At 43.0% G+C, this 144,179-nt stretch overlaps 3 protein-coding genes across 27 annotated transcripts; 1 reads left to right on the forward strand and 2 right to left on the reverse strand.

The window, feature by feature from the left end:
- Positions 1-14,605: 14,605 nt before the first annotated feature.
- On the forward strand, positions 14,606-21,572 carry cd8a (CD8a molecule). The gene is made up of 7 exons (XM_041892118.2): positions 14,606-14,843; positions 15,261-15,590; positions 15,769-15,864; positions 16,030-16,140; positions 17,369-17,408; positions 17,585-17,652; positions 21,192-21,572. The coding sequence occupies exons 1-6, from the start codon at positions 14,795-14,797 to the stop codon at positions 17,640-17,642; spliced, it is 684 nt and encodes a 227-aa protein (XP_041748052.1). The 5' UTR covers positions 14,606-14,794; the 3' UTR covers positions 17,643-17,652; positions 21,192-21,572.
- Positions 18,542-19,981, reverse strand: LOC121578044 (zinc finger BED domain-containing protein 4-like). The gene is made up of 2 exons (XM_041892117.2): positions 19,415-19,981; positions 18,542-19,211 (listed from the first exon to the last, which is right to left on the reverse strand). The coding sequence occupies exons 1-2, from the start codon at positions 19,798-19,800 to the stop codon at positions 18,551-18,553; spliced, it is 1,047 nt and encodes a 348-aa protein (XP_041748051.2). The 5' UTR covers positions 19,801-19,981; the 3' UTR covers positions 18,542-18,550.
- A 174-nt stretch (positions 21,573-21,746) lies between the features above and the next one.
- Positions 21,747-101,303, reverse strand: cast (calpastatin). 25 transcript variants are annotated; one of them, XM_045223810.1, is made up of 42 exons: positions 101,147-101,303; positions 80,090-80,185; positions 61,462-61,527; positions 59,299-59,448; positions 58,786-58,881; positions 55,774-55,794; positions 55,280-55,408; positions 54,454-54,576; positions 53,550-53,594; positions 53,343-53,444; positions 53,162-53,242; positions 51,335-51,370; positions 50,389-50,475; positions 45,767-45,847; positions 45,304-45,381; positions 43,773-43,901; positions 42,947-43,069; positions 42,061-42,105; positions 41,854-41,955; positions 41,671-41,751; positions 39,899-39,934; positions 38,972-39,058; positions 34,352-34,432; positions 33,879-33,956; positions 31,207-31,335; positions 30,381-30,503; positions 29,664-29,750; positions 29,391-29,471; positions 28,930-29,007; positions 27,045-27,113; positions 26,721-26,825; positions 26,434-26,550; positions 26,158-26,271; positions 25,857-25,946; positions 25,634-25,738; positions 25,290-25,382; positions 24,897-24,941; positions 24,652-24,768; positions 24,324-24,410; positions 23,687-23,716; positions 23,474-23,580; positions 21,747-23,260 (listed from the first exon to the last, which is right to left on the reverse strand). In XM_045223810.1, exons 1-41 carry the CDS (start codon positions 101,219-101,221, stop codon positions 23,482-23,484), a joined length of 3,597 nt encoding a protein of 1,198 aa, XP_045079745.1. In that variant the 5' UTR covers positions 101,222-101,303; the 3' UTR covers positions 21,747-23,260; positions 23,474-23,481. The 25 variants fall into 25 exon arrangements, with proteins under 25 accessions (XP_045079745.1, XP_045079749.1, XP_045079746.1 ...); XM_045223814.1 differs by lacking the exon at positions 80,090-80,185; XM_045223811.1 differs by lacking the exon at positions 55,774-55,794.
- Positions 101,304-144,179: the final 42,876 nt, after the last annotated feature.

The raw sequence follows: 144,179 nt of genomic DNA on the forward strand, positions 1-144,179 counted from the left end.
GGTTGCTCCGCCCCCTCCAACCAGTGGCGCCACTCCTCCAAGGCAAGTTTCACCGCGAGAAGCTCCCGGTTACCCACATCGTAATTCCTCTCCGCAGGCGAAAGGCGACGAGAGTAGTAGGCGCAGGGATGGAGTTTACTGTCCGTGGAGCATCGCTGCGACAGGATGGCGCCAACTCCCACATCAGACGCGTCCACTTCAACGACGAACTGACGGGCCGTGTCCGGTTGAGAGAGAATCGGTGCGTTGGTGAATCGCCTCTTCAAATCCAGAAACGCTCGATCCGCCTCCGGATTCCACTTGAAGGTCCTGATACTGGAAGTCAAGGCAGTTAACGGAGCGGCCACACGGCTGTAATCCCGGATGAATCTGCGGTAGAAATTCGCAAACCCCAAAAATCTCTGGAGCTGCAATCTCGTACCGGGCTGGGCCCATTCCAGGACCGCTCTAACCTTCTCCTGGTCCATCCTAATCTCTCCCCTGGAGATGATGTACCCGAGAAAGGATGTCGTGTGGGCGTGAAACTCGCACTTCTCGGCCTTCACGAACAGGCGATTCTCCAACAATCGCTGCAGAACCTGCCGGACATGCTGGACGTGGTCGGAAGGTTCCTTCGAGAAGATCAGAATGTCATCCAGGTAAACAAACACAAAGAGACCGATCATATCTCTCAGGACGTCGTTCACCATACTCTGGAATACCGCTGGAGCATTGGTCAGACCAAACGGCATCACCTGATACTCGAAGTGACCCATCGGTGTATTGAAACCCGTCAACCACTCGTCCCCCTCTCTGATCCGGACCATGTGATACGCATTGCGTAGGTCTAGCTTGGTGAATACCGTAGCACCCTGTAAGGAGTCGAAGGCAGAACTCATCAAGGGCAGGGGATACTTGTTCTTGACCGTGATGGCATTCAACCCCCGATAATCAATACACGGTCAAAGAGAGCCATCCTTCTTGCCCACAAAGAAGAATCCTGCCCCCAGGGGTGATGACGAGGGACGAACGAGACCAGCCGCTAGGGACTCCTTGATGTAGGTCTCCAACGCCTCACGTTCAGGTCGGGAGATACTGTATAACCTTCCCTTGGGGTAGACAGCTCCCGGGGAACAGGTTGATGGCACAATCATATGGTCGGTGGGGAGGGAGTGACAGAGCCTTCTGCTTACTGAAAACTTCCCCCAAATCGTGATATGTCTCGGGAACCAGGGACAAATCTGGGGGTTTAGCCTCAATCACCTGACTGGGAACCGAATGGGGGCAGGCAGTCTTGAGACAGTTAGCATGACAATCAAGGCTCCAACTCGTTACCTTGCCCGTCACCCAATCGAACGTGGGATTGTGTTCCTTCAGCCAGGGGTATCCAAGGACCAGAGGAACATGGGAAGACGGCAGAATGAAGAATGAAATCATCTCAGAATGATTCCCCGACAACCGCATCTTAACCGGTTCAGTCCTCATCGTGATACGTGCCAGACTACTGCCGTTCAGAGTGGTCGCCTCAATGGCTTCCGGCAATTGCTCCTTGGAAAGCCCCAGCTGTTCCACCAACTCGGCATCAAGAAAGCTTCCATCGGCACCTGAATCGATAAAAGCGTTAATCGCTAAGCTTTGATTCCTGTTCACAAGGGTAGCCGGGAAACGGGGTCTGACAGAGGTACTGAGAGGTTGAAACTGGCTCGCTAAAAGTCCTCCCAACTTTAGCGAGCCGGGCAGTTTGACGACCGCCGGGAACAAGTGGAGATGTAATGTCCCGAGCGACCACAGTAGAGGCAGCAGTTGGTCTTACGTCTATGTTGACGCTCCTCCTTGGTTAACCCGTGCCGCCCCACTTGCATGGGTTCAGAATCGGGAGAGAGGTCCTCTCCACTAATCCTTTGTGGTGGAGAATGATCGACGTGTTCTGGTCCACCACCCGACCCGACTGGGAACTGAGAAGCTGATCGATTGGACGGACCCCATTGCTTCTCCCTCCTTCGCTCTCGGACTCGATTATCCACCCGAATAGACAAGGCTACCAAGCTGTCCAGGTCACTAGGCTCCGGATAGGAGATCAACTCATCCTTGAGCTGCTCCGACAGACCCTGGTAAAAGGCCGCTTGCAGAGACTCCTCGTTCCACCCACTCTCCACAGCCAACGTCTTGAACTCGATCACGAAGTCGGCCCACGCTGCGAGTTCCCTGGTGAAGAGAAAACAGGCGCCTAGCTGCGTCCCTCCCTCGGACGGAATGGTCGAAGAGCTTCCTCATCTCGGCCGTGAACCCCTGGTATGAAGCCATGCAGGGATCCTGTCGTTCCCAAACGGCTGAAGCCCACTCCAGCGCTGCCCACGCAGCAACTCAATCACAAAGGCTATCCTAGCCTTGTCTGTGGCATAAGAGTAGGGCTGTAGATCGAACACTAATCCACACTGCATAAGGAAGGAACGGCATCTTCCCAGCTCCCCCTCATATTTATCCGGCGCCGGAACCTTGGGCTCACGGAGGGACACAACTTCAGAAGCGGCAGGCGAGATGGGTGAAACCGGTAGTGGATCCTCCACCGGACACTCGCGTTGGTTCTGGACCTCCGTCAGACCGGTAGAAAGGTTCCGAACTGACAACGCGATCTCCTGTAGTACCGTGCTATGATGGCCCAACATCTTCTCCTGCTGGGTAATGGCATGGCGAACAGAGTCCAGGTCCGCTGGGTTCATTACTGGCCGGATCGTTCTGTCACGGTTTACTAAGCCAGAACCCAGAAGCAGACCAGGACAAGGTACGTTGAGACAAAGGTGAGTGTTTATTTAATAGATTCCCGAGTGAGGCTGAATAATCCAGGGAACAGAGCGGGTGGCGTGGATGGGTTGTTGAGGGTGCAGTGGTTGGTCCGGTAATGGCTCGGCAGCCGCCGACCATCAGGCAGAGGTTGGGAGAAGGTTCCGGGTGAGAGACTGCAGATAGAAACAAACGGAGGTAAGTACACGGCAAGCCAACAAGGTGCAAAACAACAAAACTAACACTAGTAGCTCAGAGGTTGATACGCTGACAAACATACTGTTCATGGCTAACGATCCGGCAGGAACTGGATGTTAGGCCAGAGCCTAAGAAGGGTGATGATCAGGACCAGGTGTGCAGATTGCTGATGGGATGCAGGTGCGGAAATCAAGAGCGCTCCCCGGAGCGTTCCCGAACCCTCGGGAAACTGGAGATCACGAACAGAAACACTAGTCACCAGACAGGACCCGACTCAGACTGCCGGGATCGTTACATTGCGTCTATCTGGAATGGTATGTGGTTATCCTGAAGAGAGATGTGCGGAAAGTTGAAAAGAATCTAAAGATATTCTAAGAATACTAATAACTTTAGAAGAAATATGAATGCTTGTTGCCGGAGCATAATATAACTTGACAGTGAAAACTATCATTGAAAAGTAATCCTGTCATTTAATCCATGATTTCTGTTTGAGCATAGTACAAAGAATGTATATCACTCTTATAAATATATACTTAAACAAACACTCAATGTAATATCTATCAATATAATATTAGGATTACATGAAACACAATAGCGCTACTAAAATTCTTCTTCTCTTTTATTTGCTTTGAAAGATATTTGAAAAGAGAATGAAACAATCAAACAATGATATTGTGATCAGAACAATAGTACTATATTTAGTTAAACAAATATATAATATATAGTATAGTTAATCCTGTGTACAAAATCTAATGTATGGTTGAAGATATAATTTTGTATATTTCTGCCAGTCTCATAATTTGTAGTCTCATAATTGTATTAATTTATATGTCCTTCTACAGTAGCTATAATCGTTAACTTGGGCACATCCATTTCTGTTACTATTGCTACACAAAAAGGCAATCTACAGCAGTGGCAAGAACCACTTTTATTTACATTTTTCATTGTTTCATTTTCCCCAAGCTTAAGATTGATACAAATAGCTTTTGGAAGATAAATAATTATTAAAAGCTATCATATTCTGTACACCCCTATATCACACATTTGGTGAAATTCTTTACCAAACATTTTTTTTTTGTACATTTAGCAGACACTCCTATAAAAAGCGACTTACAGGAGCAATTTGGGTTAAGTGCCTTGCTCAAGGGCACAGACAGATTTTTCACTTAGTTGGCTCAGGGATTCAAACCAGTGAAATTTCGGTTAATCGCCCAACACTTTTAACCGCTAGGCTTCTTGCCAACCTATGATTGGTTAAGTACTGTAAACAACATTGAAATATAGTTCACCTTACACAAGTGATTAATTAAACAATGCTAGACAAAACATTAGGCAAAAATAAAATATGAAGTGCTGTATACAGTTTAGTCCTAAACAAACACAGACAAAGCATTAGCAAAAAACGTAACATATATGTTAACACAAATTTTTTGAAATAACAGAAACTATGTCATCCATGATAATGAATATATCTCAGACAGTTTAAACTGAGTACAAATTATTTTGAAGACTGAATATTTCAAATCTGCATCTTGAAAGGCCTCATGTCATTGCCATCGGCATTCCCAAAAACAAACAAGCCCCTTACCAAAATGTATTTAACTAATGTACTCTTGGTTAATTTACAATAGACTGATAATAGACTTGAACACTATTGTCTTACACAATGTCAATTCCATTAAATTTTTTGGTTACAGATTCTGGGTGTGTATACGTGCATGTATGTGTGTGTGTGTGTGTGTGTTCTGTGTCTGTCTGTCTGTCTGTGTTGATTATCTCGCTCTAACGATGACAGACAAGGCAAGCTATGTCACAGCTAGTCAGCCATTGCTACTTACTGTATGCTTAGTTCACCCAACTGTAGCTTCTCTGTCTCTTCCCTTCCCACAATGCATAGAGCCCCTATAAGGGCAGGGAAAATGATCCTAATACTGCTACTGTTCCATCTCAAATGAGAGGAGCCTTCTTCTGACCACATTTGAATGGCGAGTTCCTCACACTCTCTGTTTGTCTAATGTGGTGCTAAATGTTCAGGGAACTCTGTCTCTCTCCTTGGCATCCCCCGGTCATCCCTCTAGATACAAACACACACAACACACAACACACACACACTGTTTGGGGTTGGAGAGCCCTCGTTGTGAGTAAGACAGGGAAGCCCAGGTAGGGGTAGAGAGAAAGCACCATGGAGGGTTAGGTGAGTCAACACAGATACAAAGGGATGGAAACTAGCTAACTGTCAGAGCCCCTATGTCTCTGTCTGACTGGCTCTTCCTGGACACCCACCATCTAACTACAGAACACACCAACACAATGCACAATCCCCCTGCTGTTATGAGTTATTGCGTCACTTATAGGCCTACAGTATTAGGCAATGACATTCAAAATGACATTCAAAATTATATTCACATTTTCGTTCCTTTAGGCTACCTCAAAGCAAGTAAAAGTGCTCTTTCCTTTTCCAAAGCAAAGGAAGGGCATGAGGTGATGCAAGACATTATTGCAACATGAACAAGGTGAGCTCATCTCTCAAATGGAAACTCAAATGGAACAGCTTTTATGCCCACAGCCGCCCCAGCTAGCACATTTGGTTCCTTGGAAGTTGTCGGAACGTATGTTTTTTGTTTCACATTGGTTGTTTTTTAAACGTCCTGAGAAGTGACAATTTCACCTGTTCTGGGAACGTTTATTTTTAGGTTGCAGGGAGGTTCTGAGAACGTTTTACTCTGGTTCCTTGAAAGTTTTCCCGGGAGGTTTTATTAACTTTCTGAGAACAGAAATTATGTTATTTTGAGGTTTTTCAATAACTTCCTTCAAACTTTCATTGAATGTTTCAATAAGACTTTTAATAACACTGCTAGCTTATTTTGGGTAAACTTTTTTTTTTAACTCCAAGCACAGATAGGACACATGGAAATTCATTTTCTTAGTCATTAATCATACAAACACATCTATTTTTTTATTGTGAAACGGCATCAGTGAGATTGGAACTTGTACTTTTCTGTTCTTTATCCATGAAATTAGTCCACTGCGCTACCAGGATGGAGCTAGTATGACATGTTTTTTTACGCATGCAATGCAGTTCATTTTAGTCTATTCAAACAGAGCCCATTTCAAAGGGAACAAGCACTCATTAAGATCAGGTCTGGCCAATTAGTTGGCACGGCCAACACACCTGAACACACTTAACAAGATAGAGGATAGAGGGAGTTTTGTTGATATTAAGAAGGGAATGTATATGTTTTTAAATAACATTCTTAGAATGTTCTCTGAACGTTACTAACGTTTTCTTGTGGTTTTTATGGAAAGTTTTCTTAATGTTCTCTGAACAATTTGAGAACGTGACTTTAAATAGAACCATGAGGAAACCTGTAGGAAACGTTATGCTGAAGTACTGAAATTCTCACAGAAGAATGTTGTTTCTTAACGTTCTCTGAATTATTTGAGAACATTCCCAATGTCAAACCAGTTGTAGAACATTCCTAGAACAATACCAAAATTGAAATTAAATGTAACCATGTTTGAATTTTTAGGAAACGTTTTGTTAAAGTAATAAAATACCAATAAATTATATTTTTATTGTCAAGTCCTTAAATGTGCTGAGAATGTTCCAAAGCCAAGCAACTATTCTGCACGATTCCCAGAAAGCTGTGGGAAGGTTGTATGCAAAATAACCATAGGACAACCACACTCTCACCAAGCTCTAAGAAACATATGGTTTTCAGAACGTTATGTGCTAGCTGGGGCGAAGAGAAGATTGCTTAATATTGAAGCAAATGTTGTAGCTAAACTCATGTTTCCACCCTTTTACAGGATGTAGGCCTATAGGTTACAGCATTGCGCCACAGGTGATGTCACTTGGCTGATCTTCTGAGTTGGTTTCTGTAGCCTACACTCTTCTGGCAGTCTATCTTTGAGGACTCTTTCCATCAAATGTACAAAAGCTTATTTTTACATATCTTAGCCAATCAAATTTCTAACTGAAGAGAAACGAACAACCACAAACCTTTTGGGAGAAAGGATAGTGGTTTTGCTGAAACAGCGGAGTAGGACGATGTCATGGATCTGCGTGCTGAAAATGTCATTTCCTTGCGGTTGGCAAACTGCTAATATAATGTGGGCAACACATTCGCCTACGCCAACAAATAAGCAAAAGATAGGTAATTATAACTATAGCCTGTAGGTCAGTGAAACTAACGTAATATCCATGTTGATAAGCCTATAGTCGCATGCGTAAAAGGTGGTCAATGAAGTGGATACATTAGTCTACAATGAGTCTAGGCTACAATTGAGTTGCTTTTTAAAAAATCTCGAATCCTCCTCAAAACCTAGGTCCCCACAGAGTCATTGACAACAGCGGCAGGCATTTTCATTTTCTCGACTTTAATAATCAATGGAAGTAGGCTGTTGGCTGTTTTCGCAAAATTAGAACAGACTATTTAATAATAATAAATAATATGCCATTTAGCAGACGCTTTTATCCAAAGCGACTTACAGTCATGCGTGCACAATTTTTTTTGTGTATGGGTGGTCCCGGGGATCGAACCCACTACCTTGGCGTTACAAGCGTCGTGCTCTACCAGTTGAGCTACAGAGGACCACAATAAATATTTCTTGCATTTAGGGGGTGAATAACCATTTATTCACATCATTCAATATCTCTCATGAATAGGCCTTGTTATGCATGAGCCTTTATAGTTTTTGATTGAAATGTTATCAAAAATGACTGTTTATTATATTTTATTTGCACAAGGGAGGAACCCTAAATTGTCTTATGAGCAGAGCCTCACCCTTTAAAACGAACTCAAAAATGTTTAAATGAATGTTGACTCATGTCATAATATTCAACATATTATTTATTGACCAGCTGCTTACAAAACTATTGAGAATCCTCGACTAATGCAAAGCCTACTCACAATCTGTTCTTAACCTCCCGAGTGGCGGGAGGTTCAAATCAAGGCTCTGTCGTAGCCGGCCGCGACCGGGAGACCCATGGGGCGGCGCACAATTGGCCCAGCGTCGTCCAGGGTAGCGGAGGGAATGGCCGGCAGGGTTGTAGAGCATGGCGTTTGCAACATTTACATTACATTTTAGTCATTTAGCAGACGCTCTTATCCAGAGCGACTTACAGTTAGTGAATACATTATTATTTTTTCATACTGGCCCCCCGTGGGAAACCAACCCACAACCCTGGCGTTGCAAACGCCATGCTCTATCAACTGAGCTACATCCCTGCCGGCCATTCCCTCCCCTACCCTGGACGACGCTGGGCCAATTGTGCGCCGCCCATGAGTCTCCCGGTCGCGGCCGGCTGCGACAGAGCCTGGATGCGCCAGGGTTGTGGGTTGGTTTCCCACGGGGGGCCAGTATGAAAAAATAATAATGTATGCACTAACTGTAAGTTTCTCTGGATAAGAGCGTCTACTAAATGACAAAAAATAATAATAAAAAAAATAGAAGTTAAAATGTGATGTGTTAGAAATTGCGTAATTCAAATCTGGTATTGGAATAAGAGAAAACATAATCAAGAGATATTCAATCCAAGCTACATTTATTATATGCAAAATGTATGTATGATAAGTATGAAGGTTCGTATACGGGCTCACTGAAAAACCACGCAGGGCAGACAGAGAACTTTTTATTTATTTTATTTTTATTTCACCTTTATTTAACCAGGTAAGCCAGTTGAGAACAGGTTCTCATTTACAACTGCGACCTGGCCAAGATAAAGCAAAGTAGTGCAATAAAAACAACACAGAGTTACATATGGGGTAAAAAAAAAACATAAAGTCAGAAATACAACAGAAAATATATATACAGTGTGTGCAAATGTAGCAAGTTATGGAGGTAAGGCAATAAATAGGCTATAGTGCAGAATAATTACAATAGTATTAACACTGGAATGCTAGATGTGCAAGAGATGATGTGCAAATAGAGATACTGGGGTGCAAAAGAGCAAAATAAATAACAATATAGGGATGAGGTAGTTGGGTGGGCTAATTTCAGATGGGCTGTGTACAGGTGCAGTGATCGGTAAGGTGCTCTGACAACTGATGCTTAAAGTTATTGAGGGAGATAAGAGTCTCCAGCTTCAGAGATTTTTGCAATTCGTTCCAGTCATTGGCAGCAGAGAACTAGAAGGAATGGCGGCCAAAGGAGGTGTTGGCTTTGGGAATGACCAGTGAGATATACCTGCTGGAGCGCAGACTACGGGTGGGTGCTGCTATGGTGACCAATGAGCTAAGATAAGGCGGGGATTTGCCTAGCAGTGATTTATAGATGGCCTGGAGCCAGTGGGTTTGACGACGAACATGTAGTGAGGACCAGCCAACAAGAGCGTACAGGTCACAGTGGTGGGTAGTGTATGGGGCTTTGGAGACAAAACGGATGGCACTGTGATAGACTACATCCAATTTGCTGAGTAGAGTGTTGGAGGCTATTTTGTAAATGACATCGCGAAGTCAAGGATCGGTAGGATAGTCAGTTTTACGAGGGCATGTTTGGCAGCATGAGTGAAGGAGGCTTTGTTGCGAAATAGGAAGCCGATTCTAGATTTAACTTTGGATTGGAGATTCTTTATGTGAGTCTGGAAGTTGAGTTTACAGTCTAACCAGACACCTAGATATTTGTAGTTGTCCACATACTCTAGGTCAGACCCGTCGAGAGTGGTGATTCTAGTCGGGTGGGCGGGTGCTAGCAGCGTTCGATTGAAAAGCATGCATTTAGTTTTACTAGTGTTTAAGAGCAGTTGAAGGCTACTGAAGGATTGTTGTATGGCGTTGAAGCTCGTTTGGAGGTTTGTTAACACAGTGTCCAATGAAGGGCCAGATGTATACAAAATGGTGTCGTCTGCGTAGAGGTGGATCTGAGAGTCACCAGCAGCAAGAGCGACATCATTGATATACACGGAGAAAAGTGTCGGCCCAAGAATTGAACCCTGTGGCACCCCCATAGAGACTGCCATAGGTCCAGACAACAGGCCCTCCGATTTGACACACTGAACTCTATCTGAGAAGTAGTTGGTGAACCAGGCGAGGCAGTCATTTGAGAAACCAAGGCTGTTTAGTCTGCCAATAAGAATGCGGTGGTTGACAGAGTCGAAAGCCTTGGCCAGGTCGATGAAGACGGCTGCACAGTACTGTCTATTATCAATCGTGGTTATAATATCGTTTAGGACCTTGAGCGTGGCTGAAGTGCATCCGTGACCAGCTCGGAAACCGGATTGCATAGCGGAGAAGGTACGGTGGTATTCGAAATGGTCGATGATCTGTTTGTTAACTTGGCTTTCGAATACTTTCGAAAGGCAGGGCAGGATGGATATAGGTCTGTAGCAGTTTGGATCTAGAGTGTCACCCCCTTTGAAGAGGGGGATGACCGCGGCAGCTTTCCAATCTCTGGGGATCTCAGACGTTATGAAAGAGAGGTTGAACAGACTAGTAATAGGGGTTGCGACAATTTCGCGGCTAGTTTTAGAAAGAAAGGGTCCAGATTGTCTAGCCCAGCTGATTTGTAGGGGTCCAGATTTTGCAGCGCTTTCAAAACATCAGCTGTCTGAATTTGTGTGAAGGAGAAGCGGGGGGGCATGGGCAAGTTGCAGCAGAGGGTGCAGAGTTGGTGGCCGGGTTAGTGGTAGCCAGATGGAAAGCATGGCCAGCTGTAGCAAAATGCTTGTTGAAATTCTCGATTATTGTAGATTTATCGGTGGTGATAGTGTTTCCTAGCCTCAGTGCAGTGGGCAGCTGGGAGGAAGTGCTCTTATTCTCCATGGACTTTACAGTGTCCCAAAACTTTTTGGAGTTAGTGCTACAGGATGCAAATTTCTGTTTGAAAAAGTTAGCCTTTGCTTTCCTGACTGCTTGTGTATATTGGTTCCTAACTTCCCTGAAAAGTTGCATATCGCGGGGCTATTTGATGCTAATGCTGTACGCCACAGGATGTTTTTGTGCTGGTCAAGGGCAGTCAAGTCTGAGGAGAACCAGGGGCTATATCGGTTCTTAGTTCTGTATTTTTGAATGGGGCATGTTTATTTAAGATTGAGAGGAAATTACTTTTAAGGAACAACCAGGCATCCTCTACTGACGGAATGAGATCTATATCCATCCAGGATACCTGGGCCAGGTCAATTAGGAAGGCCTCCTCGCTAAAGTGTTTTAGGGAGCGTTTGACAGTGATGAGGGGTGGTCGTTTGACCGCGGACCCGTTACGGACGCAGGCAATAAGGCAGTGATCGCTGAGATCCTGGTTGAAGACAGCTGAGGTGTATTTAGAGGGTATGTTAGTCAGGATCAGGGGCGGTGTGTTCAATAGGGCGATATGGGCGACGCACTGCCAAACGGGAAAAGGAAGGGATTTTTTTTCTAATCAATTATATCACGGCAACAGTAGTTATCAGTGTTCTAATCTGATCTGACTGCCACTAAATGTCAAATCAGGCTAAAGTCGTGCTTCAAATGGCCCCGCCCGTTTTTGGGGCGATTTCAGTCAGGTTGAAAATCGCCCAGAAGTCTGGCATAGACTCTCATGTAAAATCTATTTTTTTCAAATTTCAAAGCTTTCAATACAATCTCTATGGGTGTCTGAGGGCTTGCACTTACGCGCTTTCGTCATACGTGACGTAACCATGAACGTAACTAAGAAAATAGCGGCTAGCAGCGTCTCTGTTGCGACCTGCAGTGTGGCGTTATCTTATGTTTTTAATTTGTACACTTAGTGGCGTTATTTTATGTTTTTAATTTGTACACTTAGTTTACAAACATTCTGCCAACCATGGATTTCCAGTGGTGGGTTTTGGACTGATCTTGTTGATCGTGTACATACCCGCTACGAACGGACTAAATAATGAAAACGCTGCTGGCAGCGGAATCCAATACAGCTGGGAGACTTGGCTGGATGACAGAGTCCCGGACAGAGAAGTGGAGCCGGCCGGCTTCACCCTGGTCAGAGCGGACCGCGATCTGACAGTCACAGGGAAAATCGATCCTGGTAAGAGAGCGACTCTGTACCCCCGACATTGAACTGCTTTCTGTGTCACTGCGACCTTACTATCTGCCCCGTGAGTTCCCCCAATTGTTTGTTACCGTTGTGTACTGTTGATAATCACAAGTTTACTGGAGAACTGAGACCAAGTAGAGACTTTGGACAGGGTGGATATGGTATAATAAAGGCAGTTTATTCAGAGGTAAAGATATCTGGAATCGCGTGCACGGACTCGTTCGTCAAACTCTTAGGGAGCTATCTGAAGAGAGCCCCGAAAACATTGTGTGCAGACATTTTATACAATAAATGATGTAGGTTGAATCTAGTAGTTCTGATCTTCTGATTGGTCCTGATGAGTTGGGCGAGGTCCCCTCCACTGTTGCATTGGCTCTGAGTCGGGTTCTCTGTCTTCAAATGTTCAGCCTAAAGAGAGGGGATTTTTGTGTGTGTGTGTGTGTGTGTTTAACAGTGATGATGTGTGTGTGTGTGTGTGTTATCAGTGATGAGGGTGTGTGTGTGTGTGTGTGTGTGTGTGTGTGTGTGTGTGTGTCCTCAGAGCAAGAACTCGTGAGTTGGAAGAACTGAGAGACCTATGGCGTGGGTGTTGTCCTTGGCCACCTGCTGACAAGGCTGACAAGATAGGACTCTTTTGTCCATTGTTATAGGATAGGAACAGCATTGATTGAAAACAAACGCCCAACACAAAATGGGTCATGCACAAGATTTTAGTCAGACCAAGCTATAACATTATATATTTACTACGACAGTACATTCAACCAAAAGCTAATATAACAAAGGCATCAGAGATTATTTATAATCTGTCACAGAAACTGGAATCCATCTCCCCAGATCAGTCAATAAATGCTTCTGGTATTGACTTATATGCTGCCCCTGTCTTCATGTTGTTGCTGGACATATCTTTTTTAAAATGTGTGTAGGTCACCTAAATCATCAGAAAAATTGCCCCTCCTGAGAATTTTTTCAGGAGCCGCCACTGGTCAGGATGATATCTATGAGGGTACCCATGTTTAAGGATTTAGGGTTGTACCTGGTAGGTTCGTTGATAATTTGCGTGAGGTTGAGGGCATCTAGCTTGGATTGTAGGATGGCTGGGGTATTAAGCATATCCCAATTTAGGTCACCAAGCAGTACAAACTCAGAGGATAAATGGGGGGCAATCAATTCACATATGGTGTCCAGGGCACAGCTGGGGGCTGAGGGGGGTCTGTAGCAAGCGGCAACAGTGAGAGACTTATTTCTGGAAAGGTGGATTTTTAGAAGTAGAAGCTCAAACTGTTTGGGCACAGACCTGGATAGTATGATAGAGCTCTGCAGGCTATCTCTACAGTAGATTGCAACTCCACCCCCTTTGGCAGTTCTATCTAGACGGAAAATGTTATAGTTGGGGATGGAAATTTCAGAATTTTTGGTGGCCTTCCTGAGCCAGGATTCAGACACTGCTAGAACATCAGGGTTGGCAGAGTGTGCTAACGCAGTGAATAACTCAAACTTAGGAAGTAGACTTCTGATATTTATGTGCAAGAAACCAAGACTTTTGCGATTACAGAAGTCATCAAATGATAACAAACTAAACCATTGTTTACAGGTTCTTTCTCAAATACTCTGACAGAGAGTTCCCACCTCTTCTGTTGGCCAATCAGAGTAAAGGTCTGAGTGTGGTTTAGACTTTACTCAGCCAATCCGTTGGCGCACGGGTTAGTCCCAACCCCTTGGCGCTCCACCCCTTGGCGCTCCACCGTTCCCAGGCATAAGTTGCTATCATAATAACCTGTAGAGTCAGCACCCAAAAGACACCCTTCCAATCTGTACTCTATGTACCTACGTTCAAGGACGGTTTCACAGACAACAAAGAGAGAGTGTTCGTATCTGTAAGAAATACAAGTCTTATCTGTCCTACCCCTAACGTTCCTTACATGAATCACAGCCTGTTATGTGAAACAAATTATATCAGTATAGTACAAACCTATGCTCCTCATTAATGCATTCCTTCTAAGCTATTCATCACTTCAATCCAATTATTAGAAAATAGAACCTCACATAAGGAATATTGTTTCCTTCCTGTACAAGTGCTGCTGTTTTTCTATTGTGAATAAAAAATGGAATTAAATGGATGTGTTTCAAACCAGCCTATTCTAATGTATGTTTAAACCTTTTTTAGGAACACCTACTGTATGTCTGTGTGAAACTATTCCAGGAATATTTCTAATCTGCAGAACCTATCTATTAAACTTTGACATAACACTACTGACATAGGCTGTAGATTAGTGATTCACAGCCTAATTTTGACATGGTATAGGCGTAGGCTACTACATGATTAATACATTATGCTGCAAAGATAATAGTAATACAAATATATAATAATATTACATTATTTGAAACCAAAATTGCCAAGTATCTAATAGCCTTTATAATTATAGACCTATTGATATTATTCGGCTATTCTTGCAATATGATGTTTCTCAACGGGGCAGCACAGAGTCACGTCCTCAAAAGTGTCTGTAATGATCTGCTTCTCTTGCCTTAAATTCCCCTTTGAAATGTTGACTCCATTCCTGTTTACCGTCTTCACCTAGTTTACGTCGTCACATTGTGCTGTGAGCGCACAGAGCGCGTGCGGTTTGCGCTCAAAACCAGCCTGTCGCGAGGCGCAGTGCGGATTGGTGGGCTCTGCTAGAGCAGCCTTGCAGACCACCTTGGGGTGCACGAGCTCTGTGCAAGACTCCTGCAATTACCGCTTTTACCTTGGGGCGGGGTTTAGGGTCGTGTTGAGCTCCTCATTATACCGGTTTCTTCATTCCATGAAGAAGAGCTTGAAAGTGTTGCTTTGCCAAAATACATTAAAATGGGCCAAAAGTGGATGCAGACACTTGTTTTACTGTTCTTTTGTCAAGGTAATTCAAGTCAGACTTTTTCATATTACTATACTGTAGTACGTTTATTACCTTCAGTGTAGGATCGTTTTAAAGTAATCAATGGATTTGATGTTGGCAGAATACTTGAACTCTCACAGGCCTAGTTCATACTAAGTGGCGTTATATAGGCTTGCCCTATAGCATATTATATATATTTAAATTTAAATTTGAATTGGTATTTGTTGTCCAAATCAATTCAGTGTTGTAGGTTTGTCTAGAGTGTATTTTTAAAGTGAAAGTTATTGTTTAGGCTATAGCCTTGTAAACCATAATAAAATGTATCACGTTTCAGCAATTGCATTTTTTTATTAATAAGACATCTTCAATAAGAAGTAATTTGTTGACTCTCTGATATGTACTTTCTTCCCTTTAAAAAAAAATGACAAACGATATCAGAAACTCTCCAACTGAGTTCTCTAACAGAGAAAATGGATGGAGACCGTGTGGAGATCACTTGTGCACCGAATTCAAAGATTAAGAGCAACATGGTGATTTGGTTTCGAGTGCAGGACAACGCTGGAATGGAGTTTATTGCGTCGTTTAGTACTAAGGACGGTCAGAAGAAAACAGACGTGGACACCAATGTCTTCAGCGACGAGCAGATAAGCAAAAACATCTTGATACTGAAGGCTTTCGAAAAGGCTCGAGATAGTGGCGTCTACAGCTGTGCGTCAATCAACGGTAACGCGCTTGTGTTTGGTGAAGTAACTCGGCTTGCTGGGCCAGGTGAGTAATAATAATAATAATATGCCATTTAGCAGACGAGTAGGCTAGCTAGGCTAAATTACATAAATTGTATCAGAATAATACAGTTCTATACAATGTTTTATTTTTTTTATCAGAGGTTTTTTATAGACTATTAACAGTCTGAAAGTAATCCTTGCTAACACACTTCACGTTTTAGCTGCGACAACAACAACAACAACAACAACCATGATGACTACACCAATGACCACAGCCATAGAGCTAACCAGCTCTACAACTGCCAAGTCGTGCAAATGTATAATTTTTTTTTTGACATCATGGTCACAATTATTCTTATCATAATCTAAATGCCCTCAAATATTTGATAGTGTTGATTTGGATAATCAGTTGAATTTTCCATTATCCAATGGTGTTGAACATTGTAACACATTTATCCCGTGTTTGACTTGTGTTTTTGAAGTGGGAAAGGTGGACCCTAGTGCATCCTGTGATTTGATTGTTTGGGCTCCATTGGCTGCTGGCTGTGGCTTCCTCTTCCTCCTCCTCATCATCACTGTATGCCACTGCAACCGTGAGTCCAGCATTCACTCACCAATATACCCCCATGTACCCATGAAACACACACACACCCACCAAACAGGAGTATTGAACCAACTGATGTAAATATGCTGTCACCATTTTTCAGTTAGAATGTACTCTACATGACCAAAGGAATATGGACACCTGCTCATCAAACATCTCATTCCAAAATCATGGGGATTCATATGGAGTTGCCCCCCCCCTTTGCTGCTATGTTCTGAGAAGGCTTTCCACTAGATGTTGGAACATTGCTGCAGGGACTTGCTTCCATTCAGCCACAAGAGCATTAGTGAGATTGTGCTCTGATGTTGGGTGATTAGGCCTGGCTGTAGCGTTAACATTTCCCTTCACTGGATCTAAGGGGCCTAGCCCGAACCATGAAAAACAGCCCCAGATCATTATTCCTCCTCCACCAAACTTTACAGTTGGCACAATGCATTCGGGCAGGTAGTGTTCTCCTGGCATCTGTCAAACCCAGATTAGTCCGTCGGACTGCCAGATGGTTAAGTGTGATTCATCACTCGAGAGAATGCGTTTCCACTGCTCCAGAGTCCAGTGGTGGCGAGCTTTACACCACTCCAGCCGACGCTTGGCACGGCGCATGGTGATCTTAGGCTTGTGTGCGGCTGCTCGGCCATGGAAACCCATATCATGAAGCTCCCCACGAACAGTTATTGTGCTGACGTTGCTTCCAGAGGCAGTTTAGAACTCGGTAGTGAGTGTTGCAACCGAGGACAGATGATTTTTATGCGCTACGCGCTTCAGCACTCGGCAGTCCCGTTCTGTGAGCTTGTGTGGCCTACCACTTCGTGACTGAGCCATTGTTGCACCTAGACGTTTCCACTTCACAATAACAGCACTTAAAGTTGACCGAGCAGGCCAAGCAGGGCAGAAATGTGACGAACTGACTTGTTGGAAAGGTGGCATCCTATGACGGTGCCACGCTGAATGTCACGGAGCTCTTCAGTAAGGCCATTCTACTGCCAATGTTTGTCTAAGGAGATTGCATGGCTGTGTGCTCCATTTTATACACCTGTCAGCAATGGGTGTGGCTGAAATAGCTGAATTCACTAATTTGAAGGGGTGTCCACATACCTTCGTATAAATAGTTATCAACATTTTCATATTTCCATATTTCCATTTTATACATTAATTATTAAAAATATTATATCAATATTATTTATTTGTTTATTTAAAATGTTACAATTATTTTGCTTTAGGGATAAGAACGAAACGATGCCCACATCATTACAAAAGACAGTAAGTTTTCCTTCTTTAATATGTCAAACATAAGTCCTGTTATGATGTATGCAGCCTAGAAAATTAGTAGTTGAAAAAAGAGAAGGTCCGCACTTTTGGGAGTTCTCTCCCCTAAACGGTCCAACTGAGTTTGTAGTTAGAAAGACAAGCTTCTCTTATTTCTGTCTTCTATTCAGGCAGAGAATGGGAGCACCAGGGCAACAACATCCTATAGCCAACAACAGACTTTTCTAACCCTCAACAGGTATGTCATGAATAAACTCTCCTCAACCATCTAAATATTACTTTTACATTCTAAGTTGTGAGGTGTGTTTTAGTATAGGATAAAGCAGCATGCACAAACTATGTATGAACACAAAAATAACATATTGGTTCATTGAAAAATGATTTCACATAGTAATATGTGAATATTATTGGTCAGTGTTTATAATAAAGTAATTACAATTCTCGCTGTAAAAAACAAGACAGCCTTGTTGTTCACTAGTTTACTCCAATTAGGGAAGGGGTGGTGGGGTTGGAAATTAATAAAGGGAAATATATATTTTTAAAGGATATGTATATATGTATGTATGTGTATATATATATATATATATATATATTAGGGCTGTCAGATGATTAAAATTTTTAATCAAATTAATCAGAATTTTCAGTGGATTAATCATGATTAATCACTATTTGCAATTACACCTGAATCCTAACCATTTTTTTTCTGAAATGCATACCAAAAGATAAATAACAGGACACAGATACATAATTTTCATATTATGTCTGTTTATTAACACAGCCAAATAATGGTGTTTTAAATCAAGCTGAAACATACTACACACCATAATATTTGTCTTTGTAATGTTCCATCACTTCCTCTTTGGCATTCCTCTTAACCAGGATGTACAATTTACAGTATTCAATTGAACAGAAAGCAATAAATGTAGTCAAATCATAACAGTGACCTACCACATTTTTGCACAATTTGAGTCATCTGTGGAAAAAAACATTTTCAATAAAACTTTTAAATCAAACCAAAGAACAATCTTTTACCTTTTCCTCCATTCTTTAATCCAGTTGCTCAAAAATCCAGTTGCTAACTACTATAACATGTTGCACTGAAACTGGTCTTTTTGTTTGAACATCACCTTTCAAATCTACTGAGCTTCATCATCTTTCAGCCAGTTGCTGAGGCAAACTAACTTGTTCACATTTTCTGAAAGTAAAGCTGACCTTTTCTTGTTCACAATGTGACCTGCAACTGAGAAAAGTCGTTCACAGGGAACAGTGGTTGCAGGAGTGGCTAGATATTTGTGAGCTAGTGAGGCCAGCTTCTCATGGGCTCCTGAATGAGATGCCCACCACCTCAAGGGGCAGTCCTCCAATTTAATGGTGGGCTCTGCTCTGTACCTCTGTATGGCAGGTTGGACCTCTTCATCTTCTGATTCTGAATCTGAGCCCATTTGCAGAAGGCTGATTTTCTTCCTGGGTGGCCCATCATCATGTGTCTGTGAAGACCTTCTGGGTGATTCTTGTTGCAGCATCCCTTCAAGTGTGGTCCACACCTCTTCCCTGTCTGTCTTGGGCAGGCATTTCAAGTCTTTGAAACGAGGATCCAAAACTGTAGCAATCTGGAGCCATGCATTGTTGAGCTGTTCTTGACGGGATGCTAGGTCCTCCTTGAACTTGGTCTTGAATCTCACCACATATGCAGGGTCCTCATCACAGGCTTCCATCTTGAGACGCAAGTGGCAGAGAGAAGGTAGTACCACAGAACAGGAGACATAGGCCTCTCCACCCAGGAGCTCAGTTACATACCTACGCACACAAACACACACATGCACACAGAGACAGTGTATTATTAGAACAGTGGTTATCAACATTTATTATTATTATTATTATTATTATCATCATCATCATTATTTTTTACATAGATACATGTTATTGATATTTGACTTGGTTTAATTCATTCCAGAAAATAATCAAAGCGATGTTATTTGATAAGTTACAGACTGATTTACCTGCATGGCTCTAGAAGTGTCTCCAGCCTCTGCAGTTTATCCCACTCTGCTGCGGTCGGCAAAACGAGTTTGTGCTCCTGATTGTCCAGGGCTGCGATGACAGCCTCTTTATTTCTGCTCACGCGCTTGACCATTTCCAGCGTCGAATTCCAACGTGTTGGAACATCCTGGATCAATGGCTCTTGCTTCTTTCCCAGGCTGACTTGTTGTGCTTGAAGCTCCGCAGCATTTGCTGGGCTGTGCTTAAAATGACCGACAACTTTGCGAGCCTTGGCCAAAGCATTTACAAAGCCGCTGTCAGCAAGACTCACTGTGACACTTCTCTGCACCATGTGAGCGACACAGTTCATGTGTTCATAGCGTGTAAGTCGAATTGCGGCAACCATGTTGCGTGCACTGTCAGTCCCAATGGTTGTAGTCTTGCCCTCGATGTCCCACTCACGTGCAACAGACAGGAACTGTTCTTTACAAGCCTCCGCAAAATGACGCTCCTCAGTTTTTAATATAGTCAGCGCAAAAGACTTCAGTTCCCACGTGTCACTGATTAAATGTGCAGTTACTCCGAGGTAATTGTTGTTACTCACTGATGTCCAATGGTCTCCTGTCAGGGCGATATGATTTACTTGAGCCAAGACCTCTTTCCTTTTTTCTTTTCATAGAGCTCGTGGATTTTCTTCATAACTGTGGCTCTTGACGGTGGCTTATAGAATGAGTCTTGAGACGCCACTTGCAAAACATCAAGGAAACCTGAGTCTTCTACAATGCTAATGGGTCTACAATCCTTTGCAATCCATTTTGCTATTGTGTTGGTCAAATTATCTGAGGTTGATTTTGTTAATTGCCTGCAAACATTCAGCGTGGTCTGGCGCAAACCACTTGCTGAATCTGACGGCCCAGCAAACGCATGTTTGGCGTTGACATGGTACTTCAAGCTTGAACAGCTCCGGTGAAATTGAAACTCCTTCTTACAAATCTTGCAAATAACCTTGTACTTGTTAACTGTACCATCATCATTCTTTTTATATTTGAATCCGTCAATAGGCCCACTTTGCTCACCTTGCTCAATCTCGCCTCTAGCTCCCAACCACTTTCCTGACCTGAATAATTTGTCACACTGCGCATGCGTGAAATGCGTTAAAAAAATTGACGTAATTAACAGCAAACAACTAATTAACGTCGTTAACGCGCTATTTTTGACAGCCCTAATATATATATATATATATATATATATATATATATATATATGTATATATATATATATATATATATGTATGTGATATATATATATATATATATGTATGTGTATATATATATATATATATATATATATATATATATATATGTATGTGTATATATATATATATGTATGTATATATGTATGTGTATATATATATATATATATATATATATATATATATATATATATATATATATATATATATATATATATATATATATATATATATATATATATATATATATATATATATATATATTATATATATATATATATATATTAGCGAGAGAAAAAAACATATGGGGGATTGGAAGTTACAATCTATCTGCAATATTAAAGGTGATCTACCCCCTAAAAAAAAAAAAAAAAAAAAAACAAGACAGGCCAAAACACACCCTATTGTTTGAGTGACTACATTTTTTAAAATAACAATTGAACATATTGAAACGTCTACCTGACATTCACAATGTAGTTAGTGATGCTTACGAAACAGGTGATTTATGTAGCTTACTACATCTTTATTGTCTATTCTTCTCACAGACACTGAGAAAGAGGGACGCAAGACGGCGCAACATTGTTTCTACTATCAACCATTCAGTTTGTTCTATTATATACATTTTTACTGACACATTTGTTCTGTAACATCATTGAATTAGTAGAAATAGCATAATTCTCGCTCTCTTCATTTAATCAACATACTAGCTTTAAGTCAGGTTTGTGAAGATGATTCATGTCATTACTCAGTCTAATAAATAGAGATATATTTGCTTATAGCTTAGTTTATAATGATGTTATGAGATACTTTTCTCCTTCTGACTTTCATGGCCGGTAAATGAAACCAAAGACACAAGCTCTGCAGCAAAACTTAAATAAAACCAACGTAACATTTTCTAACTCAAATAGTTGGAATTCTTCCTGATACTCGTATTCAGTTTTGTTCTAGACTTCTATGAATGTTTGGAATACTTTAATGATTGTACCATAGTGTATGTAATTGTGTGTTCTTGTTGCTGTAGAACCATGTTAGAGTGAAAACCTCTTATCTCTGTTACTCTCTATTAGTAATCTCTTACAATCTGAATGAAAAGACAGAAATGGTAAAACTACATATATTTTTATTATAATGTTTTGTTTCCGACACTTGAAATCTACTCAAATTCTACCCCTCAAGCACCCAAGGCCGTTGCACAAAAAAATGAAGACTTGAGTCGAGGTTGAACACACGTTCCCAAAGCTCAGAGGAGGAAGCAGCTTTGTAAAGCTTAGCAAAACTACAGAGCTGCTTCGTACAAAAAGTGAAAGATTTTCCTAATATTATGTTTCTAAAATATTATAAAATTCTTCCCATTAACTGAAACACAAATATACAGTAAGTTCCCTATACCGAAAGACCCTCTTACACAAATGTATTCTACTACTGTCGTGTCTTGTTTGTTTTGTTATTGTTATTCATTTATTTATTGGCGAAGTACATTTTGGTTATCCCATATTAGCTACAAAAAGTATTTTTCTGTTTACGAGGACGGCAGGAGTTACTTCAGACCCATGAATGCTGAATACACACAGCAAAACCACAATTATTATTCACATATTTGTATTTATTTAATTACAATTCCCATTTCCAAAATATCTCTCAAGTTTAAAGTTTGAGACCTGCACCTAAATATGTAGAATTCTGTGATACCATCTTGGGAAAATAATCCACAAAGCTTTGGACTTTCTGCCACCACAATGTGATAGCCCTTGGGACTGTGTAAATTATCCAGTGTCGTCTTAGCTAGAGTATGTTTTTACAGTATACAAACAAAGGCAGTTTACAGAAACCAATAAATGCTTTTAGAAGGCAAAGTACATACATATATAAACCCTTCTTAACAGATATTGCTTTACAGAGAGTAAATATATAGAATTGCATGAGCTCTCAGATGCATCCGTTTCAAGCAGACCATTTCCTGTAAATCCTTTTACATTTCAATATTGAAAAACTAAGGGTTATCATCAAACTGAGCAGACTATGCTGTACACTAGTGTCTTATGGTGGCTGTCAATTTAATAGAAAACTCGCTTTTCTGTGTACAACAAGATTGGACAGACATCCCGATCCTACATCCCCACTATATACTGTTCCTAAACCCAGATGACACTCACTATTACCCCAACACTGTAACAATGTTGCAGCAACTTCACTGGTACATTGGGGCAATGCAGACTGTTAGCTAGGATGGACAGTCTGTCAAGCCACTTGTGGACAAGGCCCATAATTCATTTTCCTTACAGGATTGGACAGATTGTCAATCCTGGGAAATAAATTAGAACAAACTCTTTCTTTCCCTTTCGCTCTCTCGTTCTCTCTCTTTATTTTGCTCTCCTCATCTCAAAGGAAAGAAACCAAAACTAGTACATTCTTCTGTCATGTGCGAAACCAAGCAGGAAAGGCGTTGCACACAGTATGTGTGTGTGTGTGTGTGTGTGTGTGTGTAAGTATGTGATCATGTTTGTTTTTTATCCAGTATACGTTCTCCACCATTTAGAAAAATAGAATCATCATTCACAGCAGCTCACTCGAGTGGCGCCTCCGTGTGGCAGGGGACATGTACTGCGCTAGAAACCTGCAATACATCAGAAACGTACATCAGTCAATGTCACAGGACATACATCAGTCAAAAACCTGTCATAATATATTAATAAGTATGCTAGGCCAGTAGATTCAGACTAAATAGTATGTATGCTAGTACTTTAGGGAATAAGAGACATGCAAGCCTGCATTGTAGCATTACAGTCACATTGTTTCAATAAAGATGGTTGAGTCTTGTAGTCCTTACCTAGAGGTCTAGCTCTTGCCACCCTTATTTGTGGATGCTGGCACTACGTCTGAACTCAGTTGTCCAGACAGGTGGTCTAGGGCTGACAGATCCTCCTCCTTTTGTTTCTGAGGCAAAAGGTCAAGTCAATTAGAGGACATTGATATGGGTATGTATCCCGCATGATTATTAGGATATAATTTCATTCATGTTTTCTCAAGGTAGTTTCCTTACCTTTGACTTCGACCTTGACTTGCTCTTGCTCTACAACAAACAAAGTGGAGACCTTGGTCAGAGTGGACATAACTTTAGGGAGCACTATGGTGATATGTGATATGGGAGACTTCTGGTTAACACTAAAGGGCGCTGTAAGACAATCAACAACCACTGTCTCTATAACCAGAGAATCAATGGTTAGACCGGGATTTAATCACATCAAGGGTTATATGCAATGCGGCTTTTAAATGCAATGTCCGATTGAGCTGACATATGCAGCGTGTACCGTGAATGCAATCTCCGCACCCGCAGGAACATTGCCATTTAAAGCTACATTGCCTATAACCTGCGTTTGGATAAAATCCCGGCCCTCGTTTGCCTTTACTAAACTAGCAGATTTTATTAGAAATATGTCTGAATGTTTTGAGACGTACAACTACACTGGTTAAATGTCACTATTTTGACATGATTATTGTAATGAGACCACAGGTCCCGTGTAGCTCAGTTGGTAGAGCATGGCGTTTGCAACGCCAGGGTTGTGGGTTCGATTCCCACGGGGGGCCAGTATGAAAAATTTACGCAATCACTAACTGTCAGTCACTCTGGATAAGAGCGTCTGCTAAATGTAAATGTTGCTGCTAGATACCCTCCTCACCTTTGGCTTGTCTTCCTTGGATTTGAACTCGGGGGCATCTGGGAGCAGGGTGCCTGCCAGGTCATCCAGGACAAGGGCAGACATGGGCTAGACAGAGAAACGCAAACAGCCAGTCAATTAATTAACCTGCCAACTAACACAACATCACAGGGCCTGTATTCAAAAAGCGTTTCAGCATAGGAGTGCTGATTTAGGATTAGGTCTCACCCCTGTCTATATAATATTATTCATTATGATCTAAAAGGCTAAACTGATCCTAAATCAACCGTCCTACTCGGAGACTCACTTTGGCGGTCTGTTAGTTTGTTAGTCTGCAGTAGTTACGTACCTTCAGACTGGGCTGTCTCTGTTCTGTTGTCACGGCTACTGAGGCTGCAGCTGGACCAGCTGAGGAAGAGAAGTCACTGGACAAGAGGTTGAGGGCCTCGCTGTCATCCATCGACGGCTATAAGGAGAGAGGAAGATGGTCACTTATGTACTGTACATCCGGTTTGTTGCATTGTGTTCAACACAGTTTGACATTGTATATGACTGACCTGTGCGATTATAGATACGATTGGACATAAACCTCACCTGCTTGGGTCTAACATCAGCCTGGGCTTTGGCCTCTGCCATTGCCTGTGAGGAGAAAAGACACATAACCTTATTAAATATACAGCCTTGCTTACACCCTATATCCACCTCACATAACTTATGGGCACAGGGTATAAACAGTTTTTTATTATTTAGTCCAAATCCAATGTAAAAACAAAAGATGAAAGTGATCAGAATGGTATAGTATTATTTATGGTTTATTGTGAAATGTTCAGGGTATGTAGTGGAGCGTAAATGCATGTAAAGGTCGTTTACCTTTTTATTTATGCACTTATTAGCATTAGCATTTACATTATCATTAGCACATTAGATTAGAATTAGCATCTTCAGGATTCCCTGTTTTATTTCCTACTACAACTATTGATATGTTACCTTTCGGTCTTTCTCTGTGGGCCGATACTCAGCTGGAAGGCTGTCATCTCTCTCCCCCACCTTGATAAGCTTCTCCTCCATAATCTTTTTCTCCTAGGATGAGCAGAGAGCAGACTGAGGTAAAATAACAGATAGCATTAGCTCGTATTGGCTACAGGTTTAGTTGCATTGAGGTAAGGCTTCTATTTTGACCAAAGAATGGAGATGATAATCTCCAAATTCACAGAATATTTAGCTTTAGGCAGTTTTGTTGCACAGAGGGAATTTTCCGTCACACTTTAAACTAAGTATATCTTATGTAGGCTTAATTAAGCCTGCATAAACCCTTTATAAAACCTAAGTACCTTGACGATGTCTCTGACTGAGACAGGAGCAGGCTCTGGGATAGGAGTCTTGTCCATCAGGGTGTCTGACAAGGTATCTAGAGCATCTACTGTCCCTGTAGATAGCTACTCACACACACGCGCACACACTGACAAGTTACAATGGGAATGTGACTGACCCTATATCTTGGACGTGAATGAAGCATAAGACAACAATGATATCACATGAAGTGAGTCTTAGTACCTGGCGGTCAACAGCAGATTTTACAGCAGGAGCAACAGCTGGGGCTACAAAGTCCTCTGCCAGGGCATCCAAGGCAAAGTCATCTGATGCCTTGACACAGAAGAGAGGAGAGATAAAAGGAAAAAACAAGAACAAGGCATGTACATGTTAATTAAGCTGTTATACTACTGATAATGAAAACACTAAGAGACATAAGCAACTAGACATAAAAACATGTATTGGATGATCATAGATTTATACAGAGCAGACCAATCGGGATGGTTTGATAAGTGAGCGACCAATGGCAGAGGGTGTTGTTCACCTGCGTGGGAGGAGCTGGGGGGCAGAGGACAGGAGCCTGGACAGCTGGAGCCACAGAGGAAGACATGAAGTCACCTGACAGGATGTTCAAAGCCTCACCAGAGTCCATGGAGGGCTGAAGAGAGAGAGAAAAGAGAGGAGAGGGAGGAGATTCCCTAGCTTCATTAATTCCTGGTTCTCTTCGGTGCTGGTTCCTCCAGGTTCTTTTAATATAGTGATACAGAATTTGTCCTCTTTTATCTCCCAATTACTTGTGCTTTGCCTATATGAGACCCACCTCTGGTTTGGGAGGAGGTAGACCTTTGACTTTGTCCTCTGTGAACCTGTACTTTGGTGGGAGAGTGTGGTCTCTCTCACCCACAAACACTCCCTTCTTCGATGTCAGTTTGCCCTCCTGAAGAGCAGAAATGAACACAAAATAATGTCACACACAAATGTAGCACCTGTGGCCATACGAAATGCCACAAACTCTATCCGTCACAGCAGGAGTTGCTGTCATCTTCAGAGACTAAACAATTCAGCTATGAGCTCCATAAATAATAAAGGGAATACAAGTCAGTATACCGTGACAACGTCCTCAGGTCTGATCTTGGGAGGTTCAGGCGCTGGTTCTGGAGCAGCCAGAGAGTCTCCCAGAGCACTGAGAGCCTCCAGAGACATGGAGCCACCCTGAAGACACAGACAGAGGAGGACAGAGAGGGACACAGAGGCAGAGAGGGGGGCAGTGGGACATAGGGAGGGGGAGACAAGGGGGTATATGGATTAGATAATGTGATCAATAGCACAATGGATGGTGCATAGTACAAGAATAACTGCAATACATCTCTACTGTAAAGACTAGTATTTCGTTGGTTGTTAGATAGAAACTGTAGCCCTCATATGACAAACCTCATCTGTCTTGGGCTTGGTGTCCAGTGGGGAGTCCAATCCTGACATCAGAGAGAAGTCACCAGCAAACTGAAACACAAACACATGTCAATAGATAACAGCTTCACAACCCAACATAAGTATAACATAGTTTGTTGAAGAGTTTGTTGTCCATTTGCATGGATATAGCTTTTTTTGATGACAAAGTACTCAACCCAACTCATCACACACACAACAGGCTGAGTAGCACAGGGTCAGCTGCAACATTGGACATCCCAGTATAACATTGGACATAAGCGTTTGTCATGGTTTATTTAGTGTTATGCATGGCTTATGTGATGTAGTCATGATGTAGGACCTGTTTCTTTGGTGTTATTTACCTTTTCCACCTTAGCTTTCTTGTCAGCGGGGGAGCAGGAGACTTGGTCACAGGAGCAGACATAAACTCTTCAGCTTTCTGGAAGAAGAAGAAGAAAAAGAAGATTATTATTTGGTTTGTTAAATACTGTTTCTTAGGTTCTAGTTGAGAGGAACCGGGGAAAGCTCATTTGAAGCCTTCACTAGAAGGCTGTCTTTACAGAACGTTAACATGACATAACAGTTGTCATAAGCTATTACAGCTGACACTGTGTCAAAATGATATTACATGGTCATCTTGTATGTATCATCAATACAATATGGCATTAGCATCAGCAGTAAGTGGCTAGCAAGTTAGCTGTCCAACAAGCTAGCCTACATTGTGCTATGTGTCATTATGACTGTGCTATGTCAGTTGACATAACTTGACATTGGTTCTCATAACAGTTTACCATCTCATGCTAATGACAGTTAATATAATCTGTCTTTCTTTACCTTGATGGGAGCTGATGGAGGTGGAGCAAAATTGGAGAAGCCAGCAGACAAGGCATCAATGGCAGCCAAATCCTCCACTTTCTGTCAACAGATGAAATATCATCGGGTTATAATGACACCTCACTTTAGGGCTGGGCGATATATCGAATTAATTCGAATGTATGCCTGTATCGCAAGAATCAAGGTTTTGTAATTTATATTTTTTATGAGCGTTTACTTCCGCTTGTTTTCGTGTTGTATTTTTAGTCTCGTCTCTTTCGCTCCTTCTGTGCACCTCCCCATTTACACCAGAAATCTATATATACTAAAGAAATGCAAGTCTCCGCCCTAACACGTTTACGTTCAAAATAAACCCATAGAAACGCATTGGGCTTATTTTGGACAGATTTTAGCGAGATGTTCGCCTGTTCCTCTATGCTTTACACACACCAACAAGCCTTGCCTCTCACGCCAACAAAGTTGAGAGATCATATCCTCACTGACAAGCGGTTTCAACTCGCTACTTGTACTTGAGGTTTAGTGCAACAGAATCGGTCATATTGACACCAAAACACATTGAGACATTATTTTACTGTAATAGGGGATAAGTTAACTTTTCTAAGGATACACCTTTTATGTCTCAACTACTCAAATTGCGCGCAGAGCAGACACGACTAAAACGAGAGTATGAAAAAACAATCATATAAGGAATTGGCAACTCGTTCTCATTCTGAGAAATAAGGTAGGCCACTTGATTTCAACATCTGAACAAAGTGGACATGCTAACATGCTTTTCAAACAGTTGGAGACAGACAAAATGGTGTGTTCATAACAATTCAACTGTTCAACCTTGTTAGCTAGCAAATAGAGCCAAACTGGCTACACTTGAAATATGAAGATAAACGGGCTAATCACTACCACGTGGGCTTGAGAGATTGTTGATGAGACCTGTGCTAATTTTCTATAGCCTAATGCCTGCTACAAGAAGTTAGTCATGATTAGTGAATGTGCATTATGTGATTAGGCTTATGTGATGTAGTCATGATGTAGGACCTGTTTCTTTGGTGTTATTTACCTTTTCCACCTTAGCTTTCTTGTCAGCGGGGGGAGCAGGAGACTTGGTCACAGGAGCAGACATAAACTCTTCAGCTTTCTGGAAGAAGAAGATTATTATTTGGTTTGTTAAATACTGTTTCTTAGGTTCTAGTTGAGAGGAACCGGGGAAAGCTCATTTGAAGCCTTCACTAGAAGGCTGTCTTTACAGAACGTTAACATAACATAACAGTTGTCATAAGATATTACAGCTGACACTGTGTCAAAATGATATTACATGGTCATCTTGTATGTATCATCAATACAATATGGCATTAGCATCAGCAGTAAGTGGCTAGCAAGTTAGCTGTCCAACAAGCTAGCCTACATTGTGCTATGTGTCATTATGACTGTGCTATGTCAGTTGACATAACTTGACATTGGTTCTCATAACAGTTTACCATCTCATGCTAATGACAGTTAATATAATCTGTCTTTCTTTACCTTGATGGGAGCTGATGGAGGTGGAGCAAAGTTGGAGAAGCCAGCAGACAAGGCATCAATGGCAGCCAAATCCTCCACTTTCTGTCAACAGATGAAATATCGTTGGGTTATAATGACACCTCACTTCTTATTTACAGTGTCACTGGTCAGGACCTCAGTCTCACCCGAAAGACTATGGCACTAATAATCATTCTGTAACATTATGGATGTTTCAGGGAACAGGGCCCAAGTTGTTATAAGTGATTATAACCTGTTAATAGTGCAACGTCTCACCTTGTCCTGTTTCTGAGGGATGGGAGCCATAGAGGTTGTGAACCCAAAGGACAGGGAGTCCAGAGCCTCATCTGTGCTCATGGGTTTCTGATACAAGTAAACAAATAACCTTAATTATACACAAAGCATTACAGTTACAGTTTTGTCTTCAAATCCACCACTAGAGAGCGTGTCAGACTAACGCCAAGCATTGAAAGGGGGCATATGTAAACCAGACCAGGAAGAAAATAACCGACACACCCACCAATCACATTCCCCAGAATCTCAAAGTACTCCGCAAAGGACTCTGAGCAGACTCTTTTTACTTAACATCAGATTTAGCAGGTAGCCTAGTGGTTAAGAGCGTTGGGCCAGTAACCGAAAGGTCGCTGGTTTGAATCCCTGAGCCGACTAGGTGAAAGATGTGTCGATGTGTCCTTGAGCAAGGAACTTAATCCTAATTGCTCCTGTAAGTCTCTCTGGATAAGAGCGTCTGCTAAATGGCTAAAATGTAAAATGGTACAGCAGATATCCTTCACTACTTCCACTGCTTCCAAGTCCCTGTTACTGTGTCACTGTGTTAATTCATGATCTTGGTTACATTGTGTGAAAACAGTGAAAGAATGAAGATGACACAAACAAGTGATCAATGATAGCCCCCTAACCCCTGGGATAGCCCCACCCTCAAGAGCCTTGTACTGTAGCGTGGTTAATACCCCAACGTAGTCTGGAGTCTACCTTGGTCTGTGGCCCCTTCAGAGAGGCGTCTCCAGCCGCGACAGCTGGTGCAGCAACAGCCGTAACCAGCTTAGCAGGATCCTTTTTAGCCATGTCAACTTTGCTTGATGTGGTGGGCACACTCTATAAAAGCATATGGTTCAGGCCATTAGACGAGGTGCAGAGAAGAGTTCAGAGAGCTGCGCATAATCTTACAGTCACAGTTTAGTGGAGTGATAGGATGATAGTTAGCACCTTATCTGTCAGAGGTAATGGAAAGGAAAGGCGCCGTGAGAAGAGAAGTACCTGAACCAAAATGTGTAGTCACAGTTTAGTAGAGTAATAGGAAGGTAAACAAACCCAGAAGCAATACTAGATATGGTGTGATGCAACCAGAAGAAAAAGTAAAGGTGGAAATATATTGTGGCTTCTCTGTGGTGACAACAGATGTGACAGACTTGGAAGACATGGTTTGTCTTGATGTGTTAAGCGTAACATAAAGTGTAGGCAAGCTGGGAAGACTCAGTCATAGAGCTTAAGAGTGTCTGTTCAATTCCTACTTAGACACACATACACCTCCAGGCCAGAAGTAAGGAAGTCCAAAGCAGAGATATGTTTTGAAATATATCGCCAGAGAGAATATGAAGATAGAATACCATATAAAGGGGTGGAAGAACGACTAAAACCTCAAGATCACGGGAGAGATGATGAGGAAGACATAACACATGGAATAATGACCCAGGAAGAGAGTGTTGAATGGGGAAGTGAGGTTAAAGAGAGCCAGGCCGGGCAAAGAATAAAGATCCAAAGAGAGAGGCCCCACACTCCTCAACTGTCTGCTATCTACCTTGGCTGTCTGTTTCGGAGACTCTTGGACCTTTGGTACTTCAGTTTTCCATGGAGTTGCCGCCTCCCCTACAATATTGCCTCCTCCAGTGGTAGGAGGTGTAGCTTTGGCTGGGTGCATGGGTGCCGTCTACAATCAAGAATGAGTTCAAACTCAATGTATACAACAGAAACAGAGCAAATTCGATGTATTGACACCCTGTAACAACGGTTAATGCAATAACACTGGTTAATGTAATAACGTTTCTAAATGTAATAACTTTATTTTTTTATGTAATAAAACCAGTTAATTTAATAACTAATAATAACTAATGTAATAACTTGCTATTTAACGTAATAAACAATTGGAACGGATAACCTTTTCCGCTTAATGTAATAAGTTATGTTAACCTGTGATTATTACGTTATCAGGTGAGTATCAACTCACTCTCTTTCGCTTGCTTAACACGCCCTTGCAGGATTGGACCTCTATGAAGTGGACAACAACTTTGTTTCACCTATGATATGCTTATGAATATTCATATGTGGCAGTATAAAAGTCTCAGAGAGAGTTAGAGCAGAGAGACTCTTCAGACTCTGAACACAGACACTCATTAGTCAGCTGGGTCAGACAGAGACATTGTGTATAGCTTCTGTTTAAAACTATCAATGTGGCTGTCATGGACTGTCCATGCATCTAGTGCACTGTCTATGAATTTGAAAGGGGTTACATTTCATCAGTCCCAGCCCCATACACCAAAATAGTGGCTTGCTTCTGAAGCTAAGCAGGGTTGGTGCTACTCGCTCCCTGGATGGGAGACCAAGGGCCTCATTTATTTAAAAAATGTGTACGCACAGATTTGATCATAAATTGTGGGTATGACAAAATCCACAGCAACAATGTGAACATTTGGTTGTTGAGCCAATTGGAATGTTTGATGAAGGGATGCTTTCCTCATAGAATCCAACTAGTTATGACAAAGACATAAATACATATGGTCCAGCAACAACATGACCCACAATCACAACATCAGGTTACAGGTAATCATTTCAAGTCTATTTTACTGTAAGTTAGATGATCAGGACGATCATACTTTCTTGTATGTCAATCACTTTTTTTTTTTTTTTTTTAAATAGGTATCATAGCTAGGTCAATTTGGGAACAGAATGAGAAAGGTTTTGATAGAAATTTCACATTCAGTATATCATATAAAACAGTGTCACACTGTAGTGTGTGTGTATACGCGTCTGTGTGGTGTGTGTGTGTGTGTGTGTGGTGTGTGTGTTTGTGCATGTGTACATTTCAATTTGTGATTGTGAGGGTGTCTATACAGTGACCGTACGTACATACCCCAACCAGAAGCCATGGATTACAGGCAACATCCGCACTGAGGGACTCTAACCCGGATGCTTATAAGAAATCCTGCTATGCCCTTAGACGAACCATCAAATAATAATAATAATAATAATAAAATAGGCAAAGAGTCAGTACAGGACTAAGATTGAATTGTACTACACCGGCTCTGACGCTCGTCGGATGTGGCAGGGCTTGAAAACGATTACAGACTACAAAGGGAAGCACAGCCACGAGCTGCCCAGTGACACAAGACTTCCAGACGAGCTAAACCACTTCTATGCTCGCTTCGAGGCAAGCAACACTGAAGCATGCATGAGAGCACCAGCTGTTCCGGATGACTATGTGATCACGCTCTCCATAGCCAATGTGAGTAAGACTTTTAAGCAGGTCAACCTTCACAAGGCCGCAGGGCCAGACGGATTACCAGGACGTGTACTCCGAGCATATACTGACCAACTGGCAAGTGTCTTCACTGACATTTTCAACATGTCCCTGACTGAGTCTGTAATACCAACATGTTTCAAGCAGACCACCATAGTCCCCGTGCCCAAGGACACTAAGATAACCTGCCTAAATGACTACCGACCCGTAGCACTGACGTCTGTAGCCATGAAGTGCTTTGAAAGGCTGGTCATGGCTCACATCAACACCATTATCCCAGAAACCCTAGACACACTCCAATTTGCATACCGCCCCAACAGATCCACAGATGATGCAATCTCTATTGCACTCCACACTGCCCTTTCCGACCTGGACAAGAGGAACACCTACGTGAGAATGTTATTCATTGACTACAGCTCAGCATTCAACACCATAGTGCCCTCAAAGCTCATCACTAAGCTAAGGATCCTAGGACTAAACACCTCCCTCTGCAACTGGATCCTGGACTTCCTGACGGACCGCCCCCAGGTGGTAAGGGTAGGTAACAACACATCTGCCGCACTGATCCTCAACACGGGGGCCCCTCAGGGGTGCGTGCTCAGTCCCCTCCTGTACTCCCTGTTCACCCATGACTGCATGGCCAGGCACGATTCCAACACCATCATTACGTTTGCCGACAACACAACAGTGGTAGGCCTGATCACCGACAACGATAAGTATAACATAGTTTGTTGAAGAGTTTGTTGTCCATTTGCATGGATATAGCTTTTTTTGATGACAAAGTACTCAACCCAACTCATCAAACACACAACAGGCTGAGTAGCACAGGGTCAGCTGCAACATTGGACATCCCAGTATAACATTGGACATAAGCGTTTGTCATGGTTTATTTAGTGTTATGCATGGCTTATGTGATGTAGTCATGATGTAGGACCTGTTTCTTTGGTGTTATTTACCTTTTCCACCTTAGCTTTCTTGTCAGCGGGGGGAGCAGGAGACTTGGTCACAGGAGCAGACATAAACTCTTCAGCTTTCTGGAAGAAGAAGAAGAAAAAGAAGATTATTATTTGGTTTGTTAAATACTGTTTCTTAGGTTCTAGTTGAGAGGAACCGGGGAAAGCTCATTTGAAGCCTTCACTAGAAGGCTGTCTTTACAGAACGTTAACATGACATAACAGTTGTCATAAGCTATTACAGCTGACACTGTGTCAAAATGATATTACATGGTCATCTTGTATGTATCATCAATACAATATGGCATTAGCATCAGCAGTAAGTGGCTAGCAAGTTAGCTGTCCAACAAGCTAGCCTACATTGTGCTATGTGTCATTATGACTGTGCTATGTCAGTTGACATAACTTGACATTGGTTCTCATAACAGTTTACCATCTCATGCTAATGACAGTTAATATAATCTGTCTTTCTTTACCTTGATGGGAGCTGATGGAGGTGGAGCAAAATTGGAGAAGCCAGCAGACAAGGCATCAATGGCAGCCAAATCCTCCACTTTCTGTCAACAGATGAAATATCATCGGGTTATAATGACACCTCACTTTAGGGCTGGGCGATATATCGAATTAATTCGAATGTATGCCTGTATCGCAAGAATCAAGGTTTTGTAATTTATATTTTTTATGAGCGTTTACTTCCGCTTGTTTTCGTGTTGTATTTTTAGTCTCGTCTCTTTCGCTCCTTCTGTGCACCTCCCCATTTACACCAGAAATCTATATATACTAAAGAAATGCAAGTCTCCGCCCTAACACGTTTACGTTCAAAATAAACCCATAGAAACGCATTGGGCTTATTTTGGACAGATTTTAGCGAGATGTTCGCCTGTTCCTCTATGCTTTACACACACCAACAAGCCTTGCCTCTCACGCCAACAAAGTTGAGAGATCATATCCTCACTGACAAGCGGTTTCAACTCGCTACTTGTACTTGAGGTTTAGTGCAACAGAATCGGTCATATTGACACCAAAACACATTGAGACATTATTTTACTGTAATAGGGGATAAGTTAACTTTTCTAAGGATACACCTTTTATGTCTCAACTACTCAAATTGCGCGCAGAGCAGACACGACTAAAACGAGAGTATGAAAAAACAATCATATAAGGAATTGGCAACTCGTTCTCATTCTGAGAAATAAGGTAGGCCACTTGATTTCAACATCTGAACAAAGTGGACATGCTAACATGCTTTTCAAACAGTTGGAGACAGACAAAATGGTGTGTTCATAACAATTCAACTGTTCAACCTTGTTAGCTAGCAAATAGAGCCAAACTGGCTACACTTGAAATATGAAGATAAACGGGCTAATCACTACCACGTGGGCTTGAGAGATTGTTGATGAGACCTGTGCTAATTTTCTATAGCCTAATGCCTGCTACAAGAAGTTAGTCATGATTAGTGAATGTGCATTATGCTTGGTTCAAGTTAAATTTGTAACAAAAAATGGCATTTTCATAGACTTGAAAGCAAGATAAGTAATTATTGCAAAAAAAGCAGATTCAACTATTTTGATAAAATAATTAAATTATTAGTGGGTCTTATGGTTGTGGAAGGCTTATACACTATATACAGTGCATTCGGAAAGTATTCAGACCCCTTCCCTTTTTCGACATTTTGTTACGTTACAGCCTTATTCTAAAATGTATGACATAATTCCCCCCCCCCCATCAATCTACACACAGTACCCATAATGACTAAGTGAAAAAAAATTTGCAAACATTTCTACAAACCTGTTTTTGCTTTGTCATTATGGGGTATTGTGTGTAGATTGATGATGGGGAAAAAACTATTTAATCCATTTCAGAATAAGGCTGTAACGTAACAAAATGTGGAAAATTTCAAGGGGTCTGAATACTTTCTGAATGCACTATATACAAAAGTATGTGGACACCCCTTCAAATTAGTGGATTAGGCTATTTCAGCCACATCCGTTGCTGACAGGTGTATTTAATCGAGCACAAAGCCATGCAATCGCCATAGACAAACATTGGCAGTAGAATGGACTTACTGAAGAGCTTATTGACTTTAAAAGTGGCACCGCCATACGATGCCACCTTTTCATCAAATTTCTGCCCTGCTAGAGCTGCCCCGGGCAACTGTAAGTGCTGCTCTTGTGAAGTGGAAACGTCTAGGAGCAACAACGGCTCAGCCGCAAAGTGGTAGGCCACACAAGCTCACAAAACGGGACCGCCGAGTGCTGATGCGCGTAGCGCGTAAAAATCGTCTGTCCTCGGTGGCAACACTCACTACTGAGTTCCAAACTTCCTCTGCAAGCAACGTCAGCACAATAACTGTTCGTTAGGAGCTTCATGAAATGGGTTTCCATGGCAGAGCAACCACACACAAGCCTAAGATCACCATGAGTAATTCCAAGCGTCGGCTGGAGTGGTGTTAAGCTCGCCGCCATTGGACTGGAGCAGTGGAAACACATTCTCTGGAGTGATGAATCACTCTTCCCCATCTGGCAGTCCAACGGAAAAATCTGGGTTTGGCGGACGCCAGGAGAACGCTACCTGCCCCAATGCATAGTGCCAACTGTAAAGTTTGGTGGAGAAGGAATAATGGTCTGGGGCTGTTTTTTGTGGTTCGGGCTAGACCCCTTAGTTCCAGTGAAGGGAAATCTTAACGCTACAGCATACAATGACATTCTAGACGATTCTGTACTTCCAACTTTGTGGCAACAGTTTAAGGAAAGCCCTTTCCTATTTCAGCATGAAAATGCCCCAGTGTACAAAGCGAGTTCCATACAGAAATGGTTTGTCGAGATCGGTGTGGAAGAACTTGACTTGCCTGCACAGAGCCCTGACCTCAACCCCATCGAACACCTTTGGGCTGAATTGGAACACCGACTGTGAGCCAAGCCTAATCGCCCAACATCAGCATCCGTGCCCGACCTCACTAATGCTCGTGGCTGAATGGAAGGAAGTCTCCACAGCAATGTTCCAACATCTAGTGGAAAGCCTTCCCAGAAGAGTGGAGGCTGTTATAGCAGCAAAGGGGGGACCAACTCCATATTCATGCCCATGGTTTTGGAATGAGATGTTCGTCGAGCAGGTGTCCACATACCTTTGGTCACGTAGTGTATTTAGCCTAGGTTTAACTTCACAAGCCCTGAATTCATTTGATTATTGCTGACTGTTTAAAATGCAGTGTATTTGACCTTTAATTGTACAACAACATTTATTTAGAGTAAACATTAAAAAAAATTAAGATATACAGTGGGGAGAATAAGTATTTGATACACTGCCGATTTTGCAGGTTTTCCTACTTACAAAGCATGTAGAGGTCTGTAATTTTTATCATAGGTACACTTCAACTGTGAGAGACGGAATCTAAAACAAAAATCCAGAAAATCACATTGTATGATTTTTAAGTAATTGATTTGCATTTTATTGCATGACATAAGTATTTGATACATCAGAAAAGCAGAACTTAATATTTGGTACAGAAACCTTTGTTTGCAATTACAGAGATCATACGTTTCCTGTAGGTCTTGACCAGGTTTGCACACACTGCAGCAGGGATTTTGGCCCACTCCTCCATACAGACCTTCTCCAGATCCTTCAGGTTTCGGGGCTGTCGCTGGGCAATACGGACTTTCAGCTCCCTCCAAAGATTTTCTATTGGGTTCAGGTCTGGAGACTGGCTAGGCCACTCCAGGACCTTGAGATGCTTCTTACGGAGCCACTCCTTAGTTGCCCTGGCTGTGTGTTTCGGGTTGTTGTCATGCTGGAAGACCCAGCCACAACCCATCTTCAATGCTCTTACTGAGGGAAGGAGGTTGTTGGCCAAGATCTCGCGATACATGGCCCCATCCATCCTCCCCTCAATACGGTGCAGTCGTCCTGTCCCCTTTGCAGAAAAGCATCCCCAAAGAATGATGTTTCCACCTTCATGCTTAACGGTTGGGATGGTGTTCTTGGGGTTGTACTCATCCTTCTTCTTCCTCCAAACACGGCGAGTGGAATTTAGACCAAAAAGCTATATTTTTGTCTCATCAGACCACATGACCTTCTCCCATTCCTCCTCTCGATCATCCAGATGGTCATTGGCAAACTTCAGACGGGCCTGGACATGCGCTGGCTTGAGCAGGGGGACCTTGCGTGCGCTGCAGGATTTTAATCCATGACGGCGTAGTGTGTTATTAATGGTTTTCTTTGAGACTGTGGTCCCAGATCTCTTCAGGACATTGACCAGGTCCTGCCGTGTAGTTCTGGGCTGATCCCACACCTTCCTCATGATCATTGATGCCCCACGAGGTGAGATCTTGCATGGAGCCCCAGACCGAGGGTGATTGACCGTCATCTTGAACTTCTTCCATTTTCTAATAATTGCGCCAACAGTTGTTGCCTTCTCACCAAGCTGCTTGCCTATTGTCCTGTAGCCCATCCCAGCCTTGTGCAGGTCTACCATTTTATCCCTGATGTCCTTACACAGCTCTCTGGTCTTGGCCATTGTGGAGAGGTTGGAGTCTGTTTGATTGAGTGTGTGGACAGGTGTCTTTTATACAGGTAACGAGTTCAAACAGGTGCAGTTAATACAGGTAATGAGTGGAGAACAGGAGGGCTTCTTAAAGAAAAACTAACAGGTCTGTGAGAGCCGGAATTCTTACTAGTTGGTAGGTGATCAAATACTTATGTCATGCAATAAAATGCAAATTAATTACTTAAAAATCATACAATGTGATTTTCTGGATTTTTGTATTAGATTCCGTCTATCACAGTTGATGTGTACCTATGATAAAATATTACAGACCTCTACATGCTTTGTAAGTAGGAACACCTGCAAAATCGGCAGTGTATCAAATACTTGTTCTCCCCACTGTATATTGTGAATCGCCCATAAGTTTGAAAAAATGTAGATATGATTTTTAGGCCATATCGCCCCACCCTACCTCACTTATTATTTACAGTGTCACTGGTCAGGACCTCAGTCTCACCCGAAAGTAATAATAATTCTGTAACGTTATGGATGTTTCAGGGAACAGTGCCCAAGTTCTTATAAGTGATTATAACCTGTTAATAGTGCAACGTCTCACCTTCTCCTGTTTATGAGGGATGGGAGCCATAGAGGTTGTGAACCCAAAGGACAGGGAGTCCAGAGCCTCATCTGTGCTCATGGGTTTCTGATACAAGTAAACAAACAAGCAAACAAATAACCTTAATTATACACAAAGCATTACAGTAACAGTTTTGTCTTCAAATCCACCACTAGAGAGCGTGTCAGACTAACGCCAAGCATTGAAAGGGGGCATATGTAAACCAGACCAGGAGGAAAAGAACCGACACACCCACCAATCACATTCCCCAGAATCTCAAAGTACTCCGCAAAGGACTCTGAGCAGACTTTTTACTTAACATCAGATTTATCGGTTTCAGTTGTCTTGTAAAAATGAACGATTTATAACCAATGGGAAACTCTAGACAACTCACTTTTGACAACATGCTTCAGGGGTAAAAGAGTTTTCCTCATGTTCTATCAAGCTCTTAGACGCAGAGGTATACTACACAGAGAACTGCATTACAAAACAAGGTGTGACCCAGAGGGTGAATGTGTGTGTGTGTAGGTGTGTATAGGTGAATAGGTGTGGAGTAATGAGTGATTGTGTGTTGACTATGTATCTGTTGCTAGTGTGTGTGTGTTTATAAGTGATGGGTTTAGCAGAACTAGAGCCAGCTTGTTGAGGTGAGTCTAATGTTGTTTGCAGAGCCAACACCCCACAGTGCAATGCAACATTCCACACTGTAGAGGTACCCAAAACTGTCAAAAGAGACCATGGGATGGCCTATGGTTTGTTTAGTTAATTTACTGTGTTTGTGTGTGTGTGTGTGTGCGCACATTGGTGCGTGCACTAGTTAGTGGATATGTGAGGAAGATTGAGAGAAAGAGGAGATGGGGAAGTCAATATCTCAATATTTCTCCCCAGCAGACACTGCATTCCCTAGCAGTAAATACAATGACTTACCGGGACATCTTTTGGCTTGACATCTGCAACTGGGGCCTATGAAAAGTAAAACATACATTTTTATTCAAAATAATAAAAGTTCAATAATTACATATTTTAGTAGAGTAAGCCTAGATTTAAATAAAATCTGATCATGTTCTCAAAATAATTACAAAATAATATTCAAGGGTGGTAACTATACACAGGCTTTTTTGGCCTAGTCCAGAAATAAACCCTAGTCCAAGCCCTCTACGTTGCATCATATACATCTGAAAGAAAATGATAGATATGGTAGTAGTTCCATCTTGTCATCTGATCAGCTTGGAGAAACTGTGTCCATATTGATTACACCTATCCAGTCCTCTTAGATTAACACAAGTGTCCAGGGGATAAGACAGGGACTAGGGGTTGTTTCTGGATGGGGCTTACAGCGCATTCGGAAAGTATTCCCTTGACTTTTTCCACATCTTGTTAAGTTACAGCCTTATTCTAAAATTGATTAAATTACTTTTTTTCCTTTTTGCAAATGTAAAAAACTAAAAAAACTGAAATACCTTATTTACATAAGTATTCAGACCCTTTGTATAAGACTTGAAATTGAGCTCAGGTGCATCCTGTCTCCATTGATCATCCTTGAGATGCATCTACAACTTGATTGGAGTCCACCTGTGGTAAATTCAATGGATTTGACATGATTCTGAGAGGCACACAACTGTCTATATAAAGGTCCCACAGTTGACAGTGCATGTCAGAACAAAAACCAAGCAATGAGGTCGAAGGAATTGTCCATAGAGCTCCGAGAGGATTGTGTCGAAGCACAGATCTGGGGAAGGGTACCAAAAAATGTCTGCAGCATTGAAGGTCCCCAAGAACACAGTTTGGAACCACCAAGACTCTTCCTAGAGCTGGCTGCCCGGCCAAACTGAGCAATCGGGGGAGAAGGGCCTTGGTCAGGGAGGTGCCCAAGAACCCGATGGTCACTCTGACAGAGCTCCAGAGTTCCTCTGTGGATATGGGAGAACCTTCCAGAAGGACAACCATCTCTGCAGTACTCCACCAGGCCTTTATGGTAGAGTGGCCAGAGGGAAGCCACTCCTCAGTAAAAGGCACATGACAGCCCACTTGGAGTTAGCCAAAAGGCACCTAAAGGACTCTCAGACCATGAGAGACAAGATTCTCTGGTCTGATGAAACCAAGATTGAATTATTTGGCCTGAATGCCACGCTTCACGTCTGGAGGAAACCTGGCACCATCCACACGGTGAAGCATGGTGGTGGCAGCATCATGCTGTGGGGGTCGAGGGAAAGATGAACGGAGCAAAGTACAGAGAGATCCTTGATGAAAACCTGCTCCAGAGCGCTCAGGACCTCAGACTGGGGCGAAGGTTCACCTTCAAACAGGACAACGACCCTAAGCACATAGCCAAGACAACGCAGGAGTGGCCTGTTTTTGCTTTCTCATTATGGAGTATTGTGTGCAGATTGATAACGGGGAAAAAATTATTTATTCCATTTAAGAATAAGGCTATAACGTAACAAAATGTGGAAAAAGTCAAGGGTTCTGAATACTTTCCGAATGCACTGTATCTCTCTGTTGGAAGACCTGATAACCAAGGGGTTCCAGACAAATGTGTCATGTCAAAGGGAGTACTGCAGTGCAAAGCTAAAGATACATGCAAACTCAAAGCTCTCTAACAGCAATAGGCTGAGGGTTGGATGAAGATGCAGAAGTGATGATGATGTGCAGGAGCAGTAGGAAGAAGACTTGAGGAGGAGGGTGATTTAAAGACTGACCGTGTCCTCAAATCGGTATCCTGGGGGCAATGGGCAGTCTTTCCCCCCACATATCACTCCCTTCTTTGAGGTCAATCCATGCTGTGGACACATGCAACAACAACACACTGTTTTACATGGTGACCGGGTGGACACACATCATCACCCACACACACACACACACACTCTGTGAGGGTGCTGTACCTCTATCACCTCTGGCCCGGTGTATACAGGGGCTGCAGGGGCGAGAGGCTCTGATGAGGGCAAGAAATCAGCCAGGGCATCGAAGGGGTCCGCAGTAAGCTCCTACACATGATGCAACACAACTCAAACACGAGCAATGCAACTCCGTGCCATTCATTTTAGTGCAATATCAAACCCACATAGAGAAAAGATAGATCGCTGATTTACCTCTTTGGCTGCGTTAGCTCCTGGGGGACCTACTTCCACCTGTACCTGTAACCCAGATCAGGAGAGGTTAGTGAATACAACACTAGGCTACTATCTGTGATACTGCTCAGCTCCTATACCCAACTGAGCTTCTGGATGGCTGTGGGCTCAATTCAACCAAACCCACATAGGTAGTACTCATGCAGGAACAAGAGCTTCCTCTTTTTGCTGTAGTCAAATTTCAAAAGGCACTCGCACATCTGAGCTATCTTTGTTGCAGGTGCACTGTAACAATTGAATAACATGAGAAAAAATAAGAAACCCGCACACTGCTCTTGCTTGTATCACTGCTCTATGTTAAGCTTTTACGTATCAGCGTCAAGGCTTTCGTCAGTGCTCTGATAAAGAGCAGTGATACTAGCAAGAGCAGTGATACTAGCAAGAGCAGTGTGCGGGTTTCTTATTTTTTCTCCTGTAATCAAATAAAGTTGCAGAATGGTACAGCAATTGGCAGGTAGCCTAGCGGTTAAGAGCGTTGGGCCAGTAACCAAAAGGTTGCTGATTCGAATACCTGAGCCGACAAGGTGAAACATCTGTCGATGTGCCCTTGAGCAAAGCACTTAATTCTAATTGCTCCTGTATGTCGCTCTGGATAAGAGTGTCTGCTAAATGGCTAAAATGTAAAATGGTACAGCAGATATCCTTCACTACTTCCACTGCTTCCAAGTCCCTTTTACTGTGTCACTGTGTTAATTCATGATCTTGGTTACATTGTGTGAAAACAGTGAAAGAATGAAGATGACACAAACAAGTGATCAATGATAGCCCCCTAACCCCTGGGATAGCCCCACCCTCAAGAGCCTTGTACTGTAGCGTGGTTAATACCCCAACGTAGTCTGGAGTCTACCTTGGTCTGTGGCCCCTTCAGAGAGGCGTCTCCAGCCGCGACAGCTGGTGCAGCAACAGCCGTAACCAGCTTAGCAGGATTCTTTTTAGCCATGTCAACTTTGCTTGATGTGGTGGGCACACTCTATAAACGCATATGGTTCAGGCCATTAGACGAGGTGCAGAGAAGAGTTCAGAGAGCTGCGCATAATCTTACAGTCACAGTTTAGTGGAGTGATAGGATGATAGTTAGCACCTTATCTGTCAGAGGTAATGGAAAGGAAAGGCGCCGTGAGAAGAGAAGTACCTGAACCTAAATGTGTAGTCACAGTTTAGTAGAGTAATAGGAAGGTAAACAAACCCAGAAGCAATACTAGATATGGTGTGATGCAACCAGAAGAAAAAGTAAAGGTGGAAATATATTGTGGCTTCTCTGTGGTGACAACAGATGTGACAGACTTGGAAGACATGGTTTGTCTTGATGTGTTAAGCGTAACATAAAGTGTAGGCAAGCTGGGAAGACTCAGTCATAGAGCTTAAGAGTGTCTGTTCAATTCCTACTTAGACACACATACACCTCCAGGCCAGAAGTAAGGAAGTCCAAAGCAGAGATATGTTTTGAAATATATCGCCAGAGAGAATATGAAGATAGAATACCATATAAAGGGGTGGAAGAATGACTAAAACCTCAAGATCACGGGAGAGATGATGAGGAAGACATAACACATGGAATAATGACCCAGGAAGAGAGTGTTGAATGGGGAAGTGAGGTTAAAGAGAGCCAGGCCGGGCAAAGAATAAAGATCCAAAGAGAGAGGCCCCACACTCCTCAACTGTCTGCTATCTACCTTGGCTGTCTGTTTCGGAGACTCTTGGACCTTTGGTACTTCAGTTTTCCATGGAGTTGCCGCCTCCCCTACAATATTGCCTCCTCCAGTGGTAGGAGGTGTAGCTTTGGCTGGGTGCATGGGTGCCGTCTACAATCAAGAATGAGTTCAAACTCAATGTATACAACAGAAACAGAGCAAATTCGATGTATTGACACCCTGTAACAACGGTTAATGCAATAACACTGGTTAATGTAATAACGTTTCTAAATGTAATAACTTGATTTTTTTATGTAATAAAACCAATTCATTTAATAACTAATAATAACTAATGTAATAACTTGCTATTTAACGTAATAAACAATTGGAACGGATAACCTTTTCCGCTTAATGTAATAAGTTACGTTAACCTGTGATTATTACGTTATCAGGTGAGTATCAACTCACTCTCTTTCGCTTGCTTAACACGCCCTTGCAGGATTGCACCTCTAAGAAGTGGACAACAACTTTGTTTCACCTATGATATGCTTATGAATATTCATATGTGGCAGTATAAAAGTCTCAGAGAGAGTTAGAGTAGAGAGACTCTTCTGACTCTGAACACAGACACTCATTAGTCAGCTGGGTCAGACAGAGACATTGTGTATAGCTTCTGTTTAAAACTATCAATGTGGCTGTCATGGACTGTCCATGCATCTAGTGCACTGTCTATGAATTTGAAAGGGGTTACATTTCATCAGTCCCAGCCCCATACACCAAAATAGTGGCTTGCTTCTGAAGCTAAGCAGGGTTGGTGCTACTCGCTTCCTGGATGGGAGACCAAGGGCCTCATTTATTAAAAAAATGTGTACGCACAGATTTGATCATAAATTGTGGGTATGACAAAATCCACAGCAACAATGTGAACATTTGGTTGTTGAGCCAATTGGAATGTTTGATGAAGGGATGCTTTCCTCATAGAATCCAACTAGTTATGACAAAGACATAAATACATATGGTCCAGCAACAACATGACCCACAATCACAACATCAGGTTACAGGTAATCATTTCAAGTCTATTTTACTGTAAGTTAGATGATCAGGACGATCATACTTTCTTGTATGTCAATCACTTTTTTTTTTTTGTTGAAAAAATAGGTATCATAGCTAGGTCAATTTGGGAACAGAATGAGAAAGGTTTTGATAGAAATTTCACGTTCAGTATATCATATAAAACAGTGTCACACTGTAGTGTGTGTGTATACGCGTCTGTGTGGTGTGTGTGTGTGTGTGTGTGTGTGTGTGTGGTTGTGCATGTGTACATTTCAATTTGTGATTGTGAGGGTGTCTCTATACAGTGACCGTACGTACATACCCCAACCAGAAGCCATGGATTACAGGCAACATCCGCACTGAGCTAAAGGGTAGAGCTGCCGCTTTCAAGGAGCGGGACTCTAACCCAGACGCTTATAAGAAACATTGGACATAAGCGTTTGTCATGGTTTATTTAGTGTTATGCATGGCTCATGTGATGTAGTCATGATGTAGGACCTGTTTCTTTGGTGGTATTTACCTTTTCCACCTTAGCTTTCTTGTCAGCGGGGGGAGCAGGAGACTTGGTCACAGGAGCAGACATAAACTCTTCAGCTTTCTGGAAGAAGAAGAAGATTATTATTTGGTTTGTTAAATACTGTTTCTTAGGTTCTAGTTGAGAGGAACCGGGGAAAGCTCATTTGAAGCCTTCACTAGAAGGCTGTCTTTACAGAACGTTAACATGACATAACAGTTGTCATAAGCTATTACAGCTGACACTGTGTCAAAATGAAATAAATGGTCATCTTGTATGTATCATCAATACAATATGGCATTAGCATCAGCAGTAAGTGGCTAGCAAGTTAGCTGTCCAACAAGCTAGCCTACATTGTGCTATGTGTCATTATGACTGTGCTATGTCAGTTGACATAACTTGACATTGGTTCTCATAACAGTTTACCATCTCATGCTAATGACAGTTAATATAATCTGTCTTTCTTTACCTTGATGGGAGCTGATGGAGGTGGAGCAAAGTTGGAGAAGCCAGCAGACAAGGCATCAATGGCAGCCAAATCCTCCACTTTCTGTCAACAGATGAAATATCATCGGGTTATAATGACACCTCACTTTAGGGCTGGGCGATATATCGAATTAATTCGAATGTATGCCTGTATCGCAAGAATCGAGGTTTTGTAATTTATATTTTTTATGAGCGTTTACTTCCGCTTGTTTTCGTGTTGTATTTTTAGTCTCGTCTCTTTCGCTCCTTCTGTGCACCTCCCCATTTACACCAGAAATCTATATATACTAAAGAAATGCAAGTCTCCGCCCTAACAAGTTTACGTTCAAAATAAACCCATAGAAACGCATTGGGCTTATTTTGGACAGATTTTAGCGAGATGTTCGCCTGTTCCTCTATGCTTTACACACACCAACAAGCCTTGCCTCTCACGCCAACAAAGTTGAGAGATCATATCCTCACTGACAAGCGGTTTCAACTCGCTACTTGTATTTGAGGTTTAGTGCAACAGAATCGGTCATATTGACACCAAAACACATTGAGACATTATTTTACTGTAATAGGGGATAAGTTAACTTTTCTAACGATACACCTTTTATGTCTCAACTACTCAAATTGCGCGCAGAGCAGACACGACTAAAACGAGAGTATGAAAAAACAATCATATAAGGAATTGGCAACTCGTTCTCATTCTGAGAAATAAGGTAGGCCACTTGATTTCAACATCTGAACAAAGTGGACATGCTAACATGCTTTTCAAACAGTTGGAGACAGACAAAAGGGTGTGTTCATAACAATTCAACTGTTCAACCTTGTTAGCTAGCAAATAGAGCCAAACTGGCTACACTTGAAATATTAAGATACATTGGCTAATCACTAGCACGTGGGCTTGAGAGATTGTTGATGAGACCTTTGCTAATTTTCTATAGCCTAATGCCTGCTACAAGAAGTTAGTCATGATTAGTGAATGTGCATTATGCTTGGTTCTAGTTAAATTTGTAACAAAAAATGGCATTTTCATAGACTTGAAAGCAAGATAAGTAATTATTGCAAAAAAAGCAGATTCAACTATTTTGATAAAATAATTAAATTATTAGTGGGTCTTATGGTTGTGGAAGGCTTATACACTATATACAGTGCATTCGGAAAGTATTCAGACCCCTTCCCTTTTTCCACATTTTGTTACGTTACAGCCTTATTCTAAAATGTATGACATAATTCCCCCCCCCCATCAATCTACACACAGTACCCATAATGACTAAGTGAAAAAAAAATAGCAAACATTTCTACAAACCTGTTTTTGCTTTGTCATTATGGGGTATTGTGTGTAGATTGATGATGGGGAAAAAACTATTTAATCCATTTTAGAATAAGGCTGTAACGTAACAAAATGTGGAAAATTTCAAGGGGTCTGAATACTTTCTGAATGCACTATATACAAAAGTATGTGGACACCCCTTCAAAGTAGTGGATTAGGCTATTTCAGCCACATCCGTTGCTGACAGGTGTATTTAATCGAGCACAAAGCCATGCAATCGCCATAGACAAACATTGGCAGTAGAATGGACTTACTGAAGAGCTTATTGACTTTAAAAGTGGCACCGCCATACGATGCCACCTTTTCATCAAATTTCTGCCCTGCTAGAGCTGCCCCGGGCAACTGTAAGTGCTGCTCTTGTGAAGTGGAAACGTCTAGGAGCAACAACGGCTCAGCCGCAAAGTGTTAGGCCACACAAGCTCACAAAACGGGACTGCCGAGTGCTGATGCGCGCAGCGCGTAAAAATCGTCTGTCCTCGGTGGCAACACTCACTACTGAGTTCCAAACTTCCTCTGCAAGCAACGTCAGCACAATAACTGTTCGTTAGGAGCTTCATGAAATGGGTTTCCATGGCAGAGCAACCACACACAAGCCTAAGATCACCATGAGTAATTCCAAGTGTCGGCTGGAGTGGTGTTAAGCTCGCCGCCATTGGACTGGAGCAGTGGAAACACATTCTCTGGAGTGATGAATCACTCTTCCCCATCTGGCAGTCCAACGGAAAAATCTGGGTTTGGCGGACGCCAGGAGAACGCTACCTGCCCCAATGCATAGTGCCAACTGTAAAGTTTGGTGGAGAAGGAATAATGGTCTGGGGCTGTTTTTTGTGGTTCGGGCTAGACCCCTTAGTTCCAGTGAAGGGAAATCTTAACGCTACAGCATACAATTACATTCTAGACGATTCTGTACTTCCAACTTTGTGGCAACAGTTTAAGGAAAGCCCTTTCCTATTTCAGCATGAAAATGCCCCAGTGTACAAAGCGAGTTCCATACAGAAATGGTTTGTCGAGATCGGTGTGGAAGAACTTGACTTGCCTGCACAGAGCCCTGACCTCAACCCCATCGAACACCTTTGGGCTGAATTGGAACACCGACTGTGAGCCAAGCCTAATCGCCCAACATCAGCATCCGTGCCCGACCTCACTAATGCTCGTGGCTGAATGGAAGGGAAGTCTCCACAGCAATGTTCCAACATCTAGTGGAAAGCCTTCCCAGAAGAGTGGAGGCTGTTATAGCAGCAAAGGGGGGACCAACTCCATATTCATGCCCATGGTTTTGGAATGAGATGTTCGTCGAGCAGGTGTCCACATACCTTTGGTCACGTAGTGTATTTAGCCTAGGTTTAACTTCACAAGCCCTGAATTCATTTGATTATTGCTGACTGTTTAAAATGCAGTGTATTTGACCTTTAATTGTACAACAACATTTATTTAGAGTAAACATTAAAAAAAATTAAGATATACAGTGGGGAGAAGAAGTATTTGATACACTGCCGATTTTGCAGGTTTTCCTACTTACAAAGCATGTAGAGGTCTGTAATTCTTATCATAGGTACACTTCAACTGTGAGAGACGGAATCTAAAACAAAAATCCAGAAAATCACATTGTATGATTTTTAAGTAATTGATTTGCATTTTATTGCATGACATAAGTATTTGATACATCAGAAAAGCAGAACTTAATATTTGGTACAGAAACCTTTGTTTGCAATTACAGAGATCATACGTTTCCTGTAGGTCTTGACCAGGTTTGCACACACTGCAGCAGGGATTTTGGCCCACTCCTCCATACAGACCTTCTCCAGATCCTTCAGGTTTCGGGGGCTGTCGCTGGGCAATACGGACTTTCAGCTCCCCTCCAAAGATTTTCTATTGGGTTCAGGTCTGGAGACTGGCTAGGCCACTCCAGGACCTTGAGATGCTTCTTACGGAGCCACTCCTTAGTTGCCCTGGCTGTGTGTTTCGGGTTGTTGTCATGCTGGAAGACCCAGCCACAACCCATCTTCAACGCTCTTACTGAGGGAAGGAGGTTGTTGGCCAAGATCTCGCGATACATGGCCCCATCCATCCTCCCCTCAATACGGTGCAGTCGTCCTGTCCCCTTTGCAGAAAAGCATCCCCAAAGAATGATGTTTCCACCTTCATGCTTAACGGTTGGGATGGTGTTCTTGGGGTTGTACTCATCCTTCTTCTTCCTCCAAACACAGCGAGTGGAATTTAGACCAAAAAGCTATATTTTTGTCTCATCAGACCACATGACCTTCTCCCATTCCTCCTCTGGATCATCCAGATGGTCATTGGCAAACTTCAGACGGGCCTGGACATGCGCTGGCTTGAGCAGGGGGACCTTGCGTGCGCTGCAGGATTTTAATCCATGACGGCGTAGTGTGTTATTAATGGTTTTCTTTGAGACTGTGGTCCCAGATCTCTTCAGGTCATTGACCAGGTCCTGCCGTGTAGTTCTGGGCTGATCCCACACCTTCCTCATGATCATTGATGCCCCACGAGGTGAGATCTTGCATGGAGCCCCAGACCGAGGGTGATTGACCGTCATCTTGAACTTCTTCCATTTTCTAATAATTGCGCCAACAGTTGTTGCATTCTCACCAAGCTGCTTGCCTATTGTCCTGTAGCCCATCCCAGCCTTGTGCAGGTCTACCATTTTATCCCTGATGTCCTTACACAGCTCTCTGGTCTTGGCCATTGTGGAGAGGTTGGAGTCTGTTTGATTGAGTGTGTGGACAGGTGTCTTTTATACAGGTAACGAGTTCAAACAGGTGCAGTTAATACAGGTAATGAGTGGAGAACAGGAGGGCTTCTTAAAGAAAAACTAACAGGTCTGTGAGAGCCGGAATTCTTACTGGTTGGTAGGTGATCAAATACTTATGTCATGCAATAAAATGCAAATTAATTACTTAAAAATCATACAATGTGATTTTCTGGATTTTTGTATTAGATTCCGTCTATCACAGTTGATGTGTACCTATGATAAAAAATTACAGACCTCTACATGCTTTGTAAGTAGGAAAACCTGCAAAATCGGCAGTGTATCAAATACTTGTTCTCCCCACTGTATATTGTGAATCGCCCATAAGTTTGAAAAAATGTAGATATGATTTTTAGGCCATATCGCCCCACCCTACCTCACTCATTATTTACAGTGTCACTGGTCAGGACCTCAGTCTCACCCGAAAGTAATAATAATTCTGTAACGTTATGGATGTTTCAGGGAACAGTGCCCAAGTTGTTATAAGTGATTATAACCTGTTAATAGTGCAACGTCTCACCTTCTCCTGTTTATGAGGGATGGGAGCCATAGAGGTTGTGAACCCAAAGGACAGGGAGTCCAGAGCCTCATCTGTGCTCATGGGTTTCTGATACAAGTAAACAAACAAGCAAACAAATAACCTTAATTATACACAAAGCATTACAGTTACAGTTTTGTCTTCAAATCCACCACTAGAGAGCGTGTCAGACTAACGCCAAGCATTGAAAGGGGGCATATGTAAACCAGACCAGGAGGAAAATAATCGACACACCCACCAATCACATTCCCCAGAATCTCAAAGTACTCTGCAAAGGACTCTGAGCAGAATTTTTACTTAACATCAGATTTATCGGTTTCAGTTGTCTTGTAAAAATGAACGATTTATAACCAATGGGAAACTCTAGACAACTCACTTTTGACAATATACTTCAGGGGTAAAAGAGTTTGCCTCATGTTCTATCAAGCTCTTAGACGCAGAGGTATACTACACAGAGAACTGCATTACAAAACAAGGTGTGACCCAGAGGGTGAATGTGTGTGTGTGTAGGTGTGTATAGGTGAATAGGTGTGGAGTAATGAGTGATTGTGTGTTGACTATGTATCTGTTGCTAGTGTGTGTGTGTGTTTATAAGTGATGGGTTTAGCAGAACTAGAGCCAGCTTGTTGAGGTGAGTCTAATGTTGTTTGCAGAGCCAACACCCCACAGTGCAATGCAACATTCCACACTGTAGAGGTACCCAAAACTGTCAAAAGAGACCATGGGATGGCCTATGGTTTTTTTAGTTCCTTCAGTGTGTGTGTGTGTGTGTGTGTGTGTGTGTGTGTTTGTGCACATTGATGCTTCCATTAGTATGTGGATATGTGAGAAAGATTGAGAGAAAGAGGAGAGGAGATGGGGAAGTCAATATCTCAATATTTCTCCCCAGCAGACACTGCATTCCCTAGCAGTAAATACAATGACTTACCGGGACATCTTTTGGCTTGACATCTGCAACTGGGGCCTATGAAAAATATAATAAAAGTTCATTAGTTACATATTTTAGTAGAGTAAATCTAGATTTAAATTAAATCTGATAATGTTCTCAAAATAATGAAAAAATAATATTAAAGGGTGGTAACTATACACAGGCTTTTTTGGCCTAGTCCAGAAATAAACCCTAGTCCAAGCCCTCTACGTTGCATCATATACATCTGAAAGAAAATGATAGATATGGTAGTAGTTCCATCTTGTCATCTGATCAGCTTGGAGAAACTGTGTCCATATTGATTACACCTATCCAGTCCTCTTAGATTAACACAAGTGTCCAGGGGATAAGACAGGGGCTAGGGGTTGTTTCTGGATGGGGCTTACAGCGCATTCGGAAAGTATTCCCTTGACTTTTTCCACATTTTGTTAAGTTACAGCCTTATTCTAAAATTGATTAAATAACTTTTTTTCCTCATCAATCTACACATAATACCCCATATTGACAAAGCGAAAACTGGTTTTTAGATTTTTTGGCAAATTTATAAAACATAAAATACAGAAATACCTTATTCACATAAGTATTCAGACCCTTTGTATAAGACTCGAAATTGAGCACAGATGCATCCTGTCTCCATTGATCATCCTTGAGGTGTTTCTACAACTTGATTGGAGTCCACCTGTGGTAAAGTCAATTGATTTGCCAAGATTTTGAAAGGCACACATTCCTCTCTATATAAAGGTACCACAGTTGACAGTGCATGTCAGAGCAAAAACCAAGCCATGAGGTCGAAGGAATTGTCCGTAGAGCTCCGAGAGGATTGTGTCGAGGCACAGATTTGGCGAAGGGTACCAAAAAATGTCTGCAGCATTGAAGATCCCCAAGAACACAGTGGCCTCCATAATTCTTAAATGGAAGAAGATTGGAACCACCAAGAGCTGGCCGCCCGCCCAAACTGAGCAAACGGGGGAGAAGGGCCTTGGTCAGGGAGGTGCCCAAAAACCCTATGGTCACTCTGACAGAGCTCCAGAGTTCCTCTGTGGATATGGGAGAACCTTCCAGAAGGACAACCATCTCTGCAGTACTCCACCAGGCCTTTATGGTAGAGTGGCCAGAGGGAAGCCACTCCTCAGTAAAATGGCACATGACAGCCCACTTGGAGTTAGCCAAAAGGCACCTAAAGGACTCTCAGACCATGAGAGACAAGATTCTCTGGTCTGATGAAACCAAGATTGAATTCTTTAGCCTGAATGCCACGCTTCACCTCTGGAGGAAACCTGGCACCATCCATACGGTGAAGCATGGTGGTGGCAGCATCATGCTGTGGGGGTCGAGGGAAAGATGAACGGAGCAAAGTACAGAGAGATCCTTGATGAAAACCTGCTCCAGAGCGCTCAGGACCTCAGACTGGGGCAAAGGTTCACCTTCAAACAGGACAACGACCCTAAGCACATAGCCAAGACAACGCAGGAGTGGCCTGTTTTTGCTTTCTCATTATGGAGTATTGTGTGCAGATTGATAACGGGGAAAAAATTATTTATTCCATTTAAGAATAAGGTTATAACGTAACAAAATGTGGAAAAAGTCAAGGGTTCTGAATACTTTCCGAATGCAATGTATCTCTCTGTTGGAAGACCTGATAACCAAGGGGTTCCAGACAAATGTGTCATGTCAAAGGGAGTACTGCAGTGCAAAGCTAAAGATACATGCAAACTCAAAGCTCTCTAACAGCAATAGGCTGAGGGTTGGATGAAGATGCAGAAGTGATGATGATGTGCAGGAGCAGTAGGAAGAAGACTTGAGGAGGAGGGTGATTTAAAGACTGACCGTGTCCTCAAATCGGTATTCTGGGGGCAATGGGCAGTCTTTCCCCCCACATATCACTCCCTTCTTTGAGGTCAATCCATGCTGTGGACACATGCAACAACAACACACTGTTTTACATGGTGACCGGGTGGACACACATCATCACCCACACACACACACACACTCTGTGAGGGTGCTGTACCTCTATCACCTCTGGCCCGGTGTATACAGGGGCTGCAGGGGCGAGAGGCTCTGATGAGGGCAAGAAATCAGCCAGGGCATCGAAGGGGTCCGCAGTAAGCTCCTACACATGATGCAACACAACTCAAACACGAGCAATGCAACTCCGTGCCATTCATTTTAGTGCAATATCAAACCCACATAGAGAAAAGATAGATCGCTGATTTACCTCTTTGGCTGCGTTAGCTCCTGGGGGACCTTCTTCCACCTGTACCTGTAACCCAGAGCAGGAGAGGTTAGTGAATACAACACTAGGCTACTATCTGTGATACTGCTCAGCTCCTATACCCAACTGAGCTTCTGGATGGCTGTGGGCTCAATTCAACCAACCCCACATAGGTAGTACTCATGCAGGAACAAGAGCTTCCTCTTTTTGCTGTAGTCAAATTTCAAAAGGCACTCGCACATCTGAGCTATCTTTGTTGCAGGTGCACTGTAACAATTGAATAACATGAGAAAAAATAAGAAACCCGCACACTGCTCTTGCTTGTATCACTGCTCTATGTTAAGCTTTTACGTATCAGCCTCAAGGCCTTCGTCAGTTATCTGATAAAAAGCAGTGATACTAGCAAGAGCAGTGATACTAGCAAGAGCAGTGATACTAGCAAGAGCAGTGTGCGGGTTTCTTGTTTTTTCTCCTGTAATCAAATAAAGTTGCAGAATGGTACAGCAATTGGCAGGTAGCCTAGCGGTTAAGAGCGTTGGGCCAGTAACCAAAAGGTTGTTGATTCGAATACCTGAGCCGACAAGGTGAAACATCTGTCGATGTGCCCTTGAGCAAAGCACTTAATTCTAATTGCTCCTGTATGTCGCTCTGGATAAGAGAGTCTGCTAAATGGCTAAAATGTAAAATGGTACAGCAGATATCCTTCACTACTTCCACTGCTTCCAAGTCCCTGTTACTGTGTCACTGTGTTAATTCATGATCTTGGTTACATTGTGTGAAAACAGTGAAAGAATGAAGATGACACAAACAAGTGATCAATGATAGCCCCCTAACCCCAGGGATAGCCCCACCCTCAAGAGCCTTGTACTGTAGCGTGGTTAATACCCCAACGTAGTCTGGAGTCTACCTTGGTCTGTGGCCCCTTCAGAGAGGCGTCTCCAGCCGCGACAGCTGGTGCAGCAACAGCCGTAACCAGCTTAGCAGGATCCTTTTTAGCCATGTCAACTTTGCTTGATGTGGTGGACACACTCTATAAACGCATATGGTTCAGGCCATTAGACGAGGTGCAGAGAAGAGTTCAGAGAGCTGCGCATAATCTTACAGTCACAGTTTAGTGGAGTGATAGGATGATAGTTAGCACCTTATCTGTCATAGGTAATGGAAAGGAAAGGCACCGTGAGAAGAGAAGTACCTCAACCAAAATGTGTAGTCACAGTTTAGTAGAGTAATAGGAAGGTAAACAAACCCAGAAGCAATACTAGATATGGTGTGATGCAACCAGAAGAAAAAGTAAAGGTGGAAATATATTGTGGCTTCTCTGTGGTGACAACAGATGTGACAGACTTGGAAGACATGGTTTGTCTTGATGTGTTAAGCGTAACATAAAGTGTAGGCAAGCTGGGAAGACTCAGTCATAGAGCTTAAGAGTGTCTGTTCAATTCCTACTTAGACACACATACACCTCCAGGCCAGAAGTAAGGAAGTCCAAAGCAGAGATATGTTTTGAAATATATCGCCAGAGAGAATATGAAGATAGAATACCATATAAAGGGGTGGAAGAATGACTAAAACCTCAAGATCACGGGAGAGATGATGAGGAAGACATAACACATGGAATAATGACCCAGGAAGAGAGTGTTGAATGGGGAAGTGAGGTTAAAGAGAGCCAGGCCGGGCAAAGAATAAAGATCCAAAGATAGAGGCCCCACACTCCTCAACTGTCTGCTATCTACCTTGGCTGTCTGTTTCGGAGACTCTTGGACCTTTGGTACTTCAGTTTTCCATGGAGTTGCCGCCTCCCCTACAATATTGCCTCCTCCAGTGGTAGGAGGTGTAGCTTTGGCTGGGTGCATGGGTGCCGTCTACAATCAAGAATGAGTTCAAACTCAATGTATACAACAGAAACAGAGCAAATTCAATGTATTGACACCCTGTAACAACTTTTTCATGTAATAACACTGGTTAATGTAATGACTTCACGTTCAGTATATCACAAAGAACAAGTTTTAAAAAACAGTGTCGCACTGTAGTGTGTGTATACGTCTGTGTGGTGTGTGTGTGCACATTTCAATGTGTGCTTGTGAGGGTGTCTGTATGATGTGCATGAGTTTGTCTGTGTTTGTGCATCGAATTAAGGGAAGTAAGTTAAAACATTGATTTTGGTATGTTATTACATTAACCGGCTTCATTACATCAAATAAATCATTAAAACTGTGTTATTACTTACATTAACCGTTGTTACAAATTCCTGAAATTCAATTATGTAAAGGTTAAAGGGGTCCAGTGAGTGTGAGGTGCAGGGGTTGTAAAAATGTAAAGTAGGGTCAAGTTGGCCCTAGACACTGATCTAGGATCAGTTTTGCATTTCCTTCTCCTAAGATTAAGATTGCTTTATTGGTCAATTGCACACAAGGTCTAACCGAAATTTGACTTCTGCTTTTAACCCTACCCCTCCGAAAGACACATACATACAAATACATATAAAGGTTTTTTCGAAAGAATGGTGCTGGAGGGAATAGCAGCCGTTTTACAGGCTCCTGACCAATTGTGCTATTTTGTATTTTTTGAGCTGATTTTAATTTATTTTGTACATAATGTTTCCACCATCGTTCCCTATGACGGAAAATAGCTTTTGGACATCAAAACAGCGATCACTAACCTCGATTTGGATGAGGATTTATACTTCAATTAATTGGAGGCGAAGGACATACTGCTCATCCCAGACCAGGCCCAAATCCCCGTCACTAGGAGGAGGAAGAGGCGGCGTTATAGAGGCCGGGGTGTGGGATACCTGACGAGACTACGTCGGTGAGTGGATAAACCGCCTCTACCCTCTGTTTTATTGGCGAATGTGCAATCACTAAGAGAATAAATTGGATCAGCTCCGTTCGAGACTATCCCATCAACGTGATCTGAAGAACTGTAATATCCTATGTTTCACCGAGTCATGGCTGAACAAGGACATGGAAAATATAAATCGAGCTGGTTTTTCTATACATCGGCAGGACAGAACAGCAGCGCCGGGTAAGCTCGGGGGTGGGGGGTCTCTTCGTTAACAACAGCTGGCGTGCAATCTCTAATATTAAGGAAGTCTCAAGGTTCTGAGTTAGAATACCTCATGATAAGCTGTAGACCATACTATTTACCAAGAGTTTATCTTTATTTTTCTTAGCTGTCTATTTACCACAACAAACCGATGCTGGTACTAAGACCGCACTCAACGAGCTGTATAGGGCCATAAGCAAACAATACAATTCTCACCCAGAGGCAGCGCTCCTAGTGGCCGGTGATTTTAATGCAGGCCAAAAGAATGTCTACCAGCATGTCACCTGTGCAACTTGAGGCGAATAGAAACTCTAGATCACCTTTACTCCACACACAGAGATGCATTCAAAGCTCTCCCTCGCCCTCCATTTGGCAAATCTGAACATAACTCTATTCTCCGGATTCCTGTTTACAAACAAAAACTCAAACAGGAAGTACCAGTGACGCTCAATACGGAAGTGGACCGATGAAGCAGATGCTAAACTAGTTGTGAGTAAGACCTTTAAACAGGTTACCATTCATTCACAAGGCCACAGGGCCAGACGGATTACCAGGACGCGTATCCAGAGCATGCGCTAACTAGCAGGCAAGTGTCTTCACTGACATTTTCAACCTCTCCCTGACCCAGTCTGTAATACCTACATGTTTCAAGCAGACCACCATAGTCCCTCATGGTAACCTGTCTAAATGACTATCTCCCCGTAGCACTCACATCTGTAGCCATGAAATGCTTTGAAAGGCTGGTCATGGCTCACATCAACACCATCATCCCAGACACCCTGAACCAACTCCAATTCGCATACCGCCCCAACAGATCAACAGATGATGCAATCTCTGATTACACTCCACACTGCCCTTACCCACCTGGACAAAAGGAACACCTACATGAGGAGGCTGTTCATTGACTACAGCTCTGCCATAGTGCCTTCCAAGCTCATCACTAAACTAAGGACCCTGGGATTAAACACCACCCTCTGCAACTGGATCCTGGACTTCCTGACAGGCCACCCCCAGGTGGTGAGGGTAGGCAACAACACATCCACCACGCTAACCCTCAACAAGGGGGCACCTCAGGGGTGCGTGCTTCGTCCCCTCCTGTACTTCCTGTTCACCCATGACTGCGTGGCCGCGCACAACTCCAACGCCATCATTTAGTTTGACACAATGGCCGTAGGCCTGATCACCAACGACGATGAGACAGCCTACAGGGAGGTCATAGACCTGGCAGTGTGGTGCCAGGACAACCTCTCCCTCAACGTTAGCAAGACAAAGGCGCTGATCGTGGACTACAGGAAACGGAGGGCCGAGCACGCCCCCATTGACATTGATGGGGCTGTAGTGGAGTGGGTCCTCTGTGTCCACATCTCTGAGGACCTATCATGGTCCAAACACACCAACACAGTCGTGAATAGGGCATGGCAACGCCTGTTCCCCCTCAGGTGTCTGAAAAGATTTGGCATGGGCCCTCTGATCCTCAAAAAGTTATACAACTGCACCATTGAGAGCATCTTGATTGGCTGCATCACCGCTTGGTATGGCAACTGCTTGGCATCCGACCGCAAGGCGCTACAGAGGATAGTGCGTACGGCCCAGTACATCACTGTGGCCGAGCTCCCTGCCATCCAGGACCTCTACACCAGGCGGTGTCAGAGGAAGGCCCTAAAAATAGTCAAAAACTCCAGTCACCCAAGTCATAGACTGTTCTCTCTGCTACCGCACGGCAAGCGTTACCGGAGCGGCAAGTCTGGGACCAAAAGGCTCCTGAACAGCTTCTACCCCTAACCATAAGAATGCTGAACAGTTCATCAAATGGCTACCCGGACTATTTGCATTGACCACTTTACTCTGCATTGTTGGGAAAGGGCTCGTAAGTAAGCATTTCACGGTACACCTGTTGTATTCGGCGCATGCAACAAATAAAATGGTATTTGATTTGACAGGTTTTGGAGAGGTTCGGGGAGCTGCCACACAAGCCTCAGGTTGCCAGCTCACTTCCCGCCAGATTTTTCCCGTCGCCCACAGCAGTTATGGTTAAGTTAGGCATTTGAGGAGAGTAAGCTGATCCTAGATATGTGTATATGGGCAACATCTACCCGGAACTTAAAACCCAACAGCCATTCAGAGGTCACATACACAACAAGATTCCGAGGATGAAATCATTAACTATATTTAGGGGAGGGGTGTATGGAGTTACCGTTGGGGTGTCTTTAGGACTGCCTCTGGTCCCAGGTGTTGGTATGTCAATAATAGTAGCACCTGCTGCCGCAGCGTTAGGAGAGACAAGTGCCGTCTACAAACCAAGAAGCAGGCGCAGAACATATTATGGAAATGTGGTTGAGAAAGCGAGCCAACAACACACTTATGCACCATTCCAATGGACAGTGAAGAGCCCTAATCCCATTCTCCAGCATGTAAAATAGCACAATCAATCATTTAAGCTCTTTGAGGTCATGGTGAAGGGTGACGTAAGCAGATCTGAATGCACCATAGGTAAAGCTGTGAAGAAGTCAATGGTAGAGAGCCCAAGCAGCTGTAGACTTTGTGAATGAAGTGTTTCAGAGGATGAAGGTGAGCATGAAGAAAGAGAGGGATAAGAAATATTCCATGTAACAGACACCCATGTTAATGAGGGAAGGGGGTTAAGAACGTCAGAATATGCCAAGGTTGTCCCAAAGGACTCTCCATAGACCCAGCTATGTCAGTCTACCTCTGGTATCACCACTTTGGCCGTTCCTCTCTGTGTTGTCCCTGCTGTAGCAGGACTTCCTCCCGCTTTGGTACCACTTGCTGTGGCGCCACCCATTGTCACGGACACCGCCCCTGGCTTTGTAGTCATGGTCGAGGCGGCAGATGCACTCTGTAATGCAACAAGGATTGTGATTGGCTCGGTCACATGATTACTTTCAGCTTGCCTTATCCAATTGCTTCTCTATTTCATTCTGTGCCTTGTGATCGAACAACAAATGACTGAGAAGAAGAAAAACATAGGAAAGTAAAAATGATCATAAAGTCTGTACAGATGTATTCGGTACTATACATAACCATGTGCGTACAGATGTAGGATCTTAATTTGAGCCAGTTTGCTACAGCAGGATAATAATCCTGCAGCAACAGGAAATGTTAATTATTATGTGGATTATAATTAATGGACATTTTTGGAGGGGTTGATACATTTTTCGTAAGGTAAAATCAAGTCGGAAATATAAAAGTAGAAGTTACAAACTTCAGAATCCTTTTTAAACCTAAAATCTTAAATGTTCTGCATTGCAGGAATGTTATCCTGCAACAGGGTGATCAAATTAAGATCCTACATCTGTATATAGGTATGCAGCGCATGCCTGTGTATGATACAAGTGAAACCTGAGTAGCTCTCCTGTGTAGCAAACCGTCTGTCACTGCTTCACAAGCCAAACTAATTTTAACCGGAAGGAGGGCACCTCAAGGTCAAGTTCTTATAAGGGGCATCTATAAAGCTCTAGTCTAGGGGTAAGGTCTTTGACTCAAATAACCTTAAACACCCTTATCAATCATCATTATCCCATACACTCAATACTGTATGTCAGCTTAGGTGACATAACTATCATGGTTAAATGTGACTATGTTGACATAACACACCACACTGAAACACATAGTCTGTTTTGAAAAATAGCTTTGCACGTTCAACCAAAGCCTGTCCCTGGGTTTCACGCAGAGGCAGATACCAGAATAAGTGACATTTTATGTTGCGTTGTCATGGAAGAGGCCCAAAGGGGGAGTTGAGCGACACGTGAATACGCCACCACAGGTTGGCATCTCGTCCCTGTGCCATCACCATGGCATTGTCTGGGCATAGACTTTTGGAATAAATTCAGGGAAGAGATTCAGACAACTGATTTAACTTCTCTGGGTAAACCAGTTCTGTAATCCCTTTGTCCTGAGTGGTCAACGACACAACAAAGACCTAAACCCATGTTGAAATGTTGGTTGCGCTTTGATTAAAACCCATTTATAAGAAAACGTTCAGTCCCCCCACAGCCCACCCAATTTCCACAACAACTAAAACATTAAACCAAAAGAACAGTTTGTCCAATCTGTTAAGGCCCTGTTGTTGTTGTTGTTGTCACTATTATTATTATTATTATAAATATTGGGCTGGAAACCAGTTAAAGAAGGTGCAGTACAATGTGTGCCGACTAGAGGCGTTCTCTGTCCTTAATCGTTCTATTTTCTGGAGAGAGACCAACTAGCAGAGAAGAGAGTTCTACAGCGTGGAGCTTTTGCACTGACAGAAGTAGGGATCAGATTGACTGTTGTGCGTGTCTATCTAAGCTGGTCCTAATAATAGAACTTAGAAAGCAATTACCTTGTGGTTTGTACAGTATGTCATATTTCTTAACAACCTATGTCTGGAGCTCAACACATTTACAGAGTCAAGAATTTTAAAAACTTTCCCAAGGAAGTGCTGCATGTTTTCCCTCAATAAAGCTAAGCACATAACAATAACAAGCATACAGGTACATTACCAAGCCTCCTGAACATATAGAACGTATAGAACATATAGAACATATAGAACGTATAGAACATATAGAACATATAGAATAATTCAGGATATGTTTAAAACATTTCAGTTGGAAGAATTTGCTGAGCTGAATAACATAAGCCTGTATTTAATTCTTAAGCCATTCTTCTACTCCCTGCAGATTTGGGTGTGACCAATCCTTTGCCTGATTGGGTCACACTACTCTGTTGAAACAGGAAAGACATTAACAGTACCAAACATCGCCCAAAGAAGGGGTCAAAGGTCAAATAGACTGGAAGCCAGATTGGTCTAAGACCTATTCCAAAGAAAAGGTGATGCCTGAGCAAAGTTAGAGGTGTGTGTTAAAGTTACCTCAAATTGTGCTGGATTCACGGCGACCTGTGCCACAGAAGTGGGTGAGTACTGTCTGGGCTGCGACTGGAGGAAGGGAGGGGGGAGGGGAGAGAGAGCGAGAGAGAGAGAGAGAGAGAGAGAAAACACAAACAGGAATCGTTGTCACTCATAGTATAAAACACAGACTTGATCATTGTCAGAATCATTGATGCCATAATGCATAACATTCCATGCTGCTCAAATGTCTGGATATAGAACAAAATAATTAATGATGCAGTACCATTTCCTCACACACATTCTGCATGACAAGAGAAACATCACATGTAGCAATCCTGTTCCATTGATAAAATGACCAATGGTTCTACGTATATTCACTAGCGGTGGGCCACTATATATAAATTAATATAGGGGAAACACTGGTGTGTGTGTCATAATTTAATCAAAACAGTTTGCCTACGGACTTCTATACAGCGGTTTCTCATAATATTACATAACCAGGCGGATCCCATTTCCCACTGTTTTGTGTATATGGAATGCACACATTGTGACTGAAGCATTAATAGTCAGTTACAAACATTGCAGGTTTGAGGAATGCAGAAACCAGGTAGAGTATGTTAAAGAGAACCCTTTCAGTGGTGGTGACCCACAGGGCAAGAAGCCCACCCATACTGGCTATGTCCCAGGGTTACAGCACAGCAGAATGTATTTCTTATTCTTTGAGTCCCAATAATGTGTGTGAGTCTGTCATGCCCAGATAAGTACTGTATCTTTAAGTTTTAGAGCGAACCGTGGTCAAGCCGGCTCATTATTCTACATTACAGAGAGATGGCTGGGAGATAAAGACAGACAGATGGAGAGAGAGAGGAAGAGTGACAGTGAGGTTGAGATCTTACTAGTCAAACTGTATACTAAATTCTTACTAGTGAAATACTGTACTATATTAATACTATACTACTATACTTTCAGATTAACTTTATTTTGCCATACTACACTACTTGAAGATGATTACTGTTGTTCACTAACAATATTACTTCATCTACAGTATGTCCAGTGGGAGGACAGTGGTGTTGACTCACTTGACAAAAACCTTGTTGAATACTCGCTAAGCGCTTTAGTCACTTTGCCCTTCAGCCAATACTAAGAAGCCAAATGAGGCCTAGGCCACGTTCAAATACCATATAAATGCTTTCTTCCCTATTTTTCCTTGAGGCAATCACTGATTTGTACATGATTAGATAAGAGAAATCATGGTTAATAGCCTGCTGTTTTCACCAGCCCAATCTTGTGTTGATCAGTTAGTGATGATCAGTAATGAACTTCAAAGAAGGAAGGAAAGGGAGGATGCATCTTTAAAATATTGGAACAAGTCCACATTCGGGTTGGGAGGAAGTAGGGAGGGAGGGGCTGAAAAAAGGTTGACGAGTAAAGCTGCCCTCCTTTTGGATAAATATTTGGGCGCTAGGCAACACACCAGAATCTGCAGGCAAAAGAAAGGATAGGCAAAGAAAGGGCGGTGTCTTGGCATGGCACAGGGCCATACTGACTGGCTCATCTTTTGGAAACCAAATAAATAATCAGTACGTTATCTGTGTCCATCTCTATGTTGACAAAATATCCCAGAGACATTTATTTAAATGCTGTTCAAATATTACCCATGTTTACTTTAAATTGAATTACAGACTATGGTTGATAAAAACAAATATTTTGTTGAGGTGGAAAACAAACACAAAACATATGTTTAATGAAAGGCATTTGGCTACACTTGTAGTCATGTGATGATGGCAGCCAAGGAACATGGCGGTCTGACCGCCAGCTTTCTCCTCTGTCTTCCAACCAACAGCACACAACACAGGAAGTGGTTTTTGTGTGTAAAAACAAACCACACTTCTCATTTCTAATGTAACACAAACCCTGACAAGGAACCACACTAACATTGCCCCTCTGCTCTGGCGTCCATATTTTATGTTATTGTTGGCTATTCAAGTCATGCCCAACCTATTAGCATGTAAGCTAGCCATGTTAAACCTACCACAGTGTCTTAGCTCTTGATTCAATGTCAAAAAGTACACGCCAGACCTCAACTCAAAGACATCAGTTGGACTCACTACACAAGGGTAATGATGAACAGCATTTAGGTTTAGGTTTTATTCCCCCAAAATAAGACAAAAGTAAAAGATAAAACATCATTCTTTTTTTGTACATTGCACACTTGGCCAATATCCATGCATTTTCTCCTCTGGTGAGCTAACTACTAGCTAGACCGGTTAGGCTAACTCACCTAACTACTCATACACTTTTTATTAGAGGCAGGTAGATAAACAACAGTCAATCTTTTAGCATACACCCATGAAGAACCACACAATGCATTGGGAGGGTAGCGAATACAGGGCAGGTACCAGTCTCTGTGACAACCGTGACAGTACAGGTGAAACCAGCCAACCACACCAATGCATCTATCAGGCTCCAACCTAAACAGTGACATAAAATGCCAGTAACAGTCACTTTTACTGCTGATTGTGATAGGAGTCTAAACTATTGAAGGTAGGCATACTTCATGAGTATAACCCAGTATTCAAATGTTTTACTGACTAGCCATTGTTGTTACTGCTGCTAAAACACGATTGAGGCTAATGTGATAAAGGCCTTTATTTTTCAAACAGCCCTTACAGAAAAAGGGCATTATCATCATTTTCAAAATTGTAGTGTTATTTCAACCTCAGTGTGGAAATATCATTTAAAAAACTGGAATCATGTTTTTAACTGCACTGTTCCATTAAAAGGCCAAACATGGTTACCATAACCAGTGGCAAAACTCCTGTACTACTGCTTATCAGAAAGTAGCAAAACACTAATATTGATTAGCTAAGGGCTAACCAAACATTATTCCAGCAAAACAAAGAGTAGCAAAACCGCTATCATTGCTAATCAAACATGACCAAAACACTATTAGTGATTAGAAGTCCAACCAATCCAAAACGGCATCACCTTATCTGAGGGTAAAACATGGTTTATTTTGCTCACCAGATTCTGATCAAGTGTTCCTCCAGCTCACCTGAGACTCACCCAAAGTCTCAGAGTTCGTCTATCTCTCTGCGTTAGAGAACGACCAAGCTGATTTTCGGCCTGATAGTGGCCTTTTCTAATCTATCGGCCCATTAACAAAACTCCTGGTAAGCCAGGCGCCACCTCAGCACAACACAATGCAGAGGAATGTCATCTGGGAAAATAAGCAGCAAGCTAACGTTAGCTCATTCTCCAACAGAAAGGTGCAGTATTGAGAAATTGATTGACACAGTGACCAAAATTGAACTGTTGCAAATATTAGTTTAGTTAATTCACTAATAATAATTATCGTGTCGACGTGCCCGGATATGCATGCAATAAGCAAGTTAGCTAAGCAGATAGCTATGTGACCTGTTAGCAAAGATTACGATAACTAACCCTTTCATCTGTGGTGTTAGCTATATTAGCTATTATGTTAGCTAGCTGGCTAGATAAACATGGTGCTAAGATATCAGATAGGAGCTAATAGCCAATGTAGCTAGCTGACGTTAGCTGATTATTATTTTGAACACCATTATTTTGAGCACCATTTTCGTCAACGAGCCATTTCACTTGCAGTGTAACATTAGCTATTATACTGGTGTGCTGATCTGACCAGCCGCAATCGTATCCGTAAATTGAAAGTTGATTGTTAGATTTCTATTTTATTTTTATGCCTAAATAAAGATTGGCAATAGGTTTACCTACCTAAGAATCTTCCTGTATGTTTATGGACCAAGAAAGCTATAGATCAGCGCGTGTGTGTGCGTTCTTACTTCTCAAACTATGTTTGGGCAGATTTTAGTCATTTAGATAAAACGTACATCGTCATTTCATCTTTTTTCCTATCCTCGCGCTCCTTGGTAGATATTATGCACATTATGAAAAAAATATATATTTAAAAAAATTTATGCACTCTGGATAAGAGCGTCTGCTAAATGACTAAAATGTATGGTTTGGTACCACATGTCATCGCTAAATAGTTGCAGTGAACTGCAGCAAGTGACATGAGAGATGTGAAAGGCAGTGGAGTTACAGCCTCGCTTTATCTAATCGTAGCAGTAGGTTCAAGTTCCAACCCGCCCATTTCTTGACAGATACCTGAACTAGTCCATTTATTTTTCTAATTTCGTCCTGGCAGCTGAGTTGTTTAGATGCGTCATGACAGCTTAAACAAAAAAAAATCCCCGATCACGGAAAATGACAAAAAATACTACTTTCATAAGCATCCGTGATCACAAATCATGACGTTACGTTGAAGCCATTTGCATTGAATTTATGTTATTTTATATTCTCAAACTAACACCAGTGCCTATACAGTATGATGACATACAGGCGTGACATGCTGGAGTGATGCTTCTATGCAGATATTGTTGATCAGTAGGCTTATATAAGTGCCAAATGGAAGGCAAACAGATTGTTTGTCATCTGTAGCACCATAGACTCCACTAATTAGCCCAAACAAGCTCAATAAATCAATGCATGCACACACTCCTATTGAACATGCATCCACCTGTATTTAAATAATAAATAATAATAATTGGTCATTTAGCAGACGCTCTTATCCAGAGCGACTTACAGGAGCAATTAGGGTTAAGTGCCTTGCTCAAGGGCACATCGACAGATTTTTCACCTAGTCGGCTCGGGGATTAGAACCAGTGACCTTTCGGTTACTGGCACAACGCACTTAACCACTAAGCTACCTGCCGCCATTCTTGAGTAGGTATTTTAGTATTTGAGTAGGCCTATGCCATCTTCATTTACCCAGTTTATCAAGAGATTTACCATTCAAATAAAATTATTACCATTATGTTATGTAGTTAGATTGGTAAAAACAAAGTCAAATGTATTGTTTGATTTTAAAATTGATGCATTAATGGCTGTCTCTGGGAAAGTGTAATACAATTTTTTTTTTATGATGTTGAATATCGGCAATTTTTGACCCCCAAAAATCAGTATTGACATCGGCCCTAAAAAATCCATATCAGTAGTTCTCTAATCTGCATCCAACGTATTTGCAACATTCCTACATTCCTCATTCCAAAGTCACCAGGTCTGTGGGAGGTAACCAAGACTAACATGCTAAATGCTAGCCTCCATGACAGGCCATTGTTTACAGTCAATAAACTGTTCTTGTACACACTCTGTACATGACAGATAGACAAAATCCAGCTCTAATGCTTTATAACTTGTGTATGAGCCTTTGTAGTGTGTTATAACAAGGTTTAATATGTTATTATAATTTTTCAACTGTCTCAAATTGGCTGTTATTTTGTCCGGGTCATTATGAGATGCTTATATGACATTATAAAGGGGTCATGACAAGTCATAATGCATTATACCTGGATGCTCAAGTCTTACCATGATTTCTTCTCCATTTCTCATATACACTGAGTATACAAAACATTAAGAACACCTGCTCTTTCCATTACATAGACTAATCAGGTGAATCCAGGTGAAAGCTATGATCCCTTATTGATGTCACTTGTTAAATCCACTTCAGTGAAGATGACAGGGAGGAAACAGGTTAAAGAAGCCTTGAGACAATTCAGACATGGATTGTGTATGTGTGCCATTCAGAGGGTGAATGGGCAAGACAAAATATTTAAGTGCCTTTGAACGGGGTATGGTAGTAGGTGCCAGGCGCACCAGTTTGTGTCAAGAACTGCAAAGCTGCTAGGTTTTTCACACTCAGTTTCCCGTGTGTATCAAGAATGGTCCACCACCTAAATGAAATCCAGCCAACTTGACACAACTGTGGGAAGCATTGGAGTCAACATGGGTAACATTAGAGTGAACATGGGCCAGTATCCCTGTCGAATGGTGGGAGGTTTTGAATGGGTCGTGAGTGTCTGAGTAATTTTTGTTGTTGATTTTTATTTTATTTTTATGAAAAATTCTCCAGTCTGAACTTAAATGACTAAAATCAGGTAGCACATGTGTAGAAATGTTTTTCAATCACAGTATTTTCAATATAGAGTTTAGGCAGTGTTATCTAGTGGATTTGGTTGATTTTGTGGTATCAAACCAGTGCGCTTAACATTCTTCATCAAGAATATGGGCAAAATTAAATTATTGACAATGAAAAGGTATGACTGTTGTTCCCTTGTCATTTGATTGGTAAATGTACTATGAATATACACTACCGGTCAAAAGTTTTAGAACACCTATTCATTCAAGGGTTGTTCTTTATTTTTACTATTTTCTACATTGTAGAATAATAGTGAAGACATCAAAACTATGAAATAACACATGTATCATGTAGTAACCCAAAAAGTGTTAAACAAATAGCCACCCTTTGCCTTGATGACAGCTTTGCACACTCTTGGCATTCTCTCAACCAGCTTCATGAGGTAGTCACCTGGAATGCATTTCAATTAACAGGTGTGCCTTCTTAAAAGTTAATTTGTGGAATTTCTTTCCTTCTTAATGCGTTTGAGCCAATCAGTTGTGTTGTGACAAGGTAGGGGTGGTATACAGAACATAGCCCTATTTGGTAAAAGACCAAGTCCATATTATGGCAAGAACAGCTCAAATAAGCAAAGAGAAACGACAGTCCATCATTAATTTAAGACATGAAGGTCAGTCAATCCGGAAACTTTGAAAGTTTCTTCAAGTGCAGTCGCAAAAACCATCAAGCGCTATGATGAAACTGGAGAAGCAGAGATGAAAGAGAACTTTATCAATGTCAACTAAATTGAAACAATAATTCTATCAATGTATGACATTTTCTAGTGAGCAAGTATTTATTTTGTCTTCTAGGGCAATAAGTAGGCTAATGACAGAAGAGAAGCTGCATGTACAGTGAGGGAAAAATGTATTTGATCCCCTGCTGATTTTGTACGTTTGCCCACTGACAGAGACATGATCAGTCTATAATTTTAATGGTAGGTTTATTTGAACAGTGAGAGACAGAATAACAACAAAAAAATCCAGAAAAACGCATGTCAAAAATGTTATAAATTGATTTGCATTTTAATGAGGGAAATAAGTATTTGACCCCTCTGCAAAACATGACTTAGTACTTGGTGGCAAAACCCTTGTTGGCAATCAGAGGTCAGACGTTTCTTGTAGTTGGCCACCAGGTTTGCACACATCTCAGGAGGGATTTTGTCCCACTCCGCTTTGCAGATCTTCTCCAAGTCATTAAGGTTTCGAGGCTGACGCTTGGCAACTCGAACCTTCAGCTCCCTCCACAGATTTTCTATGGGATTAAGGTCTGGAGACTGGCTAGGCCACTCCAGGACCTTAATGTGCTTCTTCTTGAGCCACTCCTTTGTTGCCTTGGCCGTGTTTTTTGGGTCATTGTCATGCTGGAATACCCATCCATGACCCATTTTCAATGCCCTGGCTGAGGGAAGGAGGTTCTCACCCAAGATTTGACGGTACATGGCCCCGTCCATCGTCCCTTTGATGCGGTGAAGTTGTCCTGTCCCCTTAGCAGAAAAACACCCCCAAAGCATAATGTTTCCACCTCCATGTTTGAAGGTGGGGATGGTGTTCTTGGGGTCATAGGCAGCATTCCTCCTTCTCCAAACACGGCGAGTTGAGTTGATGCCAAAGAGCTCGATTTTGGTCTCATCTGACCACAACACATTCACCCAGTTCTCCTCTGAATCATTCAGATGTTCATTGGCAAACTTCAGACGGGCCTGTATATGTGCTTTCTTGAGCAGGGGGACCTTGCGGGCGCTGCAGGATTTCAGTCCTTCACGGCGTAGTGTGTTACCAATTGTTTTCTTGGTGACTATGGTCCCAGCTGCCTTGAGATCATTGACAAGATCCTCCCATGTAGTTCTGGGCTGATTCCTCACCGTTCTCATGATCATTGCAACTCCACGAGGTGAGATCTTGCATGGAGCCCCAGGCCGAGGGAGATTGACAGTGGGGGGGGGGATCACTAGTACACACGCACGCACACACACAGTAGTGAACCGCAGTGTAAAGCTAAGGGCTATAGTTACTGTGGATAGCAACCAGTGAACAACAAGCATACAGTTCCAGCTGATAACTAGACACCAATATCAGCGTGACAGTGACACTGCTTCTGGGAAGCCAGGGAGCTACCGGCACCCGCAACCAAAACGAGACCATGGGCCAAAATAGACATGGGGCTGTTTTAAGGACCAGTTACCCTGAAACCAGTTGAAACCATTGCCTATCTATACGCACGTACGCACACACACTCATATCCCTCCAGTCAAAACTAAGTCAGAGTCGTAGCCACACCCGAGGAGAGTGTATATGAAATGGTGGCACAGAAACGTCAGAGCAGAGGGCACCACTGCTGCATAAAGGGGCAGCCAGCGTGACACAGGAGCCAATGGGCTGCTCAGGTTAATATTAGGGCCGGAACGATACCAGTATCGCGATACTCGTTAGTATCGTGGCAAGGAAACAAAACATGAAGCGGATTTAACTTATTTAGGAAAATAGCCCTAATGTTGGGAACAATCATTATGTTGTCATCCAGAGTCACATTTATTTATTTTCCAAGCTATAGCACAATATTTTACATACAGCAGGTTTCTAAAGGAGCAAAGAATGTGGTCTGCTTTGTGTTTTCATTTTTGCCATGGAAAAACTATTGCAATACTGGTATCGTCCTGGCCCTAGTTAATAATATAAAGACATGTCAGTCTGTGTAACAGGTAGGAAATAGGGTTGTTCCATAGACATAGTTATAGGACGCAACATTGTATCGGCCCCATTATGGCGTGTGAGAGCATGGGCAGCGACATTGAGGCCATCTCCATTTTTAAGTAGTAAATGTTCTTCTTCTACTATTTCTATGAGTTGGTAAACAAACTGAAAGGGTGCATACTGCCACCTAGGGTGTAGTCATTAGTCAAATGTTTTGCAATGGAAACTGTTTACTCCAAACTGAAAATATTTGTGACCCGTTTCAGGAAGCTAGGCGTATGTCGCACGTCACTACTTCACAGGAGAGGCATTTGAACGTCTTTTTTAATTTATTTATCAAAATGCGTTTTGGGGCAGAAATGCCTTCTCTGAACATGGGAACTTTCATGTGTCTTAATAACAAACTTGTATTTAATCTGTAAATACGAATGAAATTGTTCAATTACGAGTTGGTTTAGCCACGGAAAAAGACAGGAACCTTCCTCGAATTTCCCGGCGGGATCCCCTTTGTGTGGCTGTAATGCACCCTAAAAAAATCCATGCCTTTTGCGGCCCTTGGCATGGAGTGCTGCGATGTGCTCTTCTCCCTGAGTGCTACGCGCTCCAAAGCACCTCTCACTCACATGGCTCTTCATCACGTGATCGGGTCTTTCTCACAGGCTACAAGTGAAGACAGCCACATCGGGGACGCAACTGCGCACATCCTTAACCAATTCCGAGGTGCATATTGAAGATATTGGAAGAACTGTCCACATTTACTTTTCGTCAGCCAACAAGATGAGTAGGCCTAACGAACAGCGAAAGCACTAGCCTATGTCAATCTACTATCCCCCATAGTACAAAAGTTGACCTATTCTATTCTGTGCGAGAAATGAATATTCCAAACATAAGTCTGGGACAGCTGGGGATACGATAGATCCCAAATTAATACAACTACTAACATCAAAAACCCATTTTTGCGCAATGACGCAACAGATCAGAATATTTAGCTTAAAATATTGATAAAACTATTAGGCTATTTCTTCACATTATAAGCGCAGAAATGCGCACATGGCAGTAGGCTATAAGCGCGAATGTTCCATTAGGGGGAAAACACCATTATCAAAAGTGACCGCAAATCCGATTATGCATGTAATGCTTTTATTATAAAGGTGCATTTTTATGATGAGAATTATCTTCCCCAAATGTAAAACTCACGCGCTGCTTATGTATGCCAGTTAGGCTCTGCACCCCTTGTAAAGCAGATGAATGTGCTTAATTTTAAGAAGTTATTTGGCCACTTTAGTTGTGATACAAACCTTATCAAAACGTATAGACCTATGGGCTAGGCTACATGAGGTGTGCGACTTTGATTCGAAAAAGTCACAAAAAAAAGGCATTGTTTCTTGCCTTATGCTGGGCATCATTCACAAGTGATAATATATAATTCACAAGTGATAGGCTAATATTGTCACCCATCAGACTATTCTTGATTTAATCTCGTCTTTACATATACTAAATAATATATGTGGGAAATTTGTTTTGATTTAGAATGGACCATTATCATTCACCTGTCTCGAAACAGGGGCAGTGGGAAAAAATACATGTCATCTATGCAATTAAATAGCGAATGGAGGACGCTTTTCCTGTTGTTCATTTTCATGCCAACCCGGTAGGCTATTCTCCTGTTGTAAAGATAAGCAATGTGCTTAATATTAGGAAAGTTGAGAAATAAATATATTAGGCCTATCCTATAGAAAGCTGATGGGATCCTCCCCTTTTTAATAGAGGCCATCACTGTTTTCTCGCGCAATTGCATAGCCTATAGAAATGCGCATCATGAGCTCATGGGCTCTCATGAAGTGTTTGATTAGATTTTCGATAACATTTGCATTCATGTCAGAGTGATTAGGAGGGACAATAGAGTGCTGAGTACCAGGCAAGTTTTGTAGGCTACTAATGACCATCAACAGCATCAGAGCTTAGAGAAGCTTAATTATCGTGACTAAACAGTCACGTGGAATTTGACTGCCTTCATGACTCGTGACCGCCGGTAATATGGTCACCGCAACAGCCCTAGTGTAGACAAAGAAAAGCTCTCCAGTAGGTGTACCAAAACATTCAAGGGCCATTTTCTCAAAAGTGGGGTTACAAGTTTATCAACTTTCAAAGAAGAATTACTTTCCCATTGTTCCTCAACTGCAGTGTATCATATACCATTTTCTAGCTCTGATTCTCTACTTTTATCCAATGTAAAAAAATAAATAAAATAAAAAACACATTTTGCTACATTGGACCGAATCCTGGCGGTGGGTCACATTTTGCAATGAAAACGACAGTTTCTATTGGGCAAATTCAGGTAGGTCCCTCCCCATTTTGTTCCGTTTGGTTATTTTTGTTCCTAATGAATACACCCCTGGGGTGTGTTGTTTGAACAGGTATAAAGCCAAGGTTGGTGATTTACTGCCACCTGCAGTTATGGAATGTTTGCTCACAAGTATAATTCATTGGCTGATCCCTCCGGAATTATGTGATCCTTCCTTAACCCATAGGAAGTCCCACCCAGTTGACTACTTAAAAATGGTAAAAGTCCTCAATTGCGCTGTCCATGCTAAAACAGGCACTTGGGCACTAGAGTCCTCTATCTATCTCTATGGTTTGTTCCTACTAGGGGTTTAATTTGAGATTTTTCAACAACAGGCTTGTTCCTCTTAGGGGTTTAATAGGAGCTTATTTAACAATAGGGTTAAAGAGGTTGTCTGTCTTTGCTTTACTGAGCTGAGCTATGAAAACTGATGACTAATACTGGGCCCCACCCCACAGACCACAGACAGACACGTGAAAAGGGCTGGGTTTAGCAACACACCTAGCTGGGTATAGCAACACGGCTAGCTGCTACACTGATTCCAAAGCAGTTGGCTAACCCGGGCACAATGTACGTCATTACTTTGAAATTGACCCCAATAACTTTGGAATTCACCCAAACCCTAATCGCAACATGGCTAGCTGCTACAGTGATTTCAAAGGAGTTGGCTAACCAGCGTATGCTACAAAGTACTGACCTAGCTAAACTATTTAGGGACAATGATGTCTAGTAGTGTCATGTACTAGTTCGGTTGGTGTTATAGCTACGCTAATGTAAATAGTGGAATAGTTGGAGTAAGTTGGAAAATAGACATCAATGGCTAGAATGCACTCCTATGGTCACATGCATTCAACATGAGAGAGCTCATGACATGGCCTATGACTGCCTGGACGTATGCTTTGTCTTGCAAAGATGTCATTCAGTAATATTTGACACTGTCAAACACGGCATACTTCCTGTTGTCATAAGCATCATTAATACTATTATTAATTTAATTTTTCACAGTGGATTGTCACATACTTCAAATGTCACAACAGCAATAAGTTAATTGACTCACAGAGTCATAATTTGTATGTGTGTGTATATAAAATCATGCTCTCTTAGTTTCAAAGGCTCTGCCCTGTCTGAATTTCTACAATCTGTGAATGTTGAATGTTTTTGAGTGTAAATGTGTAAATAAAATCTCACCACAGATGACAATATCTACTCCTTCAGTAGCACTCTGATGACAGCAAGTCTGCTAGAGCTTAATTGAATGACTAAGCAATTTGCCTCCAAGCAATGCATATAAATCTCTGAATTTTCCCCTAGGTCACGTACAGCTGTATTGAGCTCTTTGCCAAGTTTCCTCGATAACATGTAAAGGACACGTAAACATCAGAAGCCCCAGGGTCTCGTCTAAGTGACTTAAGTAACATCTGTGGTGGATATGTCTGCTCATGAAAGATAAGACAGAAAGTCACTCACCACAACAGTGTCTGCCGCTTCAACAAAACCCTCAAACTAAATCGATAGGGCTGGCACCAAGAGAGAAAACCACAACACACACTGAAAAGCTGTGTTTAGGTACATACCATAGATTTGAGTGTATCCTGTATTTATCTGGGTAGTCCCAAATTGTCCCGAGGCCAGGTTAATTTAGATTCACTTTGGATGAAGTATACGTCCCTCACACACTGACACAAACAAAAAACACAGACTAGAGAAAAAACCTTCTGCGCTCACAGCTAGGATAAGCCCGACAGATCAACAGTTCAAGCCCCTCCCCTTTTCTAACAAGGAAGTGACGCAGCCTGGACCTAATTGGTCGAAAGGGGACACTGCCCTCCATTCACAAGGCTAGCCAGGAAAAACAAGCAAGACCAGTCAGTTTCCATTTGTAAGGGAAAGTTTGGGCTGGGTCTTCTGACTGTGTGTGTGTGTGTGTGTGTATATGTGGCGGTAAGGTGGGCAGCTCAATAATACAGACACAACAGCCTGCATGTAGAAGCAAGTAATGAGGTCACTTCAATTTAAAAGGACCCATGAGCACCAACGTGAAGTTCATGTCAAATTGGGTGTCAAATGAAAGCGAAGAGTCTATTTATTTATTTTTAATTATACATTTTTCAACCATTTTCCATCCCAAAAATTAGGAATAGCAAAGGCTTTGATTTTGGGTCAGATGGAAAAGGGGTCTTAAAAAAACAAATGTATCAGAAATAGTCTTAAAAGGTATTAGAAATTCACCAAAACACAATAATGTTGAAAGTAAAGACCCCTGCCAACTAATATCAACACTTACACACTACCAGTCAAAAGTTTGGACACCTACTCATGCAAGGGTTTTTCTTTATTTTAATTTTTTTTACATTATAGAATAATAGTGAAGATATCTAAATGATGAAATAACACACATGGAATCATGTAGTAACCAGAAAAGTGTTAAACAAATCAAAATATATTTTATATTTGAGATTCTTCAAATAGCCACCCTTTGCCTTGACAGCTTTGCACACTCTTGGCATTCTCTCAACCAGCTTCATGAGGTAGTCACCTGGAATGCATTTCAATTAACAGGTGTGCCTTCTTAAAAGTTAATTTGTGGAATTTCTTTCCTTCTTAATGCGTTTGAGACAATCAGTTGTGTTGTGACAAGGTAGGGGGGGTATACAGAAGATAGCCCTATTTGGTAAAAGACCAAGTCCATATTATGACAAGAACAGCTCAAATAAGCAAAGAGAAACGACAGTCCATCATTACTTTAAGACATGAAGGTCAGTCAATCCGGAAACTTTGAAAGTTTCTTCAAGTGCAGTCGCAAAAACCATCAAGCGCTATGATGAAACTGGCTCTCATGAGGACCACCACAGGAATGGAAGACCCAGAGTTACCTCTGCTGCAGAGGATAAGTTCATTAGAGTTATCAGCCTCAGAAATTGCAGCCCAAATAAATGCTTCACAGAGTTCAAGTCACAGACACATCTCAACATCAACTGTTCAGAGGGGACTGTGTGAATCAGGCCTTCATGGTCAAATTGCTGCAAAGAAACCACTACTAAAGGACACCAATAAGAAGAAGAGACTTGCTTGGGCCAAGAAACATGAGCAATGGACATTAGACCGGTGGAAATGTGTCCTTTGGTCTGGAGTCCAAATTGGAGATTTTTGGTTCCAACTGCTGTGTATTTGTGAGACGCGGTGTGGGTGAACGGATGATCTCTGCATGTGTAGTTCCCACCGTAAAGCATGGAGGAGGACGTATTATGGTATGGGAGTGCTTTGCTGGTGACACTGTCTGTGATTTATTTAGAATTCAAGGTACACTTAACCAGCATGGCTACCGCAGCATTCTGCAGCGATACGCCATCCCATCTGGTTTGGGCTTAGTGGGACTATCATTTGTTTTTCAACAGGACAATGACCCAACACACCTCCAGGCTGTGTAAGGGCTATTTGACCAAGAAGGAGAGTGATGGAGTGCTGCATCAGATGACCTGGCCTCCACAATCCCCTGATCTCAACCCAATTGAGATGGTTTGGGATGAGTCGGACGGCAGAGTGAAGGAAAAACAGCCAACAAGTGCTCAGCATATGTGGGAACTCCTTCAAGACTGTTGGAAAAGCATTCCAGGTGAAGCTGGTTGAGAGAATGCCAAGAGTGTGCAAAGCTGTCATCAAGGCAATGGGTGGCTATTTGAAGAATATCAAATATGAAATATATTTTGATTTATTTAACACTTTTTTGTTTATTACATGATTCCATATGTGTTATTTCATAGTTTTGATGTCTTCACTATTATTCTACAATGTAGATAATAGTAAAAATTAAGAAAAACCCTTGAATGAGTAGCTGTGTCCAAACTTTTGACTGGTACTGTATTTCGTTTTGAAGAATTTATTCTGCCTTCTGTAAGTTTAAGAAACATTGCCTTGTGCCTTGAAATTCCGTTACCAAAAATCCACATCTTACAGATATTTTCTAATTTCTCTCCCTCATGAGGGAGGATAATGAAAGATCACAGTAGTAACAAGTAAAGGTAGACTTATCAATTAGATAGTGTTTTTACTGATATCAATTTTGTTTATGAATTTTTAAGTGATTAAAACTCAAAATTACTTTACCAAATCGGTAACTGAATTTTCGAAAAATAGGTAACGGAACTATGCTCTACTTTACTTTACTGTATTGTACTTTACTGAACTCTACTATATTCTACTTTATTCTAGTGTACTCTACTGTACTGAACTCTAATCTACTCTACTGTTATGTGCTGTGCTGTCCTCTACTGTGCTGTATTTTGATGTCCAAACTTGTGAAACATATACAGTGCATTCGGAAAGTATTCAGGCCCCTTGATTTTTTCCACATTTTGTTACGTTACAGTCTTATTCTAAAATTGATTACATTTAATTTTTCACTCAATCTACACACAATACCCCATAATGGCAAAGCAAAATCAGGTTGGAACGTTCTCGCATCTCCACAGAGGAACTCTGGAGCTCTGTCAGAGTGACCAGCAGGTTCTTGGTCACCTCCCTGACCAAGGTCCTTCTCCCCAGATTGCTCAGTTTTGAAGAGTCTAGGAAGAGTCTTGGTGGTTCTAAACTTCTTCCATTTAAGAATAATGGAGGCCACTGTGTTCTTGGGGACCTTCAATGCTGCAGAATCTTTTTTGTACCCTTCCCCAGATCTGTGCCTCGACACAATCCTGTCTTGGAGCTCTACGTACAATTCTTTTGACCTCATGGCTTGGTTTTTGCTCTGACATGCACTGTCAACTGTGGGACCTTATATAGACAGGTGTGTGCCTTTCCAAATCATGTCCAATCAATTGAATTTACCTCAGGTGGACTCCAATCAAATTGTAGAAACATCTCAAGTATGATCAATGGAAACAGGATGCACCTGAGCTCAAAGCAATGGGTCTGAATACTTATGTAAATACAATTTCTGGGGTTTTTCACTTTGTCATTATGGGGTATTGTGTGTAAAAAATACATTTAATCCATTTTAGAATAAGGCTGTAACGTAACAAAATGTGGAAAAAGTCAATGGGTCTGAATACCTTCCGAATGCACTGTACGTCTCTGATTTGTTCAGATTTGGTCCGATCCGGACCAACCAAATGGTCTTGTTTGGGGCAGAGCTCTTTAAAATAATAGCCAGTGTGAAGAATAATACTGAAATATGCACAAAGGAGGATATTGCATATTTACACATTTGTGTACCTATTTAGGATACATCACCATGACATTCATATGCATATCTGCGTAGTACAGATCAGGGACCCATGACGTAATTCCGTTACCGCAATTCTGTTACCTGGTGTAAATCCAATTCACTTCAATTTGTCATGTCATAGCTGACACCCCATTCTATCTGCAGACATCGTTGAATGTTAGTTCGGAGCAGATATTTAATTTTTGAAAAACATGGATACATAAAAGAACTGAGGGAGATTTCACACCTGCACACTTCTTCCAGTAAATGTGCTTTTGTAAAATGTTCTGTGTAAATTGTTAAAAGTAGTCCTTGTGTACAGAGTTGTATGGTTTGTAGCCCCGTGTAGCTCAGTTGGTAGAGCATGGCGCTTGCAACACCAGGGTTGTGGGTTCGATTTCCACGGGGGGCCAGTATGAAAATGTATGCACTCACTAACTGTAAGTCGCTCTGGATAAGAGCGTCTGCTAAATGACTAAAATGTAAATGTTAACCTTCGTAATCAATGTTTTTGTTTGGTAAACATTTTAAAGTAGTGAATACAGTACTGTGGAATTGCCCATGATGATAAAGTAGTGAATACTGTTTTGAGCTATAGGCCTACAAGTAATAAAATAAGAATAATATATACCATTTAGCTGACGCTTTTATCCAAAGCAGTCTTACATGCATACATTTTTCATATAGGTGGCCTAAGCAGGAATTGAACCCACGACCCTGGTGTTGCCAGCGCCATGCTCTACCAACTAAGCTACAGAGGACCAGAGGACCAAGCCCTATGTGAAGTGAAGGTAAATCGACATATAGTTGTTGATAGAGATGGGTGTAGCCAAAGCAGTCTGAGCAGAGGTGGTTTGCTGCAAGGCCGGTCTGTCAGGCAGCAGTAGAGTGTGTCTGACACGCTCACTGCTTAGGAATCTGAACTGCAGTGACTAAAAAACAGAGAGAGAGTGAGAAAAGGGGGAGAAAGTGAGAGAACATGATGAGGGAGAAAAGAGAGACATATAAATATGGACAAAGATATAAAGAACCAGACAAAATGAGAGAGCAAGAGGGAGTGAAAGAGAGCAAGAGAGCGTCGCATGCAGCCTCAAGCCCAAACTGCACCCTTTTTACAGAGGAGCAATGGAGGGTTTGGAGAGAGAAAGAGCAGAGCAAAGAGTATGCTAAGGAAAAGAGGGAGGAAGGGGAAAGAGAACAAGGGGACTGGAGGGGGGATGAGAGAGCGGAAATTGGGGAAAGAGAACAAGGGGACTGGAGGGGGGGATGAGAGAGCGGAAATTAGAGAAAATAATGGAGACCCAAACACAAGCACAGACACGCTCTCCCTCTACCCAAAACAGTCGTCAAAGACCTTGTTGTAGCTACTATGAAAAGACACAGGAAAATGTAGCGATGGGACATTAGCCAAGCCTTATGTAAGAGTGTGGAACAACATGTTTACACACTACCATGTCATATGAGCTTTGATTTAATTGATTCATAAAATGGTTTAATACTTCCATATTGCAAAACTTGTTTGCTTGACTACTCAGATAGAAGTCAACTTCTTAGACAACGTCTCTTCTAAGATGCAGAACCATTATATGTAAAAGTGTTGTAACTGAGTAGCCCTGTCTAGCCTTCGTGGCTCCCCCTATTGTCCAGACACAGTATGGCACCTGGACAAAATGAGGGGATGTTATTGTAAAACTACAGATATGAGTGTTTGAAAGTGAACATTATATTTCAAAGCCTCGGCACCATTGTAGTGCGACACCCCTTCAATGCTCCTTATCCCTTCAAAGTTAATTTGTGATTGTTACTTTGTATCTGTGAAGGTGTTTTAATGACAAAATATATAATCTACAGTACAATAGATGGGATGTTCTCAGCCAATGTTTGTTGACAATGACACATGAAAATAGAAATGGCCAGATGAAAATCGCCAGATCAGGCAGAACTTGTTTTTGGTTGTCCATGTTGCCCTGGGAGGTTTTAAGATGTCGCAACTACAGACAGGGAACTGATGAAAGGTTCCACCCAAGTAAACCTCACACCCTGGTGAATTGTTTGCTGTTGCCGTGCTTTTCACTTGTTTTATGTAATAACGTCATGTAATAATGTAATATCTATCCCCAGACGTTCGTCCTGGATCTGAAGGCTCTGCATTGTGTCTGCATTCCTCCAAACTGATTGGCTCTATAAAAAATAAACATCCTTATAAAAGGAAAACCGAACAAACCACTGACTTCTCTGCTTGTTATGTAATCGCTGCCCTTGGCATTCATTTGTGTTTTATTTGTTGTGAGGGATCTGAGGAGAAATCGCCTCCATCTTTATCTTCCCTACTGACTCTAGCATTGTACACAGTCCGTGTGTTCCCACTAGCTTGTGTACGCATGCATGCATGTGTGTAGGCGTGGCATGCTTACACTGGGGTGGAACAACTCGGGTGGGAACGACTCACTCGGTAACTCTTGGTAACCTTTGGGCGCGTTCTTAAAGCATTGACAGCAGTCAAAAGCAGGCTGTTGCAGTCAAGGGAGAAACAAAAAGTTGCTGGTTAGTTGTATTCTAACATCAAGGCTGATATCAACGGTAATATGCTTCCATTGTTTATACAAGTTTTTTGTTAGAATGTCAAAATAAACTCTTCTCTAACCCCCATATTACCCTAACAACACACTCACAAACTGGAAATCACAATGGTTGGCCAGAGAGGTTTCTTATTTGAATCAGTCATAGCTTGTAAATTGTGTTTGGTGGACAATTGTGCCTCTCATTGACTGTGTTCGAGAGCATAAAATTCATGATGGATGCATTGTCGGTAAATGGTGACAGACTGTCTGATATACAAATAATAATGATTCGTTATTTGTACATGAGTCAGTCTGCAGTCGACCTCGAACACGGGCATTATGTAGGCGATGAATGCAGGGTGCAGTTGATGAGGAACAACTGCAGAAACTTGCAGAAATCATAAAAAACTGCATGACCCTCGATCATGTGGTTCATGTAAAGTTCATGCAGATGTGGGCGCAAGTCAAATAACTTTTATCCCCACAATGCAACACACATTGATAGTTGCTGATTAGCGATCACACAATGTCAAATCAAATGTTATTTGTCACATGCACCGAATACAACAGGTGTAGACCTTACAGTGAAATGCTTACTTACAAGCCCTTAACCAACAATGCAGTTTTAAGAAAAATAAGTGTTAAGTAAACAATAGATAAGTAAAAAATAAAAGCATTAAAATAACAGTAAAAATAACAGTAGCGAGGCTATATACCGGGGGTACCGGTACAGAGTCAATGTGCGGGGGCACCGGTTAGTCGACGTAATTGAGGTAATATGTACATGTACAGTTGAAGTAGGAAGTTTACATACACTTAGGTTGGAGTCATTAACTTGTTTTTCAACCACAACACACATTTCTTGTTAACAAACTATAGTTTTGGCAAGTCGGTTAGGACATCTACTTTGTGCATGACACTAGTAATTTTTCCAACAATTGTTTACAAACAGATTATTTCACTTTTAATTCACTATATCACAATTCCAGTGGGTCCATACACTAAGTTGACTGTGCCTTTAAACAGTTTGGAAAATTCCAGAAAATTATGTCATGGCTTTAGAAGCTTCTGATAGGCTAATTGACATCATTTGAGTCAATTGGAGGTGTACCTGTGGATGTATTTCAAGGCCTACCTTCAAACTCAGTGCCTCCTTGCTTGACATCATGGGAAAATCAAAAGAAATCAGCCAAGACCTCAGAAAAAAAATTGTGACCTCCACAAGTCTGGTTCATCCTTGGGAGCAATTTCCAAACGCATGAAGGTACCACGTTGATCTGTACAAACAATAGTACGCAAGTATAAACACCATGGGACCACACAGCCGTCTCAGGAAGGAGACGCATTCTGTCTCCTAGAGATGAACGTACTTTGGTGCGAAAAGTGCAAATCAATCCCAGAACAACAGCAAAGGACCTTGTGAAGATGCTGGAGGAAGCAGGTACAAAATGTCACGCCCTGGCCTTGAGAGGCCGGTTGTCTTTAGTTGGTTTGGTCAGGGCGTGAGAATCTATGCTAGAAATTCTGTTTATGTTCTAGGTATTGTATTTCTATGTTTGGACGGGTGTGATTCCCAATCAGAGACAGCTGTCGCTCGTTGTCTCTGATTGGGGATCATACTTAAGTAGCCTGTTTGCCTACCTTAGTTGTGGGATCTTGTTCCGTGTTAGGCTTGTATGTGTTTAGCCTGAGGACTTCACGTTACGTTGTTTCTTGTTTTGTTTATGTTTATTGAGTTTATTAAACATGTTTGCATACCTCGCTGCACCTTGGTCTGACCCGTCTCTCAACGATCGTGACACAAAAGTACCTACAGTGAGGGGAAAAAAGTATTTGATCCCCTGCTGATTTTGTACGTTTGCCCACTGACCAAGAATATAGTCTATAATTTTAATGGTAGGTTTATTTGAACAGTGAGAGACAGAATAACAACAAAAAAATCCAGAAAAATGTTATAAAAGGATGTGCATTTTAATGAGGAAAATAAGTATTTGACCCCTCTGCAAAACATGACTTAGTACTTGGTGGCAAAACCCTTGTTGGTAATCACAGAGGTCAGACGTTTCTTGTAGTTGGCCACCAGGTTTGCACACATCTCAGGAGGGATTTTGTCCCACTCCTCTTTGCAGATCTTCTCCAAGTCATTAAGGTTTTGAGGCTGACGTTTGGCAACTCGAACCTTCAGCTCCCTCCACAGATTTTCTATGGGATTAAGGTCTGGAGACTGGCTACTCCAGGACCTTAATGTGCTTCTTCTTGAGCCACTCCTTTGTTGCCTTGGCCGTGTGTTTTGGGTCATTGTCATGCTGGAATACCCATCCACGACCCATTTTCAATGCCCTGGCTGAGGGAAGGAGGTTCTCATCCAAGATTTGATGGTACATGGCCCTGTCCATCGTCCCTTTGATGCGGTGAAGTTGTCCTGTTCCCTTAGCAGAAAAACACCCCCAAAGCATAATGTTTCCACCTCCATGTTTGACGGTGGGGATGGTGTTCTTGGGGTCATAGGCATCAATCCTCCTCCTCCAAACACGGCGAGTTGAGTTGATGCCAAAGAGCTCGATTTTGGTCTCATCTGACCACAACACTTTCACCCAGTTCTCCTCTGAATCATTCAGATGTTCATTGGCAAACTTCAGACGGGCATGTATACGTGCTTTCTTGAGCAGGTGGACCTTTCTGGCGCTGCAGGATTTCAGTCCTTCACGGCGTAGTGTGTTACCAATTGTTTTCTTAGCGACTATGGTCCCAGCTGCCTTGAGATCATTGACAAGATCCTCCCGTGTAGTTCTGGGCTGATTCCTCACCGTTCTCATGATCATTGCAACTCCACGAGGTGAGATCTTGCATGGAGCCCCAGGCCGAGGGAGATTGACAGTTATTTTGTGTTTCTTCCATTTGCGAATAATCGCACCAACTGTTGTCACCTTCTCACCAAGCTGCTTGGCGATGGTCTTGTAGCCCATTCCAGCCTTGTGTAGGTCTACAATCTTGTCCCTGACATCCTTGGAGAGCTCTTTGGTCTTGGCCATGGTGGAGAGTTTGGAATCTGATTGATTGATTGCTTCTGTGGACAGGTGTCTTTTATACAGGTAACAAGATGAGATTAGGAGCACTCCCTTTAAGAGTGTGCTCCTAATCTCAGCTCGTTACCTGCATAAAAGACACCTGGGAGCCAGAAATCTTTCTGATTGAGAGGGGGTCAAATACTTATTTCCCTCATTAAAATGCAAATCAATTTATAACATTTGACATATGTTTTTCTGGATTCTTTTGTTGTTATTCTGTCTCTCAATGTTCAAATAAACCTACCATTAAAATTATAGACTGATCATTTCTTTGTCAGTGGGCAAACGTACAAAATCACTTTTTTCCCCCTCACTGTATATCCACAGTAAAACAAGTCCTATATCGACATAACCTGAAAGGCCGCTCAGCAAGGAAGAAGCCACTGCTCCAAAACCGCCATAAAAAAGCCAGACTACGGTTTGCCACTGCACATGGGGGACAAAGATCGTACTTTTTGGAGAAATGTCCTCTTGTCTGATGGAACAAAAATAGAACTGTTTGGCCATAATGACCATTGTTATGTTTGGAGGAAAAAGGGGGTTACTTGCAAGCCTAAGAACACCATCCCAACTGTGAAGCACGGGGGTGGCAGCATCATGCTGTGGGGGTGCTGGATGGCAGGAAGCTTGGCCCCACTGATGTACTGGGCCATACACACTACCCTCTGTAGTGCCTTGCAGTCGAAGGCCGAGCAGTTGCCATACCAGGCAGTGATGCAACCAGTCAGGATGCTCTTGATGGTGCAGCTGTAGAACTATCTGAGGACCCATGCCAAATCTTTTCAGTCTCCTGAGGGGGAATAGCATTTGTTGTGCCCTCTTCACAACTATTTTGGTGTGTTTGGACCATGCTAGTTTGTTGGTGATGTGGATACCAAGGAACTTGAAGCTCTCAACCTGCTCTACTACAGCCCCGTCGATGAGAATGTAGCCCACAATCATCTCCTTTGTCTTGATCACGTTGAGGGAGAGGTTGTTATCCTGGCACCACATGGCCAGGTCTCTGACCTCCTCCCTATAGGCTGTCTCATTGTTGTCGATGATCAGGCCTACCACTGTTGTGTCGTCGGCAAACTTAATGATGGTGTTGGATTCGTGCCTGGTCATGCAGTCATGGGTGAACGGGGAGTACAGGAGGGGCGTGAGCACGCACCCCTGAGGGGCCCTCGTGTTGAGGATCAGCGTGGCAGATGTATTGTTACCTACCCTTACCACCTGGGGGCGGCCCATCAGGAAGTCCAGGATCCAGTTGCAGAGGGAGGTGTTTAGTCCCAGGGTCCTTAGCTAAGTGATGAGCTTTGAGGGCACTATGGTGTTGGACGCTGAGCTGTAGTCAATGATTAGCATTCTCACGTAGTGTTCCTTTTGTCCCGGTGGGAAAGGGCAGTGTGGAGTGCAATAGAGATTGCATCATCTTTGGATCTGTTGGGGCGGTATGCAAATTGTAGTGGGTCTAGGGTTTCTGGGATAATGGTGTTGATGTGAGCCATGACCAGCCTTTCAAAGCACTTCATGGCTATAGATGTGAGTGCTACGGGTCTGTAGTCATTTAGGCAGGTTACCTTAGTGTCCTTGGGCACAGGGACAATGGTGGTCTCCTTGAAACATGTTGGTATTACAGACTCAGTCAGGGACATGTTGAAAATGTCAATGAAGACACTTGCCAGTTGGTCAACGCATGCTCGTAGTACACATCCTGGTAATCCGTCTGGCCCTGCGGCCTTGTGAATGTTGACCTGATTAAAGGTCTTACTCACATCGGCTACGGAGAGCGTGATCACACAGTCGTCCGGAACAGCTGATGCTCTCATGCATGCTTAAGTGTTGCTTGCCTTGAAGCAAGCATAGAAGTGATTTAACTCGTCTGGTAGGCTCGTGTCACTGGTCAGGTCGCGGCTGTGCTTCCCTTTGTAGTCTGTAATAGTTTGCAAGCCCTGCCACATCCGACGAGCGTCAGAGCCGGTGTAGTACGATTCAATCTTAGTCCTGTATTGACGCTTTGCCTGTTTGATGGTTTGTCAGAGGCCATAGTGGGATTTCTTATAAGGGTCAGGGTTAGAGTCACGCTCCTTAAAAGCGGCAGCTCTACCCTTTAGCTCCGTGCGGATGTTGCCTGTAATCCATGGCTTCTGGTTGGTGTATGTACGTACGGTCACTGTGGGGATGACGTCATCGACACTTATTGACGAAGCCAGTGACTGATGTGGTCTACTCCTCAATGCCATTGGAAGAATCCCGGAACATATTCCATTCTGTGCTAGCAAAACAGTCCTGTAGCTTAGCATCTGCGTCATCTGACCACTTCTTTATTGACTGAGTCACTGGTGCTTCCTGCTTTAGTTTTTGCTTGTAAGCAGGAATCAGGAGGATAGAATTATGGTCAGATTTGCCAAATGGAGGGCGTGGGAGAGCTTTGTACGCGTCTCTGTGTGTGGAGTAAAGGTGGCCTAGAGTTTTTTTCCCCCCCCTTTTGGTTGCGGATTTAACATGCTGGTAGAAATGAGGTAAAACGGATGTAAGTTTCTCTGCATTAAAGTCCCCGGCCACTAGGAGCGCAGCCTCTGGATGAGCGTTTTCCTGTTTGCGTATGGCCTTATACAGCTCATTGAGTGCGGTCTTAGTACCAGCATCAGTTTGTGGTGGTAAATAGACAGCTATGAAAAATATAGGTAAATAGTGTGGTCTACAGCTTATCATGAGATACTCTATCTCAGCCGAGCAAAACCTTAATATTTGATTTTGTGCACCAATATTAACGCTGTCCAATGCACCCCTTATCTCTGACCACTGAGTGCTTAGCCAAAGCATGGCCCACCCATCCCAGGGGAGTAGACGAATCAGATTACTTGGCCTGCATCAGGAGCAAATCAGTGCAGGTGAGAGGATCCAGTCGATAAGGTTTTGTTTCTAGGGAGACACTAGGCAAACAGTGTGAACTCAGCTAACGTTATACCGCAGCATAACAATAATTAGCTTCCTGCCACTGCACTTCATGGGCCAGAACAAAGCACAGTCTAAAATATAACAAACACAGAATAAAATACAACAAACACAGAATAAAATACAACATACAGTGGGGGAAAAAAGTATTTAGTCAGCCACCAATTGTGCAAGTTCTCCCACTTAAAAAGATGAGAGAGGCCTGTCATTTTCATCATAGGTACACGTCAACTATGACAGACAAATTGAGAAAAAAAATCCAGAAAATCACATTGTAGGATTTTTAATGAATTTATTTGCAAATTATGGTGGAAAATAAGTATTTGGTCACCTACAAACAAGCAAGATTTCTGGCTCTCACAGACCTGTAACTTCTTCTTTAAGAGGCTCCTCTGTCCTCCACTCGTTACCTGTATTAATGGCACCTGTTTGAACTTGTTATCAGTATAAAAGACACCTGTCCACAACCTAAAACAGTCACACTCCAAACTCCACTATGGCCAAGACCAAAGAGCTGTCAAAGGACACCAGAAACAAAATTGTAGACCTGCACCAGGCTGGGAAGACTGAATCTGCAATAGGTAAGCAGCTTGGTTTGAAGAAATCAACTGTGGGAGCAATTATTAGGAAATGGAAGACATACAAGATCACTGATAATCTCCCTCGATCTGGGGCTCCACGCAAGATCTCACCCCGTGGGGTCAAAATGATCACATGAACGGTGAGCAAAAATCCCAGAACCACACGGGGGGACCTAGTGAATGATCTGCAGAGAGCTGGGACCAAAGTAACAAAGCCTACCATCAGTAACACACTACGCCGCCAGGGACTCAAATCCTGCAGTGCCAGACGTGTCCCCCTTAAGCCAGTACATGTCCAGGCTCGTCTGAAGTTTGCTAGAGTGCATTTGGATGATCCAGAAGAGGATTGGGAGAATGTCATATGGTCAGATGAAACCAAAATAGAACTTTTTGGTAAAAACTCAACTCGTCGTGTTTGGAGGACAAAGAATGCTGAGTTGCATCCAAAGAACACCATACCTACTGTGAAGCATGGGGGTGGAAACATCATGCTTTGGGGCTGTTTTTCTGCAAAGGGACCAGGACGACTGATCCGTGTAAAGGAAAGAATGAATGGGGCCATGTATCGTGAGATTTTGAGTGAAAACCTCCTTCCATCAGCAAGGGCATTGAAGATGAAACGTGGCTGGGTCTTTCAGCATGACAATGATCCCAAACACACTGCCCGGGCAACGAAGGAGTGGCTTCGTAAGAAGCATTTCAAGGTCCTGGAGTGGCCTAGCCAGTCTCCAGATCTCAACCCCATAGAAAATCTTTGGAGGGGAGTTGAAAGTCTGTGTTGCCCAGCGACAGCCCTAAAACATCACTGCTCTAGAGGAGATCTGCATGGAGGAATGGGCCAAAATACCAGCAACAGTGTGTGAAAACCTTGTGAAGACTTACAGAAAACGTTTGACCTGTGTCATTCCCAACAAAGGGTATATAACAAAGTATTGAGAAACTTTTGTTATTGACCAAATACTTATTTTCCACCATAATTTGCAAATAAATTCATTAAAAATCCTACAATGTGATTTTCTGGAGAAAAAAAATTCTCATTTTGTCTGTCATAGTTGACGTGTACCTATGATGAAAATTACAGGCCTCTCTCATCTTTTTAAGTGGGAGAACTTGCACAATTGGTGGCTGACTAAATACTTTTTTCCCCCACTGTATGTATAATATATCTAATATATGTATCTCTACAGGTCAAAATGTGTGTTTCATTTGGAACAAAAGGATGAGCTTCTCATAGAGCAAACAGGAAGTTACTAAATCTGTTTAGGAGACCAGCCTTGTTCAACAATTGATACAAGCTGCCCTATAGCCCACTCCTACAGTATAGAGTGCAGCCAGTCTGGGCCCTATATGTGGCTCATGTAGGTGCAACACTATAAATAACAATAAATATGTTGCCTGTCAGTTTGCGCCACCCTAAATACACACAAAGAATCCCAATGTCACTATGGACACACATACGTACACTTTTTATATTTTGTATTGAACAATAACACAAAATACACACATGTACACACAAACTAATGTGCACACACTAGTCAGTGTTCACAAGTTGCCACAGCTGTCAAGTCATTTATCTCTGATAAGTAAATAAGACACAGATATGTAGTTGTTCCATCATGCAGGTGAATACTCAAAATACCATTGTCTTGAAAAATCCCCTTCTGTTGAACATGCACTGACTTACATGACAGAAGACTGACTGGCTACATGAGTGTCAATGTCTCTCTCTGTCTGTCTCTCTTTCTCTCTGTCTCTATGTCTCTCGGTCATATATATATATATACAGTTGAAGTCGGAATTTACATACACTTAGGTTGGAGTCATTAAAACTTGTTTTTCAACCACTCCACAAATTTCTTGTTAACAAACTATAGTTTTTGCAAGTCGGTTAGGACATCTACTTTGTGCATGACACAAGTAATTTTTCCAACAATTGTTTACAGACAGATTATTTCACTTATAATTCACTGTATCACAATTCCAGTGGGTCAGAAGTTTACATACACTAAGTTGACTGTGCCTTTAAACAGCTTGGAAAATTCCAGAAAATGATGTCATGGCTTTAGAAGCTTCTGATAGGCTAATTGACATCATTTGAGTCAATTGGAGGTGTACCTGTGGATGTATTTCAAGGCCTACCTTCAAACTCCGTGCCTCTTTGCTTGACATCATGGGAAAATCTAAAGAAATCAGCCAAGACCTCCGAAAAAGAATTGTCGACCTCCACAAGTCTGGTTCATCCTTGGGAGCAATTTCCAAACGCCTGAAGGTACCACGTTCATCTGTACAAACAATAGTACACAAGTATAAACACCATGGGACCATGCAGCGATGAACGTACTTTGGTGCGAAAAGTGCAAATCAATCCCAGAACAACAGCAAAGGACCTTGTGAAGATGCTGGAGGAAACAGGTACAAAATATTTATATCCACAGTAAAACGAGTCCTATATCGACATAACCTGAAAGGCCGCTCAGCAAGGAAGAAGCCACTGCTCCAAAACCAACATAAAAAAGCCAGACTACGGTTTGCAACTGCACATGGGGACAAAGATCATACCTTTTGGAGAAATGTCCTCTGGTCTGATGGAACAAAAATAGAACTGTTTGGCCATAATGACCATCGTTATGTTTAGAGGAAAAAGGGGGTGGCTTGCAAGCCGAAGAACACCATCCCAACCGTGAAGCACGGGGTGGCAGCATCATGCTGTGGTGGTGCTTTTCTGCAGCGGGGACCGGTGCACTTCACAAAATAGATGGCATCATGTGGATGGAAAAGTATGTGGATATATTGAAGCAACATCTCAAGACATCAGTCAGGAAGTTTAAAGCTTGGTCGCAAATGGGTCTTCCAAATGGACAATGACCCCAAGCATACTTCCAAAGTTGTGACAAAATGGCTTCAGGACAACAAAGTCAAGGTATTGGAGTGGCCATCACAAAGCCCTGACCTCAATCCTATAGAAAATGTGTGGGCAGAACTGAAAAAGCGTGTGCGAGCAAGGAGGCCTACAAACCTGACTCAGTTACACCAGCTCTGTCAGGAGGAATGGGCCAAAATTAACCCAATTTATTGTGGGAAGCTTGTGGAAGGCTACCCAAAACGTTTGACCCAAGTTAAACAATTTAAAGGCAATGCTACCAAATACTAATTGAGTGTATTTAAACTTCGGACCCACTGGGAATGTGATGAAAGAAATAAAAGCTGAAATAAATAAATCATTCTCTCTACTATTATTCTGACATTTCACATTCTTAAAATAAAGTGGTGATACTAACTGACATAAGACAGGATTAAATGTCAGGAATTGAGAAACTGAGCTTAAATGTATTTGGCTAAGGTGTATGTAAACTTCCGACTTCAACTGTGTGTGTATGTATGTATGTATGTATGTATGTATGTATGCATGTATGTATGTGTGTATGTGTATGTTATATATATATATATATATGTCTGTCTGGCTCTCTATATGTCTGTCTGTCTCTATGTCTGTCCGTCTCTCTCGCTCTATGTCTGTCCGTCTCTCTCGCTCTCTGTCTGTCTGTCTGTTTTAATTGAATTTAGGGTTAGTAGTGTGGTTATGTTATGTTTCAAATCTATTTGTATGACTTTGTGGCTGTGCCAGCTAGTGACCACTCTGCAGAGCTGCCTCCAGGGCAAGATTAATTTCAATAAATGCCAACCTGCATCACCTCAACACTTTACAGGGTGTGTGATTACTCAGGACATTGCCTGTCCATTCCTGTTAAACTAAAATATATATCTGGTACCAGCAAATAGGGCTGTCCTTTTTCCATGATCACCTATCAGTGGCAATGAAGGAAAGGAAACAAATGAAGGATGCGAAAGGAAGCGAGGAAAGGAAGTTATCTTAGAGTATTGGGAAAGAGCCAGGGTTAGCCTCAACCATAATTGATGGAAATAGACAGGAGAACAAACGCACAAGCGAATAGGTAAATGGCATGTTGTTCAACACCCTTGTAAACAGCACATTCTCAGGTAAGCCCAAAGGCTTGGAAACTCTCCCAGAGGTGCTTTTATATAACCAGAGCATGAGAGAGCCACTGAGCGTGTCATGATTGGATCAGCAGTCACGCTCAAGCCAAACTGACAGTGGAGCGAGAAATCTATCTTTCTGATGTACACAGAAACACATAGTACTGTACATATTCATAGGGAAATACAAAAACAAAACACACTGTCACGGTTTCGGCCGAGGCTGCCTCTCCTCCTTGTTCGGGCAGGCTTCGGCGCTCGTCGTCTCCGGAATTCTAGCTGCCACCGATAGATGTTTCATGTTCGTTTGCTTTTGTCTGTTTGTGTCACACCTGTTTCTGTTTTACGTAATTAGTGTCCTATAAGTTTCTCGTTGTGTTTGTCATGTGTTGTGTATGATTGTTTTTCGTCAGTGTTGTGTTTGCTCGGTTGAGCATAGTTTCTCCACTGCGCTGGAGCATAGTTGCACTTGTTCGTGCACCACTTCGTTTGTCGCACCTGTTTGTGCGCATTTGCCTTTCGCCTTGTGCGTAATTTAGCTGTTGGGCTTAGTTGTCCTGTTGCCTGTGTTGGGCCAGAAATACAGCATTTTGGAACCTACAGTCGGCGTCCTGCATTTGATTTCCTACACTACACCTACACACGCCCCTGACAGAATCATACACCAGTCAGTGGAATCAGCAGGAGCCGAAGCAGCCCAGACAAGACTGGAAGCCCAGGTTCGGGACCAGCAAGAGCAACTCCTGCAGATGGGGAACGCCCTGCAGGAGGTGATTACCACACTCCGAGGCTGGGGTTCGCCTCCACCACCGCCCGCCCTGCCAGCACCATCGGCCAGCCCGGCCATTCCAGCGCCGGAACCTCGAGGAGTCCGACTATCTCTCCCGAGGGCTTACGACGGGACAGCGGCTGGGTGTCAAGGATTCCTGCTCCAGGTAGAGCTATACCTGGCCACCGTGCACCCGGCACCTTCAGGGCATGAGAGCGTGTCCGCCCTGATCTCCTGCCTGGCCGGAAAAGCGTTGGAGTGGGCCAACGCGGAGTGGAGGAAGATCGACGCCACGACCATCACGTACACCGAGTTCTCCCGCCGCTTTAGGGCGGTGTTTGACTCATCCCCGGAGGGGGAGCGGCGGGGGGAGCGTCTGGTCTTCCTCCGACAGGGAGAGAAGTGCCCAGGAATTCGCGCTCGAATTCCGTACTCTGGCGGCAGATGCAGGGTGGAATGATCGGGCCCTCATCGATCTATACCGATGCAGCCTACGTGAGGACGTCCGTCGGGAGCTGGCGTGCAGGGACACCAGTCTCACTTTCGACCAGCTGGTGGATATGTCCATCAGGCTGGATAACCTGCTGGCTACCCGCGGACGTCTTCGGAGGGTCCGTCCATTCCACCCTCCAGCGCCTCCGAGCCTTGTCCCATGGAGCTCGGGGCGCTGGCGCTAGAGAGAGGAGGGGCTCGGCAGGCTAGGGGGTCCATCCACTACACCAGCTGTGGTCGGGGAGGACACACCGCGGCTAGGTGCTGGGGATGGCCTCCTAGGGGAGATGACGACAGGCCCCGCACTGGGATTCCTTCCAGGTGAGTAGGCGCCCCACTCACCCAGAGCTCTCTGTTGCCCATTTCTGTATGCCTGTATGTTTTCCACAGGTAGCACCTCATGCCCAGCATAAGGCGCTGGTAGATTCAGGCGCAGCTGGGAATTTTATTGATAAAAAAGTTTTGTTTAGCGTTAGGGATTCCCCTCATTCCTGTTGATGTTCCTTTTCCGTTCACGCCTAGATAGTCGTCCGTTGGGTGCGGGCGATCAGGGAGGTCACGGCGCCACTTAGGATGTGTGCGCAGGGGGATCATCAGGAGATGATTCAGCTGTTCCTGATTGACTCTCCTGCGTATCCGGTGGTGCTGGGCATGCCCTGGTTGAGTACCCATAACCCAGTGATTTCGTGGCAGGAGAGGGCTCTGATGGAGTGGTCTGCTCAGTGTGTGGGTAGATGTTTGGGTGTTTCCGTAGGGGGCTACCTCGGTGGAGAGTCCAAACCAGGTGCCCGCATTGCACATTCCACCTGAGTATGGGGATTTGGCTACTCGCGTTTAGTAAGGCGAGGGCGGCGGTTGCCACCCCATAGGCAGGGGGGATTGTGCGATAAACCTTCAGGCAGGAGCTGCGCTCCCACGGAGTCATGTGTATCCTCTGTCTCAGGAGGAGAAGAAAGCTATGGAGATTTACATAGACGAATCGCTGAGACAAGGATACATACGGCCGTCCACTTCCCCGCGTCCTCGAGTTTCTTTTTCGTGAAGAAGAAGGATGGTGGTTTGCGTCCGTGCATCGATTACCGTGGTCTCAATCAGATTACGGTGAAGTATAGTTATCCACTCCCCGCTGATTGCGACCATGACTGAGTCGTTGCATGGGGCGCGTTTCTTCACGAAATTAGATCTCAGGAGCGCGTACAACTTGGTGCGCATCAAGAAGGATGATGAATGGAAAACAGCCTTTAGTACCACCTCGGGCCATTACGAGTATCTAGTCATGCCATACGGGTTGATGAATGCTCCATCGGTTTTCCAATCATTTGTGGATGAGATCTTCAGGGACATGCAGGGACTGGGAGTCGTTGTGTACATAGATGACATTCTCGTGTACTCACCTACCCGTGTCGAGCATGTGGCCCTGGTGCGCAGAGTGTTGCGGAGGCTGGTGGAGCACGACCTGTATGTGAAGGCAGAGAAGTGTCTGTTTTTCCAGGAGTTCGATCTCCTTTTTGGGGTATCAGTTGTCAGCGTCAGGGGTGAAGATGGAGGTAGACCGAGCATCGGCGTGCGTATTGGCAAACACCAACCACTGTGAAAGAGGTGCAGCAGTTTTTGGGGTTTGCGAATTACTACGGAGGTTTATCCGGGGGTTTTGGGCAAGTGGCAGCTCCCATCACGCTCTCTTGAAGGGGGGTCCGGTGCGTCTGCAGTGGTCAGTCGAGGCGGACAGGGCGTTTGGGAGGCTGAAGGACCTGTTTACCTCGGCCCCGGTGCTGGCGCATCCGGATCCCTCTTTACCATTTCAGGTAGAGGTGGACGCGTCTGAGGCCGGTATTGGCGCCGTGCTTTCACAACGGTCAGGCGCGCCACCTAAACTCCGCCCCTGTGCCTTCTATTCCAAGAAGTCTCAGCCCGGCGGCGAAATTATGACATAGGGGACAGGGAGCTGTTAGCTGTGGTACAGGCCCTTAAGGTGTGGAGGCACTGGCTTGAGGGGCTCAACACCCTTTCCTCATTTTGACGGACCACCGTAACCTGGAGTACATCCGGGCAGCGAGGAGGCTGAACCCTCGGCAGGCTAGATGGAGTATGTTTTTGACCCGTTTCTCTTTTAAGATCACCTACATCCCTGGGTCACAAAACGGGAAGGCAGATGCGCTGTCTCGGCTGTATGACGGGGAGGAGAGAGGTTCGTGGAGCCCACTCCCATACTGCCGGAGTGTGTCTAGTGGCACCGGTGGTGTGGGGAGCTCGATTCTGAGCTCGGCCCGGGCATTACGCACCCGACCCTAGTCCACCACAATGCCCGGAGGGTCGGAAGTATGTTCCGCTCGAGTGTCGGGATCGATTGACTATTGGGCTCACACGTCACCCTCCTCTGGACACCCGGGTATCGGCCGGACAGTGCACTGTCTTAGTGCCAAATATTGGTGGCCCACGTTGGCCAGGGATGTGAGGGTTTATGTTTCCTCCCCTGCTCGGTGTGCGCCCAGTGTAAGGCGCCTAGACATCTGCCTAGGGGTAAGTTACTGCCCTGCCCGTTCCTACGACCATGGTCCCACCTCTCGGTGGATTTTATAACTGACCTTCCTCTCTCCCAAGGGAATACTACCATCCTGGTCGTTGTGGACCGGTTCTCTAAGGCCTGTCGTTTGCTCCCCATGCCGGGTTTCCTACGGCCCTGCAAACTGCCGAGGCACTGTTTACCCATGTGTTCCGGCACTACGGGGTGCCGAGGACATTGTGGCTGATCGGGGTCCCCAATTCACCTCCAGGGTCTGGAGAGCGTTTATGGAGCGGTTGGGGGTCTCGGTGAGCCTCACCTCGGGCTACCACCCGGAGAGCAATGGGCAGGTGGAACGCGTAAACCAGGATGTGGGTAGGTTTCTCAGAACATACTGCCAGGACCGGCCGGAGGAGTGGTCAAGGTACGTTCCCTGGGCCGAGATGGCCCAGAATTCCCTACGCCATTCCTCCACGAACCTAACCCCATTTCAATGTGTGTTGGGTTACCAGCGGTTCTGGCACCCTGGCAGCAGAGCCAGATCGGAGGCTCCTGCGGTGGATGAGTGGGCGCGCGCTCGGAGGAGACTTGGAACGCTGCACCACGTCCACCTGCAGCGGGCCCTCCCGGCGTCAGAAGGCGAGCGCTGATCTCCACGCAGTGAGGCACCGGTGTACGCACCTGGTGATCGAGTCTGGCTCTCTACCAGAAACCTGCCCCTCCGCCTGCCCTGTCGGAAACTGGGTCGGCGGTTTGTAGGGCCATTTAAAGTCCTGAGGAGGTTGAACGAGGTTTGTTATAGATTACAGCTTCCTGTGGAGTATAAGTGTAAACCCCTCGTTCCATGTGTCCCTTCTCAGGCCGGTGGTAGCGGGCCCACTCCAAGAAGATGAGATCTTGGAGACTCCTCCGCCCCGTTGGACATCGAGGGGCACCGGCGTACTCCGTGAGATCCATCTTGGATTCGAGGCGTCGGATGGGGGTCTCCAGTATCTAGTGGAGTGGGAGGAGTGCGGTCCGGAGGAGCGGTGCTGGGTGCCGAGGAGAGACGTGTTGGACCCGTCGCTCCTGACGGAGTTCCATCGGGGCGTCCGACGCGCCCTGCGCCGCGTCCCCCTGGCCGTCCCGAGGCCGGGTGCCGCGTCTGGAGCCGCGCGTCAGGGGGGGTACTGTCACGGTTTGGCCGAGGCTGCCTCTCCCCTCCTTGTTCGGGCAGGCTTCGGCGCTCGTCGTCTCCGAATTCTAGCTGCCACCGATAGATGTTTCATGTTCGTTTGCTTTTGTCTGTTTGTGTCACACCTGTTTCTGTTTTACGTAATTAGTGTCCTATAAGTTTCTCGTTGTGTTTGTCATGTGTTGTGTATGATTGTTTTCGTCAGTGTTGTGTTTGCTCGGTTGAGCATAGTTTCTCCACTGCGCTGGAGCATCGTTGCACTTGTTCGGCACCACTTCGTTTTCGCACCTGTTTGTGCGCATTTGCCTTTTCGCCTTGTGCGTAATTTAGCTGTTGGGCTTAGTTGTCCTGCTGCCTGTGTCGGGCCAGAAATACAGCATTTTGGAACCTAAAGCACGGGCCTTCAGTTTATGTCCCTACACCCCTTTCACACACACACACACACACACACCTCTGGGTATCACAGACATGCTGGAATACAGATCCCTCCCCTCTTTACAGCTCTGGTCAATACAATATACACATTCCACATATTAGAGCTCTGGTCAATACAATAGACACATTCCACACATTAGAGCTCTGGTCAATACAATAGACACATTCCACACATTAGAGCTCTGGTCAATACAATAGACACATCCACACCTTGCCACAAAACGGGCCTTTACTTACCAGGATCTATAATAGGCCTTTTAATTTTTGGTGTGAATATGTTCCTATATTCATTGTGTAACATCACTTTAGATCCATGTATACAATACTGTGTCGATATATTATGATGAGTCTCTAACATTGAATATAACAGATTTAAATATATACAGCAGCATATATTGTGAAATGTATGTTCTGTACAGCTTAAAGTTATATAGTTACATACTGAATGTGTGATTAGGAAATGTATTGGGTAATATTAAATATAAGACAGCACACAGTGCTCAGCTAATTTTATTACAGAGTGTCAAATGTCACTCCCTGACACTCACTGGTCCTTACTATATCTCACTTAACAAATGTGTTTGACAGAACAGCAGGAAGTGAACTGGGGAAGCAGATTAATGCAACACCATTGTCCAGTTGTCACAGAGATAGATAAAGAACTAATCTTTGCATCTGTGCCAGCATGGGCAGTGCCATTGAGTCAATCTCCATTTTAAAAGTAGTACATTTTCTTCTTCACGATTGGCTGATCCCTCCTGATGACCCGGTTAGACATGACTCCAACCGGATCGTCAGGAGGGATCAGCCATTGAAGTTGGAAGTTCCACCCAGTTGACTACATTAAAATAGTCAAAGCCCTCAATGGCGCTGCCCTTGCTAAAATTGCATTTTGGCCACTAGAGACCTCTATCATTCTCTATGAGGTCATCATTAAAGCTGCAATTCACATAGAAATGTAAGTTATAGATATGTAATTCTCTTTGAAAGCAAGTCTAAGAAGCGGTAGATCTGTTCTATGTGTGCTATTCTATGCTTCCCGGTTTAGTTTTTACTTATTTTGGTTTTGTACACCAGCTTCAAACAGTTGAAAATAATATATTTCTGGTTATGGAAAATATACTTCACAGCGGTTTAGATGGTACAATGATTCTCTACACTATAGTTGCTTGTTTTGTCACATAAAAACTGAAATTAGGCTAATGATTTAGAATTTTAGCAACCAGGAAATGGCGGAGCGATTTCTGCATAGTGCATCTTTAAAATGCAACATGGTTGGAATGTGTATCAAAGATACGTTTCCCCTGTGGCTGTTTCCTATGTGTGTGATGAAAGCAGCAGATTATTCTGAGCCGGAATGGCAGAGTGCACAGTCAGTATGTTGACAATGCAAGTCTGGGAAAGTACCCCAACTAGCCCAAAGCAGAACCAAGAATCCCCCCCAAAACACAAGAAACAGAGAGATATAAGACTGCAGCCCACTCAGTCACAAGGGCAACTTTATAACACAAAACTGATACTTGTGTTATCATACAAATACTACCAGAACACATGCACAAACATAAACATCCACACACAACTCATACCTCAACTGTAATTCTTTTTTTCTTTTTTTAAACATGTGAACTATTATCAAAAACATGCCTGAACATATTCTACTATCAGAATTACACACATGTAAGAGGATTGGTTATGTTTCCACTTCCCACTGCAGAAATATGTATTCAATGTTCATGTATTTCTATTGGTTGGTTCAAGTCAGATGTCAATAAGGTGTTATGTCATTGGCTACGCTTGCAGATGGGGGGAGATAGCGAACATCAATTATTCCCAGTCTGATATTGACATGCAAGCGGCAGGTCACGTCCTGAAATAGTGCATTTAATTTACAATGTGTACAAGTTCAATATTTACATTTCCTGATTATATATATATATATATCAGTACCAGTCAAAGGTTTGGACACACCTACTCATTCAAGGGTTTTTCTTTATTTTTACTATTTTTTACATTGTAGAATGATAGTACAAAACTATGAAATAACACATATGGAATCATGTAGTAACCAAAAAAGTTTTAAACAAATCAAAATATATTTCAGATTCTTCAAATAGCCACCCTTTGACTCAATGACAGCTTTGCACACGATTGGTATTCTCTCAACCAGCATCACCTGGAATGCTTTTCCAACAGTCATGAAGGAGTTCCCACATATGCTTAGCACTTTTTGGCTTCTTTTCCTCCACTCTGCCGTCCGACTCATCCCAAACCATCTCAATTGGGTTGTGGTCGGGGGATTGTGGCGGCCAGGTCATCTGATGCAGCACTCCATCACGCTCCTTCTTGGTAAAATAGCCCTTACACAGCCTGGAGGTGTGTTGGGTCATTGTCCTGTTGAACAACAAATGATAGTCCCACTAAGCCCAAACCAGATGGGATGGTGTATCGCTGCAGAAAGCTGTGGTAGCCATGCTGGTTAAGTGTGCCTTGAATTCAAAATAAATCACAGACAGTGTCACCAGCAAAGCACCCCGACACCATAACACCTCCTCCTCCATGCTTTACGGTGGAAAATACACATGCGAAGATCATCCGTTCACCCACACCGTGTCTCACAAAGACACAGCGGTTGGAACCAAAAATCTCAAATTTGGACTCCAGACCAAAGGACAAATTCTTTGCCCAAACAGGTCTCTTGTTTTTATTGTTGTCCTTTAGTAGTGGCTTTTTTGCAGCATTTCAACAACGAAGGCCTGATTCACACAGTCCCCACAGTTGATGTTGAGATGTGTCTGTGACTTGAACTCCGTGAAGCATTTATTTGGGCTGCAATTTCTGAGGCTGGTAACTCTAATGAACTTATCCTCTGCAGCAGAGGTAACTCTGGGTCTTCCATTCCTGTGGTAGTCCTCATGCGAGCCAGTTTCATCATAGCGCTTGATCGTTTTTGCGACTGCACTTGAAGAAACTTTCAAAGTTCTTGAAATGTTGACTGACCTTCATGTCTTAAATTAATGATGGACTGTCGTTTCTCTTTGCTTATTTGAGCTGTTCTTGCCATAATATGGACTTGGTCTTTTACCAAATATCTTCTGTATACTCCCCCTACCTTGTCACAACACAACTGATTGGCTCAAACGCATTAAGAAGGAAACAAATTCCACAAATGAACTTTTAAGAAGGCACACCTGTTAATTGAAATGCCAAGCGTGTGTAAAGCTGTCATCAAGGCAAAAAGGGTGGCTATTTGAAGAATCTCAAATATAAAATATATTTTGATTTGTTTAACTTTTTTGGTTACTACATGATTCCATATGTGTTATTTCATAGTTTTGATGTCTTCACTATTATTCTACAATGTAAAAAATAGTAACAATTAAGAAAAATCCTTGAATGAGTAGGTGTGTCCAAACTTTTGACTGGTAGTGTGTGTGTATGTATGTGTATATATATATATATATATATATGTGTGTACAGTACCTGTTAGATATTGGGGGCTTCCTGGGATGTGCTTTTGTATGTTATTGATGTAAGAGCAAGTTAGCTAGCATGCTCTAATTGTAATGGTCGCATTTGCTCCCTGCTAATTCACAGTTATTCCCATGCTAAAAGACGAATCTACAGCCATCAACATACTGTTGTCCGGTGTCTATCTAATGTGCTTCCTTGTGTCTATCGTCAGGTACTTACAGTGCATACGCCTATTCGATGTTGCACCATGACAAATTAACAAACATTAAGGAATATAACATTAGCAGCTCATACTGACCCTTTAGTCATAAGGTAAGCACATAATGTATGACCAGGTAATAATGTATGACCAGGTAATAATGTATGAACAGCTAATAATGTATGATCAGGTAATAATAATAATAATAGGGAGTTTTTTTTTTATTGATTTGTTTAGCCTTTATTGAAGCAGTTAAATCATTTAGAACACATTCTCTTTTACTATAACAACCTGATAGTTTTAGAAATATATTTGTTTGGTTGATTGTATCATATTCTAACCAACACACACACAACTTAGCAAATGAATAAACTGCAGAGACCGACACATTGACAAAACTGGAAGCAACACACTTTGCTGGGCCATGTGAAGAGCACAGACCTCGTCTTTGCCTTGGTGCAATATCCTCTATCCATGACAACGGTACAGACTGTACTATTCTTCTGTTCCCAGACTATTCTTCTAGTCCCCTGTAGCTCAGTTGGTAGAGCATGGCGCTTGCAATGCCAGGGTTGTGGGTTCGTTTCCCATGGGGGGCCAGTTTGAAAATGTATGCAATCACTAACTGTAAGTTGCTCTGGATAAGAGCGTCTGCTAAATGACTCAAATGTAAAAATAAATGTTGACAGACTTCAACTACCATGACTTTCAATGCTTCAGACACAGACACACTGACACAACTGAAAGCAACACACTTTTGCTGGTGCCATGTGAAGAGCACAGCAAAGCTTTTGTCTTTGTCTCGGTTTAATATAACGCAGACTGTCCTGTATTTCTGTTCCCAGACGTTGACAGAGCAGCTCTCACATTCCAACACCACTTCTCTACCCTCCTCCTCCTCTTCCTCCATGCTCGAGCAGGGGTGTATTCATTACGTCTTGCAACGGAAACCGTTTACCGTTTAAGAACCAAATGGAAGCAAACGGAACGAAACTTGGAGGGAGCTACCTTGAATTTGCCCAATAGAAACTCATTTTAGTTGCAGAACATTTTCAGTTTGGAGTAAACAGTTTGTTGCAAAACGTTTTGCTACAGACTAAACATTTTGCAACAGAATCGGCATAATGAATACACCCCAGAGAATGACGTCTGACTTGGATTAATGCCAGCAAAACTTTTCCTTCTGACTTGCCTTCCCGTATAAGCCCGCTACTAAACATACAAAACAATACACACACACTCCTCTCTAACCTGTGAGCAGAGTTGCATTATGAAAGCTCACCTGTTGTTCCACGGCCACATCCTGTAAGGTCTGACTGTCCCGAGGAGCTCGGACCCAGCTGAGTAACTGGCCCATGTTCACTGTCTGTCTGTGTGACTGTATGCGTCTGACTCTGTACCTACTCTGTAAGCTGCAGCATGGTCCCCAGCCTTGAACAGGGAAGGGGAGGGACAGGGAGCATGGGGCAGGAGTAAAGGGAAGGGGAGGGAACAGGGAGAAAGGGGGAGGGGTAAAGGGAAGGCACACAGAGCAGTCGGTCAGACCTGGGTTCAAATGTTATTTGTAATCATTTCAAATTGTTTTTCTGTCCTTTTTGTTGTTGTTGCTTGCATGGCTTAAATAACCAATTTAAAAAGTCAGACTGCAAACCCTGCCCATCTGGCACTCAGGTAGACTTAAGTAAACGCTCAAAAGTATTTGAAAGATGGAAAATAGTATTTGAACCCAGGTCTGCAGTCAGTAGAGCTTGAGCTATAAAGGGAAGGACACTGATATAGGAGTGACACCACCTGACGACCGGCCACATCTGAGTACCTTCTCAGGGAAGCGAACACACGTGAGCGAGCACACACACCAATAAATAAAAATACACATACATGAACACACCCCAACACACAAATGTGCATAATGCATGCACACACTGTGCTAAAATGCACTGACAGGAAAGAAACCCACAAAACCATACATTCACACATAATCCTATACAGCCTTATCCACAGTGGAAAAGCACACACCCTCTTCCACATGGAATACAACTCACACAATCACTGAGCAATAAGAGATAAGTTGTGCAAACAACATGACAAGCTCATTACGTGGAGGAGGAGGCAGGGGCAGGAGTACTATTTTCTATCAATTTTCAAGTGTGGCCAAGTTCAATTTGGACTTTATAGATTGTGTTATCATAACCACCAATGGTTAGAGGCTCCTGGAAGAGGATAGCATTCCACTGTTGGGCGACTAGCACTGAAGTCACAGGGAGGAGAATCAAAACAAGAACTCACATAGCTTCTATTGCAGTTTCTCAGTAGCTATAATTAGTTATTGGGTGTGCAAAGATCTGTGACAAATGGCTCTGTGAGGACTGGAGGTATGGGTGTTACCTTTAGATGCCTTCATTTGACTCGCTTGTCTTGAGCAAACAACTTTTACTTTGAAGTGAGTCATCAATGTCATGCCTATTCACAAAATTGGAATAGTTTGTGTGTCAGCAACATGGGGTTGGTCTATAGTCCAGCAATGATTAGTCTTGGTTAAGATAGAGAACCATTTGACCTAACTAACACATCCGCCTACAATGATTAGTCTTGGTTAAGATAGAGAACCATTTGACCTAACTAACACATCCGCCTACAATGTTTAGTCTTGGTTAAGATAGAGAACCATTTGACCTAACTAACACATCCGCCTACAATGTTTAGTCTTGGTTAAGATAGAGATACCTTTTCATCTAACACATCTGCCTACAATGCAATGTGCTTTGAGTGGACTGTAGATAAAAGGGAACGCAAACAAGTTAGACATGTAAATATACACCTGCCTTTCATGCAGGTATTGCATGTGGAGGCATCAGTTCTAGGATCTATTATCTTTCAGTCATGCCAAAAACAGAATGCAAGGCAAGATTGTGGTGAAATTATACTGCTGAGAGTGCACAGAACAATCCCCTCACTCCATTTTATTGCCGAGAACTATACCTAATCCATGACCTCACTCTGTCCCTGTGGGTAGACAATGCAGTCTTTGAGTGAGTCATTGTGACAGAATGACTCTGTGGCCAAAGACTTGATCTGTGTCCTTGGTCCCTCAGTATGAAACTACTAGGTGTACTCTCAGTATTAAACTACTAGCTAGGTGTAGTCTCAGTATGAAACTACTAGCTAGGTGTAGTCTCAGTATTAAACTACTAGCTAGGTGTAGTCTCAGTATTGTATACAGAAGATAACCTTATTTGGTAAAATACCAAGTCCATATTATGGCAAGAACAGCTCAAATAAGCAAAGAGAAACAACAGTCCATCATTACTTTAAGACATGAAGGTCAGTCAATACAGAACATTTCAAGAACTTTGAAGGTTTCTTCAAGAACAGTTGCAAAAACCATCAAGCGCTATGATGAAACTGGCTCTCATGAGGACCGCCACATGAATGGAAGACCCAGAGTTACCTCTGATGCAGAGGATAAGTTCATTAGAGTTACCAGCCTCAGAAATTGCAGCCCAAATAAATGCTTCACAGAGTTCAAGTCACAGACACATCTCAAAATCAACTGTTCAGAGGGGACTGTGTGAATCAGGCCTTCATGGTCGAATTGCTGCAAAGAAACCACAACAATAAGAAGAAGAGACCTGCTTGAGCCAAGAAACACGAGCAATGGACATTGGACCGGAGGAAATGTGTCCTTTGGTCTGGAGTCCAAATTGGAAATGTTTGGTTCCAACCGCTGTGTCTTTGTGAGACGCGGTATGGGTGAACGGATGATCTCTGCATGTGTATTTCTCACTGTAAAGCATGGAGGAGGAGGTGTTATGGTGTGGGGTGACACTGTCTGTGATTTATTTAGAATTCAAGGAACACTTAACCAGCATGGCTACCACAGCATTCTGCAGCGGTACGCCATCCCATCTGGGTTGGGCTTAGTGGGACTATCATTTGTTTTTCAACAGGACAATGACCCAACACACCTCGAGGCTGCGTAAGGGCTATTTTACCAAGAAGGAGAGTGATGGAGTGCTGCATCAGATGACCTGGCCTCCACAATCCCCCGACCTCAACCCAATTGAGATGGTTTGGGATGAGTTGGACCGCAGAGTGAAGGAAAAGCAGCCAACAAGTGCTCAGCATAGGTGGGAACTCCTTCAAGACTGTTGGAAAAGCATTCCAGGTGAAGCTGGTTGAGAGAATGCCAAGAGTGTGCAAAGCTGTCATCAAGGCAAGGGGTGGCTATCTGAATAATCTCAAATATAAAAAATGTTGATTTGTTTTACACTTTTTTGTTTACTACATGATTCCATATGTGTTATTTCATAGTTTTGATGTCTTCATTATTATTCTACTGTGGTGAATGATGGACGGAGTCAGGCGCAGGAGTAAAATAACCGGATGCAGATGTATTCCTTCCAGACATACAATGCGCCTACAACGGCAATCGAAACAGGTACAGGGGAAACAATCCTCCCTGACCAAACACAGTCTCAGAAAATACAATAAATGTAATGACACAGGGGAAAATCAACCCTGGCAAAATAAATGAGAGAGTATCTCAATCGAGCTACTCTCCTCCCACATAGAACAATCACTCACAAAGACAAGGGGGCAGAGGGAACACTTATACACAGACTAATTAGGGGATGAGCACCAGGTGTGTGTGATTGACAAGACAAGACAAGTGGAGTGATGAGAATGGGAGCGGCAGTAGCTAGTAAGCCGGTGACGACGAACGCCAAAACCTGCCCAAACAAGGAGGGGAGGCAGCCTCGGCGGAAGTCGTGACATCTACAATGTAAAAACATTTAAAAAATAAAGAAAAACTTGAATGAGTAAGTGTGTCCAAACTTCTGACTGGTAGTGCACATAGATAGACACAGAGACACAAACACACATTCCAGACTTGTCTTATCCACCCATCATCAAGCACACTCACACTTTCAGACACACCTTTAGAGATTTGTTGTGTAAGATCACTAAGCCTGTAAATCCAGCTGTTGCACCTAGGGGAACAACATAGACATACTGGAACCTGTATTGTTTTTACTTTATTTTCCCTTTATTTACGCAGGGAGTCACCATTGAGACCAGGGTCTCTTTCACAAGGGAACCTTGCATATACAATTTTTTAGACAAAATCTAATATCAAATACAATATAAAACAAGTAAAATACATCACAACACAAATATTCAAGAATAACTATTACATTCCTCAATTAGAAGGTCCCCGGTCAATATTTTAAATTGTCAGTGGCACCAAAACATCCAATTGTAATGTATTTTGTAGCTGGTTCCAGCAATGAGGTGCTTTGAACTAAAAGTGGATTTACCTAGTTCGGTGGCGACCCGAGGAACCTCGAGTTAACCAACCTTGTGAACGGGTTTGGTATCTTTTTATATTTTAACAGAGAAGTTAGATAAGTCGGAAGCTTGTGTAGTAGAGCTTTGTAAACAAAAAGGGAATAATGAAGTGATCTACGGACTTTAATGAGGACCAGCCAACCTTTTGATACAGGATGCAGTGGTGAGTATTAAAACTGTCACCTGTGATAAAGTGAAGGGCGCTATGGCAGATGGATTCCAAAGGTTTAAGGTTGCTGCAATCTGGTAAATGGTGTCACTATAGCCAAGAACTGGCAGGAAAGTTGACTGTAAATTCCGCTTCCTGCTATTTAGGGAAAGTGCAGTCTACATACAGAAGAATATTGCACGTTTTAACAGATAGACCAATATTATTATATAAATAGTAACGAGAGCAGGTCCCAATACTGACCCCTGCGGCACACCTTTTGTAATATCCAGGAAACTAGACTTAAAGAAAAATAAACACTCATTCTGTGGTATCTGACAGATCATTCTCAAACCACTTTCAAGAAGCCTGATCCAGGCCTATTTCAGTTTTCCTTTAAGGCCAGGCACCACAGGCTTAAATTACATTTTTGCATCTACTTATCAATTTTGAGATTTGTTGGTATTTTGGTCCATTAATATGAGTATTTTCAAAACGTAAATATAAAAATGTCAACTTGATGAACATTTATATTTCTTTAGTTTATCATACTACCGTTGTCAACATTTTAATGCATTTTATCCATTTTAAAAATGGACATACATCCATTTCAAAGCTCACTACATTCAATTAAACATAATTTCAAAGCCCATTTCATAGAGAATATTACAAACTCTACTAAATGTAGTAACTTACTTTGAAGAAATGTTTATTGGGTTTAAATAGGCTTTTGGCAGTCTTAATTCAGTGTACTTGTCTTTAACTGCCATTTCCCCAAAGTCAGACTCATTTTTCTTAGCTTCAGAAGCATCTGCAAACTTTGTGTGGTTATCCTTAGATGTATTCCCCAGAGGGAATTGTTGATATGCTGTCAAGTTTTTATTCTAGAAAAAGAAAATTGGGGGCAAATGCGGCAAGAAAAATATTTTACACACATCTTTAGTATTTTATGACAGAAAGATGAAAAAAGTATTTATCCACAATCTGCTCTGGACAAGTTCGGTCCTGGAATGTCTTCACAAAATGAAACAAACATTATTTAGGCTGACTATCCAGTGTCCCGAAAAATGTATTTGCGGGGTATGCAAATATGCACATATTTAATGAGTTATCGCCTCATTTGCATAGCAAAAGTATTTTATTTGTGTCTACATTCAGCTGGTAAAAGTTGATGGTGACTGGCCTTAAATGAGAATGTAATGGTCAACAGTGTTGAAGGCCTTCGAAAGGTCTATAAATAAGGCAGCACAATGGTTTTTATAATCTAAGCAATTTAAAACATCATCTAGAACAAGTGTAGCAGCTGAAACGGTGCTATGTCCAGGTCTAAATCCAGACTGGTGCACATTTAGAATCGAATGAGAAGTATAAAAAGTTATTAGCTAATGGTTGGCCAGGGATTCTAAAACTTTGGAAAGGCAAGATAAATAACTTGGAAATTGGACAGAAGTTAAGTCAGAAGGATCTCCTCCTTCGTGTAGGGGGAGGACATGAGCCGTTTCACAAATCTTAGGGATAACACCAGAAACAATTGTCAAGTTAATAATATAGGTTAATGATTCTGCAATAAGAGCTGCGGTAACTAGGGATCAAGAGAATCATTGATTTTAGCAAGGCACTTAGTACATCATATATATAAAATGGTTAAAATGGACTAGAGAATGTGTATCTGGGAGTGCATCATTCAATAAAGTCTGTTTTGAGGTGAATAAGGGACTCCCAGAAACTATTCTTTCAAATAGATGGCCAGCTGAGGCAAAATGGTTATTAAAAACTCCCAATGTTGGAGTTTTGTTTCAGAGATTTGACTACTTTCCAGAAGTTCACTGGATTCCCACCATTCTCAGGTACACAGTTCAAGAAGTATGTTGACTTTGCTTTTCTAACCAGAGATAGACATTTATTTCTCAAATGTTTGATCTATCCTTAACTGGTAGTTTTTTATTTGGAGCATGCTTATCTGCAACAGTGTTAGACAGAGAAGTAAAACAAGTTAGAGTGTGATCCGAGTCAGAGATAGATGACACAATCCCCCAGTCACACAACCCCCAGATCAGACATAAAATGTTGCTTGTTAAAATTCCCAAAATGTCTCTTTGGAATAATGCATGGGCGGGATTTAGGTAGCTTAGCATCTCTTATGCAGGCAACGGGACAATGGTCACTGAACTCATTAGCAAAGATTCCATTGGCAGTATACTTATGAGGGGTATTTGTTAGAATAATATCTAAAATAGTTGATTTTTCAGGATGTTTAAAGTTGGGGTGAGTTGGTTTAGTTATCAGCTGAGTTAGATTTAGCTCAGTACAAATACTGTATCTTTCAGCCTACCTGATACTGGCATCAACCAACCCAGACTAACAATATTAGATTTAGCGTAGTCGGACAGTAATTCAGACAATATGCTTAGAGCACAAGGCGGAGCCGAGGGAGGGCGATAAATTCCCACTAGTGTCAGTTGGGCATTATTACCAAGGCCCACATTTTAGGATTATACATTCAAATTGCTTAGGGACCGAGGTGGAAAGGGACACAGAAACATTTAATTTGCTCGTTACGAATATGGCAACACCCTCACCTCTGCCAAATCTATATACATTATAACCAGTCAGAGACACATCAGAATTCTGCATAGACTTCTTTAACCAAGATTCGGTAATAATCATTGTGAACTACCGCCAGCTCGATTGTAATCTTTCGATAAGGTATGCATATAACATAAAAGGTATATTTAATAATAATAATAATAATAATAATAATAATAATAATAATAATATGGCATTTAGCAGACGCTTTTATCCAAAGCGACTTACAGTCATGCGTGCATACATTATTTAAAAAAAAAAATTTGTGTATTTAAATTAAGTCAGTAACATGAAGCAAATCTAAATCCTCTGAAGGGAATTAGTGTGCACATATGTTTGAATGTTGTGCATGTGTGTACGTGTATGCTTTTGTGTGTGCCATATGTGCGTGCATGCCTGCCTGCCTGCCTGCCTGCCCTCCCTGCATGCATGCGTGCGTGTTATTGAAAGCTAAAATAAAATTTTAAAAAATAAAAAATATATACAAAAAATGTGTAAAGTGGTTAACCCACTGGCTATAGGGTGAATGCACCAATTTGTAAGTCGCTCTGGATAAGAGCGTCTGCTAAATGACGTAAATGTAAAATGTAAAAAGTTGTCACAGTGTGCTCTGGGGCAGGTTAGTGTCCACCCTGGTTCAACCGTCTCATGAGAGCACAGATGTCGGTTCTTAATTTGACGCATTTCGTTGCAGGAGGAAAATAATCCTGCAGCAGGAGGATTTGAATATCTGAATAAATATTTAGAAATTGCCGCCAGGGGGCAGCTGGAAGCGGTGTTTGTATACAATGCAGTACCGTAGCTTCCTACATTGTACCTGAATATGCTGAAGGCAGCGGCCCTAACCGCTAGACCACCCCAGGCTACGAATTAATTCAATTTTGACAGTTGATTCATAACCTTATGTTCGCTAGAAACCTTAAGATGTCCTCTTTTTCATGTAGATAAAAAAAAATCATGGGCTACGTTTTTTGGTTTTAAAATCAGTAACTCTTTAATGCGGCATTGCGCTCCATTCCGTAGGCTACCTCACTATTCTCAATGTCATCTTGTCTTTATAGCTGATATTATAGGCCTGTGTGCAATTTGCTTTGATAGGCTACAGTTTAGGTGTAGCCTACGGCTGCATTTTGGATACACTTGACACGTGTATGTCGTAGTGGAGACCAATATCTATCTTGTGTTATTAAACTATATAAAACGACAGTTGTTAATGTATATGGATGCATTTCAGATACATTTGTGTACATTTAAAATGTTGCAGTAACAGGACCTATAGGCCTACACTAGCACATGTATTAATATTCTGTCTTGTGCTTTTACTGTTTGAGCGAGCGAAAGCTGGCACTGGTCTGAATGACTCGACTGCCCTTGCACGCAGAGAAAGAAAACTGTAGGTTTTCAGGCTCATTTTAATTTCCTGATGTGCAGAAAATATCTGTGACAAAAGAGTGATCAGATTAAGACCCTACATCTGTACTGGGCTGTGTTCCCTTGGCCTGGGCTGTGTGTTTCTGTCTGTGTAACTGGACCCCCGGGTGAAGAGGACCTCCTCACTATATTTAGATGCATTTCGTTCATCACAGTCCCATTCTGCTCATGTCACCAGACCTGGAACCACTGCCAAACGCTATGTCATAAGTCCCCTGGTCCCCTCATAAGTCCCTTCAGCAAGCAATGAATACAGATGTATACATGAGTATTTCTGTCTGTAATAAAGCCCTTTTGTAGGGAAAAACAAATTCCCCAGTGGGCCGGCCTATGTCCTCCCAGGCCCACCCATGGCTGCACCCCTGCCCAGTCATGTGAAATTCATAGATTAGGGCCTAATTTACTTATTTTTATTGACTGATTTCCTTATATGAACTGTAACTCAACAAAATCTTTGAAATTGTTGCATGTTGCGTTTATATTTTTGTTCAGTATAATAGTTTTTGTTAACAGCTTTAGACTAACAACTTTTACAGAAGTTACAACTAAACAAACAAAGTCCCAGAGAGCCTTGTGAAACCAAATCACTGATATGGCTAAAGAAAGGGATCCAGTCAAGTGGGTGTGGAAATTAGCAGCCTGCATGACCACCTGTTGCTCCACTCATTCCTGTAACTGAGCACATGCCTCTTTATCCCACTAGAGGGCGATAAAGTCTCCAGAGTTAAAGTCTGGCTGTTGAATAGCAGGCTAACATACAGTTCTGTGAAAGAGTAGTTGCCCCTTTTCTAATTTTCTCTACTTTTTTTTCTACTGAATTTCAGATCTTCAACCAAACCTAATATAAAGGGAACCTGAGTGAACAAATAACACAACAATAGCATAATTATTTCATTTATTTCATAAACAAAGTTATGCAACACCCAATGCCCCTGTGTTTAAATGTAATAGCCCCCTTACACTCAATAACTGGTTGTGCCACCTTTAGCTGCAATGACTCCAACCAAACGCTTCCTGATCAGTCTCTCACGTCGCTGTGGAGGAATTTTGACCTACTCATCCATGCAGAACTGCTTTAACTCAGTGACATTTGTGGGTTTTCAAGATTGAAATACTAGTTTCAAGTCCTGCCACAACATCTCAATTGGGGTTAGGTCTTTGACTAGAACATTCCAAAACTTCAAATTTGTTGCATTTTCAACAGGCATAATGGGACCCATGTCGTCCAAAAGTTATACTTTTGACTCATCTGTCCATATAATTTTTTTCCAAGAGTCTTGATGATCATCCAGGTGCTTCCAGGTGCTTTTTGGCAAACTTGAGTCAACTTTTTGGACGAGATGGGTCCCATTATGTCTGGCAAAAACCAAACACTGCATTCCACAGTAAGAACTTAATACCAACGATCAAGCATGGTGGTGTTAGTGTGATGGTTTGGGGATGCTTTGCTGCCTCAGGACCTGGACGACTTGCCTTAATAGAAGGAACCATGAATTCTCCTCTGTATCAGCAAATTCTACAGGAGAATGTCAGGCCATCCGTCTGTGAGCTGAAGCTGAAGCACAGCTGGGTCATGCAGCAAGACAATGATCCAAAACACACAATCAAGTCTAAATGAAAATGGCTAAAAAGCAACAAATGTGAAGTTTTTTAATGGCCTAGTCAGTCCAGACCTAATCCCAATTGGGATGTTGTGGCAGGATTTGAAACAAGCAGTTCATGCTTGAAAACCCACAAATGTTGCTGAGTTAAAGCAGTTCTGCATGCAAGAGTGGGCCAAAATTCCTCAACAGCAATGTGAGCGACTGATCAACAACTACAGGAAGCATTTGGTTGCAGTCATTGCAGCTAAAGGTGGCGCAACCCAGTTATTGAGTGTAAGGGGGCAATTACTTTTTCACACAGGGGAATTGGGTGTTGCATAACTTTGTTAATTAAATAAATAAATTAAGTATCCATTTTTTTTGTTATTTGTAAACTCAGGTTCCCTTTATCTAATATTAGAGTTTTGGTTGAAGATCTGATAACGTTCAGTATCAAAAATATGCAAAAATAAAGAAAATCAGAAAGGGGCAAATACTTTTTCACAGCACTGTATGTCTTTAGTTCTCAGTCAGTTATTCATCACATTAGTGTAGTTAAGTGCACCACATCTGCACTAACAGTGGTAATTGGCATGTGTATCCGCACCATGATGTAAACATTGTTTAGAAGGGTCTTACCTGAGCCTTAGAGGCTGCAGCAGCTCGAGTATTATAGGGCATGTCATCCACCTGCTGCTCTCCAAATGTGGTACTAGGAGCTGTTCTCTGCTGCAAAATACACACACATGTCCCTGTTCAGAAAGCTATACTGGAAATATAGAAATACATTTATATATATAGAATATAGAAAGTTGAAATGATTTAAAACAAATCCTGAAGTAAAATGTTTATACTAAGTGCATTAATTCCATTAACTTGGAATTGTACAAATATTGAATTCAATTGAATTTCAAAGAATAAATGTTTTTACAATTCCAATTCAAAAAGTCAAAACGGTTTAATTCCAATTAAATTCCAATTCCATAACTTGAAGATTATTGAAATTCAAATTGAATTACAATAACTAACTGCACCCTTAGAAGGGCAGTTCTAAGGTCTGCTGTTAATAATAATAAATAATAATAATATGCCATTTAGCAGACGCTTTTATCCAAAGCGACTTACAGTCATGTGTGCAAACATTTATTTTAATTTTTTGTGTATGGGTGGTCCCGGGGATCGAACCCACTACCTTGGCGTTACAAGCGCCGTGCTCTACCAGCTGAGCTGAACAACCTGTTGTTGTTGGCTATCTACCCGAGCATTCCGTTCCAGCCACAGATAACCACCTGGGTCTGGTAAGGAAGTGGTCATCTCCACCTATTGTTGTCTGATAGGTTACTAACATTGTTTTGGATATTACAGTAAAGTCCCTAACTTTCAGTAAAGCCATAATTGGTATGATGCCAATGAAGTAATGCTCAATTTTCTTTGAAAGCCAGGATCGTCGGTTTGATTCCTGCTGGAGCCACCCATACGAAAATTCTATGCATGCATGACTGTAAGTCGCTTTTGATAAAAGCATCTGCTAAATGGCATTTATTATTAATATTATTATTATTATTATTATTATTATTATTATTATTATTACCAATGTATTATATTCTAAGAGTGACATTTACCTGTCAAAACAACCAACTTGATAAGCCAACTAACATATCCCTGTCAAATTATACTGTAAAAAGTTCAATCAAAATTCAGATTGTGCATGTAACTGCCATATTGGTGTCACAAATGATCACATTATGTGCCGAGATATGTAAGTGAACATGTAACAAATAATGAATCTGTCTCAATTTGAACTTGCACACTCCGGAGATGTTCAGAGACTGGATATACTGTAATGATGACCATATTTGGGTATCTAACAGTTTTATTCAAATAAGAGTTCAAGGTGATCTAGTGACCAACACCAATGTCTCTCCATACCTGTAAAAGTCCACGCAATGGTGCCAGCAGCTGAATGTGTATTTTATCATATCTAATGTTTAAACAGTCACACACCCTACTGAATAATGTTCTAACCTGCCAAGAAATGTGACCCAACCCTTTTTAATGCTACATAACATAAAGTCATTCGTTTCACATCAACAGGCTTCTTGTGTATTCTACTACTCATTGTAAACTAATACATCAACTTTACCAAGACAATAGTTGGAATGGCTGTTTTGTTTCCAACAGTGGAACTATTTTAAGGCGAAGTCTCTGCAATAATGCTGCCTCAGATGGAGATGCATTTTCCCAGATACATTACTGCCTGAGGGATGTTATGTTAATACAGACGTTGAAGGAGAAATAGGTGGCTAATAGCCATATACTCACAAGGCTCGCCCAATAAGCAGCATACGCCATGGGGGAAACGGTGACAAGCAGTTAAGATGAGAAGAATCAACTGTAGCCTAAGGATACCTCTGTCTGAACATGTGTAGCTTCTAGTCTAGCCTGTTTCCCGTGTCCCTTTTAAGCATAATTATTTCCCATGTATGCGTTTCTGAACATAGCCAATCCCTTATGTTCAAACAATGTTACAGTAGACTGATAATGATCTTACCCTAAACGAAGTGTCTATATAGGGCGGTTGTGGTGATGTGAAGAGACTGCTAGGTTTGCATTTTACTGCATGAAACTTTGTCTTTTTAGATACGTTTAACCGACGAGTCTATCGTTTCCGCAAAACCCACTGACAGTCGAGTGTTAAACTGCATTTATAGCCTATCGTCCAAAACCACAATGCGTGTTTTGGGTTGCGCAATTCGTGCTAAATGCAAAAGAACGTTTTTACAAAAGCCTCAAACAAAGGCCAATTATTGCAATATAGCCTATTCCTTTTTTCATAAGGATATCAGAAAATAATCTCTCAAAGTTAGTTATTCTAACAATGATGACATCTACCTGCCTACGAGCTAGATGACGCCAACTGAGGAAAAACTCGCGTTTACTAGTTGGACATTCCTGCATCCAAACGCATGCATGTGTTGGAACGTTGCTTTGTCAATGGCACAGTTATGGCCAGCTCTAGGTCTAGGTTTCTTAATTTGTAAAAGTTGACTGAAAAAGTAGCCTAACCTGCAACAAGAATTTTAAACGGAAAACTCACCTCCTGTGACTTTTTATGATGACCATGGGCATGGCCTCTCTTTTTGTGCGGCATCGCTGCAACGCAAATATATATATATTTTTTATTCCCAAAGGTTAACGGTGGCCCAACAGATATACTTCTGTCAACAGAATGAGTCAAATCTGCCCCTCTGGTGGGAAAGTACTTGCCCCTCCCGCCAATAACAATTCGTTCACCTATATCTTTGCTACATTCCTTTGCCAAAATCTATTTGCTCAAATGAAATCAAAGCGTGTGTGTGTAAGTGAGTGAATCAGGGGGGTTAAGTGCTTAAAGGGGCAATCTGCAGTTGCTACTTATAAATTAATGATATGTACCCATTGATTCTTGAAAAATATAACTTATAAATGCATCATGAGCTTAGTTCAACTGTTGTACCCCATCAAACCTCCAAATATACAAGCTTGTTTTACTCTAATGTTTGTAAACAAAGTAAATGTAAACAAACACTATATAGTCTAAAAACATGGTTAAAACTATAAGTTTGCTATCATGGATGGTCAGTCCTTGCATCCATAGCTCTGTCTATGAATTTGAGAGTGGTTACATTTCTTCGGCCCCATTCCTCAGCTTTTTACCGAAACAGGGTAGGGGAACACCTTGTTATTGCTTCAATTGCTGATCGGCGCTTTAAGAAACTGAGGCTTTTGTCTTTAGTTTCTTATCAGATGTAACCCTTCCTTCCTGTAGATCCCCAGTTACCCTAATGGATCAACAAACCACCCAACACATACACAGTAGCCTAGTATGACACCACATCCCAATCATGTATTTAGTGGAGTAAAGAAGTAAAACAGCGAAGGATCAAAGCCAAATCCTCAAGCATAGGTTACATCTAAATGGGCACATATATTGTATCTGATCAATCAAACAACTGATATGGCTTGTTCCGTATATGCAATAAGATACTCCTCTCCCTCTTTATGTAATCACATGTTATTGTTGACAGCTTCACTAGTGTATTGTTGGCCAAATGGTCAGTTGTCTTTTATCTAGATTGTGGATTTTTCTTTCTTTGCTTAGGCTACTAAATGGAAAGAGAAGTTCTCTCGGTTGTAAACATACTCTTGTCCTGGAGCTATATTCACAAATGAATCGTTCTATTCTCAACCCAAACACCTACGATAAAGCTTCCTCAAAAACAGAAGCGTTTTGGGGTTTGAAGTCCGTAAGGGGTGTTGTGTCTTATGTAGGACTCCATGTGGGTAGCCTACATACATGTGATCTAGACTATGCACGTTTCGCTTATTTAATTTATTTTCACAAATATAACCTTGAATTCACAACTCACTAGGTAGGAGAGTTTTGTCCAGGGGGTGGTGCAATTTGACCATTTAACTGTTCTATTTTTATTTGCTTCAACGCTAATATGCTTACCATTCTCCCCAAAAGCACTGTTTAGGTCTTAATTTGGCCAATCACTGTAATGGTGTTACTGATTTAACCCTACAGCCATTTCGTAGCATTTGCCATTTGCTTAAATGCTCCTCATTTGGAACATGGAAAAAAATGCTTATATATTTCTATATAATATCAGTAAAATATGAAAAATCACATAAGCATATGGTGCTCAAAATAAAACAACATTTATAGCACAGGTTAGTTCCAATTTAATATGTGGAATGTATTGAGGGCATTTCATTTGAAGGGTTGGGTTTGGGAATGAAGCAGTGAAGTCTTCCGCCTGGTGTTTAGACGGTGACGAGAGAGAGAGACGTGCGTCACCAGCGAATGTGTGAACATCAATGAGTGTGACCCAGGGTTCAGATGTGTGTGTCTGTATGTGCACGCGTGTGTGTGCGTTTGTGGGTGTGTGTGCACGCTTGCAGGAGAAATTATGCTGACTGAAACATTACCATATTTCAGTCGTGATTAATCTATTTTCAACTGATGGATACCATCTGTGGGATATGGTAGCTCTTCAGATGTCAGAATGCGACGGTGAAATGCAGTAGGCGAAGTCAAACGCAGGACACAGAGCTTACTGGAAACGTACTTTACTTGAAAGTAACCAGAGAAGAAAACTATCTCCACACAAGGAGGAAAAACAACCCGCACACGAACACTGCCGATGACGAATACAATAACACACAACACACAATGAACGACAGAGGGTTAAATAGGGAATACAATACAACGTAATGGGGAACAGGTGTACACAATCAGGACAAAACAAGTCAAACACCGAAACATAGATCGGTGGCAGCTAATACTCCGGGGACGACGAACGCTGAAGCCTGCCCGAGCAAGGAGGAGGAGCAGCCTCGGCTGATTCCGTGACAGTACCCCCCCCTTGACGCACGGCTCTAGCCGTGCGCCGACCCCGGCCTCGGGGACGGCCAGGAGGACGCGGAGCAGGGCGAGTCGGATGACTCCAGTGGAAGTCCCTCAACATGGAGGGATCTAGAATGTCCCTCCTGGGGTCCCAGCACCGTTCCTCCGGACCGTACCCCTCCCACTCCACGAGATACTGCAGGCCCCCCGTCCGACGCCTTGAATCCAAGATGGAACGGACTGAGTACGCCGGAGCCCCCTCGATGTCCAACGGGGGCGGAGGAGCCTCTCGTACCTCACTCTCCTGGAGTGGAACAGCCACCACCGGCCTGAGGAGAGACACATGGAACGAGGGGTTAATGCGGTAATTAATGGGCAGTTGTAACCTATAACATACCTCGTTCAATCTCCTCAGGACTTTAAAGGGCCCCACAAACCGCCGACCCAGCTTCCGGCAGGGCAGGCGAAGGGGCAGGTTTCGGGTCGAGACCCAGACCCGGTCTCCCGGTGCATACACCGGAGCCTCACTGCGGTGGCGATCGGCGCTCGCCTTTTGCCGCCTGATGGCCCGCTGCAGATGGACATGCGCAGCGCTCCAAGTTTCTTCCGAGCGCCGAAACCACTCGTCCACCGCAGGGGCTTCGGTCTGGCTCTGATGCCAAGGTGCCAGAACCGGCTGATAACCTAACACACACTGGAAAGGCGTAAGGTTAGTGGACGAATGGCGGAGGGAGTTTTGGGCTATCTCTGCCCAGGGAATATATCCCGACCACTCCTCTTGCCGGTCCTGGCAATATGACCTCAGAAACCTACCCACATCCTGGTTAACTCTCTCCACCTGCCCAGTATATCAAACGGTCGCAAACCTCGACGGCACGTACCTCCGACCCTCTGGACACTGTGGAGGAGTAGGGTCGGAACGTAACACCCGCTCGATTTCCGCATCCACCTCCCACACCACCGGTGCCACTAAACAAGACTCCGGGAGTATGGGAGTGGGCTCAATGGACCTCTCCTCTGTGTCATATAGTCGGGACAGGGCGTCTGCCTTAGCGTTCTGGGACCCTGGTCTATAGGTGAGCTTAAATACAAAGCGGGAAAGAAACATTGACCACCTTGCCTGGCGAGGATTCAGCCTCCTCGCTGCCCGGATGTACTCCAGGTTACGATGGTCAGTCAGAATGAGAAAAGGGTGTTTAGCCCCCTCAAGCCAATGTCTCCACACTTTCAGGGCTTGAACCACAGCCAGCAGCTACCTATCCCCCACGTCATAATTGCGCTCCGCCGGACTGAGCTTCTTAGAATAGAAAGCACAGGGGCGGAGTTTAGGTGGCGTACCCAAGCGCTGAGACAGCACAGCGCCGATCCCAGCCTCAGAAGCGTCCACCTCCACCTGAAATGCCAAAGAGGGATCCGGATGCGCCAGCACCGGAGCCGAGGTAAACAGGTCTTTCAGACGTTTAAACGCCCTGTCCGCCTCAGCTGACCACTGCAGGCGCACCGGACCCCCTTTAGCAGAGAGGTAATGGGAGCTGCTACCTGTCCAAAGCCCCGGATAAACCTCCGGTAGTAATTGGCAAAACCCAAGAAGCGCTGCACCTCCTTTACCGTGGTGGGAGTCTGCCAATTACGCATGGCAGAAACGCGGTCAATCTCCATCTCTACCCCTGACGCAGACAACCGATGTCCCAGGAAGGAGATGGACTCCTGGAAGAACAGACATTTCTCCGCCTTCGCATACAGGTCATGCTCCAACAGTCTACCAAGCACTCGACGCACCAGGGACACATGCTCGGCTCGTGTAGCGGAGTATATTAGGATGTCATCAATATATACCACAACACCCTGTCCATGCAAGTCCCGGAAAATCTCGTCCACAAATGATTGGAAGACTGAAGGAGCATTCATTTACCCGTATGGCATGTCGAGGTACTCATAGTGACCCGAGGTGGTACTGAATGCTGTCTTCCACTCATCTCCCTCCCTAATGCGCACCAGGTTGTACGCTTCTCCTGAGATCCAATTTTGTGAAGAATCGCGCCCCGTGTAATGACTCCGTCATACTAGCGATCAGAGGGAGAGGATAGCTGTATTTGATGGTGATCTGATTTAGACCACGGTAATCAATACACGGGCGTAAACCCCCATCCTTCTTCTTCACAAAAAAGAAACTCGAGGACGCAGGGGAAGTAGATGGCCGTATGTAACCCTGTCTCAAAGATTCGGTGGCGTAGGGTCTCCATAGCGGCCGTCTCCTCCTGAGACAGAGGATACACGTGACTACGTGGAAGCGCAAGCGCCTACCTGAGGTCTATCGCACAATCCCCCCTGTCGATGAGGTGGTAATTGAGTCGCCTTCTTCTTACTGAAGGCGAGAGCCAAATCGGCATACTCAGGTGGAATGTGCAAGGTGGGAACTTGGTTCGGGGCTTTCCACCGTCGTTGCCCCCTACGGAAACGCCTACACACCGCCCAGTACACTGATCAGACCATCCCTGGAGAGCTCTCTGCTGCCATGAAATGTTGGGGTCATGAGCTGTTAACCAGGGAAGCCCCAACACCACGGGAAACGCAGGAGAATCAATCAAATACAAACGTACTATCTCCTCATGACCCTCCTGCGTTTTCATCCGAGAGGCGCCGTGACCTCCTAATCAATCCTGACCCCAACGGGCGGCTATCTAGGGCATGAATAGGGAAGGGCACATCAACAGGTACGATAGGAATCCCTAACTTATAGGTGAACTGGCGATCGATAAAATTCCCCGCTGCGCCTGAATCTACTAGCGCCTTATGCGGGGAGTGAGGAGAAACCTCGGGAAACACCACTTGAATACACATATGATCAGCAGAGAGCTCTGGGTGAGTTGGGTGCCTACTCACCTGGAATGACTCATCAGTGCGTCGCCCACTGCCTCGATTCCTAGGAGACCCTCCCCAGCACCGACCAGCAGTGTGTCCTCTGCGGCCACAGTTGGTGCAGGGGACGGCCTCCCTCCTGGTCTCCCTCCTGGTCTCCCTAGCACCAGCACCCCCGAGCTCCATAGGGGTCGGCTCAGAAGTGCTGGGGGATGGAATGGACGGCCCCGAATCCGGACGTCCGCAGGTAGCCAACAGGGTATCCAGGCGAATCGACATGTCCACCAGTTGATCAAAGCTGAGGTTGGTGTCCCTGCAGGCCAATTCCCGACGCACGTCCTCCCTCAGGCTGCATCTGTAGTGGTCGATGAGGGCCCTCTCATTCCATCCCATGTTGGCAGCTTGCGTCCGGAAGTCCAGCGCGAACTCCTGCGCGCTCCTCCTCCCCTGTCTAAGGTGAAATAGACGCTCACCCGCCGCTTTACCCTCTGGGGGATGATCGAATACTGCCCGGAAGCGGCGGGTGAACTCCGCATAGCTGACCATAGCGGCGTCTATCCCACCCCATTCGGCGTTGGCCCATTCCAGCGCCTTGCCGGACAGACAGGAGATGAGGGCGGACACGCTCTCGTATCCCGAGGGCGCCGGGTGAATGGTTGCTAGGTAGAGTTCAACCTGGAGTAGGAAACCCTGACACCCGGCCGCGGTGCCATCATAAGCCCTCGGGAGCGAGAGCCGAATCCCACTGGACTCCGGAGATGGAACGATGGGTATGGCTGATGGTGGTGGTATCATAGGATGAGGTGTGGGCAAACCTCCACTCTCCCATCGCCTCAAGGTGTCCATCACCCCTTGGATGGTGGTGCCCAGGTGCTGGATCATGGCCTCTTGTTGGGTTACATGCTCCTCCAGTGCTCCTCTTGGCGCCGCCGATCCTGCTGACTCCATCGTGGGTGTGTTATTCTGTCAGAATGCGACGGTGAAATGCGGTAGGCGAAGTCAAACGCAGGACACAGAGCTTACTGGAAACGTACTTTACTTGAAAGTAACCAGAGAAGAAAACTATCTCCACACAAGGAGGAAAAACAACCCGCATACGAACACTGCCGATGACGAATACAATAACACACAACACACAATGAACGACAGAGGGTTAAATAGGGAATATAATACAACATAATGGGGAACAGGTGTACACAATCAGGACAAAACAAGTCAAACACCGAAACATAGATCGGTGGCAGCTAGTACTCCGGGGACGACGAACGCCGAAGCCTGCCCGAGCAAGGAGGAGGAGCAGCCTCGGCTGATTCCGTGACATCAGAACTCACAGCTCCTTCACAGTCCTGTCTTAAGAATGGCACAACATCTGTTATAACATAACTTGTTATAATATTGTGTCAGTTAATGACAACACATCTTTATAAATTACTTGTGGCTGTACACATCCTTTGGATGAAATGTCCAACCGAGGTATTACAGAGTATGAAGTGTCCTGACAGATGCTCTTATCCAGAGCCACTTACAGTTGTGAGTGCCAACATTTTCATACTTTTTTTTCTGACACATGCCAGATCTCACAACGCCTGGATAGGTGTTTAACATATCAGATAACCACATTTGATACAGGAATATGAGGCCCGACTACCCATTTGATAACGCGGCACACAACCATTGGTTGATGGAATGCATGTAGTCGGCCAGGAAAGCAACCTCTATCTTGACCATCTAATCATCCACTGCTTCTTTACTGGCATGATTCACTCCCCACGTCTGTGATAGCTGATGTGTGGTGAGCTTTCTGCCTGTGAAGGAGGTGCTCTTAGCAGAGAAGGTTTCAGTGAGAAGCAGGAAAGATGGTATAGTGGTGCATATTTTGTACCTATGAACAACAAAACACCAAACATGATGTGGACTGGACAGGTAAACTGAAAGTAAAGCAAATAAAAGTTGAGCTCAAAATAACCAGGCCTCAATAATGACTAAACCAGCAGTATGCCAACCTTATGGTGCTTTCAAAACAACTCGGAAACTCTGAACCTCTGAGTTAAAATTTGCGTATGTTTTTTGCGTAGAGCTTCCTATTGGTCGATTCTGATATTTTCCAAGTGGGAAACTCGGAGCTCATCTTTCTACAACAAATTTCCAAGTCGGAAATGTCAGTTTCTGAATTGTCTTTAACGCAGCATTATGCCGCATTCATGTGCTATCGGAAACTCGGAACCTCAGAGTTAAAATTAACGTAAGTTATTTGCGTAGATCTTCCCATTTGTTGATTCTGGTACTTTCAAGTGGGAAACTCAGAGCTTATGTTTCTAGAATGAGTTTCCAAGTTGGACATGTCAGAGTTTCCTAGTTCCAACTAGCACGTGAATGTGGCATTACCCCTATCTCATCAAGACAGAAATGACAAAGGTTTAAATAGTTGGGAACATCCCACCTGGACCATACCATTTACAACCAATCTTCAATTAATAGGCCTATTTCTTAACACATTAAATCACAAAAACAAGTAACACATTCTCATTTACCATAAATATGCACAGTATATAATAGTGTAGAACCTTGCAATAAGCAGAAATTAACCGGGGTAGGCTACACATTTCTCTCCCTTTTGGGATTGAGCAACATTGCATTACCCAACACCGGATAATTAAGGGTTAGTTCACCCAAATTACAAAATTACATTTTTGTTTCCTTACCCTGCAAGCAGTCTATGGACAAGGTATGACAGTAATCCATGCTTTGGTTTAGTTTCCCTGGCACTGTTTCCACATGCTAACATTTTAGCATTTGAGGCACAAATCCCATTCAAGTCATGAGACTGATATTATAATGTTTTGCACATCATGGTAAAATCATCAACAAGGGACTTTGTTGAGCTTCACAATCAATTGGAGATACTTTTGGATTATTTGGACATGAAATTATAATATCGGCCCCATGACTTGAATGGGATTTGTGTCACAGATGTTAGCATGTGGAACGTTAGCATGTGGAAACAGTGCCAGGGAAACTAAATCAAAGCATGGATTGCTGTCATACCTTACAGGGTAAGGTAGGGTTTCCCAAACTCGGTCCTCGGGACCCCAAGGGGGGCACGTTCTGGGTTTTGCCCTAGCACTACACAGCTGATTCAAATAATCAACTAATCATCAAGCTTTGATAATTTGATAATTTGTTAGGACAAAAACCAAAACAACAATCTCAGCTCTGTAGATTTTGCGGTGAAGAGACAGAATCACTAGATCATTTATTCTGGTATTGCCCCTATGTAGCTTGTTTCTGGTCACAGGTTCAGGAATGGTTAAAGAATCACAACCTTCACTTAAAATTAACCTTACAAATAGCAGTGTTGGGCGATTTGGAAAGCCATAGTCAGTCAATAAATAATATAATAATACTTGTAGGAAAGGTTTTCATCTTTAGCTCACAATCTGTGGATACTATGCGATTAGAAAGGTTCAAAAATGTATGTAAAACATCACAGCACAATTGAAAAATGGAAACCAAATGAGGGTGGTCTATGGTGATAGGTGGGATGGGCTGAGAGTGGCTGAGGGGTGGGATTAAAGATCTTATGTTCAGTAATGTATTATTGTTATGTGATTGCTGTATATAAAAGTACCATGTATGTAAAATGTATATGTAAAATGTACAGTTAATTCGGAAAGTATTCAGACACCTTGACATTTTGTTAAGTTACAGCCTTATTCTAAATTTGTTTATATTGTTTTTTTGATGAGGAAAACATTTAATTCAATCCATTTTAGTAAAGGCTGTAACGTAACAAAATGTGGAAAAAGGGAAGCGGTCTGAATACTTTCCGAAAGCAGTGTATATGTAAAACGTATGCATACAGTATGTAGCAGAAAAGCTGTAAAAACCCCAAATGATATGTGTCCTCCGAAGAGGGGGTTAATAAATATATACAGTGCATTCAGAAAGTATTCAGACCCCTTGACTTTTTCCACATTTTGTTAAGTTTCAGCCTTATTCTAAAATGGATAAAATTAGTTTTTTCCCTCGTCAGTCTACACACAATACCCCATAATGACAAAGTGAAAACAGGTTTTTAGAAATGTTTGCAAATGTATTAAGAATAAAAAACTGAAATATCTTATTTACATAAGTAATCAGACCCTTTGCTATGAGACTCGAAATTGAGCTCAGGTGCATCCTGTTTCTATTGATCATCCTTGAGATGTTTCTACAACTTGATTGGGGTCCACCTGTGGTAAATTCAATTGATTGGACATGATTTGGAAAGGCACACACCTGTTTATAAAAGGGCCCACAGTTGACAGTGCATGTCAGAGCAAAAACCAAGCCATGAGGTCGAAGGAATTGTCCGTAGAGCTCCGAGACAGGATTGAGTCGAGGCACAGATCTGGGGAAGCGTACCAAAACATTTGCAGCATTGAAGGTCCCCAAGAACATAGTTGCCTCCATCATTCTTAAATGGAAGAAGTTTGGAACCACCAAGACTCTTCCTAGAGCTGGCCGCCCGGCCAAACTGAGCAGTCGGGGGAGAAGGGCCTTGGTCAGGGAGGTGACCAAGAACCCAATGGTCACTCTGACAGAGCTCCAGAGTTCCTCTGTGGAGATGGGAGAACCTTCCAGAAGGACAACCATCTCTGCAGCACTCCACCAATCAGGCCTTTATGGTAGAGTGGCCAGACGGAAGCCACTCCTCAGTAAAAGGCACATGACAGCCCACTTGGAGTTTGCCAAAAGGCACCTAAAAGACACTCAGACCATGTGAAACAAGATTCTCTGGTCTGATGAAACCAAGATGGAAATCTTTGGCCTGAATGCCAAGCATCACGTCTGGAGGAAACGTGGCACCATCCCTACGGTGAAGCATGGTGGTGGCAGCATCATGCTGTGGGGATGTTTTTCGGCGTCAGGGACTGGGAGACGAGTCAGGATTGAGGGAAAGATGAACGCAGCAAAGTACAGAGAGATCCTTGATGAAAACCTGCTCCAGAGCGCTCAGGATCTCAGACTGGGGCGAAGGTTCACCTTCCAACAGTACAACGACCCTAAGCACACAGCCAAGACAACGCAGGAGTGGCTTCGGGACAAGTCTCTGAATGTCCTTGAGTGGCCCAGCCAGAGCCCGGACTTGAACTCGATCGAACATCTCTGGAGAGACCTGAAAATAGCTGTGCAGCGACGCTCTCCATCTAACCTGACAGAGCTAGAGAGGATCTGCATAGAATAATGGGAAAAACCTCCCAAATACAGGTGTGCCAAGCTTGCAGGGTCATACCCAAGAAGACTCGAGGATGTAATTGCTGCCAAAGGTCCTTCAACATAGTACTGAGTAAAGGGTCTGAATACTTATGTAAATATGATATTTCCGTTTTTTATTAGTAATACATTTGCAAAAATTTCGAAAAAACTTTTTTTGCTTTGGGGCATTGTGCGTAGATTGAGACAATAAAAAATAAAAAAATTGAACAAGGCTGTAACGTAACAAAATGTGGAAAAAGTCAAGGGGTCTAAATACTTACTGAATGCACTGTATATATATTTTAAATACAATAGTACTTTTTAAATAATATTTAAAATATTTTTAAAAATAACAAAAAAACGTGCACCCATTCAAGGATAGAGTTTGGAAAACGCTGGGGGAAGGAATCCATTGTGTAATTTTGTAATTTGGGTGAACTATCCATTTAAGCTAGCGCTCCCAAACACGCCAATTCAACCCCCTACCTGAGCCATACAATTAACCTTTTTAATTATGAGGATTAACAGATACATTTGCGATTTCTTATTGTAGAAAAAAACATGTTCACTTTGTAGTGCTATAATTGACAGAAGGTATGATTAAAGGAGCTAATATTAGCAGAGCAACAAACAAATGGTTTGCGCACTAAAACCAATGACTTACCAATGAGTCGAACTACAAACTTACATCCCTTTCTCTCTCTTTTGGTAAACATCGCATTACAAACAAATGTTACATTATTAAATTAGCAATAAACCATTTACTATGTCTGGTTAGGGACTGTATGTTATTTATAATGAGGGATTCCTGGAGAAAATCGGACTCCTATGAAATGAAAATAGATTGCCCTCCCTTCAGTAAAATATAGTTTTACCCGACCCTCCCTGAACGCTTGAAAATAAAACAAGTGACCCTCCCCTGTACCCAAAATAACTATTAAAACATAAAGTGGATAGCAGAGAACATGGCTACCGTTTACCCTCCACTCCTAGGACAGACCAGAGCCCTTAGATACAGTGGGGGAAAAAAGTATTTAGTCAGCCACCAATTGTGCATGTTCTCCCACTTAAAAAGATGAGAGAGGCCTGTAATTTTCATCATAGGTACACGTCAACTATGACAGACAAATTGAGATTTTTTTTTTTTTTTAATGAATTTAAAAAAAGGATTTTTAATGAATTTATTTGCAAATTATGGTGGAAAATAAGTATTTGGTCACCTACAAACAAGCAAGATTTCTGGCTCTCACAGACCTGTAACTTCTTATTTAAGAGGCTCCTCTGTCCTCCACTCGTTACCTGTATTAATGGCACCTGTTTGAACTTGTTATCAGTATAAAAGACACCTGTCCACAACCTCAAACAGTCACACTCCAAACTCCACTATGGCCAAGACCAAAGAGCTGTCAAAGGACACCAGAAACAAAATTGTAGACCTGCACCAGGCTGGGAAGACTGAATCTGCAATAGGTAAGCAGCTTGGTTTGAAGAAATCAACTGTGGGAGCAATTATTAGGAAATGGAAGACATACAAGACCACTGATAATCTCCCTCGATCTGGGGCTCCACGCAAGATCTCACCCCGTGGGGTCAAAATGATCACAAGAACGGTGAGCAAAAATCCCAGAACCACACGGGGGGACCTAGTGAATGATCTGCAGAGAGCTGGGTCCAAAGTAACAAAGCCTACCATCAGTAACACACTACGCCGCCAGGGACTCAAATCCTGCAGTGCCAGACGTGTCCCCCTGCTTAAGCCAGTACATGTCCAGGCCCGTCTGAAGTTTGCTAGAGTACATTTGGATGATCCAGAAGAGGATTGGGAGAATGTCATATGGTCAGATGAAACCAAAATAGAACTTTTTTGGTAAAAACTCAACTCGTCGTTTTTGGAGGACAAAGAATGCTGAGTTGCATCCAAAGAACACCATACCTACTGTGAAGCATGGGGGGTGGAAACATCATGCTTTGGGGCTGTTTTTCTGCAAAGGGACCAGGACGACTGATCCGTGTAAAGGAAAGGATGAATGGGGCCATGTATCGTGAGATTTTGAGTGAAAACCTCCTTCCATCAGCAAGGGCATTGAAGATGAAACGTGGCTGGGTCTTTCAGCATGACAATGATCCCAAACACACCGCCGGGCAACGAAGGAGTGGCTTCGTAGAAGCATTTCAAGGTCCTGGAGTGGCCTAGCCAGTCTCCAGATCTCAACCCCATAGAAAATCTTTGGAGGGAGTTGAAAGTCCGTGTTGCCCAGCGACAGCCCCAAAACATCACTGCTCTAGAGGAGATCTGCATGGAGGAATGGGCCAAAATACCAGCAACAGTGTGTGAAAACCTTGTGAAGACTTACAGAAAACGTTTGACCTGTGTCATTGCCAACAAAGGGTATATAACAAAGTATTGAGAAACTTTTGTTATTGACCAAATACTTATTTTCTACCATAATTTGCAAATAAATTCATAAAAAATCCTACAATGTGATTTTCTGGATTTTTTTTTCTCATTTTGTCTGTCATAGTTGACGTGTACCTATGATGAAAATTACAGGCCTCTCTCATCTTTTTAAGTGGGAGAACTTGCACAATTGGTGGCTGACTAAATACTTTTTTCCCCCACTGTATGCAGTTATAGAAACTGTTCTTTGTTTTGTAAGCATTAGCCTACATGGCAAAGTAGCCAGAAGGTTGTTGATTCACATTCCACCGCGGACAAGGGTAGGGGTGAAAAGATCTCCATTATATTAAATGCACTGCATGAATCTCTCATCTTATCTGCGGTCTGAATTTTTTTTGCAATTCATGCAATTCTACATTATTTTACATGACTTGAGACATGCAGAATATTTTAATACCACAACAGAGCATGGCAACGAATGAGCGCATGCTGCAGCACCAGAGAGGTTTTGATTTCTATACAGGCTATTGTTAAAAAAGAGGATAGTCTAAGTTTGGAACAGTGCTAAAGTTGTCTATCAACTGTAAAAATTGAACCAGTTGCAACTGAAGCATCTGATCATCAATGAAAGTATTTTTTGCCAAGAGTGTGCAAAGCTGTCATCAAGGCAAAGGATGGCAATTTGAAGAATCTCAAATATAAAATATATTTTCATTTGTTTAACACTTTTTTGGTTACTACATGATTCCATATGTGTTATTTCATAGTTTTGATGTCTTCACTATTATTATACAATGTAAAAAATAGTAAAAATAAGGAAAAACCCTTGAATGAGTAGGTGTGTCCAAACTTTTGACTGGTAGTGTACATCGGAGTCACGTCTTTCCCCGGTATTGTCACGATCGTTCATGAACGAGAAGGACCAAGGCGCAGCGTGATATGCATTCATATTTATTACACGAATAAACGCACAACCAAAACAACAAACGAAACGTGACGTCCAAGGTAGACAAATAACATACCTCACACGGAACAAGATCCCACAACTAACTCGTGCCAAAAGGCTTCCTAAGTATGGTCCCCAATCAGAGACAACGAGCTACAGCTGCCTCTGATTGGGAACCACCCCGGCCAACATAGATCTACACCTCATAGATACTATAACAATGAACAAACACAACACGGAATATACACATCCTGACTCAACAAATAAACGTCCCTTGAGTCAGGGCGTGACAGTACCCCCAAAGGTGCGGACTCCGACCGCGCCATATAAACATAACAGGGTAGGGGCCGGGTGGGCATTCCGCCTCGGCGGCGGATCCGGCTCCGGGTGTGACCACCACTTACTCTCCACCTCCCCGTTGCGCCCCTGGTCTGGTCTGGACCTCGGCACGCTGCTTCCCCTCTCCTTCCTCCCACGAAGTACCAAGCCCTGTCTGGACCCTGGTGTGGGAGACCCCGAACCAGGAGAGGGGCTGACGTCTGGGTCTGGACTGGAACCGCTGACTGGAGCTGGACCCGACGACGGTGGATCGAACTGCTCTGGCTCCGGGGTGGAGCCGCTGACCGGAACTGGATCAGGCACCGGTGGAGCGGACTGCTCTGGCTCCGGAGTGGAGCCGCTGACCGGAGCTGGACTGGACCCCGGTGGAGCGGATTGCTCTGGCTCGGAGTGGAGCAGCTGACCGGTGCGGACCAGGCACCGGTGGAACAGGCACGGGCCGTGCGGACTGGACACACGCACCACTGGCTTGGTGCGGGGAGCAGGAACGGGCCGGACTGGGCTGACGACGCGCACCCCTGGCTTGTGCGGGGAGCAGGAACGGGCCGGACTGGGCTGACGACGCGCACCACTGGCTTGGTGCGGGGAGCAGGAACGGGCCGTACCGGACTGGCGACGCGCACCACTGGCCTGGTGCGGGGAGCAGGAATGGGCTGGACTGAGCTGACGACGCGCACCACTGGCTTGGTGCGGGGAGCAGGAACGGGCCGTACCGGACTGGCGACGCGCACCACTGGCCTGGTGCGGGGAGCAGGAACAGGCCGGGCCGGGCTGGCGACGCGCACCACTGACTTGGTGCGAGGGACAGGAACAGGCCGGACCGGGCTGGCGATGCTCACCACTGGCTTGATGCGAGGAGCAGGAACGGACCGAACCATACTGGGAACACCCACCACTGGCTTAGTGCGGGAATCAGGAACGGGCCGGACTGGACTGGCGACACGCACCACTCGATTGGTGCGAGGAGCTGAACTGGGTTACTTCATTAACCCCCGCTCCTTCTGATGCCTAACCAGCTCCTCTCGCCGTGCCTCTACACTTTCCTTCTGCTCCCTCTGAACCAATGACCCCCTTAATCTGGCGGCCTCCTCTGCTAAACGGCTGAACCGCTCTATCGCGGCCTCCTGCTGCCTCGTCGTCCACGGCGTGAGCCCCCCCCTAAAAAAATGTTGGGCTTGTCTCTCCCCCGTGATCATGGCCGCCATCCCTCTTGCCAGACTCTCGCTCATCTCCTCCCAAGTCCATCCTCTCTCCTCGTCACGCTGCTTGATCCAGGATTGGTGGGATCTTCTGTCACGATCGTTCATGAACGAGAAGGACGAAGGCGCAGCGTGATATGCATTCATATTTATTACACAAATAAACACACAACCAAAACAACAAACGAAACATGACGTCCAAGGTAGACAAATAACATACCTCACACGGAACAAGATCCCACAACTAACTCGTGCCAAAAGGCTGCCTAAGTATGGTCCCCAATCAGAGACAACGAGCTACAGCTGCCTCTGATTGGGAACCACCCCGGCCAACATAGATCTACACCTTATAGATACTATAACAATGAACAAACACAACACGGAATATACACATCCTGACTCAACAAATAAACGTCCCTTGAGTCAGGGCGTGACAGGTATTTTACAGCCTACCTCTTATTTCTTGAATAGGAATAAATAGGCTCCAACTCAAAGCCCTCTTGTGGTTAGTAGCCTAATGTAAAAATGTCAAATTAAAATGAAGACTGTTTAAATGAGTTAGGACTTCTAGAATTAGCCTACTTTAAGCACCCATGCGCTGTCCATCTCTGCGGCTGCCGCTTCATAGAGTTATAGAGCTCCATTTTTATGGAATGGTCTGCCTATCCATGTGAGAGATGCAGACTCGGTTTTGACCTTTAAGTCTTTACTGAAGACTCATCTCTTCAGTAGATCCTATGATTGAGTGTAGTCTGGCCCAGGGGTGCGAAAGTGAACGGCAAGGCACTGGAGTGACAAGCCACCCTTGCTGTCTCTGCCGGCTCCCCTCTCTCCACTTGGATGCTCTGGCTCTGACCCTATTACGGGGACTGAGTCACTGGCTTACTAGTGCTCTTCCATGTCGTCTCTAGGAGGGGTGCGTCACGTCGTGCCAGGCTTTCTTCGCTATACTCGACTTGAGTGGGTTGAGTCATTGATGTGATCTTCCTGTTCGGTTTTGCGCCCCCTCGGGCTCGTGCAGTGGAGGAGATATTCGTGGGCTATACTCAGCCATGTATCAGGGTAGTAAGTTGGTCGTCTGTTGATATACCTCTGGTTTTTGTATTTGTATTTATAATGGATCCCCATTAGCTGCTGCCAAGGCAGAGATTGACATGCATATGATTCATATTAGCTCTATGTGTACATCCAAGGGCCAGCCGTGCTGCCCTGTTCTGAGCCAATTGCAATTTTCCTAAGTCCCTCTTTGTGGCACCTGACCACACGACTGAACAGTAGTCCAGGTGCGACAAAACTAGGGCCTGTAGGACCTGCCTTGTTAATAGTGCTGTTAAGAATGCAGAGCAGCGCTTTAGTATAGACAGACTTCTCCCCATCCTAGCTACTGTTGTATCAATATGTTTTGACCAGGACAGTTTACAATCCAGGGTTAGTCTCCTCAACTTGCTCAATTTCCACATTATTCATTACAAGATTTATTTGAGGTTTAAGGTTTAGTGAATGAATTGATCCAAATACGATGCTTTTAGTTTTTGAAATATTTAGGACTAACTTATTCCTTGCCACCCATTCTGAAACTAACTGCAGCTCTTTGTTAAGTGTTGCTGTCATTACAGTCGCTGTAGAAGCTGACGTGTATAGTGTTGAGTTATCTGCATACATAGACACACTGGCTTTCCTCAGTGGCATGTCGTTAGTAAAGATTGAAAAAAGTAAGGGACCTACTAGACAGCTGCCCTGGGGAATTCCTGATTCTACCTGGATTTTGTTTGAGATGCTTCCATTAAAGAACACCCTCTGTGTTCTGTTAGACAGGGAGCTCTTTATCCACAATATAGCTGGGGGTGTAAAGCCATAACACTTACCTTTTTCCAGCAACAGACTATGATCGATAATGTCAAAAGCCGCACTGAAGTCTAACAAAACAGCCCCCACAAGTTTTATCATAAATTTCTCTCAGCCAATCATCAGTCATTTGTATAAGTGCTGTGCTTGTTGAATGTCCTTCCCTATAAGCGTGCTGAAAGTCTGTTGTCAATTTGTTTACTGTAAAATAGCATTGTATCTGGTCAAACACAATTTTTTCCAAAGGTTTGCTAAGGGTTGGTAACAGGCTAATTGGTCGGCTATTTGAACACACACTTTCTAGTAGGCTTCAGTTGAAGATATGGCAAATAGGAGTGGCAATATCGTCCGCTATTATCCTGAGTAATTTCCCATCCAAGTTGTCAGACCCCATTGGCTTGTCATTGTTGATAGACAACAATACTTTTTCCACCTCTTCCACACTTACTTTACGGAATACAAAATTAAAATGCTTGTCTTTCTTAATTTGGTCAGATATATTTGGATGTGTAGTGTCAGCGTTTGTTGCTGGCATGACATGCCTAAATTTGCTAATCTTGCCAATGAAAAAATAATTAAAGTAGTTGGCAATATCAGTGGGTTTTGTAATGAATGAGCCATCTGATTCAATCAATGATGGAGCGGAGTTTGCCCTTTTGCCCAAAATTTCATTTAAGGTGCTTCAAAGCTTTTTACTATGATTTTTTATGTCATTTATCTTTGTTTCATAGTGTAGTTTCTTCTTCTTTTCATTCAGTTTAGTCACATGATTTCTCAATTTGCAGTATGTTTGCCAATCGGTTGTACTGCCCTATTTACCATCTCTTTTGCCTCATGCCTCTCAACCATACCATTTTTCAATTCCTCATCAATCCACTGGGATTTAACAGTTTTTACAGTCATTTTTTTAATGGGTGCTTGCTTACTTGTAACTGGGATAAGCAATTTCATAAATGTGTCAAGTGCAGCATCTGGTTGCTCGTCATTACACACCACGGACCAACAAATATTCTTAACATCAACAATATAGGAATCACTACAGAACTTATTGTATGACCTCTTATACACTATATTAGGCCCAGCCTTTGGAACTTTGGTTTTCCTAATTCTCCTATCTCTCTCTCTCTCTCTCTCTCTCTCTCTCTCTCTCTCTCTCTCTCTCTCTCTCTCTCTCTCTCTCTCTCTCTCTCTCTCTCTCTCTCTCTCTCTCTCTCTCTCTCTCTCTCTCTCTCTCTCTCTCTCTCTCTCTCTCTCTCTCTCTCTCTCTCTCTCTCTCTCTCTCTCTCTCTCTCTCTCTCTCTCTCTCAATTCAATTTGAATTTAAGGGCTTTATTGGCATGGGAAACATATGTTAACATTGCCAAAGCAAGTGAAGTAGATAGTAAACAAAAGTGAAATAAACAATACAAATTAACCGTAAACATTACATTCAGATGTTCCAAAAGAATAAAGACATTTCAAATGTCATATTATGTATATATACAGTGTTGTAACAATGTGCAAATAGTTAAAGTACAAATGGGAAAATATATAAACATAAATATGCGTTGTATTTACAATGGTGTTTGTTCTTCACTGGTTGCCCTTTTCTTGTGGCAACAGGTCTCTCTCTCTCTCTCTCTCTCTCTCTCTCTCTCTCTCTCTCTCGGAGGACCTGAGCCCTATGACCATGCCTCAGGACTACCTGGCCTGGTGACTCCTGGCTGTGCCCAGTCCACCTGGTCGTGCTGCTGATCCAGTTTCTGCTGTTTTGCCTGCGGCTATGGAACCCTGACCTGTTCATCGGACGTGCTACCTTGTTCCGGACCTGCTGTTTTCGACACTCTCTCTCTCTCTCTCTCTCTCTCTCTCTCTCTCTCTCTCTCCCGCCCCTGCTGTCTCGACCTCTGAATGCTCGGCTATGAAAAGCCAACTGACATTTACTCCTGAGGTGCTGACCTGTTGCACCCTCTACAACCACTGTGATTATTATTTGACCCTGCTGGTCATCTATGAACGTTTGAACATCTTGAAGAACGATCTGGCCTTAATGGCCATGTACTCTTATAATCTCCACCCGGCACAGCCCGAAGAGGACTGGCCACCCCTCAGAGCCTGGTTCCTCTCTAGGTTTCTTCCTAGGTTCCTGCCTTTCTAGTTAGTTTCTCCTAGCCACCATGCTTCTACATCTGCATTGCTTGCTATTTGGGGTTTTAGGCTGGGTTTCTGTATAAGCACTTTGTGACATCTGCTGATGTAAAAAGAGCTTTATAAATACATTTGATTTTATTTTGTTCATAGTAATGTAAGTTATGTAAATTACTTGAATATGGCTTATTGTGAGGTCAATAACTCAGATAAATATATCCATTATGGGCAACAAAACATATTGTTTTTATTCAAATCAATTATAGCTCTAGCAAGCTCACCTCCGGTCCTCCTCATCTTCATGCTCTCCCTCTCAAACTGAACAGGACATCAGTAGGCCTAGTCTGTGCACAGGGATATTACATTTTTTGGATAGGGCTCATGATTCGGATAGCCTATCCATTGCCGTGTGTAATGCAGTGTAGTCTTGTTTTACATACACCATCACAGCTGTACAAAAACTTGGGAAGGAAGTACATTCTCTTAGAAATATAACTTTGCCCTGTGCTTCTCCAAGCTTGCGTTTCGCCTAGGCCTATAGTATAGGCAATGGATTGTTTGATTGAGACCACACTAGGCGCAAACACTGAGCAATATGACATTCAGGGCTCTATTTTCGACTGGCGTTAAGGCGGCCCTAGTGTCAAACCCCTGTTAGTTTGCAATTTCGTCCTGTTAAAGCCAGCGCTCTGCTATTTTCAAACTGTTGAGCAAGGATGGGTAATTTACCTGTCTAATCAGATTGCTTGCACTCAGATGGGAGGGGTGGAAATATTTGAGTCCTTAAAAACATGATCCAAAGTGCTAATTTCAGGCAGCGCTCATATGCATATTTAAGACCAACCATGACATGAATTTTGACAGCAGAAATGCAGCCCATCAAGCGGTGACACACACTGCCCATATGCGCATGGAACAAGAGTAATGTGCTTTTGGTGCCTGTATACTTCATATTTAGAAACATAAAAAACAATGTTTTTCCCATTTCATTTATTTGATTTTAAAAAACAAGCATAGCCTCCCCTCCTCTCAATAAAGGCTGTTCTCTTTTTGTCCTGATCAATGCAATCAAGTTGGCTAGTCAATACGGTCATAAAAGGTTTGGCTTGTTAAACCGCTTGGAAATACATCTTAATCACCAGCTTTATTAAAAGATCACGTTTGAGAGGAGCAAAACAGTAAGCTGACATTTCCTTTTGATCTATGTATTGTAAGCAGGCCTACATTACATGATTTGGAGGTACTTAAAAACCCCTCCATGATGTAGGCTACATGTGTCCATGCCCATCATCAATCAAGAGAGGAGAACCTCGGTGAATACCGGTAAACCTTGTATTCAGAAGTTATTTTCCTGTAACAATTGCTTGTTTCCCGTTTCACATTTTTTAAACCCAAATCCCTCCATAGGCTACCCGTACCCTAGGCCTACTAAAATGAAGGCTGGTTCAACTGTAATGCATTTTGTCTTTTTATTCTGGTGATTTTATGATATCATTACATTTTACATTTATTTATTGTTGTTGTTGTTGAAAAAACTAACAGATTGCTTGTTTTTAGTATAATTTTATTAAAACCAAACGTATTAGAATGATTCACACTGTCTGGTTTTATGGTGAGAACGTTCGTGGCACACTTCTGGAGAAGTGTGAATGCGATCTGTAAGATGGTTACAATATGTACAGTCATGGTCAAAAGTATTGGTCTTCACAAAGTTTGCTGCTTCAGTGTTTTTAGATATTTTTGTCAGATGTTACTATGGTATACTGAAGTATAATTACAAGCATTCCACAAGTGTCAAAGGCTTTTATTGACAATTACATTAAGTTTATGCAAAGAGTCAATATTTGCAGTGTTGACCCTTCTTTTTCAAGACCGCTGCAATCCGCCCTGGCATGCTGTCTATTAACTTCTGGGCCACATCCTGACTGATGGCAGCCCATTCTTGCATAATCAATGCTTGGAGTTTGTCAGAATTTGTGGGGTTTTGTTTGTCTACCCGCCTCTTGAGGATTGACCACAAGTTCTCAATGGGATTAAGGTCTGGGGAGTTTCCTGGCCATGGACCCAAAATGTCATGTTTTGTTCCCCGAGCCACTTAGTTATCACTTTTGCCTTATGGCAAGGTGCTCCATCATGCTGGAAAAGGCATTGTTCGTCACCAAACTGTTCTTGGATGGTTGGGAGAAGTTGCTCTCGGAGGATGTGTTGGTACCATTCTTTATTCATGGCTGTGTTCTTAGGCAAAATTGTGAGTGAGCCCACTCCCTTGGTTGAGAAGCAACCCCACACATGAATGGTCTCAGGATGCTTTACTGTTGGCATGACACAGGACTGATGGTAGCGCTCACCTTGTCTTCAAACAATCGGAAAGGGGATTCAACAGAGAAAATGACTTTACCCCAGTCCTCAGCAGTCCAATCCCTGTACCTTTTGCAGAATATCAGTCTGTCCCTGATGTTTTTCCTGGAGAGAAGTGGTTTCCTCGCTGCCCTTCTTGACACCAGGCCATCCTCCAAAAGTCTTCGCCTCACTGTGCGTGCAGATGCACTCACACCTGCCTGCTGCCATTCCTGAGCAAGCTCTGCACTGGTGGTGCCCCGATCCCGCAGCTGAATCAACTTTAGGAGACGGTCCTGGCGCTTGCTGGACTTTCTTGGGCGCCCTGAAGCCTTCTTCACAACAATTGAACCTCTCTCCTTGAAGTTCTTGATGATCCGATAAATGGTTGATTTAGGTGCAATCTTACTAGCAGCAATATCCTTGCCTGTGAAGCCCTTTTTGTGCAAAGCAATGATGACGGCACGTGTTTCCTTGCAGGTAACCATGGTTAACAGAGGAAGAACAATGATTTCAAGCACCACCCTCCTTTTAAAGCTTCCAGTCTGTTATTCTAACTCAATCAGCATGACAGAGTGATCTCCAGCCTTGTCCCCGTCAACACTCTCACCTGTGTTAACGAGAGAATCACTGACATTATGTCAGCTGGTCCTTTTGTGGCAGGGCTGAAGTGCAGTGGAAATGTTTTTGGGGATTAAGTTCATTTTCATGGCAAAGAGGGACTTTGCAATTAATTGCAATTCATCTGATCACTCTTCATAACATTCTGGAGTATATGCAAATTGCCATCATAAAAACTGAGGCAGCAGACTTGGTGAAAATTTATATTTGTGTCATTCTCAAAACGTTTGGCCACGACTGTATATAAAGCATTATATTTGGGAGCAGTATAATGTTGAGTGGAAAATTCGTCCTTTCTCTTTATATTGGATCTTTGTCCAGCTGCTGTGAAAAGTTTGGATGTGCATAAAACTCTCCATTGTCTGCATTGTTTTAATATTATATGCCCATAGGCAGCACTTATGGTGCATGTAAGTGTATTTAGACATAGCATATTTAAAACAAGTTGTTGTTTTGTTTTGTTTACAATTTCATTAGAATTATTCACACTCTTTTTAGGCCTTATCAATAATTAATTTGATCTTGCTTATTGACAACGTTTGGCATGTCTATGCTCAGCCAATTTACAGTAGGCCTAGCCCCTATATCAGTGTGAATGCTATGTACAGTTGAAGTAGGAAGTTTACATACACCTTAGCCAAATACATTTAAACTTGTTTTTTCACAATTCCTGACATTTAATCCTAGTAAAAATTCCCTGTCTTAGGTCAGTTAGGATCACCACTTTATTTTAAGAATGTGAAATGTCTGAATAATAGTAGAGAGAATGATTTATTTCAGCTTTTATTTATTTCATCACATTCCCAGTGGGTCAGAAGTTTACATACACTCAATTAGTATTTGGTAGCATTGCCTTTAAATTGTTTAACTTGGGTCAAACGTTTCGGGTAGCCTTCCACAAGCTTCCCACAATAAGTTGGGTGAATTTTGGCCCATTCCTCCTGACAGAGCTGGTGTAACTGAGTCAGGTTTGTAGGCCTCCTTGCTCGCACACACTTTTTCAGTTCTGCCAACAAATTTTCTATAGGATTGAGGTCAGGGCTTTGTGATGGCCACTCCAATTCCTTGACTTTGTTGTCCTTAAGCCATTTTGCCACAACTTTGGAAGTATGCTTGGGGTCATTGTCCATTTGGAAGACCCATTTGCGACCAAGCTTTAACTTCCTGACTGATGTCTTGAGATGTTGCTTCAATATATCCACATAATTTTCCTTCCTCATGATGCCATCTATTTTGTGAAGGGCACCAGTCCCTGCTGCAGCAAAGCACCCCCACAGCATGATGCTGCCACACCCGTGCTTCACGGTTGGGATGGTGTTCTTCGGCTTGCAAGCCACCCCCTTTTTCCTCTAAACATAACAATGGTCATTATGGCCAAACAGTTATATTTTTGTTTCATCAGACCAGAGGACATTTCTCCAAAAAGTACGATCTTTGTCCCCATGTGCAGTTGCAAACCGTAGTCTGGCTTTTTTATGGCGGTTTTGGAGCAGTGGCTTCTTCCTTGCTGAGCGGCCTTTCAGGTTGTGTCGATATAGGACTCATTTTACTGTGGATATACAGTGGGGAAAAAAAGTATTTAGTCAGCCACCAATTGTGCAAGTTCTCCCACTTAAAAAGATGAGAGAGGCCTGTAATTTTCATCATAGGTACACGTCAACTATGACAGACAAATTGAAAAAGAAAAATCCAGAAAACCACATTGTAGGATTTTTTATGAATTTATTTGCAAATTATGGTGGAAAATAAGTATTTGGTCACCTACAAACAAGCAAGATTTCTGGCTCTCACAGACCTGTAACTTCTTCTTTAAGAGGCTCCTCTGTCCTCCACTCGTTACCTGTATTAATGGCACCTGTTTGAACTTGTTATCAGTATAAAAGACACCTGTCCACAACCTAAAACAGTCACACTCCAAACTCCACTATGGCCAAGACCAAAGAGTTGTCAAAGGACACCAGAAACAAAATTGTAGACCTGCACCAGGCTGGGAAGACTGAATCTGCAATAGGTAAGCAGCTTGGTTTGAAGAAATCAACTGTGGGAGCAATTATTAGGAAATGGAAGACATACAAGACCACTGATAATCTCCATCGATCTGGGGCTCCACGCAAGATCTCACCCCGTGGGGTCAAAATGATCACAAGAATGGTGAGCAAAAATCCCAGAACCACACGGGGGGACCTAGTGAATGACCTGCAGAGAGCTGGGACCAAAGTAACAAAGCCTACCATCAGTAACACACTACGCCGCCAGGGACTCAAATCCTGCAGTGCCAGACGTGTCCCCCTGCTTAAGCCAGTACATGTCCAGGCCCATCTGAAGTTTGCTAGAGTGCATTTGGATGATCCAGAAGAGGATTGGGAGAATGTCATATGGTCAGATGAAACCAAAATAGAACTTTTTGGTAAAAACTCAACTCGTCGTGTTTGGAGGACAAAGAATGCTGAGTTGCATCCAAAGAACACCATACCTACTGTGAAGCATGGGGGTGGAAACATCATGCTTTGGGGCTGTTTTTCTGCAAAGGGACCAGGACGACTGATCCATGTAAAGGAAAGAATGAATGGGGCCATGTATCGTGAGATTTTGAGTGAAAACCTCCTTCCATCAGCAAGGGCATTGAAGATGAAACGTGGCTGGGTCTTTCAGCATGACAATGATCCCAAACACACCGCCCAGGCAATGAAGGAGTGGCTTCGTAAGAAGTATTTCAATGTCCTGGAATGGCCTAGCCAGTCTCCAGATCTCAACCCCATAGAACATCTTTGGAGGGAGTTGAAAGTCCGTGTTGCCCAGCGACAGCCCCAAAACATCACTGCTCTAGAGGAGATCTGCATGGAGGAATGGGCCAGAATACCAGCAACAGTGTGTGAAAACCTTGTGAAGACTTACAGAAAACGTTTGACCTGTGTCATTGCCAACAAAGGGTATATAACAAAGTATTGAGAAACTTTTGTTATTGACCAAATACTTATTTTCCACCATAATTTGCAAATAAATTCATTAAAAATCCTACAATGTGATTTTCTGGATTTTTTTTCCTCATTTTGTCTGTCATAGTTGACGTGTACCTATGATGAAAATTACAGGCCTCTCTCATCTTTTTAAGTGGGAGAACTTGCATAATTGGTGGCTGACTAAATACTTTTTTTCCCCACTGTAGATACGTTTGTACCTGTTTCCTCCAGAATCTTCACAAGGTCCTTTGCTGTTGTTCTGGGATTGATTTGCACTTTTCGCACCAAAGTACGTTCATCTCTAGGAGACAGAACGCGTCTCCTTCCTGAGCGGTATGACGGCTGCGTGGTCCCATGGTGTTTATACTTGTGTACTATTGTTTGTACAGATGAACGTGGTACCTTCAGGCGTTTGGAAATTGCTCCCAAGGATGAACCAGACTTGTGGAGGTCTACAATTTTTTTTCTGAGGTCTTGGCTGATTTCTTTAGATTTTCCCATTATGTCAAGCAAAGAGGCACTGAGTTTGAAGGTAGGCCTTGAAATACATCCACAGGTACACCTCCAATTGACTCAAATTATGTCAATTAGCGTATCAGAAGCTTCTAAAGCCATGACATCATTTTCTGGAATTTTCCAAGCTGTTTAAAGGCACAGTCAACTTAGTGTATGTAAACTTCTGACCCACTGGAATTGTGATACAGTGAATTATAAGTGAGATAATCTGTCTGTAAACAATTGTTGGAAAAATTACTTGTGTCATGCACAAAGTAGATGTCCTAACCGACTTGCCAAAACTATAGTTTGTTAACAAGAAATTTGTGGAGTGGTTGAAAACCGAGTTTTAATGACTCCAACCTAAGTGTATGTAAACTTCTGACTTCAACTGTATATATTTCCACATTGACGCCATGCAATTACTTAGAACAATGTTGACTGCAAACTGGTTCAAGTTAACATATTTCGCAAAAATGGGATAGTTCTACATTTTTAAAGCTGTTTAACAAACTATAATGGACTAACATTGGAATTGGTGTTGATTCCAAGGCAACCACATATTTAGCCATGGAGCATGTTCTGATTGGCCAATGAGGGGCCAAGCCTCGACACACCCACAACTGGTTTATTCATGAAAACCCAGCCCTTTCAATCCACTGCCAGCACTGCGCAAATGTTTTGTTGTTGTGAAAATAACAAAAATGTCTGACACACCCCTGAACTTCTAGCGCTACTGCCAGTGCTTAGATTTACCATTGCGTTAGGTTTGTTAATCGATTACAAGTTACATGACCCTCCCCTGGACTAAATAAAAAAATGCTAAACCCTCCCCCTGACTGAAATTTAAAAAGCTTGACCCTCCCCCATTTCCCTCCAGGTAGCAATTGTGTACATTTCGACCACTCTCTTATGCCTATTTAATAAGGCAGGTCAGCCTATAAGGCATGGACTGACACCAGCTCCATGACACTAGCTCAAAATGGCATCAACCAGATGGGTTCTACACATCAGTGGTGGTGGATGAGGTTAATTTCCCCTTACTTTGTAAAGTGCTTTGAGCACTTGGGGAAAAAAGTATGACATAGTCTATTAACCGAAATTGACGAACAATTTTCACCAAATGTAAATACCAATGTAGCCAAGATACACAAGCGATAGCCTTTGATGGCGGCATAATTCATATCATCCGGCAAAATGACACACTGCTCAACTCAGCCATTAACTGATGTAGCATCCACAGTTACTACTGATAGGTGGCAATAAAATACCAATATATGGACACATAAAAGTCTGGGTAAAAAGTATTAATTTGTCATGTCGTTTCAGACAAGTGGACAGTCCAGTACTCACTAGCCTGCCCTGTCATGAATGAAGTCACATCTTGTATGCTGTATGCTACTTCTGTCTAAAGGGATACGAGCGTCAAATTATTTAGATACGCCAAAATGCGCAGAACTTACCTCAGGCAATAGCTACACAACATGTTTAGGTAATGAGCAAAATATGAAATAGTCTCAAGCTACTTCAAGCTAGGCAAATCAGCGTAGCAGCTAGGCTATGCTGACCATGTCCATTAACAGTGACTGGAGTCAGGAAAGGCCACGCATGTCAAGGATTTTAATGGATTCGAATGGAAGAAAGGCATGAATACTGTCACGTTCGTTTAAGGACGGGTCAGACCAAGGCGCAGCGTGAAATGCGTACATGTTTATTATAAGGCTACACACACAACAAGCCTACTCACGGAACAAGATCCCACAACTAATGAGTGCCAACAGGCTGCCTAAGTATGATCCCCAATCAGAGACAACGAGCGACAGCTGTCTCTGATTGGGAATCACACCCGGCCAAACATAGACATACAATCCTAGAATGACAACATAGAAAACATAACATAGAACACCACACCCTGACTTAACATACCAGAGTCCCATAAGTCAGGGCGTGACAGTACCCCCAAAGGTGCGGACTCCGACCGCACAAACTTTACATAACAGGGTAGGGGCCGGGTGGGCATTCCGCGGAGGCGGATCCGGCTCCGGGGGTGACGACCACATACTCTCCGCCTCCCTGTTGCGCCCCTGGTCTGGTCTGGACCTCGGCGCGCTGCTTCCCCTCTCCTTCCTCCCACGAAACTCCAAGCCCTGTCTGGACCCTGGTGTGGGAGACCCCGAACCTGGAGAGGGGCTGACGTCTGGATCTGGACTGGAACCGCTGACCGGAGCTGGATCGGGCACCGGTGGAGTGGACTGCTCAGGCTCCGGACTGGAGCCGCTGACCGGAGCTGGACTGGGCACCGGACTGCTCTGGCTCCAGAGTGGAGCCGCTGACCGGAGCTGGATCAGGCACCGGTGGAGCGGACTGCTCTGGCTCCAGAGTGGAGCCGCTGACCGGAGCTGGATCAGGCACCGGTGGAGCGGACTGCTCTGGCTCCGGAGTGGAGCCGCTGACCGGAGCTGGACTGACCCGAGTGGAGCGGATTGCCTGACCCTGACTCAACATACCAGAGCCCCATAAGTCAGGGCGTGACAAATACCCTGGCGTATTTACTGAGGTTTTGATGCAGTTTTACAAAATGTTGAGATTTTGAGCTTATAAACCACCACAATCATTGAGAAAAAACAGATAACAAAAAATAATGACAATTTTTTATATAATGGCCTTCTCTTTTGTCTTCCTGAATGAGGTTTTCTTGTTTTTGTGATGAGACCAATGATTTATATATACACTAGATGACTAATAGGTGGCGCTGTTTTGAAGCCACCGCGCCTCCATCTTGGCACTCCCCCACCGTTGTTTTTTGGGAAGCTGTAGAAATACGTTTATTAATGTCTACATTTGTTTTTGCCATGTTTATTCTATTACAGACACCTTAATGCATACTTTTACATTATATTATGTGAGCTAAACTTAAAAATAAACATTTCTTAAAGTATAATTTTTGGAAAGTTTTAAAATTTCTGTCCACACTACAACAACAAAATACTTAAATACATGTAATTTTGTCCTTGAAACATTGAATTGAAATACTGTAGAATTCCATTCATTCCTATAGAGGACTGCTTCTTCTGGGGAGTGCCAATATGGCCGACCGGTGGATTCAAAGCCACTCACTGGCCAATACATAACATCAGCAATCCATGGTTTATATACTGTACACACATCGTTGGATGAGACCTTGTGAGGTTGGATTGGGGAGAGATGCTGAGATTGGGCCTTGTGGTTCTTTCAACACAACTGGAGGCTCAAATCATGATGTCAGTGATCTTCAGGTCGGAAAGTCGGAGCTCTAGAAAGACGCCAGAGTTTCCGACTTGGAATTCCAAGTTAGACAATCATTCAAAACCATTTTTCCCAGTCGAGCTAGTTTTTTTTTCAAGTTCCCAGTTGTCTTGAACGCACTGAAGTTGGAAGTCAGAGATTTCCCAGTTCCCAGTTTCCAGTTGTTTTGAACACGGCATAAGGGCCAATGGGTAAGTGGGTTCTGTCTGAACTGAGCTCAGAACAGGTGGTGTGTCATTCACTAGCATGCTTAAACCTAACCTTGGCTTACCCTAATCACTCGCTAGCATTGTTTCAACTTAACCTGTCGCACTTGCATGTAAATATCTGACGTTTTGTGATTTGGAGAATACGTGTTTTGGGGAGTGTTTGTTGTGATATCAAAATGTATACAGATATGGTATGCTCTTTTACAGGGAGCAATGAGGAGTAAGAATTGTAGCAACTTTAACGTAACACCTAGCAACCTCATCAAGAGGTTCTGATCTCTTGGCGTAACGGCTAAGGCGTTGGGTTGACAGTCACCGGATCAGATTTGAGTCCCAGTCGGGCTACCCCCAGAATTCACTACAGTGTGTTTGGTATAATATAGATCCGCTTGTTCAAAAGTTCATTTTCAAATATTTGCGTTGTTTGTCAAGAAGCCTTGTATAAAAACTTATCGGAAAAAGTATGAGAAGAACACAGCTGCAGAGCCAATACACTTTTCTGAGAAATGAACACTTTCTTATTTTTTCACTTTTTCCACTTTTTGAATGTGTTTTTTTGTTATTGCTCTGGAGTTAAATATATGTACTAAACAGCTTATGTAAAAGCTGAGGCCAATAGTACATTTATATAACATTCACTCTTAATTGTAGAAGAGCTATAGTTCCAATAATATCATGGCCACCAGCCCTCTTTTAAAAGGACAGGACCCACTGCAACCCAGCTCACCTCCCAGTGTCTGCCCACCAGCCCAACACTCAGCACCATGTTAGTGTTCCTCTGTGTCGTCTCTCTCCTCAGCCTGGCTTTGGGTGTTGAACAGAACTTTACCGTGCCAGACCAGGAGAAAGAGCTATCCCAAGAATCCTGCAACATGGGCTGGTACAGCTTTAACGGACGCTGCTATAAGTACATTGCTTCACCATTGGACTGGGCACACTGACAAGAAGGGCAGGTGGATGTGGTCTGA

This window comes from Coregonus clupeaformis, chromosome 12 (assembly GCF_020615455.1).
Source record: "Coregonus clupeaformis isolate EN_2021a chromosome 12, ASM2061545v1, whole genome shotgun sequence".
NCBI classification, from domain to species: Eukaryota; Metazoa; Chordata; class Actinopteri; order Salmoniformes; family Salmonidae; genus Coregonus; species Coregonus clupeaformis.

Coding starts and splice junctions, on each gene's coding strand:
- cd8a (XM_041892118.2), top strand. CDS start 14,795: ATGGGCCAAAAGTGGATGCAGACACTTGTTTTACTGTTCTTTTGTCAA. Junction 14,844..15,260: donor TTTACTGTTCTTTTGTCAAG/GTAATTCAAGTC, acceptor AAACGATATCAG/AAACTCTCCAACTGAGTTCT. Junction 15,591..15,768: donor AACTCGGCTTGCTGGGCCAG/GTGAGTAATAAT, acceptor TTCACGTTTTAG/CTGCGACAACAACAACAACA.
- LOC121578044 (XM_041892117.2), bottom strand. CDS start 19,800: ATGGTTGCCGCAATTCGACTTACACGCTATGAACACATGAACTGTGTC. Junction 19,212..19,414: donor ACACTTCTAGAGCCATGCAG/GTAAATCAGTCT, acceptor TTGTGTGCGTAG/GTATGTAACTGAGCTCCTGG.
- cast (XM_045223810.1), bottom strand. CDS start 101,221: ATGGGCCAGTTACTCAGCTGGGTCCGAGCTCCTCGGGACAGTCAGACC. Junction 80,186..101,146: donor ATGTGGCCGTGGAACAACAG/GTGAGCTTTCAT, acceptor TGACTGCAACAG/CCTGCTTTTGACTGCTGTCA. Junction 25,947..26,157: donor CCCCAGCTCCTCCCACGCAG/GTGAACAACACC, acceptor TTCTGTGTCAAG/GCATCAGATGACTTTGCCTT.